Source organism: Macrotis lagotis, chromosome 4, assembly GCF_037893015.1.
Source record: "Macrotis lagotis isolate mMagLag1 chromosome 4, bilby.v1.9.chrom.fasta, whole genome shotgun sequence".
In the NCBI taxonomy this organism is placed as follows: Eukaryota; Metazoa; Chordata; class Mammalia; order Peramelemorphia; family Peramelidae; genus Macrotis; species Macrotis lagotis.
Window position 1 is genome coordinate 88,960,542 of NC_133661.1, and position 105,126 is coordinate 89,065,667.

The 105,126-nt window shown below is 37.4% G+C and overlaps 1 protein-coding gene across 1 annotated transcript; it reads right to left on the bottom strand.

The window, feature by feature from the left end:
* Positions 1 to 5,011: 5,011 nt before the first annotated feature.
* HTRA1 (HtrA serine peptidase 1) lies at positions 5,012 to 72,914 on the bottom strand. Its single transcript, XM_074233448.1, has 9 exons — positions 72,335 to 72,914; positions 45,641 to 45,740; positions 44,929 to 45,136; positions 15,876 to 16,070; positions 13,725 to 13,757; positions 9,584 to 9,698; positions 9,303 to 9,360; positions 7,606 to 7,701; positions 5,012 to 5,717 (listed from the first exon to the last, which is right to left on the bottom strand). Exons 1-9 carry the CDS (start codon positions 72,828 to 72,830, stop codon positions 5,549 to 5,551), a joined length of 1,470 nt encoding a protein of 489 aa, XP_074089549.1. The 5' UTR covers positions 72,831 to 72,914; the 3' UTR covers positions 5,012 to 5,548.
* Between the last annotated feature and the right edge of the window lie 32,212 nt (positions 72,915 to 105,126).

Genomic DNA, 105,126 nt, shown 5'->3' on the forward strand with positions numbered 1-105,126 from the left:
TTTACCAAAGGCAAATGAATATTGCCCTTTATAATTTACAAAGGATTTTCTTACCTCCAGGGTCAACTAGAGAGAGCAAAAATATAATATCCTAGAAAAATCAGGTTTTTTTTCCTCAGAGAATAGTAGTAACAGAATTCATACCTCTAAAGGGGGGGGGGGCAGCTAGGTGGCGCAGTGGATAGAGCACTGGCTGGCTTTGGAGTCATGAAGACCCGAGTTCAAATCAGACACTTAATAATTACTCAGCTGTGTGACCTTAGGCACATCACTTAACTCCCATTGCCTTGCCCCACCCCCCGCAAAAAAAAAAAGAAAAAGGGTCTCATCTTTAGTTTCTTTGCTTCGACAAATGCTTATGAACAATCCATGGAAATCTAAGAGAAGTGCTACTATAATGTGGCAATAGCTATTACTGAAGATAATGTCACACAAAGATGATTTGTGAAGTGGCTAGGTGGTGCAGTAGATAGAGCACCAGCCCTAGAGTCAGGAGTACCTGAGTTCAAACCTGGCCTCAGACACTTAATAATTACCTAGCTGTGTGGCCTTGGGCAAGCCACTTGACCCCATTTGCCTTGCAAAAACCTAAAAAAAAGTTTTTTAAAGATGATTTGCATCAGAAACTCCTTGATCCCAGAGCCAATATCAAAATGCAAACTTTGGATAAGGCATCAAGTCAACAAATACTCTATGGTGGGTACAGAAGGGAACCATAATGAACTATTCAGGAAAAAAAATTAACTTGACCCTTTGTACTGACTCAATAGATGGAATCTGTGTTTAAATCTTACCTCTAATGTGTACTGTTTATAGGGGCTTGGGTGGGTGACCTAACGTCCCTGTGTATCTCAGTTTGCTCAAGTGCATGAGGAGAATAGACTGGATGGACTCTGAGGTCCCTTTCAGTTCTATTGATGCATTATTCCATTATTATAAAGGGTGAATCAAATAATGGTTATTGAAATGCCACATACTAAGGTAAATGGCAGGCAATGGAAATAATAAAATAGTATAATAGGTGAAACAGATTATTTAGACCCAATTCCTTATTGGAAAGATGAGAAAACTGAAACCCAGAGAGACTTTTCCAAGGTCACACAGGAAAGAACAATATCTAGAGCTGAAATGAACCTAAGGTCATCTAATCCAATCCCCTTCCTCATTTTACAAAGACTGAGACAAGTTAAGTAACTTGCTTAGTCCCACAGTTTGTTTCTAAGGCAAGATTTGTACTCAGGTCTATCAGATGATCCATTGTGCCATCTATCTCCCAGAAATAATTTAGTTCCATATCGATGTTTTGCAGATGAAGAAATAGCCCAAATAAGTCCTATGTTTCACCATTGTTAGGCATTTTTCTACAATAATATTGTATTCTTCTATTCTTCTACAATAATATTAATAATGATAATATTCTATCCTCCTCTAACAACAACAACAACAATAATAATAATAATAATAATAATAATAATAATAATAATGATAATGTCTATCCTTCATTTTCAAAGAAGACCATGACATCAAGGACATAATGCCTTGGCAAGCACGTGAGTTTTATTTAAGTGAGGTGGGCTGAGCTAAGTCACAGGCTTCACTTTCTCCTCCAGAGCCAGCTGGGTCTAGGGGCCAGATATGATTAAGATAACTGGAGATGGCTCTGGCTGTGAGGCAGTCAGAGTTAAGTGACTTGCCCAGGGTCACATAGCTAGTAGAAGTCAAATGTTTGGGTCCAGATTTGAACTACTGGCCTCCTGACTCTAAGGACAATGTTCAATCCACAGCACCACCTACCTGCCCAGATCCGGTGACTACAAATTGGCTTGCAGAGACCCTGCAAGTCTGTATTGATATAAGGGAAGATGTTGAAGAAGTTTCTCAGAGAAATGCTGTCTTTACAACTATAGACTATAATGAAAGTGTTGTAAATGAACCTGACCAAAACCTAACATGAACACCCCTACAAAAGACTGGAGTTAAAGCCAGTCAGGGGCCCATGGGGTATTTTGTATCTAGCATCATTGAAGCATTCATCCAGAAACATTCCAAGCCAATGCAACCTCTTTCAGCTTTGGCATCCACCTTGACACCATTTGCCAAGATGCCCTCCTGCTGGCCTTAGTAGTGTTTGGGAATAACCATCTGGATGACTTACATCCTTTCTCAAGTCTCAAACAATGAAACTTTGTTGGTCCCAGGAACCTCATACCTATCAGACACAGGTCTTCTTAATACTTTTCAGGTGGAAAACCTGAATCAGAAAGAAACACAGACTTATTAAGACCACACAGTAAAACTGTATAAGTGTTATTTCTGCCTTTAAAACTGGGAGAGATCTTTTCACCTATGGTTCTACCTGGATGACAGGAAGTCTGAAAGGAGTATTTTGCAAGATTTTATATAATAAATTGGCACCCAAGCTAAGTACTCTGGCAACTGGCATTGCTCATTATGTTGGAAATGTTGGAAAAATAGAATTTTAACAGAAGTGAAGGGAGCATTTAGAAAATCTTGCTGTCACATAGCCAAGGGAAAGTGGATATTCACAAGACAAGCCAGGGAAAGGACTAGAATAAGTCATTCCTCAGCCAAACAGGTTAAGGAGGATCATCTGAGAGCTCAGAGAAAATAGTCTGGAGATACTGAAATGCCAAGGCCTTGCTATAACTGTCAATCAGCTAAAAGAAAGCCTAGCAGAAGTAATTTTTTTAAATAGTGAGAAGGGTGGAGGGAGAGAGAGGGCATCAAGCCCATATCCTGCAGATTATGAAGGCCCACTCTCCCAAAAGTCAAAAAATCAAGGTCTGCAATATTATAGTTATGTGGTAGGAACAGAAAGTTTTGTAATTGAAATAACTTAAACAGAGCAGATAGAGAGAGAAATATTCTGGCATGGCAGCTATCCTAAAAGTCAATTTACAGTATGGCAGAAGTGTGCTAGAATTCATGGGATAATGAGAAGTATAGTCCCTTATCATTCAGTCACTATGAAAATAATGCACTAACTCAAAGAGAGGGGCAGGTGGAGAAGAGAGAGACTAAGGGACAAACACTCAAATATTTAGTTAAAAAAAGAAAAAATGGGTAAAAAGTGAGTTAGGTATAGAATTGAGGAAAAGATTAAAAAATTAGAACCTCTCAATTTTTGCCAGATAGCAAATTAAAATATTCAGAGTGCTTTAGACTTGCCTCCTCCACAATTGTGCTACAAGTATTGACAAAGCACTCAAACTCACCATCTACCAAGGTGGTTTAATCATCTGCTCAGAGAGCAATAAGCTGAATATAGATAGGTGCACTTGGACACCAAGACATAATTAGAAATACAACAGAGTTTAGCCTTCCTATACCTGTGGCTATCCTCTAGGACACAAGACCACCCAGAGAAACAATGTGTAGATGCCAATTTCCTTGACATCAGATCCCTTAGGACATTGTTACTGGGTGTATCCCTGTTGCTGTTGTCATCAAATATTAACTGTCATTAAATATTAAAAAAGAAACACATGCAAGGGACAAAAATCACTGCCACCATCATCAACTTTTTTTGCAAGGCAATGGTGGGGAGGGCGGTCGTTAAGTGACTTGCCCAAAGTTCCACAGCCATATATATATTAAATGTCTGAGACCGGATTTGAACTCAGATCATCCTGACTCCAGGGCCAGTGCTCTATCCACTGTGCCACCTACCTGTCCCTATCATTAATTTTCAAGAAGAGGGCATGTGTTCTTTGTTTCTGAAGACCTTTTGTGATCATCTTGGACTCTCCAATATTGCTTTGCTAGATAGGATATCCATCTTTTAATAGATAAGCTCCCTGGCATGCCAGCAGGCTCATAAATGCCTATTGATCATTTGACTGACTGACATTATTGCATTTCCCCAAATTTAACATTCACACAGAGTATGTTAAGTGAAACCAATGACTAACATTTTTTGTTTAACTATATCAATTTGTGTTTATGAACAGTCTTTCAGAAGCTTTTTTAGCAGACAAACATTAACTCAGATGGGTCTGAACAGCAAAGCATCATAGCAGGCAGTTTTGAGGATTTCCTACGCCTGTCCGAGTTCTGACTTCTCAAAATAAAGCAGGCTTTTCTTGGCATAAATAATCCTTTTTCTCTTTGGGGGCCGCCCCACAAAGACTCAGACTCAACCTGGGTAATTTGCAGCCTAGGATTTTGCAATGCTGGAGAAGCTAAGTAACTTTCATGAGGTCACACAGAATATTAGAGCTGGAACCTCAAAGGTCAGCTAGGGTTTTGCAACAGTCGTTTTTCAGAAGTTGATTTTCCAGATCCTTTAGAAGTTTTCACTGAGTCAGAGAGTTGCTCTCAGCTGCTTGAACACCCTGGAGAGTCTGAGGCTTCACCGAACTTTATATTTTCTGTGAATCACCTCACTTAATTAAACCATGATCACCCTTGTTATCCCAAGTTCAAATTTTGGACATTTTACATTAAGATAACACAAAGGACACCTTGTTTGTATTCTAAACTTGCCTTCTGGTTTTACTTTATTCCCCAAAAGCTCTTGACGCTTTGAGGTATGGAAGCATGTCTTTAATATGATTAGCTCTGGTCCCACAACTTTCAGATAGTGGCTATTGAATCAATACATCTTAATGCCTTTTAATTCTAGTGCCTTCCCTCTGCTATTTCCTATTTATCCTGGTTATACTTTGCTTTCTTCCTTTAGAATGTTTCTTCCTTTAGAATGAATTCCTTGAAGGTGGGGAATCTTTTGTCTCTTTCTGTATGTCCAGTGCTTAACACATAGTAGGAGCTTAATAAATGTTCACTGATTGATCGAAAAGAATTAGGAAAAACCTCAGAGATCATCTAGTGCAATCACTCTCTGATGCAGAATGGCTTAAACTAGTTGATGTGTTATCCTATGAGTTCAACTCTATATGTACAGATGTAGTTTGATGAGATGACCTCAAGAACAATCAATTCAGAAAGAATATATCCTTCTGTTGATAAATAAATGACACAAGGAAGAAAATATGTACAAGTATTTTAATAGCTCTAACTCAAAGGCCATAGTCCTCCCAATGGAGCATGGCTTCTGAAAGGAAGCTGCCTAAATTCTGTTCATTAAGTCAGCATTCACCCACTCCTGATCTCCAATAGATGATGTCCTTGCAGTGGTGCTTCCACTCTCCAGGTGCCGTTTTGAAATCCACTTGGCACTCTTCTTATTAGTTATTTGCTCAGTTTCATTAGTCAGGCTAAGATGAAGACTTAGCAGAAAGAAAGGGACAAATGCTGACCCTCTAAGCAGGAACAGATGAAGTTGGCAAAAGAAAAAATGCTGTGTACATAAGATACAGAAGGAAATAATTACTGTCTGAGTATCTGTAACATTACATTTGTTTTGCCTTAAACCTATTAAAAGTTATTTTGTTGGCCAGTGCTGTTCTGTTGAACAAGCAAAATGTTGGTCAAAAGTCCAATGTTTCCTGTACCAGCACAGAGTCATTAAAAGCAGTCGATTGGGAATGGCTTCAGAGAAAACACGGAATCCAGCTCGTGTTTTTACCTAAGGATCGATTTCTTCAGGAATCACTGTGATCATAATGTCTTCATTGCCTCTGCGAACAACCATGTTGAGGGTGCTTTCTTTTTTAATGACATCACTGACATCATTGGCAGAGACCACAGATTTTCCATTTATGCTAATTATCACATCATTTTCTTTGAGCCCTCCACTGCAACATAAAAGAAGAAAAATGAGTTCATCATTCATTGCATTGCTTCACTTTCAGCCCTCTATATTGTTCACAGGGAATTCAGCTAAAGGGGATGGAAAAATCATGAGATTTAGAGCAGGAAGGGATTAGAGAAATGAGCCAATCCAACACCATCTTATTGGAGATGAGGAAGCTAACACTCAAAGAGTGCCCAGTATCAAATAGCTAGTAAATGCCACAATTGGACCTCCAACTCAGTTCTCCTGACTCCAAGGTCTACAATTCTTTTCAATCCCTATACTGGGCAGGATGAATGCTGAGACTTGCCAGGTAGGTTCCACTAAGATTCCCCTCATATCCCTTTCTCCTTTGCCTCCCAAGAAAAGCACAGACAAGAACCAACAGGGCTAGTATTAGCAAGTAATAGTAAGTAATATAAGTAATAGTAACACTAAAAAATCTTCAAAGGAAATAAATACAAAACCATCTGTCACTGCCATTGTTGAAATGCAGTCTTGAAACTCTTCTGGCTAATATTAAATAGCTGATTTTATACAAAAGTGTTAATAATTTGCAAGGTTGGCATGAGCATGACAAATCTACATCAATCAAATAATTTGTAAGAGGGTGAAGTAACTATAAAGCCATTTCCAACCATGTAGCAAAACTATATCTATAGAAAAAAAAGTAGTATGTATTCATATGGCACTTTACAAACCGATTTACCCCAACAATCCTATTGGGTTACTGGTATAAGTAATTTTAATCTTCATTTTATAGATGAGCAAATTAAGGCAGAGAGAAGTTAAGCAATCTTCTCAGTGTTATAAAACCTTAGGATTCAGAGCTAGATGGGAGCTTGGGTATTATCTTAATTAAACCACTGTTTTCAGATATAGAAACTGATGTCTCAATATGTACAATGTCACAATGGTATTAAATAAGGAAGGCAAGGTTTGAGTCCAGGTATTCTGACTTCAAATTTAGTAATTTTTCCTCTGTACCAGTGCACTTTTGCTTTCATAATACTCCTTCAGAGTGATGATCCTCTAACTTTAACATAGGATGGTGTCTCTATATTCCTGTCATCATCAGCACAGGAAATACTGATTCTATTTCTATTATGTCAACTGTCAGATCAGTCACTACCTTTCATATGACACTTAAAAATGAACTACTTGGGGACAGCTAGGTGGCACAGTAGATAGAGCATCAGTCCTGGAGTCAGGAGTACCTGAATTCAAATCTGGCCTCAGACACTTAATAATTGCCTCACTATGTGACCTTGGGTAAGTCATTTAATCCCATTGCCTTAACTAAATAAATAAATAAATTTTAAAAAATGAATTTCTTTTCCCTCTCCAACTTCTCAAAAGATTTAATCTTGCATGTCCATTACAGAGAAGACATGTCATGGTGGATAGAGTGGGGGGGGTCTAGAGTGAGGAAAATCTGAATTCAAATTCCATCTCTGAAATTTACAAACTATATGATCATAGACAACTCACATAATCAATCTGTTTTTCAGACAATTCCCTAGGATTTAATCTTGTAATAGATGGAATTTCAAGCTGTTTTGGTGGAAAGAACTTTGAGATGGGGGAACTCCCCATGCTGACAAAATCATTGTTCCATCACATTCTCATAATGATTTCCTACACATCTGTTAGAAAAGTTAAGTTATTCCTTTAGAGAACAGGAGGTCTCCTTCCTCTTCTCTGTCTGAAGCAACTCAAATCAAGCCTTATCCTAAGCTGGATTCCACAGCAGGAATAGGACCAGAGATCTCACATTTGTCACTAGTTAAATAACAACCACATGATTCTAACTGTCTAAGAGAAACTATACTGAAGGGTCAGTCATGGGATATCAAGGCAGGATATCAAGGGACAAAATTTTAACTTACGCTTCAGCTGGAGTGTCTGGAATTACTTCTATGATATAAGCTCCAGAAAGGACATCAGGGAAGTCTCGATGACGATCCTTCAGTTCTTTAGCTTTACTGTGGAGGAAGAAAATACATCATCCATATCAATCTAACTGTGCAGTTTTCAATTCAGCCTACTTTATAAATCATAAGGCACAATAGGGCTGTGAATTGTTGTTATTATTATTATTATTCCTTATGTTATTGTTGGAATAGGATATACCTACTCACCTTCCTCGGTTAAGAGACCTAGATGCCTATCCATTTAACCTTAATTTTTTTAAATGCTTTGATAGATCACAAATTACAGGTTCTACAATCACTAGAGTTTTGATCTAAAGTATTGCTTTACTGTTAATACCTAATTATTAGCTAATCCCAAATACAACTTCCCTCTACTAGCATGCCTGCCACTCTCCCCAAAAACTCTCAGAAAAACCATATATACATACACATATATATATATACCTATATATACACACATATATGTAATCCCTTACAAAATGGTCATAGCTTTAGCCAGTGCTCTTAATTGTTAATTAATAATAGGTAGAACCCAACCCTCATGACAGGTGTCTTCATAAAGTCTTCTTATGAACCTGTCATGGACAAGTAAAAAATCAAAATTAAATTATTCAATATAGGAGTAGACTTGGGAGGAAGGAATAATCACTGGTCATTTCAATCACACAATAATGTACTTGACCTAGCATTCCTACCAATGAACTCCCATAAACTCAGCACTGCAAAATATAATATTTGAAAGGCAAGGTATTCTGCTTGGGGCGAGAAAGACAGTGTTTGAAGTTTTTTTAGAAATATATATTTAATGAAATGAATAAAAGACAAACAAGAATTAAGGAAAACCAAACTGCTCTCGAACTCTGACTTTCAAAGAATAGGACAAAATTCTTGTTGGTTTAAAGAATAAGTTACAAAATATAAGAGTCAATTTAAATTCCTGGCTAGTCCTTCTAGTCTCTCACCTCCCTGTGAAGGTTTCTTCATTTTAATCGATACTGAAGCCCTGAGATTTTTAAGAACAGCTTTGTAAAAGTTACCATTGAAAAACGTACTGACATCATATTAGGAAAGGCTCTCATTTTAAGGAAATGCTTTAAGAATATTAGGTAACATGAAGTCATGGAAAGAACAATGGTTCTTGGAATCATAACCTCAATTGATGTTAATGCTCTGGGTATCAGACTGTAGACATGTCATATGACCTTCTGGTGCCTCAGTTTCTTCATTTGTAAAAAAAGAGATTAATACTACTTATGTTTCCTACTATATAGGCTTATTGTAAAGGAAGTAGCTGATAAAAGATCAAGGTACTTCATAAATATAAATTAATATTATATGATATAGGGGCAGCTAGGCTGCATAATGGGTAGAGCACCAGCCCTGGAGTCAGGAGTACCTGAGTTCAAATCTGGCTTCAGACACTTAATAATTGCCTAGCTGTGTGACCTTGGGCAAGTCACTTAACCCCATTGCCTTAAATAACTAAATTTTAAAAAAGGTTTTTTAAATACATTATATGGTATAACATCAATAGTCTTAAATATTTAGAAAGATTCAGACAAAATTTCACTGGCATTCAGGGACACCACTGTGAATTTAAGTTAACTCTCAGAATTATTTTTAAAAAGTAAAATAAAAGTCTGTTTATTCACCTAGATGTAAGTGACATCATTCGAATTCCAATGTATTTCTTCTTGGTGACAGCTTTTCCTATGAAAGTAAAAGGTAAAATACAGAACAATCCCAGTTAGTTGTTCATGGAGAGCAAATAAGTGTCCTGGCACCATAGTCTCTGTTTTGAAGTTAGGTTCAAAGGGTTCTATGAGGCTTACTAAGAGGCTGGGCAACAGTGGATGTTTGATCCATGCAAGGGAGGCTGGAACTCTGATCTCATGCTCTCTATTGGCTCTACAGAGATATGGTGATATCATACCTTTAGCCTGTCTGTCATGGGATTCAGTTAAGAACTTCTTAATTTTATCAGATGGGATTGCAAAGGAGATCCCAGCAGTCACTTTTAAGGTATTAATTCCAATCACTTCACCATCCTGAAATAAAAAGATAAGTAGTTTAATAAATATATTTTTAAAAAATAAAAATGGAAAATTTTGCTAGTAACCTTAAGAAACATATTAGATCAGTTCCTGCTGGCAGAAGTTCAGAAGCAGGAAGTAATTCAAATATTGAATTATAACTCCAACACACTGCATAGTAATTCCTTTTCTTTTCAGAAAACCAGTCCCACATAATCAATTACCTTTTAGATATTTCAAACTGGATTCAATATCTCCAAACTGATTATCTTTTCCCCAAAAACTCATCACTTCTTTCATTCTTTCAATAAAACATGTACTAAGAACTTACTATTTATAAGAAACTAGAGATTAAAATAAAGAGGCAAAAAACAGTCCCTACTCTCAAGGAACTTACAATCTAATGAGGGGAAAAAAAGACATATACAAAACAATCTATAATCAGCATAAAAGAAAATAATTAGCAGAGGGAAGGCACCTAGAATTAAGAGGTACTAAGGTGTATTGATTCTTCCAAGGCAATAGTCACTATCCAGAAGACAACATGTGCCCAAAATGAACTATATACTAGATAAATAAGAAATAATAAAAAGAGAGAACACTGGAAATAAGATAGGTTAGGGAAGTTTTCCTGTAGAAAATAGGATTTTAGTCAGGGCTTAAAGGAAGCCAGGGAGGTTAGTAGTTGAAGCAAGGGGGCGGGGGAGGGGAACTGTTCCTGCCATGAGCGAAAGAGGAAAATGTCCCGAGCTGAGAAATGGGGTGTCTTATTGATGTAACATCCAGAAAGCCATTGTCAATGGATCAAAGAATATGTGTTGAGGTAGAAAGGTGTAAGAAGACTGGAAAGGTCGAAAGGTGCGTGCTGAACATCTCTGTTTCTTGGGAAGGTGTCACCAACATACTTTTCATTCAATTTCACCCTCCCTTTTCCCACACAAATCTTGTATGCATCCTTTAGATTGCACTCACATAGCCACCATGTTGTTCCAGCTCATACCACTCCTTGACTAGACTATATAATGTGATGATTATAATGATGATAATAGTAATGGTATTTAGCTTTCATTCTTGGAAAAGACCATGATATCAAGGAAATGATGTCATGTCAGCCATGTGAATTGGATTTGAGTGAGGGGATGCTGTGCTAAGTCCCCAGTCTTACTTTCTGGGTCCAAGTGGACAGATATGGATCAGGACAACTGGAGATGACCCTGAATGTGAGGTGATCAGGGTTAAGTGACTTGCCCAAGGTTACAAAACTAGTAGGTGTCAAGTGCCTAAGGCCAGATTTAAACCTAAGTACTCCTGACTCCAGTGTTGGTTCTCTATCCACTAGGGCACCTAGCTACCCTAGACTATAATAGTCACCTCCTTTGTCTCCCTACCTTGAGTTTTTCCATATGTCAATACATCCTGATGGAAAAAGTGATAAGCCTAAAACACAGTTCTGATGGTGCTACTCCTTTGTTAAATAAGCTCCAATGACTCCCTTTTATACGTAGGGTCATTTACTTAAATCTTTTTACAACCTGCCTCCAACCTATAATAAGCCTTTTACGTTTATTATCTATCACTTCCTTTCGTGCATTCTACAGTGCAGTCAAACTGGTCTTCTTGCTGTTCCTCATACACAAACTTCAGTTCAAGGGGCACTTCTCTCATTGCACTTTTACCAATCCACTTTCACCCCCTCCCACCAATGGTGATCTCTTCCCAATAAAAATATCATGTATTTAATTTTTGCATTTTTTATAAGTTTAAATGTATACATGTTATCTCTCTGATAGAACTTAAGTTCTTTGAGGTTAGGAGCTTTCAGTTTTGCCTGTGCAGTCAGGAGTATAACTGATATATTAACATTATAAAGACAAATAACTTTAAAAGACTTAAGAACTCTGACAAACTAAAATGATGACCAATGATGGCCAACAATAATTCCAAAGGATGGGAGCAGCTAGGTGGCACAGTAGATAGAGCACCAGCCCTGGAGTCAGGAAGACCTGAGTTCAAATCCGACCTCAGACACTTAATAATTACCTAGCTGTATGGCCTTGGACAAGGAACTTATCCTCATTGCCTTGCAAAAATAAATAAATAAATAGATAGATAGATAAATAGATAGATAGATAGACAGATAGATAGAGATAGATAGATAGATAGATAGATAGATAACAATGATTCCTGAGGTTGATGTGATAAAGCCTGATATCTACCTTGTGACTGAGTGGGGAAAATTTATTTTGCTCAACTATGTATATTTATTACAATTAAGGTGAAGGAGATGCATTATTAAAACATTAGTCTTAATAGATTGATTAATGTTTGTCAAACATGGGATTACAAAGGCAAATTGCCATCTCCAAAAACCATAATTGGCAAATACTTTTCTTTTTAAAATGCAAATTCCATAAAATATCTTTAGATCTTTAAAGAAGAAGGAAAAAATAATGAAATAGGAATCAGAAAACTGGATTTTATCTGTTCCTGCTCACCTATGTTATGACTTATAAGAGACAAACTTCTTTGAATCTCGGTTCCCTTAGAAGTAAAAAAATAGATCATAGGACTATGTGATGTCTAAAAAGCAGTCTAGATTTAATATTCTATAATCCTATGACCTTTGATCAGGAAGACATCAGATCACTTGAAATTTCTCTGGACCCTTAGGCAATAAATTCCTTATCTGAAGCCAACTTTTAGATGAGACCAGGTATTTTAGCTTTAATTCTTGTTTGCACAGTTTAGAAAGGCTAATCCTAAATTAGATAATGTTCAGAAAAGGTCAACTAGGTTTGGTGAAGGACCTCAATATTAACCCATGAGGATCAATTAAAAGAATCAAAGAAGAAAAGACATGTCTTTGTCAGCAGTCACATGGATAAGGAAATAGGTTTAATTTGAAGGCAGAAAAGAAGACAAGAGAGATTGGGGGGAGATTTCAGAGACAAATTAACTGAATCAATATTAAGGGGAAAATTTCTAATGTTAGTTTGTGAGCTTCTTGAGAGCAAAGTCTGTTAGGTTGTGTTTTTCCTTTCTTTGTATCCCTAGCTAGGCCTTAGCAGAGTGCACGTTTTTTGTTTTGTTTTGTTTTTTCAGTCATTTTTCAGTTATATCTAGGACCCTACTGGGAATTTTCCTGGTATTGGTTTGTCATTTCCTTCTCCAGCTTATTTTGCAGATGAGGAAACTGAGGCAAATTTGGGTTAAGTGACTTGCCCAGGGTCATACTAGTAGTAAAAGACTGAGACCAAATTTGAACTCAAGAAGATAAGTGTTCTTGACTCCAGACCTAGCACTCTATCCACTTATGGTGCATTGTACATGGTAAATATTGAAATACTTATTTTCTTGATATGACTTGAGAATTATCAGAAGAACGATGAACTCAGAAAAGTATTGGCTTCCTCTTACCTGGAGCTCTCCCAACAAAGGCTGGAAACCTCCTTGCTAGTTCTTCTTTGTCAGATAAAAGTGGGCTGAGATCAGTGGTATTAAACTTAAATAGAATAGGTGGCCACTAACCTGTATGTAAGGATCCCTGACTGTGGGCCATGATTCGACTTAGAAAACCACATATTAACATTACCTGAATTCTACTCATTTTTATTTATTATGTTAAGTATTTCTCAATTACATTTTAATGTGTTTAAGCCATAGTCAGAAAAGTAAGCAGGAATGCTATCTGCCCTCTGTAGACTTAATGGCAAAGCAGTGTACAAACATTATTTCCTTTTGTCCTCATTACCACCTCTAGGAGTTAGGTATTATTGTTATCCCCATTCATAAAATGGGGAAATGGAGACAAACAGAGATTAAATGACTTGCCCAAGGTCACAGAGCTAAAAAACATCTGAGACTAGATTAGAACTCAGATTTTCCAGACTGCATCCACCTATGTAAATTCATAATGATCTAGGATGTTCACAGAACAAGTGCTAAATGGAAATGCAGACACTTCTTTGTCAAATATCGTTTTAAAAATAGTTTATCCAACATTAAGTAAATATCATAATATTAATATTTTAAAAGACTTACCAGATTTACTAAGGGGCCTCCCGAGTTTCCATACTGAAATAAACAAAAATTAAAGGATTAGGATAACTTCTGTCAATGCACTCACAGTCCACTTCTTGCATCTAGAGCCTGGCAGTTTTCAGTGTACAAAACCCAGATTCATTACTGATTTGGCTCAAGTCTGAATTATGATTCTTTCCTGAGACTGCAGCCCTGTCGATCATCTAACTTCTCACTGAAAGTAAATGGAAAGGTTCAGGTCATTTTTGAAAACTTAGTTCAGGAGTCTACTCTATGAAGTAACAAACAAATCCCCCCACACGCTTTCTAGAAGGCAATAAGATTTTACTTTATTTAAAATCCAAAGAACACTCATTTGTTTTTACCTCTGCCCTGTCGTGGGAGCATAGAGTTAACCTGGCTCCATTTTATTTCCATTACTTCATGTCTCAACAACCCTGATGTCAGGAAAGCTTGGGAATACAGCCTGCTAGTTAGAAGCAAAGAGTGCCTAAGAGCGCATCGTGTTTCTTAGAAATTGGTCCAACGAGAAAAATGGCTTTCAGAAAATCAATCCTATGAGGAGAAATTTGAAGGTGGAAAATATGATTTCTTAAAAATTGCTTGGAACAAAAGTACAGGAAAATCTCTGGCTTCATTCTAGCAAGACAAATCTAATAGACTGGGTGACAGCTTCATGCTGTGCCTATTAGGAAAGGAGTGATCACATTTTTCAGAAAATAAATGAAAAACCTCCAGAACTTAAACTATAACCCCAGAGTTCAAAACTTGCCAATTATTGGCAAAATTGGGGGGCTGCTCTACAGATTGCCTCAAAAAAAAATCACCAAGGACCAATGTCTTCCTAGAAAGCCAGGGTAGGAGTGAAGGGATTGGGTGAGTTTGTGAGTTACCATATTTGAAAGAGCTCAAGTTTTGTAGTTCAAACCCAGCTTCTGACATTTACTAATTAAGAATATTTTTAAAGAAATTATCTTGTTTACTCATCTGTAAAGTGGAAAAAATAATACTTGTAGTACTCACTTCACAGGGTTATATTAAGGCATTTTAATTATTACTCTTTTGTGGTTGTTGGGGTTGGGTAGGACTAGATTTGTGATTTCACTGGTATAAGGAGCTCTTGGAGAAATATCAATGCAGGTCAGCATTTCTTTTCTATGACTCAAAAGACCTGGAAAATTACTTGGAAGCATTGAGAAGTTATATGACTTGCCCCAGGACTCACAGATCATATGTGTCTGTTTGGGACCTGACCCCTTAATTATTTACTAACTCCAATATTAGGTCTCTATTCTGCTATACTATCTCTATCCAAGTTTCATAAAGATATTTTGGAACCAAAACAGCATAATATATATAAAGTCCTCTATCAGACATTATTGCTGAATTTGTTCCAACACTAACAAGCAATATGACCCTGGACAGGTCACTTAACTTCTCCAAGACTCAGTTTCCTTATCTGTAATATTTGCACTATCTACCTCAAAAGACTGATCATGAGAAAAGTATTTTTGATCATTTAAAGTATTATACAGATACAAATGCTTACTATCAAAGACTAGGAAGAATCCACAAGAGGAAATCTGCCCATTATCAAATAGTAGGTTTACTTTGCATGTCATCTGATGGATTACAATGACAATCCTGGGTGACTGCTTCAGAGGTTTAAAAAGAATGCTGATAAACTTAACTATTTTCTAAAACGATTGCTTCTACCTAATAAATTTTGAATTGAGAGGAACCTTAGAAGGAAATTAGCTTCTTTCCTTCACTGAATAGAAGAAGCTAAGCAGGAATTTTTATCTCAAGGTCTTTGAAATTATTTTCAATATTTTGCTAACTGTATTTCAATATAATTGTTTATCTTTATAATTCTATTTTATTCATTAAAAATATTATTCAGAGAAGGAATCCAAACTGTCAAAGGGACAAAAAAAAATTAACCACACCCCCTGAACTTAATGTTAGATTTTCCCAATGTCGGATAAGTAAATAAGCAGAAAAGTTGGTATTTTAACTCAAGACTTCAGATTCAAGAGGAGGCCTTCTGCATTCCTAATCCTAAGTTTTTGGGAGGAAAAAGCAATGTTATCATAACCATTGGGCTCCACTGGTTTACCCAGAATCAGGCGAACAAGAACCAAGACTTACATTGATGATGGCATCTGTCTGAATGTAGTCCATGTCTGAATTCCGTAGCCCTAATTCTTTTCCTCCTCGTTGGGTGGTACTAACAATGCCAGTAGTCACTGTATTTTGAAGTGAAAATGGACTTCCAATTGCAACCACAAACTCTCCAGGCCTCAGTTCTGAGGATCGACCAAGAAGAAGGACTGGCAGCTTTCCCTATAAACAATAATTTTTTTTTAATTGCACATGTCTTTCCTCTAAAAACAAGACAGACTACCTAAGGACCACACTCCTAGATATCACACTGCACAAAGGAGATGGCAGACCACTGGGTTCAGCTAGGCATTTCTGGCAGTTGCAAATGATAACCAGATTCCCTGTGTTTTCCAGGAGAGGTATACAATCCTAGGAGAATAAAACTTCCTTTTCCACAACCTGTACCCAATAAATCATAAGCTATTATAAAACACATGAATATTTGTGTTCTGCCTGCCAAGGAAAATGTCTTAGGGCTATGGTGCATTTCTGTTTCTGATAACATCTTGAAATGATTAATACACACTTGCTATGGTTGTTCCTGGGCCAGGGGAGAGATTAGGAAACAAGGCAAAAAGACAATAGATTTCACATCTTTGTAAAGGAAAAGTGAGCAATAGGAGTTAGTGATTAAGCACCACAAAATCATCAGACTCAACCCCTGGGGGGGGCAGATTATGAGCTCTCAGGGTTTCTCAAGTCTTGTCTCTTCCCAACCATTTATCCATTTATCCATCATCCATCAGTGATCCAGGCAGGTGATGAGAAAATGAATAAAACCCTGTCTCAGGTGTCTGTCTGGCAAAGATGCCAAGTGATGGAAAACATATCTTATTAATGATATGATCTTATATTATTGGGTGAATTCAGCTGAACTTCAACTAATGAAGCACAGAATCAATGTTACACTGGTTTACTTTTTCTACTCTTAAACAAAGTAATGGTATTACTGAGAAGGAAAGGGGGGACAAAAACTAACTACCTCAGTTTAGGTTAAAATTTACTTATAGAGCACAATTGAAAAGGAAAGAGAAAAAAAGTAGTCAAATTTTATGGTTATTTCCCTTTACTGCCAAAACTCAGACAGACAAATCATAGTGGAGAGAGCTGTATATAGAAGTCAAATAATCTGCAATTTCACTACTCCCCAGTCCAGAATAGCCAATCCACTAAGGAAACTGAGACTGGTAAATGGCTACATAAAGTCAAGACATACCTGTGAATTCCAAATCACTATTTTTAGGTCTGAAACATGACAAAGTAAAACTCCATAATTCTCCTTAATCTTAGGGGAACAATGAGTATCAATTCACACTCATAGAAGAGAATAATCTGCTACCTTAAGAGGAAAGTGTAAGACTACCTAAGGACATTCAACCTCAGCCCCAGTTCTGAGCCAAACAAGTCTCCTGAGTGATTTCACTCTTTACTGAGTTAATTAAAGCAAGCAGCTGCCTGGATCTAGATGTTTTCCCAAAAGGGGAGGCTTGACCTAGATCCTTAATCCAACTGGAACTCAGCAAACGTCTATTCTGTGCTCATCAACCTCAGAAAAGAGCTGTTCTCCTCAACTCCACCAAAGGTGCAAAAGCTGAGCAAGAATCAAGTTTCAAAGAGGTAGTTAAGGAAGGAATAATCCAATAAGCTCTTATGACATGCTGGACACTGGACTAAGCATTGGTGATACAATCAATCAAAAAAACATAACAGGAAAGGGAAGGGAAGGACATGAGGGGAAAGAAAAAGAAACCTTCAAGAAATAAAAGTTGCTTCAGAGATTGGAGGAGTAAGAATATTAACTTCCACAGGGGATCATGAGAATTAGAGCCAGAAAGACATTGGACTAACCCCCTCATTCTACAGATAAGGAAAGTCAAATGAGTACTGAGGAGGGGTCAGGCAAGTCAAACCCAGAACCTCTGAACTACAAACTCAGGCTTAGTGGAGGGGCTTTCACCATACTCTATTGCCTCCTCTACATGTAGAACAGCAAAATGGATGAGAACCATTACCTATGGAATAGTTATCAAGAAGCTCAGAGTTCACCTGGCCTCACAGCTGAAAATCCCAGGTTTACACTATAATATGTCTCTTCCCAACAGAGTGGAGTTGCTTTCTGGTACTTCCAGCTTGTCCAGAAATGCAAGCACATACAACATTCCCTACATAGTTGATGTGCTCTTGAAGATCATTTGAGTCCAACAGGGCTCCAGAGATTTCCCAAAACTGAATGTTTACAATGGCCAGGGGCCAGTGACCCCTGCCAAGGAATGATTTTCTCCAGCAATCAGAGCAGGTTAGGAGTCAGCACAGTGCTTTGTTAGATAGAGGACTTCTAAATGTGTGCTCAGCTGCCTGCTTCTTGGAATGAGATCTCCTCAGAGAAACCACTAGGTTGTGAAGACCTGATGCTGGCTGAAGAGTGGAGGTGGCTTGAGACTTTCAGGAGTTAAGGGATTTAAGGAAAAGGATCAGCAGATTCCCAGTCATCAGCAACAAACCACTTCTATCAGAGCAAAGACTTGAGGAGAATGACAGTAGACATAACAACAAGCCCTGGGATCCAGCTATAAATCAGGATGGTGACCCAGAGTCTTAGGTGACAGGCTGGAGAGTCAGGGGAATATGAGTTGGAAACCTGGAATATCATATCATCTTCCACATCTATAAAAGAGAGGTGAAAATACTTACACCTACCTCCTCAAGTCATTGGGAGAATCAGATGAGTTGATGGATATATAAAAAGCTTTATTAACATTAGAACTCAGTAAATGTTAGCTATTTCTATGATCATTATTGATGGATAGAAAGTCTTTTAGGGAACTGACCTCAAAGTCAAGAAGACATGGACTCAAGTCTCAGCTCTGACACTTACTCTATGACCTGGGGCAAGTTATTTAACCTCTCAATACCCCAGCAACTCTTCAAAACTAAAGTATAATTTGCAGAAAAGAAACCAATATACATCAGTAGAGGGAGTTTCTACCCTCAGGAAACTAATGAAATTCCAAATCCAGTCCCTATTCCTAATAACAACAACAATAATAACGATTTCTACAGTCTCCCTTAATGAAAGCAGATGTGCAAAAAATATTTTGTAGCTACATACCTTCTGTAGAGAATTTACAGCAAGAATAAGATCTACAGGGACTAATAGGCACTAATGTATGACAATCTGAACTGGGAACATTCAGAAAAGGATCATCTAATCAAATTTCAAGTAGCTAACTCCCCGATATGCCCGAGATTCTCTAAATATATCAAACATAGTAGGGCAGCATTTGGGCTATATATCTCTTATCCCTTCCTCCCTACATCACTCTTCTGCTCAGCTATGTCTTGGAGCATTTTTTTAATAATGCTTCTCCAAGACTCACAATAACAAGTGGACACTCTATGTGCTCCAATCCACCACTGGGTGGATTCCGTATGTCAGTTATGGAAAGATATATCCCCAAAGTGCACAAAATGGGCAGATATGAATGATTTTTTCCTATATCATTAAGGAGAGTCCCTACATTGATGATCTGACAAATTCATTAGAGTATTACAACCATATGTGTGCTGATCAATGTTTAACAACCAGCTCTTTAAAAGTATGCATGAGGTGGATTTCAGAAAAACCTATAAAACTTTACATGAACTGAAATGAGCAGAACCAGAAAAACATTGTACACAGTAACAGGAACATTGTATAATAATCAACTACAATAAATTTAGCTCTTCCCAGCAATAAAGTGATTTATGAGAATTCCAAAAGCTCATGATAGAAAATGCTGTCGATATCCAGAGAAAGAACTGATGGAGTCTGACTACAGATCAAATCATGCTCTTTTCACTTTTTAAAAATTTTTTTCTTCCTTGTGGTTTTCCCCTTTTGTTCTGATACTCTTTTCCCAACATGACAAATGAGGGAATATGTTTAATATACTTGCACATGTACAATCCATATCAGATTGATTGCTGTCTTGGGGACTGGGGAAAAAATCTGGAACTCGAAATCTTATAAAAGTGAATAGTGAAAACTATCTTTACATGCAGAAAAAAAGATACTATTAAATGTGGAGAGAGAATTTTTTTTAAAAAATTGACACAAGGTACAAAACTATTGTTCTCTACATTAGTATTTTAACCAAACCCTAGAAAATTCAATTTAATGTCTGAAATTGTTATCCAAAACTCTCAGAGGCAAATTTGTATAATGCAATTGATCCATTTCATTAAAATGGAGTTACTTAAATAGATTTTAAGCACTTTAAAAGTACCAACATTTTAATGAATTGGATCAATTTCAATATACTTTGTCTGAGTTTGGAGAGAAAACTATTTTTTTTCCAAAATGTGTCTGCAGGCAAAATGTGTCTTTTGAAGACATTTTTTAAAATTTCACAAACAAAAACTAATATCTTCACATTGAGAAAGACTTTTGACCCAAATCTAAACATATATATGGCAGTGGACAAAGTTCAGGGACAATTCTTTCAGCATGAAAACTAATTAGTGTATTTCAATAGAAGTAGAAGAAATAAGTGAGGGAAGTGTAAGAATCATTTTCCTTCTCTCTCTTCCTTAACACCAATTACAGACATGAAGATATCGTAGAATGAGGGAAAGATGATACAGGCATGTCTGGGTCGCCACTCTGCCAGGTAACAACCCACTATGGAGCCAAGTTGGCCCTAGTTAAGTAGCATATGCTGGACTGTAACAAGAGAATTGGGATCTATCTCTATTGGAAAAAAGCCAGGATCTTCTCCAGTCTTAATTCTCACCCCAGCCTTGTCTGCTTAAGGCAATACTACATAAACCAGCCAAACTACTATTTGGGAAATTAGACATTTTTTTCAACAAATGTCTAGACATATGTTTTACTCAGTGGGAAAAAACATTAAAAAAAAGAATGAAACATCGATATGGTCAGGGAGAGCAATTACATGCAAAAATTTGGCTCCTGCCCTGGAAGCAAAAAATCACTTAGACTCTCTCTATTCCTGTACTGAAATCTGGTTTGATTCCAATGTCTGTATGTTCTCTCCAAAGCAGTAGAAGCACAACCATCTCTCAGCCTATAAACATCTAAAAAGTATTGACTATATACATATACATATATATATATATATACATATATGGATTCTTTTTGCACTTAATATCATTTCCATAAATAATCTCAGATAACTCTTAGGATTCTAAGATAACTATTAGAAAGCTCAGAGGCCATCTTGTCCAATAGTTCTTAATCTAGATTTTAAAGTGTTTTTGAACTTAGAGCGGGGGGAAGCTGCACATTTATTTCATTGTAATTGTTTTTATTGAATTTCTTTCAATAAATTAACTGGTAAATGTATGTAACTGGTAAATGTAACTGGTAAAATTATGTTATTTGTTTCCTTTGTTACCTTATGTGTTTCATTTTATGCATGTAAAAGTATTACTCTGCAGAAGGGTCCATGGGCTTCACCAGACCACCAAAGGAGGAAGAAAGGATCCATGATACAAAAGATATTAAATAATCTATATTCTAGTGCAACATCTTCATTTTACAGGAAAAACCTAAGACCTAGAGAGATTAGGTGACTTTCCCCAAACAAGTAGGAAGTGTGCAATCAAATTTGAACTCTGCCTCTAGGAGCAATTCTCTACTAACTACACAAGGTCTCTTCAGAGACACAGCATTTACTTTACTGCCATATGAAAGGAAATGAGCTCATGTTAATAGTTGATGACAGCAGTAGGGTTGATAACAGCCTCCAAGAGTGAAATATAGAAAATCTCAGGTAGGACTTGACTAATGATTGGACTTTATTTTACTGAGCCTAATCCTACCTGGGGCTATTTGCATACATATATATATATATATATATATATATATATATATATATATATATATAATCATGATCTTCTGTCCAATGCCTTGGTTAAAAAGTTCCCTTTTAATTTTAGTATTTGTTTTCTCAGGCAGTGAGTATATACCGGAAACAGCATTGGACTTAGAATATCTAGAATGAAGTTATAACCTCACTGAGCCTTGGTTTGCTCATCTGCAAAATGAATATGATTTATTCCCTCCCTAATTCACATGGTTGTTGCAATGAACAAATGAAACATTTCATGTCAATGTTTTTGAAAATCAAAGTGATATACTAATATTTAGATCTTTTTTTTAATTCTGAGGATAAAATTAGGAAAGTACCAAAATTGTTTAAACAATCATGTCCTTTACATATAAGATTCACAGCCAATTGCCTCAACCATTGAAGGGAACAGAAAACTTAAATCAGGTTATAGATGCAAAGGAAGTCAAATTAGCAGAGTTAATATGAGTTTCCTCATAAGAGAGGAAAAGGTCAACTATGAAGGTTATATCTCACATAATAAAATAATTAGAAAGGAAGAGGCCCCACAAGGATATACAGTAACTCAGACAGTTTCACCAACACTTGGCTTGTATTTGGCCAGAGAAATTCTTTAGCACAGGAAGTTTTATGCAATTTTATTTTCCATCCATTTTTCACAAGTATATTCATTCTCAGTTTAATGGTGGCAAAGAAAAAGGGTCTAAAGACAATGGGGAGGGGGAATTCCATATATCTAAATAAAGTAAGCAAAATGTCTCACAGATCATTGATTTGGGTTTCCTTAATGGTTTCAATACAAGAAGTATCCCAGAGAGGGGCCTTACATGGAAAATAACCCCTGAGACTTAAAACTAAATAAAATACTACTCTGTCAAGAGGATAAAGAAATCAGAATATAGATAACACCAAGAGTAGACATATCACTATTTTGGGGTGAGTTGTAGCATAAGTAAATGCTAGTCATAGTTAAGAAATCAATCTTATACCAGTCATTAGTAACAATGATAGTGTTTTAATGAATTGTATTATATTTTTGTATTTTAAAAACTGGAAGTAATCAAACTTTAGCCTTCTCATTACATACATTAAAGAACAATCCACCAAATGATCTCTCTTCTTCCTCCCCTCTACTCTTCAATCTATCCTATCTCCTCCTTTACAAACTCCTATACACATCCAACCCCAGGACTAGAACCTATAACTGGCAAACATTGCCTTGAAGCAGGAATAGTTTGAGCAAAGAGAATTTCTAGTATCTTTGGTAAGACAATGTCCAATAACAGCACTGGCCTATAGGTATCCAACTGTCTATACTATCGTCTAGTGATGCCCAACATGTTTACAGAATCATGAGGCATTCTCCCTAGTAATATTCTCTCTGCTTAATCAAACCAGGAAATATTTATTCAATCAATGAAGGAGAATCAAGCTGAGATTCTAGTTATTTAAGACATTTGGGGAGATCAGTTGAAAACCTAATTGATCTTGGGCCATTCACTTGAACTGAGTCTATGATTTCATGATCACAAAGTCAGAGATGTTGACTGCTGTAGTAAAGCAAGAGCTATTTGCTATAGTTGTAATAAAGAAAGTTCATCACTGTCCTACTCTTAAGGTCATCTTTCCAACAGATAAAAGCAGGAAAAATCCAAACTTCTGGGCAATCCTTTAGGCTGACTCATTTAAATCCTGGTTGAGCTCCACATTTGGAAACAGGGAGAACAAGAATTAGGGCAGATCAGGAAAGTCTATATACATAGAAGCTTTCCCCACTTCGTTCCTAGGTTATATGTGACCTTGGAAAAATGTAATAGGCTTTTCTAGAAAAGACTTTGACCTCTGTTTGCCTTAATACCCTGGAGAAAGAAATGACAGACAAATTACTCCAGGATCTTTACCAGGAAAATCCCATGGGCACTATGGTCCTTTGGGGTCATGAAGAGTCAGACACAACTGAAAGACTGAACGACAACAAGAAGGTACTTAGGAGATTGGGGACAGAAGACATCAAGTGCTGAGCAAAGATGATCCTCTACTGCCTCCTTGACCACCCCTTTCAGGCCTCTCTTCTTCATTTTCTGAGGCTTTCCTACATCACTGTCAAGGAATATTAATAATATTCCCATATCTTTATTCATCAAATGAACATAATGAATATAATTCTTTCTACAGCAGAACAAGGTGAGAAAATAAGATGAAATATCATCAAGTTGCCCTGAAAGAGTTTGCAGGATGATACAAATACTGTGTCATTTTAAACTTAAAACTCAATAGCAAGATTTCTTTGCAATCAAATGAAGATCTGGTCATACCAACAAGGAATACTTGAAAATATTCTGCAACCTTATAGGACCAGCTGTTTGGGGCCATGTGTTGCTGATGCAAAGCAGTGGTAACTCAGAGTTAACTGGGAAAAGGTGAGAATTTGCAGGCTGTGGGTTGGATCAAAGGCTCTGCAGAGGCCTGGGTATGCAAACATAGGCTGGGAGCCTAGAAAAATATACTGCCCCTTCTCTGGGCCTACAGATTTCCTGTAGGGATGATTCTACCAAATAGATGAATGTTTCAGAAGTCAACTGAAACTAAAAAATCTTATGACTGAAATATAGCCTCATCTCCCCATCTGGATCTCAAGTTCCTTGAAAGTCACATTTTGGGGTTGGCTTTTGTACCAAAAATCAGTGAGTGACTAACTTTCCAATTGATCTCTTCTGTAGCTTCCAAGCCATCAAGCAAGGAGAATCTAACAGATCTACCATGTGAATGGACTCCATGGGCTCTTCCTAAAGGCTGGGGTTCTTAAACCAATGGCTAGTTGACCAGGCATTTTATAGAAGGGATTCTTAGCCAAATACAAGTTAGACAAGGTGATCTCTGAAATCTCTCTCAAATCTAAGATTACAGGATCCTGTGAATGTTTGGATGGCAGAGGGCTTAAACTGACAAAAGTTAGAGTGCTTCAGCCCTGGGCAAGAACTGGTTGTGATTCAAAAAAACGCAAAGTCTAAAGTTGTAGCTGGTGGCTTAGAGAAAGTTATGAAGGTTTTTCTTCCTAATCCTTATTTAGAGATGTAACAAAACTCTAAAACAAGGGCTAGGTATTTTGGCAATCTTTGGGACCCATCTCAAAATAATGCTTTTAAATGCATAAAATAAAACAGGATTACAAAGAAAATCAATTATATTAAAATATTTGAAATATATTTTTAAATTATTTTTTTAATTCACAGACCTCAGATTAAGAACTCTTAAAATAAGGGCATTTTTCTAAGGCTATAAACTGAGGTGAAACTGTCCTTTTTCATTTGTAGAATGAATTTAATTTCCTCACCCAGATAATTATTAAGTCAAAAAAAATCACAAATCCAATATCCTCTCTTCCTTACTCTAAGGTACTCATCAATCTCATACAGTTACAGCAAGGAGTGGGGAAAACTGGAGAAGAGTATCTTCAATTGTGGAGGAACATGATAGTGAAAAATGGGAGTCAGGAACACTAAATTTGTATCCTGGTTCTGCCAATTACTAACTCTATATCCTTGGATAAGTCTTTCAATCTAAGCCAACAAGGATAATCTGTAAAGTCTCTTCAAACTTTGGAGTACATGAGTTCACGATCCTACCCAAAAGACTTCATCCTCTCTTATCCCCAAGCAAACCCTTCAGGGGATAGTTTAGCCATTTTAACAAATGATGGATCTGGGACTTTATCTAAATTCATTTCAAGTAGAATCAAAGGTCTTCTCAAAGTATCGCATTGTTTTTGTGTAGCTCCTCAAACATCCCTAGTACCTAGTACCATCCCTAGTAACTTCTGAAGCCTTAAGAGATAGATTTCCCAAAATCCAGTAAGGCACTAACTAAACCAATCAATCAACTGAGGTGACCACTTAATATAATGGAACAATCATTATTTCAGCTCCAACAGAGGCAGATCATTTTTAGAAAATTCAATTTGCTCTTCTCCTATGTGTCCTCACTATCACCCTTCATGGCCCCCTTCCTTGGTAATGTCCACTGCCTAGGTTCTGGAGGTGGAAGAGGCAATGGGAAAACAAATAAAGCCAACAACAACCCAAAGGGAAAACTGGCAAAATCTTTCACAAACTGAAGTTACTTTTTATCCTCTCAATGAAGAATCCTAATTGTCCTATGTCACCAAAAGAAGAAGAAGAAGAAGAAGAAGAAGAAGAAGAAGAAGAAAAAGAAGAAGAAGAAGAAGCCCAACTCTTGTTGCTGAGTCTGCATTTGGACACTGGAGGGGAAGGAGGCACCCAGTCCAGCTGTTGGCCCACACCCTGCATTTTCATTATGCTGAGTCTTCCAGCTGAGTCCTGTGCTGGTTAACGTTTGCTTCAAAGGCTAAAGTTACACAAGTTGGCTGCAGTTTATCTGTGTGACTCAATAAGTCTTCTGGAAATAGTTATGCTAGCCTTTCATTTTCTTTAAATTAAAAAAATTAAACAAAGAAAATTGCCTATACACGGACAAAATAATATAGCCATATTGAGCACACATGCTTTAAAAAAATTGTTTTCTTTAAATGAGTGCTGAAAGAAAAAATTCTGTTTGACTGAAACTGACCCTCAATTTACAAACTACAAGCTCTAGCAATACTTGCCTCCTCCTTAAATTCCAAAAAAGAAAGAAATGCTTACAGGACTGTCAAAATGCCAAAATGTGGGGGGGGGGCAGAGGAAAAAGTTTAGCTTTTGAAATTGTTTCCTATTATTGTTTCAACTATAAAATATAAATATTCCTAAATAATATCTTAATAGCTAGTGGCTGTATATATTTCATGGCATCCAGACAAGGAAAAATGTACACTTAATGATAGCCAAACCATTTGCCTTTCACCACCCATTAGTCCTTCGGCTTCTTTCTTTTTATTGATGTGATGGTATAGTCACATAGCCTTATTGCTGGAAGGGACATTCTAAGCAAAAATGCCATTGGCAAAGTATCTAGCCAATAGTCACCTGGCCTCTACCTGAAGAGTTTCTGGGAGAATGACCCTGCTGCCCTCTAAGACATCCCCATCTTCCACCTTTTGGACAGTTCTCATTGTCAGAAAGTTTTTCCTTATAGTCAACTGAAATATGCCTATATGTGATGCTTCTGCTTCTACTTCTACCCTCTAAGACAAAACAAAATAAGTGTGATTTTTTTTCCTACTGGATAGCCCCTCAATACTTGAATTCAAATATTATGCTCCACCTTATAAATCTTTTTTTCTTCAGACTAAACATCCTCCATTGAGGCAGTCTTGTCAGATTAGACCTCTTTTTAGGGCTAGGAAAAGAGAAGGAGATGGAAAAAGGAGGGGAAGGGGAAGAAGGGGAAAAAGGGGGAAGAGGAAGAGAAAGGGGGGAAAGGGAGGAAGGGGAAGGCAGTGAAGAGAGAGAAAGAGAGAATGTGAGGGAAGAGGGAATTTCAGAATTACAATAGGGTTAAATTTAATTGAGGGTCTAGAATAAGTTCCAGCACCAATCTGGTGAATTCTACCCCTGCAGTGGAGGGTAGAGGAGAGCCAAAGTACCTAAGGCAGAGGGAACAGCCCAGGTTGGAAAACAGAACAGGTCAATTCTTATGTGCCAATTAGCAGTGGGGTCAGACCATGAGTTGACCGTTGTTCTTCAGCCTGCATGAAATCAGGAAACCCACTCTCCCTGCTCCACCCCCAAAAAAGAATCATATACAAAGAATGAGAAATAGTAGTTGAGATCTAAATCCACAATAGACTACCAGGGAATAAAACAAAAGCTAAGGACTGAGGCAGAAAGGGGGTCTAATATGAACCACCCCTGCCAGATTTACAATGGAAGTAATACATTCAAACTACAGAGGGAATCCAATACATCATACTTAGCACATTCAGGAGTACCAAAGGTAGTAAGCCTGAGCACAAAATCTCAAATGAAAAATGAGGCTTAAAAATGAGTAATCAGAAGAAAACACCAAAATAGCTTTGTCAAATAAGGATTACAAGGCTGACAAAAATGAAGAAAAATTAAAAATTAATTGAGAAGTGAAATGAGAATTGAGGAAAAGAAAACTGAAAGGAGAAGAAATACCTCTCAACAAAACATAGAAAACCTCATCCAAATAGAGGCCTCCTTGAAAAATAGAAAGACAAAAGTAGAAATCAATCATTTTTTATGAGAAAATAAGTAATATTAGAATGAAATAAAAAAGATTAAGGAGGAAATAGAAGATGTAAATTACCTACTATCAAAAAACTAAAAAGAACAGTTTCTGAAAATGGAACAATAATTTAAGAATCATTGAATTTTAAAAATCATAATCAACAACCATGATGGACTTGTTCATTCTATCCGAGACAATGTTAGGGAATTTGGGATGAAGAATACCATCTGTATCCAGTGAAGGAACTATGAAGTTTAAATGAAGACCAAAACTAATAAGATAATAATCTTCAATTTTTAAAAACTGTCTTATGTGTTACGTAATTTTGCTATCTCTAGTGTTTTCCTTCTTCCTTTTGGATCTGATTTTTCTCTCACAACACATTCAATTTCAAATTATCCTTATCATAGTTGCAAATGTAAAGCCAAGATCAGATTGCCTTCTTTCTGTTGAAGGGAGAGGGTAGGGAAGGAAGGGAGGGAGGGTGAAAAATTGTAAAACTCAAAACCTTACAAAAAACAAGACTGGTAGAAACTACCGCTGTATGTAATTGGGGAAAAACACGAATAAAATATTTGTATAATGGGAAAAAAATCATGATCAAACCAAAAAAATGAATACCATATTTTAAGAAATCACAGAATAAAATGGAGATCTGTTGGAACCTAAAGACAAGAAAAGTCATCTCCTGAAATAAACCCAAACTAAAAGCACCTAGAAAAACTATTACTAAAATCCATAAGTCAAACAAAAAATACTTCAATTACCAAGGAATCAATCAAGCTCATAAAAGACTTGGCCACAAAATACTGAGAGAAAATCGTAAGAAATAATATTATGAAATGAAAACTATGACTCACCTCATGAATTATAATTTAATACTACAGGGGAAAAGCATATATTTGATAAAATGGAGAACTTACTGATAAAAAGTTAAGAATTGAGGAAAAATTTTGAAATGCAAACATGAGAGAACTAGAAATTAAAGTAGTGCCAGAAATTTTAGAATCGCTGAAAAATTATGGTATGAATAAAAAGGAATGTTATTGTACTGTAAAGAAGATGAAAGGGAAGATTTTAGAAAAAACTGGGAAGACTTATACAAACTAAAGTCAAGTAAAAAAGAGCAAAACCAGGAGAACAATTTATACAATGACTGCAAAATTGTAAATAAAAAAAAAATTTAAGAGACTTGAGAATTCTGACCAATGAAATAAGCAACCATAAAGCAAGAGAGATGATGATACAACATGCTCCCCTCTTCCTGACAGAGAGGTGATAGATTAGAGGTACAGTATGAGACATACACTTGGACAGGACCAATGTGATTCTATTTTGATGACTGCCTATCCACCTTACATGATGGGGGGGGGTATTTTGAGATGGGGAGAGAAAGCTAATGAAAGTAGTGCTAAAAAAATGGGGGGAAAGGTGAATATCAATGAACATTTAAAATAATTCATAGGAGAGAAAAGGAGAAAGGGAGACAGACTTTGAAACCAATATGCAGGATTATATACATTAAAATAAGAAACAAGCTGATCTTGGTGACATTTGCTTTTTGATATACAACCTTCCTTTTCTGACATATCTATATATCTAGATATATTATTTATCTACAGATAGATACATGGATGGATAGATGGATAGATAGACGGACAGACAGACAGACAGACAATAAAATGTTCCCTTTTCTTAGTGTTTGCCAACTACAGAATAACAAAAAAAAGTAAAAATTTAAAAAGAGAGGGCAGGGAAGGAAAAAAGTGTGATAAGATCATAGTCCTATTTGGGTAACCTATGGATTCCTCCATAGTAGAAGCAGAACCAGAAGTATTTAGAGATAGTATGGCATGGTGGATAGAACCTAGAATAAGGAAGACCTGCATTCAAATTTGCCTTCAGACATTTACCACTGTGTGACCCTGGGTAAGTCACTTAACCTCTGTCTACCTCACTTTTGTCAGCTATTTCATAAAATAAGGATAAAATCACTTACTTTCCCAGGGTAGTTGTGAAAATCAAATAAGAGAATATCTGTAAAATAGTTAAAACATAATCAGTCACACAGAGGTTTTTCTATTCTGTTCCCTTCCCTTCCCATCAATATACAAAAATAAAAACAAAAATTAAACAAAACTTCAGTATGGAATATTGGAAAGAATGCAAAATTTTTTGAACTTTGGGTAAGTCATTCCATGACTGGTGATTTTTAAGCTATTATTGCAGTTCTTAACAGCCTAAGATCTTAAAACAAACAAAAAACAAAAGATATTCATGTGTTTATGTACATGTGAACAGAAACAGGTAGAATAGGAAAAAAAGTTCCTTACATTTTAAAGTCAGAAGCCTTGAATTCAAATTCAGACTGACATAATGGCTTCATGACCATGGATAAATTAAACTCTTAGTCTCAGTTGCCTTATCTAAAAAATGGGAATAATAATATTGTGCTGTTTCCCAAAGTTATTATGAGAAAAACTCAATGTAAAATGGAAAGCATTGCCTAAATGTAAATAATATTATTATTATTCTGGAGTTCCATGATAATCTAGTCTCAGAATTTTGGGAATTTGATTGGAATTGGTTCAAAATGATGACTAGGATAAGAAAGAAAAGTCTAATTCCATTAAATTCACATTAGTATCCTACATTAAATGAATTGTCAATCAATTTTCTGATTGAAGTGCCAATTAATTTTAAACATTAAAACATTATAGATAATCATTTTCAAGCAGTCAAGAGATTCATGGAGAGCACTTTAATGTCTATTAGGGAGAGATGGGAGAAAGGGCTGAATCTTCTCTCATTGGTGCTGCAGACCTCAGTCTCATAAAGAATATGGTATAAATCTATTACCCAGTAAAGAGCAAAAAGAAATTGCTCTGGTTTTGGTTTATTATGAAAAGCAAAATAAAGTGATAATCCTTCATGGAAGAGGAAAGGAAACAGAAGGCATTCTGGAGGCCAGGGTTGGGGTGGGGGTGGGGGACACGGAACACACAAATTAAGATTTTATTACAGTACAGCAGTCCTACTAGTCCCTTGGAACAGCTTTGCCATAACCATAAATAATGACTTCATTTTATCTAACTGGATAGTAGAGGGTGCCTGAGAGGAAAAAAAAAATGCATTACCATATTAAGGAAAAAATATGGCCAAAGAATGTCCTTTAACAATCAACAAAATTATTAAAATAGTGCCAGAGAACACAAAAGGGTTTCCAGTCTTGATAGTTTAGAAGAACTATAATAGTTTCACAATCCAAAAGAAACTGCATTCAGAGCCTCCCTAACAAGTCCTCATTAACCTATACCTTCTAGAAATATGGTTGATTCGGAGCAATGAAAACTGTTTTCACCTCTGCTGTCTGTCTGGGTTTATAAAAGCTAATGAAATACTTATTTTCCCCCTAAAAATGCTAAGAAACCCATACTGAAACAGAAATATAACTCCATTCACACAGTCTTCTAAAACCATAACTGTAAGAGATTCAGGCCTTAGAGGAGCTGAACAACCAACAGTATCACTGATTAGAAATTATTTCCAAAGAAAAGCAGAGATGACATAGAAAACACATGGGAGGGGCAGATAGGTGGCATAGTGGATAAAGCACCAGCCCTGGAGTCAGGAGTACCTGGGTTCAAATCTGTTCTTAATACACTTAATAATTACCTATCTGTGTGGCCTTGGGCAAGCCACTTAACCCCGTTTGCCTTGCAAAAACCTAAAAAAAAAAAAAAACACATGGGAAATTAAAAATGAAGATGAAATGCAAGAAGAGAATGAGAAAGAATTGCCAAAAGGCAAGAAACACAGACCCAAAACAAAAACAGCTATAAGCAACCTGCTAAAAATCATCTTCTTGTTCCACAAGAATGCCCAACTCTGAAGAAGCTGGGAAACAGATCTGAAAACAAATGCTTACATTACATGTCAACTGATTTTAGAAATCTGCTTAGAAACAATTTCCCATATACACCCTTCTCACTTGCTTTTAATCAGCTCCTTTTGAAAATAAAATTCACGAAGGAGAACTCTCTGACCCTGCCATGTGCTAGTGGATGAAGCAGTTAACCAAGGACCATCACCCCGGTTTCATTTCCATCCATCTTCCCTGTTATTTCTTCTCCATACCTACAAAGAGCTCTGGGCTGCTGAGCAAGCATCCCCATCACCACCGGCCTCCCTGGTCCAGTAGGAATAAGCCCACACAAGAGTAGGAAGCCTGGTTAAAGAGCAAATAGCAATTTAAGCAATAGTGTGGCCTTTCTCTTCATGGAAAATTCATCACTGATTTGCATGCCCCCAGACAAAGTCATTCAGTCACCACCTGAAGACTTCCAGGACTGTCAAGACTCCCTGAGGCAGCACTTTCCACTTACCACAACTCTTAATTGATAGGAAGTTATTCTTTGTAGGGAGCCAGTATTTACCTACCTGTTGCCCTCTGTGGCCAAGTAGAACAAAGCTAATTCTTTTTCCAGAGTACAAATTTCCTAATAATGTCTCCTCTACATCATCCTCCTCCAAGTGTTATTCCAGATATTTACAGTAATGGGAATTTAGTTGTATTCAACCTTGTCCCCCCTCTCAATGCTTACCATATGTATACAATAAATTACTGAATAACCAAATGAATGAATGTTCATCTTGAAAGAGAGCCAAGAAATTTCTAGATCATTAGGAGAATAATTCAACAAGACTATACTGACAATAGCAACCACAAGAAGAAGAATAACTATGTTTCAAATTTGTATAGTACTTTAAAGTCTTTAAGCTGATTTACAAATAATATTTTATTCTCATAATAACCCTGGGTCTTAGGTATTATTATTATTAATAATAATAATAATAATTTCCATTTTACAGATGAGAAAACTAAAACTAAGAAAAGGTTGTGACTTGTCAAGGGTCATATAGCTATAAGTGTCTGAAGCTGGATTTGAACTTGGGTCTTCCTAACTCCAGACCTAGCACCCCCATCTACTGCACAAAAGTGACCCAAAGAGCAATGGAAGGATTCCTAGAATACATTTCCAATAATAACTTTCCCTCAAGAAGTGATATAAGAGATAGACATCATCAAGAAAGAATTAGGCCAGAAAAAAAAGTGGAATGAATAAAGGAACCTGGTAGCAAAGAAGAAATATGAGAATATATTCTACCCTTACTTTGCAAAAGCATGCAACAATGCACACTACCTTTTTTATATTTTGATTAGTTTTGCTGAACTTTTTTCTTCTCACTGTTTTTTTTTTGTTATAAAGGATAGCTCTTTAGAAAGGGTGATGATATAAAAACAAGAGATATACCAAAAAAATCATTTAAAAGAAAAGATGAGACAATCATGTGTCACAAGATAGGTTTGATAGATAGAAAGCTGAACATGTCCTCCAAGTAGTCCTCCAGAATACCACACAGATCTTGAGAGCATTTACAGAAAGATGTAGACTAAAATCAGACAAAATGAGAAGCCCAGAGAGGTCATAAGTTGCATTACAGAAGGGGAGTTTCCATATCAGTAAAATCATGGAGCAGTCTCCATAAAAAGCCAAAGTGTTTCCCAACCAATGAATGCACCAGGAGAGTGGGTATCTTACAGAAAGGAACAACCAAAGATGATTTAAAGTCCATAAGCATTCCTGAAACCAACATTTCCTTTATGGGAAATTATTAGAAACCTCAAAGGTACTATTAAAAAAGTCAAATTTCCTTAGAATTCTCATTTCAGTTAAACTCAGCAGAAGAGCTAGAGATATTTCCCTTGTGATTACAAAGGTTAAAGGAATGTTAACTGAAATTTCAATGTAGAAGGACCTGAACTTAACTGATATCTTCTACCATCTAGACTTTTCAATTTAGGGTCTAATCACTATTGTGTCCCCCATTCTCCATATTGCTCAATCATATTTACAATAAAAAATAAGATATTATCAGGCTGTGGTTAAAATTATAAGCAGAATCCCGAAGATTCTGACTTTTAAACACATTCCTCCTTACCCAATATATTGTTAATGATTTCTAGTGACCAGAGGGTCAATGCTAAGGGATGCTCATTGTTGATCATCTCCAATCCATTTCACAAAAATAATTTGTCTCAATATAGTAAAATATCAGAGGTTCTTCCATTTGCCCTCTTCTACCTTGATTTTCTTTTCTCCTCCTTCCTTACTCACTTTCACTTCCCTTTTTCTCCCACGATTTTCAGTGTCTGGGTGAGGCAATCCAACTTGTTGCTGCCAACAGCAGACTCAGCAGTGAAACAACCCTTGAAAAAACACCACACTCTACCTTAGAGGTTACCGGTTACCTCTTAGCAGCCACTTCAAACAGGGTTATGGGTGGCACTGGAACTGGAGAGTACATAGCTTATGTGCACCAAAAGAAAAATACACAACCTCAATCCAACCATTTTCCAAATGGTAATCTCATCAGAGATGGCACCTGGGCAGAATACCCACAGGAAACTACACCACCATGCAGGACCAAAGGAACCATCAAACACCAAAAATCTTGTTGCACTTCTGGGCAAAGCCATATCCATGATCCATCCCCATGACCTCCATATAATGGAAAGAAGACCAAGAAGAGAGTCAGAAATCCTGGAGCTAATCCAGTATCTACCTCTCTCTCTCAGTGTGTGACCTTGAGGGAGTCTTCATATCAGGACCTCAGCTTCCCCTTCTGAAAAATCAAAGAATTTGCCAAGTTTAAAGCAGACAGCTCTAAGATTTGAAGAAATTCCATTCTTCTAAAATGGATGAGTTTAGAAAGTCCAATGAAATCCTAGAGGAAATATATATTCCAAGGGCAACAGGAACAAATGCTTATGGTGCACCTGTTCCCTACCTAGCCAGCAATGTTACCTAATAAAACTTGAGTAGAATCAACAGCTAATAAGTCACTAAGTCAGAATAAGAGTCAGTCTAGCCTAATTACTCTAACTCAGGAGTTCCCTACCTGAAGGTACATATTAGTATCTCCTCCTATTGAGTATAAAAAGTTTGTCAAGGACAATAAATGATAAATATTGGGTAAATTTGGTAAAAAAAATACAATATTTGGTAAATAACTATATTATCTTTTTTGAAATTCAACTCTATCAAATTTCTTACTTGCATATGCATGGTACACTCTACAACTGGTTACTTTTCTGTTGGATGGAGATAGAAGAATGTTGTTCTTTGTTTCCTTTCATACTGAATGGGGGTATAAGAAGATTTATCTTGTATTCCTATGTATGGTAATTCTAGAATTTTTTTCCTTTCATACTGAAGAGAGATTCAAGCTTTATCTTGTGGTTGTATGCATAGTAAAATCTAGAATTTATTTGCTTTAGTATTGAAGAGAAGACACAAGAAGGCTTACCTAAAGCCTAGAACCACAAAGATGAAAAAAAAAGATTAGGAACACTACATTAAATTTTCCCTAACTATCTCTTTCAGAACCTCCCTAGCACTCCAGAATTGCATTCCTGGGGGAACAATGCCTCTTCATTCATTTAGAACACTTTCCACCTTTTCAATCTCTCCTGAAAAGCTTAGCACCAAAACAAAGAGAAAAGGAAAGCTCTCCACTGGAAGGCTTTGAATGAAAGCTAATCAGTTGCCAGTTCCCCAAATGGTTCCTGTTAGGCACATTTGGAAGTGGGGAGCATTTGAAGATGAACTTGTTTGCTCTCAAAGCTGCTACCCATTAAAATGTTGACATGCACACCAGAAATGCTGTCTCTGCTTCCTGTAGCTCAAATTCTCAGAGTTAGGCAAAATCTTGCTCCTGGGTCTGTGTCCACTGATGCATGAGAGGGACATGTGCTTTGTATCCTGGGAAAGGACTTGGCTGCACACACTGAATGATGCTTCCGAACCCAAGAGAGGAAGGTGGCTATTCTGTGACTACAGGCAAGGAGAAGGAGCTTAGATATATCCTGTTTCCTGCCACAAGTCCAGACAGACAGCAGTAGAACATGAGCCTCAACTATAAACAGCTCCAAAAGATAAGCTTCTTCTAAAATACTTGGGTTCGGACAAATTAATTCAGGACAAGATGAGGACACACATACATACACATACACATGCGCACAATAAACATCATTCATCTCTAATTCAAAGATGAATTATTTGGAAGAGCTGTATCTATAAATAAAATAGAGGAGAGAATCTGGGAGCAGAACAGAGATCCCATCTGGTAGCAACAGATTTTTCTCTATGTTGCAGTTTCCACTTTTTTCTCATTAATCACATGAGCCTTAATTCTTCCCCATTAAATCTGTGCATCCCCAATGCTTAACACAATGGCTAGCACAAGCTTAATAAATACTTATTGACTAATTGACTGACTGATATTAAGATGTCCCTTGACTCTGCTTCTCCCACCAAACAGCATGATTTAAAAATGAATCTCATTATTTACCCTAAATCCCATTTATTGGACAGCTAAGAGACTGACATCCGTAAGTTTACAGGTCTTACCCAAGTGTTCTCTTGAACTATTTGTGCCCAACCTATGGTGGAGCATTCAAAGCTCATATTGGTCTGATCAGTCACAGCTGGACACACTGTCATTTGTCTCAAACATAGTGATGTTATTTTGATCTTCACAGGACAAGAACCAACCAAATGACATGATGGATAAAGTGTTAGACTTAGAGTCAAGAAAGTTCTTCATGAGTTTGAATCTGACCTCAAAGACCTACTAGCTATATGATCCTGGGCAAGTCACTTATCCCTGTTTACCTCAGGTATCTCAGCTATAAAATGAGTTAAGAGAAGGAAATAACAAACCATTCAATTTCTTTGCCAAGGAAAAACCTCACAAAGAATTGGATATGACCAACCGACAGCAGCAGTTGTCTTCTATTTGTATTGTTTGTGAGATAGGATAATATTGGCAAGGTTATACTCAATTCATAAGCTTTCATATGGTATGTTCACTTGATCCATTCATTGGTGCTTGTATTTACCAATGGGGCACTATGGCATAATGTATAGAGAGCTGGTCTGGAAGTCAGGGAGACCCGAGCTGAGATCTTACCTCTGACACATATTCCTTCTGTGACCTTCCTCTCTGCCATTCTCTCAATCTTATAACTTACAGAGAAGGTATTGGTAGAGGAAGTTTCTTCTTCTAGGAGCTCTCTCTGCCAGTAAAGACACAGATCCAGTCTCAATCTCCATTATATCAAGGTGGGATCTCGCTTCCCACAAAGAATGTAAAATAAATGTCAAGCCCATCAAGAAAATTCTAATACTGCAGCAAGAGAACAAAAGGAACAATCTGGATGAGGTCTTTTTGCCCTCCTACTTCCAACCACTATCAGCAGAAAAGCAGATTAGTCAGTGGAAAGCTGTCCTTTGTGTAGGTAGCTACACTTGAATATCCTCTTTCATTTCCTATTTCATTTTGAAAAGCCACATTATTTTAGGCACCCTTTTTTTGGGCCAGAAACACTTATCAATAGTGTACATGCTGCTGGAATGACTAAACGTTTATGGATAGCAAGAGGCAGGTCGGAAAAATGTCATGAAGCCACATCTGACTAAGCTCTTCCAGGCCCCGACTGAACATGCTAGGGCAGGCACCAGGATCAGGTTTGCACTTGGGCTTCCAACTGGAAAAAAAAAACTTCCCCTCCAATATAGAGTGAGCAGCAGTAAAAAGAGAAGCCAGATTAGTAGAACACTGGACCTGGAAGGGACCTTTATTAAAGACAATTAGCCTGAGTCTACTTTGTACATGTTGTCTCCCTGACTAGACTATAAGATTCTTGAAGGTAGGGATCATTTCACCTTTTTGTTTTATCTTTGAATCTTCAAATCCTCATACAATGATTGACACTTAGTTTGTGATAAATAAATATCTGCTTAGTTCACTGTAGTCTTAACTCCTTCCCATTTGGAAATTTTCTCAACAATATTCCTGGTGAATAGTTGTTACAATTCTATTTACAATGACTTCTATGTTATGGAGCTCACTAGAGATACAGAAAGGACATTTCTTAACAGATAGGACCTATAAGAAGCATCGCACGTTCATCCACAAACATACTACTAATTGAAAAAAAACACTTCTGAATTCATGAATTTGGAAAGGGAGGCTAAAAAAAAAAACTGATATGCAACAACCACAGTTTATATTTACAGGATGTGGTGAACTTGGATGAGTGAGGCAAACTATATTTACAGCATCATTTTTTGTTCCTTTGGAATAAACAATGTCTTTCTAAACAGAGTTGCTCACTCTTTATAAATGAGATTATTAAAACAGGTATCAATAAGGATATGCACTGGATTTGTTTTTCTAGTAACTGTAGAGAAATTACTTCTATTTATACAATGACCACCCTAGTTGAGATCCTCGTCACCTACTACACTAGTTCAACAGCCTCCTAAATGGTCTCCAGGCTTAGGTTCTCTCCCCTTTCTGACCCACCCTTTCTACATTGCTTCCAAATGACATGAGATTGATCATGTCACTCCTCTACTCAGAAATCATCACTGGTTTCCTGCTTCCTCTGGGATAAAATGCAAACTACATAGCCTAGCATTTCAAAATCTCCAAAATCTAGCTCTCCCCTAAAATTTCAGTTATTTCCCATATTCCCCTTAACACCCACTGGCATAAGACAAACTGACCAATTTGCAAGTCTTTCCCTGAATTCAATCTACCAACTCTACAGGAATATACTCCCTCATCATCTCTGTTTCAGGCCACTGCTACTGTCATTGCCTATCGGAAGCTATTCTTGATTTTCTTGCAGGGGATGACACTGTATCCTTTCTGAAATGACTTTGTATTTGCTGATCTGTAAACATATTTTATCCTTCCCTTTAGATAAGTTTTTTGAAAGCAAATCTCATTTTCTTCTGTGAATCCCAATCCCTAATGCTTAGTTTTATACATAGTAGGGACTTAATTTGCTGACTTCAATTTGATTAATCTACTTGGAAGAGTAGTTTACATGAAAACATAACAGTTTGAGGATTCTTGGCACTTCAGACATGTGTTCTGCTGATGTGTGTTTTGGATGCTGTTACTGAAGGAGGAAGTCATAGCTACTTTAGGACATGAGACCTGTCATAAACACTCTTGTCTCAACCTCTGAATCCATGCACTCTTCCCTTTCTCACCAAGAAATCTCTTTCCATACAGAGACAATTACAAAATTGTAAAAATAAAATATCTACTATTTGCCAGTATTTTGTGATCATCACTTCAAAAACTCAAGATATATTGAAATCACTTTTGCTCTTTTTTATTTATCAATATCAACTTAGTTGTATTAGTCATATCTAACTCTTCATAACCTCTTGGGGGGGGGCAGTTCTTGGCAAAGATATTGTCATTTTTTTTCTCTACCTCATTTTACAGATGAGGAACCTGAGGTAAATAGGATTAAGTGACTTGCCCAGGATCACACAGCTCATAAGTATCTGAGATCAGATTTGAACTCAGGAAGATTCCTGATTCCAATACCAGTGTTCTATCCTCTGTTCCACCTAGCTATCCCAGAATAGGGAACAATAATTAGAACCAAATAGCTTCTCTGATCTATTATATAATTAGGAGAAATAATTTCCCTGCTCTTGGAAGCTGCTCTTTCCACATACTTATAGATCAAGGTTCACTTCTATTAAATTCTGAACATATAATCCAGAAGGGCACAAAGTCACAAAATTTACCCTTAAATTATACAGGAATCTTCACCCAAACATAGATATTCAATTCCTCTCTAACTCCCACAAATAATCATTCAACTCCACCATTAGCTCATTGCCTCTGGAATTTCCTCACTAACAAATCCATCTTTCTGCTTATATACTATTCAAACCAAACACTAACTTTTCCAACTTAAACACACTCAAAATCTGATCTTTACTTCACAAATACCAAACATACCACCAGCTTCCAAGGTACATCATCAAATGACAAGGTCAGAGGATTTTCCTAAAATTCTCAGTCTAGGGATTAATTACTCACTGCACAGCTCTCCCATCAATCACTGAAACATACATAATCCCCCTGGGTCTTTACTATCACCCAGCAACTACAAACCCAAAGATGACCTAAGGGCAAACTTCACAATGATATTCTCCTGGGGTCAGGATGCAGGTGATATCTGAAGACACTCAATCCAAGTTTGGTTCAACTACAGAAGAATGTTTGGCATTTGAAACCCCCCAATGCCTGGTTCCAGCCCACCTTTCCCAAGGCTTCACTCCCATTTAGTCACTCCTACATTCTAGTCCAACTACCCTACTTGCATTTCCTTAGATGTGACATTCCATTCCCCATCTCCATAGAATTCACTCCCTCCTCACATCTGCCTCCTAGAATGTCTAGCTTGCTACAAAACTCAGCTTGTTTCATCTCCTACAAGAAATCCGTCAGGAACCCCCAAGCTGCTCATATCACATTCCCCCTACTTCTACCTTAGATTTACTTTCTGTATATGTGTATACTTGTATTTATCTCTGTGAGTGTATCTTGTTTCCCCTGTGATAAAGTGGCACTTCTTAAGGGGAAAGACTTCCTCCATTTGACTCTGCTTGCCTAACATCCAATATAGCAACTAGTACATAGAAAATTCTTTAAAACATTCCAGGGAACTAAGAACTAAGATGGATGAAGAGGTTCCAAAAACAAAGAAAAGATGGATTTTCTCATTTTATTTTTTAATATTTTGTCAAAATATTTTAATTGTAAAATATAGCAGATGGACTTATCAATGGAGATAAGTGAAGTAAATACAAAGGATAAGTGATAAAATGGAGAAGATAATAAAACATCCTTTCTAGTACAAAGAAGTGATGGTTTTAGTGTATAAAATTATAAATACATATATGTGTATGTGTATGTGTATATATATGTGTATCTTTTGCAAACATATACATACATAGATAGAAAGAAAGATTAGATACATATATATATATATATATATATATATATATATATCCATCTACTACAGGAATATTTTTTTATTTGACAAAGTATTTGTGTCATGAGAAATTTGGTTCTTCCCCCTCCTCCAATAGAGTGGGTGAGAGAAAGAAAAAGTGGGATGCTGCATGCTCTTTCAGACAAGGTCATTGTTATCATTATCATATCACGTATTATTAATTTTACTTAACTATTTTACTTTGTTCAAGAAATCTCTCAAGAAGTAGGAGTAAATGTTTATAATGTAAACACTTTAAACAAAAGAAATGGGAAGACTAATGGGAACAGGATACATTAATTTATCTCTTCCTCTTCTCAGAATTTAGCACTGTGACTGACACATATTAGGATTTAATAAATGCTTACTGATTGGCTAACTGAATTCCCTTCTTCCTTCCTCAGAGAATACTCATAATACAAATTTTATTAAAATATTAGCTAATATTTCAAAGGGACCCTAAACACATCTTAGCATCTGTTGATTTTTTTGAATACCTATGGTATTCTAGGTCTGGATATTCTATGAGAGGTATCATAGCACCTTGCATGGAGAACTCCTTGGAATCAGGTCTCACCTTTGACACATACTGGTTGAGGAAACCCTTGGCAAGTCATTTAACTTCTTAGAGCCTCTGACAATTCTTTAAGCCTATATATTGAAAAAACCAATAGGGATTTTCTACCACCAGTGAAATCACAGGTGGAGACCCCTCCTCCCACAAAAGAGAGATTTTTCAATCTATTTCTGATTAAGTGAAAAGAAATCTTTAAGATGCTTAACAATTTGGTATGATCGAGATACAATTTGCTGCAGTACCTAAAGTAAATTGCTAAATATCTGATCCCATCAATGACCCAAAAATCAAATGAGCAAAGCCCAGGATTTTGTTTCCCTATGATGGGGACAAGCAGAAAATACACTAATGATAATCAAAATTAATAAGTGACTTATTTGGTGGATAAAGTATAGGCTTTGGGCTAGAGAGTTTGAGTTAACAGATCCAGTTGCTTGCTGTGAATTCCAATTGTTCATAAGCCCACTTGAGGTTTTCTCAATAAAGATACTGAAATGATTTGCCATTTCCTTCTCCAGTTCATTTTATAGATGAGGAAACTAAGGCAAAAAGGGTTGAGTGACTTGCCCAGGGTCATACAATCAGTTAAGTGTCTGAGGCTGGATTTGAACTCAGGAAGATGAGTCTTTCTGATTTCAAGCCAGGTGCTCTATCTACTGCCTAGGACAAGGTACTTGACTTCATCGTCCCAACTTCATCATCTTTAAAATGGGGATGATCATATTATCCACCTCTCATGGTTGTTGAGAGAATTGGACGAAAGAACATATGAAAAGTAATTTTCAAGCCTTCAAGTCTGATGTTCTGCCTGTTATTGCTATTGAAAATTATTGCTACCCACTCAAATCAGCAAACACAAATTCCCATTATGTGCCAGTGTCTGGGCAGCATAAAGACAATATTTGAAGAGTTCCTGTTTTTAAGGATTTTATATTCCATTTATGGAGATGCATGTACAAAATATAGATTATTTGCATCATAATTGCCTCACTAATTATCAGCAACTTCACAGACAATTTCATTTTCTTAAAGGCATCTATGAACTATCCAGATCACTATCCCACTCTAGTGGTAAGAAAGTGGCAGAGTGAGTCTGCATTAGACTGGTTTTTGTTTGTTTTTCTTTTTTTAGCATAGATATTTACTGAAACAGTAACAATTACGAATAACAGCAACTTATATCTATTTACACAGTCCTTTAAGGTAATTACAATGGAAAAATTCAAGATACACAATTCAATGCCTTAGCTCTTCTCAGGACTGATCTAAGACTAAACCAATGGATTCATTATAAAAATGCTTTTCAACTACAGAGAAAGAGCTGATGGAGTCTGAATAAATTTCAAAGTATACTATTTACATTTTATTTTTATGAGATTTTTTAGTCTATATTTTTTTCACAACTTGATTGATATGGCACATATGTAATCTATGTCATTTCCCTCAGAGAGGGGAAGATGGAAGGAGGGAGGAAGAGAATCCAGAATTCAAATGTTTAAAGTTGTTTTACATGTAATTGAGAAAAAAATATTATTTTTTTAAAAGATAAACAGTTCAAGTGGGATTTTACCTTTTGAACAAATATAGCCCATGATGTCATTGCTAGAGGGAAATGTTTCCAATGTCATTTGTTTTTACAGTAGGGACTAAAAAAAGTCTGAGCACTCCTGTATATTTTAGTTTCTCCTGTTGATACATCCAGAGTAAATCTGAATGCAAATAGGAAATGGCTTTTAGAGTTTCTTCTCATTGAAGGAATGCCCTTCAATTAGGGAATGGTTGTACAAGTTATAGTATATGAATATTATGGAGTATTATTGTTCTATAAAAAATCATGAGTGGATGAACGTTAGAAAAACCTGGAAAGACTTGTATGAATTGATATTGAGTGAAGAAAGCAGAACCAGGAAAATATTGTACACATTAATGGCAACTTCGTAAGATGGATCAACTATGATGGAAATAACTCCTCTCAACAGTTGAGTAATCAAAGACAATCCTAAGAAATCTGTTATGGAAAATGACATTCACATCCAGAAAAAACAAACAAGCCAAAAAAAAAAAGCCTATCCTGGAGTCTGATTACAGAGAAAAGTATACTATGTTCACATTTTAAAATTCTTTTATGTATTTTCTTTCTTTCTCATGATTTTTTCCCTTAGTTCCAATGCTTCTTTCACGATATGACTAATATGAAACTAAGTGTTAAACAGAACTATACATGTACAATTTTTACCAGATTGTTCGATGTTATGGGGAAGGGAGGAAATGAGGGTGGTAGAAAAGGTAGGAAATGAGGGTGGAACTCATAAACTTATAAATGAATGAATGCTGAAAACTATCTTTGCATGTAATTGGAAAAATAAAAATAAAATAAAAATAGAGTCCTTTGCTACCCTATGACTATAATTTCTTCTGGTAGGGATATCAATCCTTCTCCTAGTTTCAATCTGGATTAAATTGAACAGTTGGGTGGTAGAGTGGATAGAATGTTGGTCCTGGAGGCAAAAAGACTCGCATTCAAATGCTATCTCAGATACTTAGTAGCTGTGTGATCTTGGGCAAGTCATTTAACCTCTGTTACTTTTCAAGTTGCTAGGATGATCAAATGTGATAAAAATTTGTAAAGTGTTTAGCACAGTATAGTAGACACTATATAAATGCTAACTACTATTATTAAATGCCTAATTTCTCATTTGATAGCGAACCCAAATCACCACTTACTATGATTGCTCAAAGAACCTTATAGCATGCATTCTCTCTGGAGACACAAGTCTACTACTACTAACACATTAAGTCACGGAATCAGTCCGATAGAATGGAAGGTAAGTCGGTCCAAACTCCTCATTCTGAGATGTGAAAATTGAGTCTTAAAGATCCCTAGAGCTAGGGATCTAGGTCTACTGAATCTCAAGTCTTTCTGCTGCCTCTATGGGATGGACTCCACCAATTAAGAATTTGTAGCCCTTCAAGGCAGGGTCCAACTAACATCTACCTCTGATTTTCATGGGGGGGGAAGCAAATGAACAGTTAAAAATGATTACGTGGAGATTTATACTGCAATAAAAATAATGATGATGCTAACTGGTAATTATGTAGTAGTTACAAAGCTAGTTACTTCATCTGCTAATGGATATAAACTATTAGAGCATAAATAGTTTTCAGAAACCCCATCTCTATTAGAGTACTACACCATTATGATATAGTAACAACCTTGAATTCAGAAGAACTATGGTAGTGAAGAATAAGCTGCCAGAAGTTTTAGCAAGTTGCAAAGGCTTCAAAGATCGTCTGGGAAATGGCCTGGGTCTGCTCTCCCACAACCAGCCCACCAAAGCAAACTGACCAGCCTTGGATGAATTTCTTGGTTCATTAAACAATTTATATAGAATTGTGAAAATAGATGCTGTGACCAGCAAGACAGCAGAAATCCCCTTCTGCAAATCTCTTCACCCCTTAAGTCTCAAAAGAAAGGTATTCTATGCCAGACACAGAGTAATTACAGCTTAGAAGACTCACCTGATGGTAGTCGATTTTAATTAATGCAATGTCTGACTTTTCATCTACATCCTTGATTTTGGCTTCATAGGTAGCCCCATTCTTCAACTCTACTTTAACACGATGCTTATTAGTCACTACATGGGCATTGGTAACAATCAGTCCATCTTCAGACACAATGAATCCAGAGCCACTGGCCACTGGAATTTCCCTCTTGGAAAAAGGAAGCCTGCAACAGAGAGCAAACAGCTATGCCCACAGAGCCACAACACAGATTACCCAACCATGAACTTTTTGGTTATACCACACATTTCCTATAACTGTGACTTTAAATATTTGGAAATATAACAACCAAGCTTTATCCCCATGTTTTAATATTAAAATAAAATCCCAAGAATTAAAAGTTTAAGGAACCTTTCCAAGGCAAGAACTACTGGAAATTCAATAGAGAGAAAAACAAGTAGGACACTAGGTCATTTTAGAGAGAACATTCAGGCAAGCTTCCTAACTGGAAAATTCTTTTCTGTCTTCCTTCAAGGATATTTGTGTATTTATTTATAAATTCACACATGCATAATATATGCATATATACATATGCATGATATTTAATAACAGTTTAATAAAAGTGTTTTGCTTATCTCAGAAGAAACTCAGCTACAACATTCTCTTAACTGAAGTGTGGATATTGAATGGAAGCCCCTGTGGAAACATAAAAATGCAATGCTTGTTATACTTGCGAAACAATTCGATGTGAACCACAGCGGGAGCAATCTTCTCCACAACATCTGCGATAAAATTGTATTTGTGGCGCAAACTGTTGGGATCTTCCTGCCCTGGAAAAAGAAATGGACAGAGACACATAACAATTCTGTAGTTTAACTGCCTGAACACCCTCAAGGGTTATCTATGAACAGCCAAAAACACCAGCTGAGGTCTTTGATATTCCCAAGGAGGAAAAAAATCTTTTGTACTTCTAAGCACAATATCCCAAACATTCTTCTCAACAGAAATAGGTTCTTTTCCAGCTCTCGAGGAACGAATCGTGCTCTGATACGGTCACAGAATCTGTTAAATTTTACTGTTATTCTTGGCTTCTTTCTTCTCCATCATGTCTCTACAAGAATGTGATGCCTGGGGTTCCTATGAGCAACTGTGACCTACAATTATGACCATCTACTACAACCTCCTTGGTGCTTATCCTGTAACTTAAACTTTTGTAGACTCACTTAGGCAAAACACTACCTCATTCCCTCTCTTTGACCTCTGAAAGGGAGAAGCAAATGAGCCAGAAATAAGCAGAAGCCTGGGGAAAGTCAATGATGCTTCTGATATGGTTCCAAGGAGATGATGTATGCCTTATAGAAAATAAGAAAATTGGGGCAGCTAGATGGCACTGTAGATAGAGCACTGGCGTTGGGATCTGGAGGATCTGAGCTCAAATCTGACCTCAGACACTTTCTAGCTGTGTAATGCAGGGAAAGTCATTTAATCCTCATTGCTAGACACACACACACACACACACACACACACACACACACACACACACACACTCACATAAGTAGTACTAACAGACAGCTAGACCTGAAATCAGGAAACTTCAAGTTCAAATTCAAACTGCAAGTTTCATCCTAGATGTATGGTCTTGTATAAGTCACTTAATTGCTGCCTGCTCTACTGTCTTCATCTGTAAAATGGTAATAAACCACCTCCCAGGGTTGTTCTGAAGATAAAAGGAGTTAATATTTGTAAATTGCTTTTCAAACATGAAATCACCAAAAAAATGTTAAATGTTATCATTGCTATTAATATACATCTATGTAGGTACTGCCCCTTCCTATTAGCTAAGTTCTTAAGCTCCAATTATTTCCATTTATAAAATGAGAATGGTTAGTATAATATCATAACACTCCTATAAAAATAAACATAATTATATAACTAACTACCTGCTCCTATATATTTATTAGATGACCCATCAAGATATACAAATAGGGGTGGCTAGGTGGCACAGTGGATAGAGCACCGGCCTTGGAGTCAGGAGTACCTGAGTTCAGATCTGACCTCAGACACTTAGTAATTACCTAGCTGTGTGGCCTTGGGCAAGCCACTTAACCCCATTTGCCTTGCAAAAACCTAAAAAAAAAATACAAATAAATCTCAATCTATTGGTGAGTAGAATATAAACTCCTTAAGGAGAGGGAATGTCTCTCTCTTTTTTGTGTCTTTAATCTCCAGAGCACCAGCTTGTCATCTAGTCTTTGATATAATTTAACTGGAGACCTAAAAATCTTTGATCTAGAGCTGGAAACTGAGACCCAGTGAAGTTTGAGTTACTTGCCTACAAATAGCAAATTCCAACCCCATACCTGCCATTTTTTCTACCTTCCAGATTCTACTCTTATTCTATTTTTGTCTTTAATGCCTCCCCCATTTCATCTTTCCCAAGAGTCATATCTCTTTCACTTTGGCATGATAGAGTACCCCAATAGTATTGTCTTGTTCCCAATTCAACCCCTTTGCAATGGGAAGAGGTTCACAGTTGGTTCATATAGCAATGTGTTTTTGAACTTTTTTGAACTATTTATTGTTTACTTTTTTCCTTTTTGTCTTTAAAAATAGTATTTCTTAAATGGAATGACTCTGGCAGAGAAAGAAGAAGAGCTGGGAAAAATTATAGTGATGTAAAACATCAATAAAATCAGTAAAAAATGCATTTCTTAAAAAAGAAATGGCATTGTCTTTTATGAATTCACTGATATCCTTGAGACATTCTGTTTTTTCTCCATCTGATCCCTCTAGGTTTTGATATTTGCTTTTTTTGGAACTGATCAATACATTCTGGATTCTCCATCTTTTTTTCCTCAGCTTTGTCTAAAAGAGACCTTTAGAGTCCTGCGGCTCTGCCCTCAACACAGCAGAAACCACTGAAGATGCCCCGGCTCATTCCTCATTCCAAATTACTGCATGTTAGAATCATGTTAGAATCCCAATTTACAGTAATTTATAATATACAAATTGAAAACTGATCAAGAACAATGGGTGGGTGCAAATAAGGGGTGGTCTTAACAATTTATTCCTTAACATTTTAAAATATTGAGGACTGAATTTGTTTTGTTTGGCTAAGCATATTTTAAGAAGAGTTTTCCTTTTTTTTTCTTTATTTTTTTAAGGATTCATAGGGGGACAGGAAAGAAGAATGGAAAGAAAATAATTGTTAATAAGAAAAAGGGTAGCTATGTGGCACAATGGATAGAGAACCGGGTCTGGAGTCAGAAAGATGCCTCTTTCTGAGTTCAAAGCCAGTTTCAGACACTTACAAGCTGTGTGACCCTGGGCAAACCTTGTTTGCCTCAGTTTCTTCATGTGCAAAATGAACTGGAGAAGGAAATGACAAATCACTCTAGGATCTTTACCAAGAAGACTTCAAAGGTGGTCACAAAGAGTTGGACAAGATTGAACAATAAAGAAAAATAAAAAAAATCAAATTAAAATCTGAAAAAAAAAGTGCTGAGGACCCTCCATTTCCATCTTAGACAAACCCCTCCCAAGGAGACTCAATTTCACAATCACTTTTAGTGAGGTCAAATGTTCTGCTATCACCCTTTTTGATCACCCGTATATCATAGCTCCTATGGCTGTTCTGTGAGAAGCTATTTAGAGAAATATTGGAATATCTACAAATTCCCATCTGGGAATGCTGCTGAGTCATTCCAGATGCACATCAGTAGTTTCTTCCAATCACAAAGCAGCATTTGTAGGGAATTGTTTCCTCAAAGAGTCATTGTCTTTAAAGGCTTTGCTGCTGGAGTCCACAGTATCCATCTTCCTTGCTTTTGGAGAAGAGCCATCTCTGGCACCTCTCATACATACATACCCAAGTGGTATCTCTTTTTAGTTTGCCTTCTCATTGGCAAGACACCTTTTGTCTGACTCTTAAAACAAAACAGGTCTCTTTCACAGCTGTACCCACTGCAGGGGGAAGGGGGAAAGGGTTTGATTTTTTTTGTTTTACTTTTAAAAGCGTATTACTCCCTCTCACCAAAAATAAAAATAAAACATACAAGGCAAGTTCTACATTAAAAGTTCAAATAATAATATTTATAATCAAAGTGATATGTTTTAGCCTTTCAAAATTTTTCTTCATATTAGCTGACTTTCCATTTAAAAGACCACTGAAATATAGGCAGAGTGAATATTAGGACTCCTATATTTTAAAAAAAGGGAAAAGAGACTCAGAACAATGAGAGATTTAGCCAAGTTTCCTGACTTCTGGTCCCCTGCTGCTCACAACTCATAGCCAGATGAAGTAGAAAGAGGAAGATGAATGAGCCACAGGAATCCAGTAGTTCTACCTCATTTGCTCCTTATGACTGACTTGATTTCCTCTCTCTCTATGTTTCCAGGTATTTCCATTTATTCGCTCTGCAAGCTACTTAGGTTCTTCTGTTGAAGGGCAATATAAATAAAGGGAATGAAAATATTCCTTCTGTCAACAAACTTTGGAAAACACTAATCCAGAGAAATGTGTAAGCAACTACATTAGATGCTTTCTTAGGCCTTGTTTCCTTGGGGAAAAGAAGAAGGCTGACTTCACTAACGCTCAAGAGAGTTAGAACAGGTTAGGATTTTTGAAATTCTGTGATAATGAAACCTCCAACAATTACATCCTTCCAGAATCCAGACCCTTCCTGTCTGAGGAATGAATTAGAACACTTCACATTGAAATTTTGTTTGTCGTCACAGTAACACTTTTAAACTGGGCCACACCAGAATCCAACATAGGAGCAGAAGAAGGGGTGAAGGGATCTTTAAATTAATAGAATTTATAAAAGTGGAAGAGACATAGAGATCATTTAGTGATTCTAGTGCAAAATACAAATAAGAAAATGGGCCTAGAGCATGTCTCTAGTACCTGGGTTCAAATCCGGTCTCAGACACTTAATAATTACCTAGCTGTGTGGCCTTGGGCAAACCACTTAACCCCATTTGCCTTGCAAAAACCTAAAAAAAAAGAGATTTGTTTCAACTGAAGGAATATGTTGTTTAGTCAAGTCCAACGCTTTGTGAATGCTTTGTGATCCCATATTTGGGCTTTTCTTGGCACAGATACTGGAGTGATTTGTCATTTCCTTCTCCAGCTCATTTTACAGATGAGGAAACTGAGGCAATCAGGGATAAGTGTCTTGCCCAGGCTCACACAGCTACTAAGTGTCTGAGAACCACCTGACTCTATGTAGCTTCTGTAGTCCATTATTTAATTAACTCCGAGTATGTAATTATTTCCAAATGGGAAATGTAGCCCTAACTAGAGAGGGGAATCTGATCTCTCTAATCTTAGCCAATCTCTACTCATAATACCCAAGGAAGGTCAGTAAGTACCCTAAACCAAAATGTGGCTCTCATTTTCCTCATCTCTATGGAGCTGGGACTAGATGATCTCTAAGGTAAAGGACAAGACTAACACACTAAGATTTTATTCCTGTATTTATCATTCTTAAAGGGGCATGCATATGCTGTCAAAAGTATTGGGGTATTGGGACACTCAAGTTTAATCTGAATTTTTAGCATTTTCTCCATCTTAAGACTAGACAATCAAAAAACCATAAATAAAAGAAAGAAAGACCCATTTTGTGGCATTTTGATGATTTCTGAAGCATAAATTCTCATAGTGAAAATTTAACAGTCACCTCTCAGAACCTGTTAAAACTGGATCATCACATTTCTGTGTGTAATTCATTATTGAACATGATGGTATTAAGGTATTGAAGAAAAGAACAAAATAGAAAGTCTAAAAAGATGAAACTTTCAAGATTAAAAAAAGCAACAACTGAATGTGGTAGATGATAAACACTGGCAGAGGCATTATCAAGCAGATAGTAAAACAGTATCAACAAACTGAGGAAAAAAAAGTTTACTGATGTTTCAGGGCCAAACAAAACCAATACTAAAATACTAAAGCAAAGAAGTTTTACTTACTTTGAAATCATTTGGAATGGAGGAAAAGAATTTTTTAAACAAACAGTATAGTTTAGTATGTGATATCTACTCTACTTATAAGGCTTAAATCTTTAAGGGATGGGATTGAAAACAATCCTCCCATTTTGGTTCAGATAACTTACCAAAAGGTAAGAATACATACATATCAACCAAATGACCTTAACTTAAATGTGAAAAAGTCTTTGAAAGTCATTGGTTGAAGAAAGATGAGAAAAGAAAAAATGTCTAAAGTCTGAAAAAACTGGAGAACTGGGGGGATTTCCTCTGGGTCCAGGATGGGTCCTAGTTCTATAGAGTGAGCTAGAAGGAGGAGAAATGCCGTAAACTAGAGCATGTGGCTTTCCAAAGCACCTTTGAGAAGCAAAAGTATCAGAGAGAGGAGATATCAAAGAGGATCACTGGATCTACCAGAATCTTTACCAGGCTTGGGTCCAAGAAAATGTCCCCTCTTTCCTCATTTTTCCTTCCTACCATCTGTCTATCCACAGACACTACAATATAATCAACTGTTTCATTACTCAAATTTTTCCAGTAAACAGAATTTTCCCTTAACCACAAAGAGGCTAAGAAAGAACTAAGATAGATATAAATGTTAGTTAGTTAGTAAAGTTAGGCAGAAAGCCCAATCTCTGCCTACTAGGCAGAGAAAAATCCCTGCTAGGGATTGAGTTTGGGGGCTCAAAGTGATTGTGACTGAACTCTTAACTATTTGTCTAAAATAAACTTCCTAAAGCTGAAGAGGAAGACAAGTCAATTAATGTCTCCAGACTTCAGTTTCCTCATCTTAAGTCTGGACAGGGAGGAGGTGGCAGGGGGGGGGGGGGGGGCGGAGTGAGGAGGGAATAGAGTAAGGCTTGGATATAGGAAGGAAGAAATGGAACCAGACACTGGAAACTGCCCTGGAAAGCTTTCCACCACCATGCCCTGGCAACAGAGAGCAGCTGAGGTGAGGTATTAGCCAAGGTATTATTAAGGTATTAAAAGGAAACAGACAGTGAATGCTATTGCAGCATCTCTGGACAAAAGGGACTGACCATTCCAATTGTGGGGTCTACAGAGAGAGACCCAAGTAGAGAGAACAAAGGAGTAGTCAGATGTGGGTTGGAGGCATGTCAGAGCAATACTCTCATTCTTTTGTGGGTTTGGGTGTTTTTTTTTTTGGTTGTGTTCCCTTTGAAAACTATGTCAAGAAAATTGTGGTATCTGTCTGAGTCTATCCTGGGTTCGAGAGAGGTGACTGGAGACAGCTTCAAGGATAGCCTCCATATAACTGACTCTTGTATCTTTATCCCTTGCCCAAGCACTCCCCCAAAATTTTCAGTCTTGCATTTGCAACTACCTACTGGGCATTTCCACAAGGATGGATAGCCTGCCAGAACTATAACTCTGCCTCATAGAGAAGGAAGTTTTTAAACTGTACTTTGAAGAAAATTAGAAATTCTAAGAGAATTAAGTACATTCTAGGCATGGGAGACAATCTGAAGAAAGGAAGGAACAGAGCCAGGGTTGACCTACTCTGTGTGGATGATAAACAAAACGAAGGTAGATTTGACTTATTTATTGAGATCAAAAAGAGGAATGGGCCAAAAACATAGGGTGGACTCTGAAGTACCACTTCACACCCACCAGATTGGTCAACACGACTAAAAAGTAAAATGATAAATGTTGGAGGAAATGTGGAAAGACTGGGTCACTAATAAGTTGTTGGTGGAACCTTTCTGGAAAGCAACTTGGAATTATGTCCAAAGGACAATAAAAGTGGGTATAGCTCCTTGATCCAGAAATACCACAAAAAGAAGCATAAATAAAACTCACATGGGCAAAAATGTTCATAGCAGCTCTTTTTGTGGTGTCAAAGGATTGAAAATTGAGGGGATGCCCATCAATTGGGGAATGGCTGAACATAAACTGATGCTTAGTGAAATGAACAGAGCCAGAAGAATATTAATCACACTAACAACAACATTGGATGATGATCAGCTAGGATGGCCTGGAACATTTCTGTAGTACAATAAGCAAAGACAACTCTAAAAGGCTTAGGACAAAAATTGCCATCCAGATCCAGAGAGGAAACTGTGGAGTTTAAATACAAACCAAAGTTTACTATCTTCTATTTTTATAAATTGTCTTATGTAAAAGGATGTCTTCTAGTGTCCTAGACAAGCATTTATTAAATGCCTGCTACTTTCCAGGCTCTTTGCTAAGTGTGGGGATAAAAATAATGACCAAAATAGTATCTGTCTTCAAGGAGCTCAGAGTGAAAGGGAGATTTTTAACATGCAAACTACTAGGGGCAGCTAGGTGGCGCAGTGGATAAAGCACCAGCCCTGGAGTCAGGAGTACCTGGGTTCAAATCTGGTCTCAGACACTTAATAATTACCTAGCTGTGTGGCCTTGGGCAAGCCACTTAACCCCATTTGCCTTGCAAAAACCTAAAAAAAAAAAAAAACATGCAAACTACTATGTATATAAAAGATGTCTACAAGGTAGATGGAAGGCAATTTCAGAGGAAAAGAGCCAGCCCAAAGGGTGACTAATAAAAGACTCCCTACATAGTAATCAGAGACAAGGGAATCTTGAAGGCAGCCACGAAGAGGGAGAGCTCTGAAAAGCCCTAGAAATGGAAGACAAAGTATCTTGTTCAAGGAATATAAGGGAATATTGGGTGGATCCTTTATAGAAGAATGAGCGAAGGGCATGCATAGACTGGAATGAGATATGAATGGATTACAACCTGAACCAATAGCTGAAGCAGTAATATCATGAATCCAACAAGTTACCTTAGTAAGTATCTAAAGAACAAGGAGACAATAAAATATTAAATGATTAATAGCTAAGATTATTCTGAATCCAGACAAAAGATTGTCATCATTATTATTAATAGAAAGCATCTAACAATTTATTCTACGGCGAAACATTAAGCAACAACTGAAATGAGTCACATTCTGGACGGGGAAAACTCTCATCATGTACCATATAACCATATGTTTGTGGTTACTGATTTTTAAACCCCACCACAGCTAGGAAGAACTCAAATGATTCAACATAAGAAAAGCTGCCCACATTGTCTTTTGAATTTAATAATTGCTAGCTTTCATTTTGGGGAAAGCACTGAGGATTCTCTTTTCATTATAAATTATTAGTCAAATACATAAATTCATATTTGTTGAACTTAGGGACAACCTAACCCTGGAGTTTTATATTTGAATTCTAAATTGACTTAGTAGAATAGAGTCTATAATCAGATTTTAGAATTTCTAGGGACTTTTGTAATAATGTCATCCAATCCCTTCATTTTACAATTGAAGAAGTAAGAGAGGTCCCAAAGTAAAATGGTTTTCTCCATTTTATTTTAAATGGTAATTTCCATGAAGGCAGATTCTGTATTTTGCCTCTTTTCATATCTCCAGAACTTAACATAGAGTCTTACATATAGTAGGCACTTAATAAATGCTTATTGATTGGTTGGTTACAATGCTGGATTGTTCCAACATCAGCACTAAAACCCGTCTCCAAGTCTATTGCTCTGCATTATGCTATGTTCATTCCTTATAATAATACCTTCAATTTCCCGTCTCTTCCCAGTGTCCCTTTACTAGCTACCTAAGACTTATTTGCATTCCAACAGTAGCTTCTAGAGACTGAAAAAGAGATGTCTCTATCTCAGTGGAGAGTGTAGAGCCTGGAATTGAAAAGACCTGACTTTGGATCTGACCTCAAACAATAGCTTTGTGAACCTGGGAAGTCACTTAACCTGTTTGCCTCAATTACCTCAACTGTAAAATTGAGATGATAATGACAACACATCCTTCATAGGCCTGCTAAAAGGATCAAATGAGATATTTGCACAGATGGCACATAGTAAGGCTCTCCTGTAAATGTGTAAATGTCCTTCCCTCCCCAAAGATAGACAGAACTTCCTCAAGGTCAAAAACAAAAGGAAAATCTCCAAGTGAACCAAATTAATTTTGGCAGTACTTTTCTGTACCAGAACAAGAACTAAAGTAGTTACTTATCAGCTAGGGGACAGTTAAACAAATGGTGGATTATGAATGAAATAGAATATTTTTAAGATATAAGAAATAACAAACTTTATTCTGATGAGTCAATCAGAAAGCTGTTTTCCCTTTGTAATCCTATGCATTTTATTTTATACATTTAAAAACATTATTCTGAGGAATCCATAGGCTTCTCCAACATGACAAAGGGGCCTTTGACAAAAGGAAGGAAGGAAGGATGAAAGAAAGAAGAATGAAACAAAGAGAAAAAAAAGTTACGGCTTTCTGGACCTAAAAGTCTTAAGCAACTTGGAAAACCCACACTGTTTTGAGGTTTCAGTTTGATTTCTTTTCAAAGAACCTGCTTGTCCTAGTGAGGGTAGCAATCCATTTAGATTGCTTTTTGTGTCACAGGGATTCATCAGGGAAATTTAGAGTGACTTGTGTACTCTCTAAGTGTTGTAGATAGCTAAAATATTATTACTCTGGAAATTCAATTTTCACATGCACTCAACCCCAGGTCCTCTCTCTCCCTCTTGGGGCATAATTTTCCATCTCATTTTATCTACTAAATTCTTTTCTTATTCCTACTCATGCCTGGGTCTTCCCAGTCTTTAAAAAAAAGAAGAAAACCTGTCTCTTCATTCAAATATCCCCTTTGGCTCTTGTCCTATATCTCTCCTTCCTTTCATAGCCAAAGTCTGCAAAAAATCTGGCTAATTCCTTGACTCCACTTTACCACCTCCCACACATTTCTCTTCTCCTCTTCCATCTGGGCTTCTGTCCACTCCATTTAACTAACTTTGCCTTCTCCAAGGCCACCAGTGATTTTGCTGCTAAATCCAGTGTCCTTTTTCTCATTCCTCATCCTTGACCTTTCTGAAGGGGCCCATTGCTATAACCTCATTCCTGGACATTCTCTCCTCCTTAAGATTTCCCATACTGCTCTATCACCCTAGGTCTCAGCCCACTTATCTGACAAATTTCCAATTTTTTTTAAAAAGGAGCATCATTCATTTTTCAACTTTTATGTGTGTATATAAAGTAGATCTTGACTTAAGCACTCTGTGAAATCCCCAAACTCCCATGGATTCAAAGATCAAATTTCTGCCCCTCTAAAATGGAAAGTCCTTGAGAGGAGGGATTGTTTCACTTTTGTGAATCTTTGTAAGTCTGGTGCCTAACACAGTGGCTGGAATATAGCAGGGCCCCCAAAAAGCTTGTCAACTAAATCCCAAATTGACATATTTAGTCTTTATTTCTCTCCTGACCATCATTCAATTTCCCCTCTCAATTGACCTAGAAGTCTCATTAGTCTCAATCTTAACATGTCCACGTCCAAAACCAGATTCATTATCTTTTCCCTTAGACCCATTCTCTCTTTCAAACTTTCTTATTCCTGTTAAGAGTCACAATCATTCATTCAATCACCCAAGTTGCAAGGTAGAATCATCCTCACTTTCCAGATTTACTCCCCATACTATATCCAATCAGATGCCAGGTGCCATCAATTCTACCTTCCAAACAGGTTCACAGTTATCCTCTTTTCTACTTACAGAACTGTACCTAGCTCAAACTCACACCTAAGTCTGAAGCCTACCTCAGACATTTAACTGGGAATATGACCCTGGGCAACTCACTTGATCTTTCTGTACCTCAGTTTCCTATAAAATGGGAATAATATTAGCACCTACCTAACAGGGCTATTGTAGGATCAAATGAATTAACATATGTAAAGTATTATGTTAATGATAGCTAGTATTATCATCATTATCAACATCATTTACTAATTTCAAAATACCCACACAAGAACCTTCTCTACCCATATCTCCTCTATTTTTAAACTTTTACATTAAAGCCTCCAGTGAGAGAGGATTCAGCTTTTTTTTTGTGAGGCAGTCCTTTCACTTCAGGGAGTTCCAAAGGGTTTTTTCCTTATATGGAGCCAAACACTGCCCCTATCTATTTTTCCTATAGTTCTAATTTCGGAAGTCAGTCATGACTCTAAAACTTTTTCAGAGGCTAGCTCTTAAAACAATTGAAAAGAGGCACCATCTCAAATCAAGTCTTCTGTACTCCAGGTGAAATGAACCCAATCTCTTCAGCAGATCCTCTTCACAAGGCAGTAGCCCTCAAAATCTATTGTAATGCTGATTGTCCATCTCTAGAAATTTTCCCATTTTTAATGACTTCTTAAAATATGGCACCCCAAACTAAAAACAATACATCATATGTGAATCTGATAAGGGCAAATACAGAGACTAGCAAGACTATTATCTCTCCAGTCCTGGAACTCAATTTCATTAGATTTTTAGCTCCTATTACACTTTGAATGCCTACAACTTGCAGTTTACTAAACCCCTCAGATCTTCTTCAGAATAATTCTTCTATAATCATGCCTTCCTTATTTTGTATGCAATACTACATCTTTATCCTTGTTGAATTTCATCATATCATATTTGACCCAACATTCAAGCTTGTTGAGATCTTTGGAGATTCCTGACTGTGTCAGTCAACATATGGTTATCCCTCCTACTTGCAAGTTTATAAGCATGCAATACATGTTTTTTGAACTAGAAGGATCTCTTATTTTTCCATATCATTCTTAATTTTTACTTCATATTTTCAGATTGTACCTATCACTTTTTCACAAAGTTTTGAGTTTTACAAGTTTTCTCCCTCCCTCCTTTTCCACAATCTGATATAGGCTTTATATTTACATCCATATTAAGCAAAGATCAAAACTCAATATGTTGTGAGAGAAGAATCAGATCCATAAGGAAGACAATTTTTAAAAAATTGAAGAATAAGCTTTGGTCTTTGTTCAAAGTCCATAATTCTTTCTCTGGATATGAATGGTATTTTCTATCACAAATCCCCTAAAATTGTCCCTGATTATTGCACTGATGTTCATCATAGCTGATCATCACCCCATGTTGCTGTTAGGGTATATAATGTTCTTCTCTGCTCATTTCACTTAGCATCAATTCATGCAAGTCTTTCCAGACTTTTCTGAAGTCCCCATCCCTAATGATTTCTAATAGAACAATAGTATTCCATCACATACATATACCATAATTTGTTTAGCCATTCTCCACTTGATGGGCATCCCTTCAATTTCCAATTTTCTATCCACTGTGCCACCTAGCTGTCCCCTTTATGATTATTTTCTTTGTAGATGTCTATTAATCACTCTTTGGATAGTATGTTATAGAACTCTACATGATTTTAATTCAAATTAATATAATAATAATTGCAAAGTATTACATGCATATATGCAAGCATGTAGGTATGTATATAGTATCTAATTTATCTTTAGAACAGCCCTATGGGACATAGTATATGCATTATTAATTCCACTATTCTGATGAGAAATTCTTTGTTTTATAGAACCAAAATGTTTTTTTGAAAAAAAGCAAGTGGTAAGCATGGGACTAAATCCTAGGATATTGACTTCCAAGTCTAGTGTTCTTTTCATAATACCTAAATGTGGACAGCTGGGTGGCACAGTGGATAGAGCACTGGCCTCGGAGTCAGGAGGGCAGGAATTCGAATCTGGTCTCAGATACTTGCCACTTACTAGCTGTATGACCTTGGACAAGTCACTTAACCCTGATTGCCTCACATCTCGAGTCATCTCCAGTCTTCCTGATTCATATCTGGCCACTGGACCAAGATGTCTCTGGAGGAGAAAGTGAGGCTGGTGACTTAGCACAGCAACCCTCACTCAAATCCAGTTCTTGTGCTTTTCATGGCATCACTTCCCTGATGCCATGGTCTTCTTCAAGAATGAAGGAAAATCATCATCACACCAGAACCAGTAAGCATGTCATCTTTGTCTCAGTTCATTCATTCAACAGATTCACTATTCAGAAAATACTGGACATATCCCAACCCTGTCACTTCTTGGCTCTTCCTTGATGGAACCTCAGCTTTCTCATCAATAAAAAGTTTTAATTAGCTGATCTCTCTGTCCCAGTTCTACCAAGATCTCAGGACACCTAATTCAGCCTATTTTGTTTACAGAAAATTTCCACTTCTTCCGAGTTCTCACAAGTTAGTTCATTCAATTCAAATATTTATTAGTTACCTTTCTATGTATGAGGACTCAGATTTCCTGATTCAAAGTTCACTCCACTTCTCACTAAACCACAAGGCTTCCCTTGGTCAGATAAATAATCCCCAGGTCCTCCAACCTTCTAAGCCCTAACAGGTCAAAGAAATGCCTGTCTATGTCACTATGGGACTAAGGCTTTAGCTATAGAGGATAAAAAGGGATGGAAAAAAGAGGAGAGAATTGGGGAAAAGAAAAGGGAGAAGAAGGGAAGAGATATTATGAATGAAGGAGGAAGTTGAAGAGAGGTGGAGGTGCAGATGGACCTCCTGGACGCAAACCGGGAGGTCAGAGGTTAGGTACTATGAGGAGGCTATGAGGCATGAACAATAAGGAGCAGTGGCTAGAATGTTAACTTCAACCTGACAGTGGTCCCTTTTATGGGATAACTGTGCAGCTGGAGAGAGAAGCAATGGGATATATTCAGAGAGAGCAAAGATGTTTACTAAAAGAAAAGCCTGTTTTGTGAGATTTCTTGCTTAAATACAAGAATTATTGTGAGAAACCAAAGGAAAAAAAGGCCAGATTGGATGGGGGGGGGGGGGAGGAAGAGAAAATGATGAACCAGGAAAGTTGCATTTAAAATGAGCTATTTTGGGAGAGATGAATGGCTCGGATGCACATAGAACCTGTTGTTTAGCCTAGAACTCCTCCTTCAGTGAGCTTTGACCACCCTCTCCCTATGGATCATGGCTCAGGAAACAGTCTAGGACTCAAAGAAAAAATAGATTTAACTTTGTCACTAGAAATAACAAGACGTAAAGTAGGTATAGCATTGTTCTCATGTAAAAACTATTGCTTTGGGAAAAGTGGAGGGAAATACTTGTCCACTGCACTACAGAAAACAGACCAACAGATGCATCCCACAAGGCACATTTTGCCTTACTTTTAACTACAGTGGCTACCATCTGTCTGCCCCATAATGCAAATTCCAAGGAAACTGGTCAAAAATGGCTGCAGTTCAAAGTCTGGCCCCTAAACAGTCTGGGACTGGGTGGAAAAACAAAAACAGAAGTAGGTTCAGGAAACCAGCCCCCATCCTAATCAGTGTAGCAACATCAAATTCCCTGGTAATTGGGGATGGGTTGGGAACTGAGGAAGAGGATAGCAAAAAAAAAAAAAAATGGAGCCTTTGGCCCATGCTGAAAAATGTTCTACCTAGGCTAATAGGTGGGGAATTCCAAAGATAGAAAGCAAGCCTTGAAAAGGTCTTTCTTTCCAAGGAATAAAGGATGAGGAGAGGAAGATGCCATTTAATTAATTTCTGGAGCTAAAAGAAAAGTTCTCTCAGACAGAGGCCTTTAGACAACAAATCTTTAAAATTAAGTTGGGAATGGCCACTCTGTTCTGGTCCTACTGATGACCACTTTGGTAAAAAAAAAAAAAGAAATTGAAGGTAACTTGGGTTTTTTTTTCCCTTTGGATTATGTTTTCTTATTTTGGGAATCCCTGTACAATGACTTAAATGGCAAAGAAAGGGAAAAGAAATCTCCATTTCCACCCATATTAAGCTCTCCAAGTGGTACTGGCTATCCTCTTCTTTCTGATCCTATCACACGGGACAGATTAATGTGCTTTACTATGAGGGAAATGTGCCATCTGCCAGAATGCAGGCCAGGATTGTAAATCCCTCTATCATTGACTTGGTGATATAAGAGAATACTTCATTCAGAGACTCTGCCCAGATCTTAAATAAAGGAGAAAATAATACAAGGTGAAAAGGGACTTTAACTGAGAATAAAACTCAGAATCAGTAAAAACTAGTGACAACTTGGGCAGAGAGATGATAAACCTCTGAATATGGGAGCCACAGTTTCGTTCTATTTCTTCTGTCCCTTTGGTTTTTTCCAGCCACAAAGGAGCCACAACTTGGTTCTATTTCTTCAGTCCCTTTGACTTTTCTAGCCACAAAAATAATCCTCATCTCCTCCCATAGTCACTCAGAACCCATTTAGGCTGCTTGAATGCTCACAAAGCTTGGATGAGACTGGAATAACCCATTCTGCTTGTTTCTAGCAAATGGAGGACCACCAGGAGTTTTTACCTCTAGGCTATATGGTTTGCCTCCCCCCTCCCCATGGGACGTACTAATATAAACTAGGAAACCTGGACCTTGCCAACCACCCTCCTGCAGCACTCTTAGGACTAACAAGACTTTATACGCCAAATAGTTGAACTTTCTTTTATGTCTATCTTCGCAAGTTTGAGTGTGACCTCCTTGAGAGCAAGGATCATCACATTACCTCTATTTGTATCCCCAGGCTTTAACACACTTCCTGACAACAGTACATAAATAAATGCTTCTTCATCCTTTCAAGTTGTTAACTTGATGCTTAAACACCAAAAGTCATATTATCATAGTGCCTAACTTGAATTTCTCAATCTGTGATTTCAAAAATACTCTCAGAGACTTTGTCTTTGATCCACACTATAATCCTGGGAGGGAGGTAGAGTACGTGCCATGATCCCCATTTCATAGAGGATAAAGCTGAAACTAAGACATATGAAAACACTTGCCCAAAGTCCCAGAGACTTGAACAGAAGCAGAGCCAGGGGGAAAATGAAAGTCTAAACAAAGGTCCTCTTTCATTATCATTCTCCTCACTGGGGTAATTGGAGGTATTTGATGGGAATTACTGGGGGTTTTTTAAAATAAGTCTTTTCTGATCTAGTTAATAGTTTTTAAAGTTTTCAAATAAAGTCTACCCATACAAGTTCTTTTAAAAAATATCCACCAAAAGCCAAACATGATGCATCTATTATTATCTTCAGGGAAACAGCTGAAAACTCAGTTCACAAAAACACGATCAACTTTCCCCTTGATAAGCATCTGGCTCAGTTCCTGACCTTCCCAGATTTCTCAGCTAAGCAGTCTTCCTGCTCTGGCTACTCCTTGTTGTAAGACTGCTCTGCCAAAATCACTCAGCCTCCCTCTGGAATTCTCTTTCCTCAGGCAAAGCAGCCCAAAATGGTATGCCTGTAACTCCAGAGAAATCAACTGCCTAAGGAGATTGGATGAAGTCAAGATCAGTGACTTGGGTGAAGGAATCTAGGAACCCCAGATCAAGTGGAATGTGGAGAAACTAGAGAGAGCAAGGTGTGTTGCGAAGAATGGGGTACAATGCAAATAGGGTGATGCTGAGAATGCCCAGGCCTCACATCAATGCCTTTATATAAAATGGGAACACTTTTTTATTGTTCCTGAGACTTTTGAGCTAGCTAATCCAATGGCTTTTAATTTGGCATTTATTAAATTAAGAAGATTTCAGGAGGTCCAGGACCTTTCCTGAGAAATAATATATATATATATATATATATATATATATATATATATATACATATATATATATAATTTTTCCATAATTGGTTTCTTTTTTAATCCTATTTATTTCACACATTTAAAAACTATCCTGAGAAGGGTTCCTTGGATTATCAAAGGGTTGTAATACAAAAAAAAATGTTGAAGGTCCCATTCATCACTAACATTCTGTATTTAACAAACTATAAAAGTCAGTTATTTTTACCTGCCTGATGCATAATTCCCATTTGTCTAAAATATTCTTATTTCTAATACTACACATTAATTTTCTTCCTGATAAGAATTAATTATTTAAGAGAAAAGTCTTAACAACATAGAATTCAAAAATGCCTTTCAGGGACCTTGATGGAAAACCACATTCAGGTTAAGCTGATGAAAGAAGGGGGAAATAAAGAAAAAAGAACAACAGTTGTCCTATATTCTTCCATTGAATTTAGTAAGCATTTGTTCTGAACTCATTTATGCTTCCCATAAGCCATTAGACCTATAACATTTTGGCTCTACCACTCCCTGGATAACTGACACTGGCCTTCAATAATTCAGGAAGAGTGGTCAAGGCTGATGACTTTGTACAATTCTTCCTCACTTAAATCCAGTTCCTGTGCTGGAACAAGACATTGCCTATGATGTCATTGGTCCTCTTTAAAAAGGAAGAACTGATTACAACCACTACTCAATAGTTTTGGCAATTCACCTTCTCTGAGCCTCAGTTTCCCCAAGTATAAAATGAATGGGTGGAATTCAATTTTCTTCAGGATTCCTCCCAGCTTAAACATTCTGATTTTATTCAAACTCCACCCTGCTCCAATTCATCATTCAATTAGATTTGCCTTTTTTTCTACCACAGATCATCATACCACACTTGGTCTTTCTGAAGTCAGGAACAACCACTAACTGGAAAGGCTTGTAAACTGGAGATGATGATTTAATAATGGAGTATATAGCATGATTTTTATTCTATACCAGTTGCTCCAGTTTAAGATTGCTTTCTTATTGGTCATATGACTTTCAGAGACTTAAGAGGTTGATCATTTTGTCCCAAAGAAAGGCTGATGAGTTTACAGAAGAACTTGAAACATTTTTGCCCTGATTCACTAACTTTATAATTCTTGTGCTGATTGCTCTTCTCCACCCTAACACTGTAATTTTGGTTCAGTTACATTTTTATGAGCTTAGAAATTGGGGGGGTGGGGGAAGAGAGGCAGAGTTGGTCTATAGACCAATAGCTTTTTACAAGTCTTTCAGGTCAAGGAAATTTTTAAAAGTGGTTTCAGCTCCTTTTTTTTTTCTTTTTGAAAAAGGCTGCATGGAAAATCATAGCCCTCACTAGGCAAACAGTTTCAGGGACTTTGAGGTTGGAACTTCCCAAATAATGTCTACGATGCCCTTCCTTCTTTTGCTGACAAGTCTGTGGCTTTGGCCCTAATTATTCTAAACCAAGAGCTTATTGTCAAATGGAGGAACTTTTCATTGGATCACAGATCTTTAGAACTGCAAAGGAACCTTAGCGATTCTCTTATTCAACCCTCTCATACTAAAGTGACTTCCTCAAAGTCAGCCAGGCTAAAACTGGAACCCAGATCTCTTGACTCCTTAACTCTACGCCTTACCACTCAGTTATAAATGAATTATGCACTTTGGGGCTGGGGATTGAGCAAGACTTTTTTTTGGTATGACCTTGGTTACTTCTAGCCCTACTTTGTTCATGTTTAACATCTGAGAGAGAGAGAGAGAGAGAGACAAACAGACAGACAGACAACCTAAAGACAAATCAACAAAGCAAAAAGCTATCAAGAGCTTCTTGGCCTTAAAACCAAGAAGAAACTTAAGGAAAACCCCAGGACACAGGAAAATTTTTACAATTTAACCTGACAGGTTAGTCCTGACAGGGTACCATATATGCTGCCCATCTTATTACCATACCTTGCCAAGGAGAATTTACTACTGGGGAGATGTAATAGAATAAGGATCTTCTCTTTGGGGTTCCCTCTCTTCCAAGAAATAGTGAATGTAACTGCCTTCTCCTAGTCTCCAGATGGCAGTCATTTTCTAGTTGGATCAAAATTGGCAGGAATTTCTGTATCATCTCTCCTCCCTCAGTGAGAATTGATTAGCCACTTAATATACTGGCAATTTACATAGAACAAAGATGATTCAGTTCTTGGAGAATCCTAGAAAAATGAAGTCCACATAAATCTTCCCCCCATGCAAAAAATAAGCCCTATAACAAAACTGAAAAGGAAATTTATTACAAGCAGATCGCTGTTCTTTCTGCATAACCCTGTTGCACATGCAAGAAAGGACTTCCCAAGTGTGGGGAATTATGCACTAAGTCCTGTCTGATTAAGATCTGATATGGTTAAAATGTAAGGCTCCTGGTAGGCAGCCAGTAGTACAGCAGTTTGTGTTGGACTTGGAGTCAGAAAGATCTGAGTTCATATCCTGCCTCACACTCAACTAGCCATATAAACTTGGCCTCAATTCCCTCATCCGTAAAATGGGGGTAATAACAGAACCTATTTCACAGGGTCATTGTGAGGATCAAATTAGATCATATTCATAAGTTTTATAAATCTTATAGTGCTAGATAAATGTTAGCAATTATTGATAATATTATTGTTCCTTCAGAGGAGGAATTATTTCATTCTTTGCATTCATCTCCCCAGCACCTGGCACACCAATAAGCACTTAATAAATGCTTATTGAATGATTGATTGTTAAATTTCACAATTGCCAGAGATCCCAACAATGAACCCAAAACCACCAGCAAATCCTGATTAGTATGATTTCATGTTGATTTCTGTGTTTTTCCGTGGACCACAGAGCAGGAGTTCCCAATCTGTTCTGGTCTCCATCCATTTTGCCTTCCTCTCCTGTTATTCAGTATAAAAGGAAATCAGTTCTGGAATTTGCTATGCATATGCATATAAGAACTAAAATAAAGAGATAAATTTATAAATAGAATTAAAACCTGGGAAGGAAAAAAGGAAGGGAGGATGGACAGAGGGAGGGAGGGAAGGAGGAAGAAGGGAGGGAGGAAGAATGGAGGGAGGAAGGGAGGAAGAAAGAGAGGGATTCTCAAGTCCCAGATTCAGAACCCTGTGATAAGGGATTATGTGTTTTTTAATAACTACAATTAATTCCAGATCCATTAAATTGATAATGTAGTCTTGTCTGTTTCCAAAGGTTACCTTGCTCATCTGTCTTTATTGAAGAAATTTGATATTAAATTCCCTAAGTTATCTGTCTATAAGGGAGAAAGGGGAGAATTCTTTGAGAAATAGTTTCAATATCTCAAATATTCCATAACCCTCATCTGTCAGACTTTAGCACCATCCCAGCAACTCATGAAGGGAAAAGTTATCCACATCTTGCTAATTACCAAGGAAGGGGGCTGCAAAGATGTTTTGAAGAAACTGGGTCATTGGGCAAAGCAGATTCTAATTTAGAAAGAAAGCACAGTTCACTAACTGAAAAACATATCCTTCATTCATGGTCCTACTCTGTTTAATTGAAATCCTGATTCTTAGAATTATATCAAATTCTAGGTAGAATAAGTCATAAGTATTGTTTAATCCATCTAATTCTATATCATAGATAAAATGTCCAAGGTCTTGTGGCTAGGATGTGGCAGAAATAGGTTTAGAACTCATTCCTCCTGACTTGATCCCAATGTTGTTGTTTCCTGCTACAGTACTCTTCCTCCCACCTAAAATAATCCTAAGTATTCAAATTTCTTATAACAACAATGCCAAGAAAATATGGTGCACTTTTAATGACATTTTCCAAAAGGAATGTCCTTTAATCAGATTTTGTTTTGAAAAATATGGTCACCATAACACATAGGGCATAAGAGAGGCTTCTATGTCAATCAAAAATTATCTTGTCATAAAAGAATCCTTTTAAATATAATCAGACATTGGGCAGCTAGGTGGCACAGTGGATAGAGCACTGGCCCTGGAGTCAGGAGTACCTGAGTTCAAATCTGAGCTCAGACACTTAATAATTACCTAGCTGTGTGGCCTTAGGCAAGCCACTTAACCCCGTTTGCCTTGCAAAAACCTAAAAATAAAAATAAATGAATGAATGAATGGATGGATGGATGGATGGATGGGTGGATGGATGGGTGGATGAGCAAGTGAATGAATGAGTGAATGAATGAATGAATGAATGAATGAAATCAGGCAGAAAATGAGTCATCTTCATTCAAAGTTGAATGTCATTTTTATCATTAACAATTTTAAAATATAGAGATTAGGACTGGACTTGAGATTTGTTAATATAAAGAATCCTTAGACTAGAAAGTTCCCTCTACCAGAGCCTTCTGGCATCTTCTCTGCAATTTAAAATCTTAGAAAGAGTGACACTGAAAAACTGACTTCCTGAGAGTCATGCAGCCACTATGTGGTCTTCCTAAAATGACTATTGACTTGAGCATGTTGCAGTCCAGAATTTATAAATATGTAGCCTGTATAATATAATGTAATGTGATAGATATGATATGATAACAATATTATAATCATCTGTATATGTACATGTATATATAACTTGAATTTTTTGTTGTGGTTCATGCCTGACACTTTGTAACCCCATTTGGGGCATTTCTTGGCAAAGATACTGGTATGATTTGCCTTTTCCTTCTCTAGCTCATTTTACAATTGAGGAAATGCGGTAAACAGGGTTAAGTGTCATGCCCACGACCATGCAACTAGAAAGTATCTGAGGTCATATTTGAACTCAGATCTTCTGATTCCAGGTCTGGATTTCTATCTACTGCACCATCTAAGCTGTTTGAATGAAGGAAGCAAAATATAAATTCAGTCCTTATCACACAATTATCATGGTATGATGGTCAGAACATTGAATATAATTAGTAAACTTGGGTTCAAATCTGGACTTGTTTCCTCACATGTGCAACTCTGAGAAAGTCAACCTATGATTTCTCATATATACCTCACAGGTTTGCTCAGAACTATTTCTATTATACTGGAAATTATATCACTCCACCCTACTCTTCATTTAATATTCCTGTTTGTTATCTGTACTCAATGAAATCCCAACCACCACTAAGACATGTCACATTTAAAAAAAAAAACCCAAGTATGGGCTCCAAAGTTATTTAGTCATTTGAAATATAAGCTCATGGAAAAATTACTTAGCCAATCTGAGACCCAGAGGTGTCTAGGATCACATAAATCTAAAAAGGAGTCAAAAACTAGCCCACAATTCCAGGCTCTGCCACTAGTTCTGACCACAATTAGCTCATGATGGCTTATAATTGCTTATTGAATACCTAGTTATTTTGAGCACTTGGTATAGCTATTTTGAAAGCAACAAAGTAGATGTCACTTGATTTTTTTCAAACCCATTATTAATTTATAAAACTCTAATATTGAGTGAGAACAACAAAAAGGAACATCCATTAAAGTGTATGAATCAGGACACTTTATTTCCTCCCAAGGTTAATGCTTCTACTTTTCATCTAAATATTCTCAAATAGTATTACTCTTCCCAATGAGTTATGAACCCAGACACTAAACAGAATCCTCTCCTCTGAAACTCCCTTCCCACTGCTCAGCATGTATCCTTGGCTCCAAATACAGTTCTCCCAGCTAACTCAGACCCTCATTATCATCCTCACATTTTCCCCCTTCTTTTTGCCTCATCTGTCTCACACTCAAATTCATAGTTCCCTTCTTTCCCTCCTTCTCTTTGATTCCTTTTATGGGAATATACTTAAGGTAAAGTTTAGGGTGACCTTTTATATCCTCTCCCTTCAAGAATAAACCAAAACTTGCCCACAGACAGGAAAGTAAGAAAGACAAAGCTTCATACTGCCCCTTGAAAACAGGAACTATGTGTGTCATTTATATCTTTGGTACTTTTTTTATATCTTTGGTACTTAGCACAGTGCCTAGAACATAGAATACATTTAATTCATGCTCCTCTACATTCAAACTAATCTCAAAAGTAGGTAGAAATTCTGGTTTTACTAAGTACTGCCTCCCCATCTACTAACACTGGGGAAAACAGAAACACTCAACAAACATTTAAGAATAATAACAAGGCTCTTTCCCTAAAGCTTTCCTTGGATGCCTCATTGTGTGGTGGTGACCCCGAACTTTTCTGAAGGCAATGCCAGCAGACCCAAATTCTCATGGCTCTTACACCAAGCTCAGGAGACTGAACTAGTTTAACTTGGTAATCAACTCAATAAGCATTGATTAGATGCTATTATGTGCCAGACTCTGGACTCATGATTATATAAAGAATAAAAAAAAGTGGGGGCAGCTAGGTGGCACAGTGGATAAAGCACCGGCCCTGGAGTCAGGAGTACCTGGATTCAAATCCGATCTGTGTGGCCTTGAGCAAGCCACTTAATCCCATTTGCCTTGCAAAAACCTAAAAAAAAAAAAAAAGAATAAAAAAAGAATAAAAAAGTAAAAGACAGTCATGGTTCTCAACTCTGTAACTTCAGAAGTCAACTCAATAAGCATTAATTAGATGTCTATCATGTGCCAGACTCTGGGATCATATAGAGGATACAAAAAATAAAAAGCAAAAGATAGTCTCTGTCTTCAAAGAGCTCTCAGTCTAATGGAAGAGATAATATGCAAATACCTTCAAAGATTATATACAGAATAAATTAGGGATCATCTTATTGAGGAGTCACTTGCATTAAGAGGGAAGGACTAGGAAAAGTTTCTTGCAGAAGATTGGATTTGAGTTAAGATTGAAAGAAATAAAGAGACAGATTCAGAGGGAGAGAATTTCCAGCATAGGGTAAAAATTCTGAAGTCAGGTGATAAACTTCCCTCCTTGAAGACCAAGAAGACTAGCCAATCTCACTAGATCAAAAAACAATATGGAAAGCAATGAGGTCAAAGAAAATTTTATCAGTAGGCTGGCCCCAAGGTGATAAATTAGTTTGCTATAAGAACTCTTAAAGGCCATTTGCTAAATCATAGCTAGATTATGGGTACCAAAAGAAAAGAAATCTGAAAATCTCTATGAAGCACTGAAATTTGGGAATGATCATTATAATAGTAAACAATTGTATGGCATTTTGTGGTGATATCTAATATCTCTTTAGGTCCTTTCAGTCCTGTGAGGGAAGAAGCCAAGATATTTTCATCCCCATTTTAACTGATGAGAAAAAGGGCTAGATGAATTTTCTCCAAGTTTACATGTTGAATACATGGTGGAGCTAAGAATCAAATCCAGGTCTTCTGATTCCCAGTCCCATCTACTTTCCACCATCATCTTGCTGTCTCCAATAAATGACTAAGTAGAACACATAATACCATACTAGCCTATAATTAATTCTACACTGAGAAAGAGTGGGGGGGGGAAGGGGTCCAGACAACCAGATTCAAATTCTACCTTCAATACAAACCATGTGAATCCAGAGAAAGCCCAAAAGAATGTTGAGAGGAACAGAAGCCAAAATGTATGTCAAATATTTTGCCAATCTTAAAACACTAGAGGAGTGCCAGTCTTTATGTTAGTCTTGAACATTTCCAGCTTGGCAGTGCCCTTCGCAGGAACGCCTCTAATTACCACTTGATAACCAGTCCCAGCTCAAAGGGAAGCCCTGACTGTTAATTTATCACAAGGCTCCTAGAGAAGCAATCATCTCCTGTTTTACCTCACCAACTAACAGGATTTGCCAGTCTTCCAGGTTCTACAAGACTCATTCATGCCTTTGGGATAAAGTCTAGACAACAATGGCCTGGGGCTTCTAGTTTTTTCCTGACTCTCCCACACTTCTCCAGCCTCTTTCTAACACCTCTTTTCCAGAGCTGCAGGCAGAAGGGAACTCCAGTGTTTGTCTGAGGCAATTAGATAACCCAGTGGCTGTGTTCCACTTCCAAGTGTTAATAACTTGGTGAATTCCAAAGCTTGTTAAGTGAATCCTCCCAGCTGAAGATAAATTAGAAATAACTAATCTTAGTTGCTACCTTGAGACCTATAAGGCTTTTGAGCAATTAAAATGCAAACAGTAACAGTTGGCTTGCTCTCTTAAAATATCTTTTTCAAAGCTATTGCCAGTTTTATACTCAGACTATTATAATTTCCTTTAGATTGGTCAGATCCCACTAAGCTCCACCCACCTCTAGTCCTTCTATATACTTTGGCAGATGAATCCTTAACATCTTTTTCATTATATCACTCCCTAGCTCAAAAATCTTTGATAACTCCCTGCTGCCTACAGGATCAAGTCCAATGACTGTACTTGGCCAGGAATTCAGGTCATCCATGATCCAAACTGCAGACCTTCCCAGATTCAGATCTCATGAATTATCCCCACATATTCACTGCTTTCTACTCAACTGAACAACTCTACTCAGTGAAGTCTACAAACACCTCTTGGGCTTTCCCACGTGCAGTCCTTTGCTCATGCTATTCCTGGTCTCTAGAAAATCCTTCCTTTTTTCTCTTCCCTTATGGTTCTGCTAAAATTTCCCTCTAAAATAGATTGTAGTTTTCAAGGAGACCTTAAAAACCAAGTCTCAAAGCTCTACAGAACCACCCCTCCAAAAACAAAAAAGTCACTTCAGAAATCTTTAGTTACAGATTAAAAAACTGAGGTTCAAAGCTAAGAACTGAACCCTAGTCTTTAAACTACAAATTCGCCACTCTAAACTATCCCCCACAGCTTCACTGCCTGCTCACAGGGATCTTTCCCTTATCTAAACTCCTGTTGTGTTTAATTTCTGCATCACTCATTCGACACTGGTTTATCCTTTAAATTTGTTGTGAGTTCATCTCAAATCTCCAAAACTGTAAGCTCCCTGAGGGCAAAAGCTGTTTTAAACTCATTCAAGTCCAAAAAATCCAATCCCAAAATAATCTCAGGTTTATGACACTGTTAAATATTACTAGTTTACTATCCCAATCTATATTCCTAAAAAGAAAATGTGGACAAAATCCCCTTCATTTTTATTTCCTTTCCTTCTCCCTTTTCTTGACAAATGATACAAGAAAATCTGGTTCTGGGTGACAGTAAGAAGTTCCTTGCCAAACTGTACTCAAACTGGCAGGTTTTATTCACTTAGAAACATCTGGTTTCAGAAGAGGGCTTGCCAGCTCTATGTTGCTTATGGATTTTGGATGAGGTTTCTTTACATCCTCCTTCCCCACCCCCACCCCCAAACACTTCATGTGAAGGACCCACCTGGAAAAATAAAATGTGTTTTCTTCTCAATAAATCCCATGTTTCTTCTCCAAGTTTTCTGTTTTGAATTACTTTGAAAATGGGACAGAAGACAAGGAGCTAAATCTATACCCCCTTTTCCACAGTTCTCTATATATCAGCTATTCTAAGCCAACACTCATTCAAACAGACAACAGTGGATCTACTGTTAAATCATGCCAACTATTAAACTGGTGTCCTATTTAAAATGAGTTCGGTTTTGGAGGGAGGAAGGTTTTGAATGAAAACAAGGGGATTCTAATTGTTCTTTTGCCCTCCACATTCCTCCATGAGTCCGCCCCATTGATCTCCTTTCATCCCTCATTACCCCGTACCAGGCTGATGCCACCGAACTTGGCATTTCCTACCCAGGCTCCAATTCCAAAGTTAACACTTCTGCTTCTGTGCTGAAGAGGCTCACATTAGGAGCTAGAAGCAGACATCTGAAGTCGAACCTTGGCTGGATCACTGAACCGTCAGCCTGGACCTGTCCCGTGAATTCTCCGTCTCAGCTGAAGAATGTGGATACTATGAACTCACCTTGTAGCCTACCCCTTGCTGCCAAATGAGATCCTAGAGAAGGGCCCACAAATGCAGATTGCTGCTGGGGATAAAGGAGAGCAGAAGGAGCCGGGGGCTGGAGTCGTACAGCCAGGGTTTGGTACTTATGGGGTGGGCGGATGCCCTTTGCCACAAAGGAATAAAGGTGTAAAGTGAAGCTGCCCCTCTCGCCCCGCTTCCACCGCTCCCACCCTGGGCCTCAGTTTCCCCTCTCTGAAGGGCCACACAGGGGCCGGCGCGCTCACCTCGGCCGCAGGCGCCCCGCTGGAGCACGATGAGCGGCGGCCGCCCGAGCTTCTCGGAGTCGCGGCTGGCCGCCCTCAGCCGGCACGGGTTGGCGTAGGTCTTGGCATCGCTGCCACACACCGGCTCGCTGCTGGCGCAGACACACAGGCCGGGCTGGGCGCGCCGCCGCACCGTGGCCGAGGCCGCCGCCCCGAAGGGCACGACGCACTGCAGCCCCTCTCCGCAGGGCTCCTCGCCCCCCGCGCCGCCGCACGCCTCGCCCTCGGCGGCGCCGCACACCTGGCAGCAGCCGCAGGCGTCCGGGACGCGGCCGCCCGGGCAGTCGGCGGGCGGCGGGGCGCAGCGCGCGGAGTCGCAGCGCTCCGGGCAGAGCCGGAGGCCGGCCTCGGGGCGGCCCCGGGAGAGCTGGGCACCGCCGGGCACCGGAGCCAGCAGCAGCGGCGGCAGCAGCAGCAGCCAGGGCATCAGCGCGGCCCCGAGCCCGCGGCTGGCCATGCTGAGCCCGAGGGGGGGCGCGGGGCGCCGCGGGTAGCGGGCGGGCGGCGCCCGGGGAGCCGCGATGGGGGAGCCGCGATCGGCGAGGGAGGCCCGCGCTGGCCGAGTCCGGGGCTGCAGAGCGGGAGCGGAGAGCCCAGCAGAGCAGAGCAGGACAGAGCCCGCGGTGCCAAGGGGGCCGGAGGACGGGACTCCGACGCGCGGACCGGGCAGCCCTGCTTTTAAGAGAGAAGGGGGGAAAGATCTCGTGTGTGTGTCTGCGTGAGCCCGGCCCGGCTCATTGGCTTCTGTGGGCGGTGACGACTAGGATTTGGGAAGGGCACTAGAGGCTGGAGCCGAAAGCGCCTCTGGCCTGGGGGCCGGCCGGATTCCTGGCTGGGCCCAGGACCGCCCGGCGCCCGCAGGCGGGGGAGGGGGCGATGGGGGAAGGAAGAGGAGGGACCCAGAGTCAGAGCCAGGAGAAGGGGTGCCAGGCGGCTCTGAATCAGAGCAAGATGCTGTGGGAGAACCCTGAGGGGGGGGGGGGGGCGGGGATTATAAAAGGGGCAGAGACAGAGGGTAAGAGGTAGGGCGCATCATCCCAAAGTCAGATTTGACTTCTGCAACCTCGCTTCCAATTCATTTTTCTAGAGCCGTTCCCGGTCCTTCTTCTCCATGACTCAGGCTCATAAAAAATTAAATACTTTCTCAGCAAAGAAGAACGTGAGTGGGTCAAAAGGGTGGGGCAAGAAGGGAAGGCAGAAAAGTTCTAGCAGTTCTCAGTTCAAAGCACATACACAGGACTGAGTCTGATCCATCACATGTGATTGGTTATATGGTGGCTTAAGAATGAATGTTTGACCTAGAATCTTAAAGAAAGGTCATTTAGGGGAGTAGAAGTGGCATCTGTGTTTTACAAATCCCCAAGGATTTGTCTATGTAGTCTATTCACCTCAAAAATTCCCATTTTAATCCCCATATTCCTTGGATAGAAGAATGTCCTTTGCCACAAAGGAGTAAAAAATGTAAGATAAAATTGACCCTGTTCCAAAGTGAACAATTCTACCAAATGGAATTAAAGAAGCAACATGCTACCAGCTGCCTGAAGCTTTGCCATAACCTTGGTGGTCCTTAAGAAGCAAGAAAGTGAGATCACATTCAGGGCAGGCAGAGAACAACAAAACAACTTTGGGATGTATTCATCTTCATCCTGTACCAGAAGAAGGGACTTCTGGTTCCATCAGCCATGGAATGTAACAGCAGATCTACTCAAGGATAGAGAAGAGAATGGATATGAATGCCTCTGCTGTTTGTTATTATTACTGTTCAGTTGTGTCCAACTCGATCACATTTGGAGTTATTTTGGTAAAGATATTGGAGTATTTCTAATTGTTGCTCAGTCATTTCAGACAATATCTAACTCTTCATGATCCAATTTGGGGTCTTCTTGGTAAAGGTAGTAGATTGATTTGCCATTGCCTTCTCCGGTTCATTTTACAGATGAGGAAACTGAGGCAAGAAGTTTTAAGGGACTGCCCAGGATCACACATCAGTAGATGTCAGACCAGATTTGATCTCAGGAAGATGTCTTTGTGACTCCAGGTCTGGCACCCTATCATTGTGCCAACTAGCTATAGAAGGAGGGAAGAGGGAGGGGAGGGGAGAGGGAAGAGAAGGAAGGGGAGGGAGAAAGAAAATGAGAATGTGAATGTGTTTTGTGTGTACCTGTGTGTGTTTGGTAGTCAAGAAGGGACATAACCCTGAATTCAAGTAGTAATCAGAGAATTCAAGTAAAAACAACCGTGACTTAGCTCTGGCAGACAGGAAGAACAGGCCCAGGGAGCTCAGCTGAGCCATTTGTCAAGCTGAAACACATTGGGGAACAGAATGATGACAGTATTGGGGGCCTTGAAATACTTGGCCAAATTGTCTTTGCTTCACTGACAATGTAGTTTAAGGTTATGCAGCTCCTTCACACTGAAACTGTTTATTTGTGGTAAAGTAACCCCCCCCCAATTTATAGGAGAAAGCTTTGTAGCTTCATCTTCAAAACTGTTTCTTTGATCTAATTGGCTACTATCTGATCAATAAACACGATTATATAAATGGGCACTCATGAGCTTTTATGCATTTTAAAGAATATTGTTAAAACTCATACACTTTAAGATTAGATGCAAGTGAAATTCTTGGTATGCTCACCATTTAATAAATGTTTATTGACAATGAAGTGATACATATTCTGTGCTGTAAAGTGAAAGGAGAGGAGCAGCTAGGTGGCGCAGTGGATAGAGCACAGTCCCTGGAGTCAGGAGGACCTGACTTCAAATCCGACCTGAGATACTTAATAATTACCTAGCTGTGTGGCCTTGGGCAAGCCACTTAACCCCATTGCCTTGCCAAAAAAAAAAAAAAAAAAAAAAAGAAGAAGAAGAAGAAAGGTTGGTAATGCATCTTGAACTAAACAGGTACTTAATAAATGTTGAGTAAATTGAATAAAGAAAGACAATATTAGCTGTGTATCAATCATAGAGTCTCCTAGGTCTCAGTATGTGGATATATTGTTGGGCTAATCTATAACAAATATTAAGAATTTTAGTCTATGCAACTAAAGTCATAAGTTCCAGTTCCCAGGAAAAAAACAGGATTTAAATAGTGTAAAGGAATAATGTAATGGGATAGTGTTGTGCTTTACAAAATGAAGAGTTGGTTATAGTCAAATCTGGAAAGACTTGCATGAACTGATGCTGAGTGAAGCAAACAAAACAAAGAATACAATTTATACTAAACTTCAATATTGTAAAAAAGTGAACAATTCTGAAAGATTTAAGAACTCTGATCAATGATATGCAAAATCATGATTGCAAAAGACTAATGATAAAGAATGCTACTCTATTGATAACATGGAAGAGATGGACTAGTATACAGAATGAGATATTTTTGGATGTTGTCAATATGGAAATTTGTTTTATTTTACCACTTTTATTTATTAAGAAGATTTTTCTTTTTCTTCTTTCCCAGAGTGGTGGTGTGGGGGAGATTTTTTTGGAGTACTGAAAAACAGTAACACTGAAGTGAAAAAAAATTAATGAAAAATAAAAAAGTTACAATCTAAGAAACCCTTCCTCGTCCATCCCCATCATCGATCATAAGAAGGAAGTAGGCCTTTGATGATCTATCCCAACCCTTTTTTCATTTTGCAAGAATGAAGAAACTGAGGCCCAGAAGGGGATATGGCTTGCTCAGGGGTCTCATGCAGAGTTAGTGGGTGAGTGCTAGTGCTCTTTTCACCACACCACATACTGGGAAATAGGAATGGATTGTCATCACTAAGCAGAGTGACAATCCAGATGATATGAGGTAAAGTGAGATTACTATCTAGGCTTAAGTGAAACCATTTCTTCTACTCCACTTCCGATAAGGAAATTGGGATTTCCCTAGTACTAGTGAAATCCAGGGATGACAACTAATGTAGGTAAGTAAAAGAGTTAATTGGGACAGCTAGGTGGCTGTACAAGGTTTGGAGTCAAAAAGACTCATCTTTCTGAGTCCAAATTTGACCTCAGCCTTACAAGTTGTGTGATCCTGAGCAAGTCTCAACCTTGTTTGCCTCAGCTCCTTCATCTGTAAAATGAGCTAAGCAAGGAAATGGCAAATCACTCCGGTATCTTTCCCTAGAAAACCCCAGATGAAGACATGATTGAAAATGAGTGAATCGGGATGGCTAGGTGGCATAGTGGATAAAGCACTGGCCCTGGAGTCAGGAGTACCTGGGTTCAAATCCGGTCTCAGACACTTAATAATTACCTAGCTGTGTGGCCTTGGGCAAGCCACTTAACCCCATTTGCCTTGCAAAAACCTAAAAAAAAAAAAATGAGTGAATGATCACAACAGAGGTAAATTGACTTATCCAGGGTCACACTATCAGCAAATGACATAGATGAGATCTCTCCTCTGGTCTGTCATCAAGACCAGTTTTCTATCCATTATGCCTCACTATCTCCCAGCTTCCCCGATGAGGCAGAAAGTATGACTAGGTAGCTTACCATAACTCCTTAGCTAAAGTAGGAAACAGGAAGATCTAAGTTTAAATTCAGTCTCAAACACTTCCTGTCACCAAATCACTTAATATCTCTCAATCTCAGTTTTCCAATTTGTAAATGGGATAACCATAGTACCTAACTCATGACATTGGTGTGAGGATCAATGAGATAATATATGTCAAGTGTTCTTCCAATATTAAATCACTATATAAATCCCAGCTATGATTCAGTTTATCACACAAAGAAATGGGAAGTGTTAAAGTCTTCTGGAATAGCCTTAATCCTATTGGAGGATTCAGTATTTAGCAATGTCTCAGAATCATAACAAATAATATATGTTCATTTGATAATTTTTCCCCTCCAAGAATTATCTAATATAGTACTTTCAAAGATTTATGCTGTCATACCATGGAGAAATAATGCTAGAAAAGATTTGTAGTCTACTGTAGATCAGACATAGCAAACTAGTCAATCAAAACACATTTATTAAATACCTACTATGGACCAGGCACTGTGAGAAGCACTGAAGATACAAAAAAGGCAAAAGGCAATTCCTGCCTTCAAGGAGCTTGCAATCTAATGACGGAGATAACAAGCAACAGATATATGTACAAAAAAAGCCATAGACAGGACAAATAGGAAATCTCAACAGAAGGCGCACACTAAAATTAAGAGGGATTAGAAAGATGTGAATTTTAACTGGGACTTTCTTATATTTTTATTTATTTAAGGCAATATGGTTTTTAAGTCCTAGTTCACACAGCTAGGTAATTATTAAGTGTCTGAGGTCACATTTGAACTCAGGTCTTCCTGACTCCAGGGTCAGTGCTCTATCCACTGCACCACCTAGCTGCCCCTTAAATGGAATTTGAAAGAAGACAAGAAAACCCAGTAGAGAGAATATTCAAGGCATGAGAAACAGATAAAATGCCCCCAAAACAAGATATGGATCATCTCATTCACAGAACAGCAAGGGAACAAGTGTCTCTGGATCAAAGAATACACTGTGGGTGTAAGAGGAGAGACAGCTAGGTGGCTCAGTGGATAGTGAGCTAGCTGGTCCTGGAGTCAGGAAGACCTGAGTTCAAATCTAGCCTCAAATATTTACTAGCTATGAGACCCTGGCTAAGGCACTTAACCTCTGCTTACCTAGGAGGCAGTTAGGTGGCTCAGTGGATAGTGAGCTGGTACTGGAGACAGGAAGGCCTGAGTTCAAATCCAGCCTTAAACACTGTATGACTGTGTGAACTTGGCAAGTCATTTAATCCCCATTTGCCTTAATCCACTGAAGAAGAAAATGGCAAACCATTCCAGTATCTTTACCAGGAAAGCCTGGCATGGATAGTATGGTTCAAGAAGTTCTAAAGAATCAGACACTGTTCATCAACAGCAACAGGAAGACTGGAAGTGGGAAAGTGGGGGATGGAAGTAATTTATGAAGGACTTTTGATGCCATGTATATTATTTTGTATTTGATCCTGAAGGTGATAGGAACCTACTGGAGTTTTATTGAACATCTGGGTAACATGGTCAAACCTTTACTTTAGGAAAAATCACTTTTGGCGGTGGAATCTAAGATGGATTGGAGAGAACATGACAGTCAGATCCACCAGCAATCCAGACTTAAGGTGATGAGGGTCTGCACCAGTGGGGTGGCAGTATCAGAGGAGAAAAGGGGGTATAACCTAGAGCTATCAAAAATGGGTAAGGAAAAAGGCTGAAAGGATCTAGACAATCTCTGAATTTAGAATTGTAGAACTGGAAGGGGCTTAGAGATCATTTAGCTCAACTTTTTCTTTTTTTCAGATGAGAATATAGAAGTTCAGATGATAAGAAACATCTACAAGGTCACCAAAGAGTGGGAGTTATATCTTCAGACTCTCTGTCCAGTACTGTTTGCCTCTGTGCTTGTCTTCAGCCTTCTGTAATGTATCTCTTGTAGATTTAGAAAAATACTAAAAGACATGTTCTTTGGGAGAAATAAAAATAAATTGTTACATCTTTGATGCCATGTTGCAAAACAGTGGACACAAAAATGAAGGTTAACTTTGTTTCATTGCTTAACTTCAAAAAGATGTTTTTAAATTTACCTTCTCTTAGAGATAGATTTGAGCATTTTACCTGTCTGAGATTTCATCAAAAAAGGATAACACTCTCTGGGAATTGGACAGGAAGAAAACGGAAACCACTTAATATACTGGAATAGACTTAATTATATAAATATAAGTATCTGGGATACTTAACTGATTTGGGATTTTATCAGCTTAAGAATGCTTCCCATCCCCTCCTAATCTTAGTAGATTGTCTTCAGCACACACACACACACACACACACACACACACACACACACACACACACAGACACACAGTGGCCAACCTGTTTTGAATTGAGTGACAAGCCCATGCAACAGACTGCTACTTGAAATATTCCACTTTGATTGGGCATATCCTAGCTTTTATATTGTTTGGCATAGTCTAGAAAGACCCAGTCACCTCCATACTATAATGAGGCATTGCAGCAGGACTCCTAAAAGACAGTGCAAGTTAATATTATAATGGCAATGTACAAAATGCTTGAGAGGACCATTTTAAAGCATTCTGGAAATTATAATAAATTACATTTGGCTAATAGAACAGAGTTACAAAGCACTTCATATACATTAGATTGATTGCAGTGTGATTGGGGAGGGGGAGGGAGAAGGGGTGTGGAACAATGGATTTGGTATCAGAGGACCTGGGTCCAATTCCTTGCAAGATTATACGACCTTGGAAAAGTCACTTAACTTCCATGGTCCTTGATTTCCTTGTCCATAAATTAAGTGGGTTAGACTAATTGATAGGGATCCCTTTCTACAACTAAATCCTATTAATCTTGTGAAGTAGGATTTTTCTGTCAGGTCCAATTGACCTTCTTTGTTCTATGAAGAAACTGATTTGCTCGAGCCTAAGCATTAGTTATTTCTTGAAAGTTATGTCTATTGACAGTGCTCTGCTATAAACTTATTTGTATTTGGGGGGGCAGGGAGATAATAGGGTAGAGTGACTTGCCCAGGGTCACAAAGCTAGTAAGTGGAAAAGGGTGAATTTGACCCAGGTCCTCATGATTCTAGGGTCAGTGTTCTATCCACTGTACCACCTAAGTACCCTACCTCTTTTGTATTTATAATACTTAAACCACAAAACATCCATATCAATTCATTAGAGAGACCTCTATATCAGCCCATTGCTTGCTTAAATTAAACTCTCTCTTTTTTTTTAACCCTTGGCTCACTTCCCCTCTTAATTCTCTAACTCCTTTTGTCAGAACAAGGGAAGGTTCTGCTGTCTTTTAGTTTTAACCTAATTACTTGAGCAAGTTTACAAGTTTTGGAGACAACCTCCTTATTGACATCTGGTATAAAAGTGATTCATGTTCTTTACTGTCACTAATCAAAAGGGTTGACTCACAGTTGGTCCACCAAAGTAGAGGGAAACACACATGATATCACAGGCCAACTGAACAAGCACACCCAACTGCAGCTTGCCCATTTTCTGTCAATCCCTTTTTCTAGTCTTCTCTCATATTACTTCTCTCTCCATACTCTAGATGCTGGCCAAATGAAAAGACTCTCTGACCCTAAGACCATCCCAGTCATGCTTTTTCACCTCTGCTTTTGTTCATACTGCTTCCAGAGACTGGAATCTCCCCTTTATCTTTTTAAATCACAACTCAAATCCCACCTCCTCCTCCTCCATCAATCTTCTTTGGATTCATCTTCTTTCTGTCTTCCCCCAATAATTCCCCCTCAAGGACCTGAGAGCATTTTATTGTGTATCTAATACATTAATTAAATATTAAAATTATTTGTATTTTGTCTACCAAATAAACTGCAAATTCTATGAGAGCAGTAAATTGTTTTATCTGAGCTTTGTCTGTCCCTGAACCAACTACAAAGTTATTGAACAGTGCATGCTTAATATATATTTACTGATTTAAACTTTTATCAAGAAAAGTACATTTTCATAAGATGTTCATAAGAACATTGTTAAAGAAATGAATTGTGAGTATTTGAGGGAAAACTGTTGATTAAACATGTTGCTAAAATAAGGTCAAGTGAGGGCAGAGCCAAGATGGCAACAAGAAGGGATTGAGTCTTAGGAACTCTCTGATAAAACTCATAAGCTAAGGACTCTAACTAAACTTTCAAGAGACAGAACCCACAAAGGGACCCAGTGAGGCAGTTCTCCTACTCAAGGTAACCTGGAAAAGAGCAGAAAGGCTCTGCTCCCTGGGATCAGAGGGGTGGCCCGCCAGAGCGAAAGAACTTCAGCCTCACAGAGGCAGCCCCAAGGTGCTGGGAGCCTCAGCTCACAGCAGCGGGGGAGTCTCCTGAGCTGCACCCCGAGGAGTACCGGGCACAAAGTGGGGGAACAGCGAAGACCTCTGCCAGAGCGAGCACATGGAGCCCAGTCCTCAGGGCACACAGCTAGCAGCTTGGTCTTTCTGCAGCCCAGACCCAGAAACAGAAGCAGGTGGAGCCAGTAAGCAGCAGCCCGCAGGGCATGAGCCCATTGAGCTGAGGGAGGGGAGTGAAGAGAGACTGCCCAGCTCTGTCCTCTGCCCCTGGAACAGGACTCTGGGGCTCTGACCACATTCAGATCCTGATTGTAGTCTAGGCCCCCCCATAGAACAACAGGGCCCTCCCACCTCGGCCCCGTGGCAGAGGGGGGCGCATATGGTCATTCAAAGACCAGGAGGGAGGACAGAGCCTCACACACTGAGACCCTTGTGAGAGTATCCCAAAAGCTCAGGAAGCACCCCAAAACCAGGCCCAGGCTGGGAAAATGAGCAAGCAGAGAAATAAAGGGAAGACTATTGAGAAATATTTTGCAAATGAGCACAAGAAGGCTCAAAATACTCAGTGTGAAGATGAGGAACCACAAGCTCCTGCATCTAAAGACTCCAAGAAAAACAGAGATTGGGCTCAGGCTATGACAGAGCTCAAAAAAAGACTTTGAAAATCAAATGAGGGAGTTGGAAGAAAAACTGGGAAAAGAAAGGAGAGAGATGCAGGAAAAACATGAAAATGAAGTCAGCAGCTTAGTCAAGGAAATCCAAAAAAAGGCTGAAGAAAATAACGTGCTAAAAACCAGCTTAGGTCAAATGGATAAAACAGTGTAAAAAGTTATGGAGGAGAAGAATGCTTTAAAAAGCAAAATTGGCCAGATGGAAAAAGAGATAAGAAAACTCTCTGAGGAGAACAAATCCTTCAGGCAAAGAATAGAATTCAGGGAGATTGATGAATTTACCAGAAATCAGGAATCAATACTTCAAAACCAAAAAAAATGAAAAATTAGAAGAAAATGTGAAAATATCTCATTGCAAAAACAACTGATATGGAAAACAGACTTAGAAAAGATAATTTAAAAATTATTGGAATACCTGAAATTCATGATCAGGAAAAGAGCCTTGACATCATTTTCAAAGAATTACTACAGGAAAATTGCCTTGATATTCTAGAAGCAGAGGGCAAAATAGAAATGGAGAGAATCCATCGATCCCCCTGAGAAAGAGATCCCAAAAAACCAACCCCCAGGAATATTATAGCCAAGTCCCAGAACTCCCAAGTCAAAGAGAAAATATTACAAGCAGCCAGAAGGACACAGTTCAAATATTGTGGAGCTGCAGTCCGGATCACACAGGACTTAGCAGCAGCTGCATTGGAAGCTCGTAGGGCTTGGAATTCAATATACCGGAAGGCAAAAGAGCTTAGAATGCAGCCAAGAATGAACTACCCAGCAAGGCTGAATGTCCTCTTCCAGGGGAAAAAGATGGACTTTCAATGAACCAGGGGAATTTCAAATGTTCCTTTTGGAATGGCCAGAGCAGAACAGAAGGTTTGATCTTCAGATACAGGACTCAGGTGAAGCATGGAGATTGGAGGAGATGGGGGAAATATGAGGGACTTAATGAGGATGAACTGCATGTATTCCTGTATAGAAAAATGACATTAACAATACTCATATGAACCTTCTCAGTTAATAGAGCAGGTAGAGGGAGCTTTTATAGTTGAAGCACAGGAGAAAGCTGAATTTGAAGATAAAATATGGTGTAAAAATGGAGTCAATAGAAAAAAAGGGAAATGGAATGGGAGAAAGAAAAAGGAGAGGAGGAATAGTCCAAGATATTTCACATAAGTTTTTTTTTTATTACAATGAGCTATTTCAATGATATGGAAGGGGGGAGGCAAGGGGGAATGAGGGAACCTTTGCTCTCATCAGAGATGGCTAGGAGAGGAAACAGCAAATATACTCAATGGGGTATAGACAACTGGAGTAAGAAGGAGCGGGAAGCAGGGGGAAGGGGTGGGGATGTGAATAAAGGAGGAGAGGATGGACTATGGGGGAGAGAGTAATCAGATATAACACTTTTTCTTTTTTACTTCTTTCAAGGGGCTGGGATTGGAAGGCCTGCCCAGGACCATAGGGCCAGGTGCATTCTGGGCCTAAGGGTTGGTATGGGGACTCAGGTCTTCTTGGCCCCAGGACCAGGGATCTGTCTGCTGTGCCACTCAGCTACCCTACAGAAGAGGCAGAGTGAAAGGAGAGAGAAAATATAGTACATAGTAGTGGAGAAATAAGAAAGGAGGGAGTTGCGATCAGCAATGGCAATGGTGGAAAAATATGGAAGTAACTTTTGTGATGGACTTATCATAAAGAATGTGATCCACCCGTGACAGAGTTGTTGATGTTGGAACAAAGACTGAAGCACATTTTTTGTTATTATTATTTGGGGGAGGGTGCAGGGCAAGTGGGGCTGGATGGCCTGCCTGGGGCCACATAGCAGGGTGATCTTTGGGTGTCTGGGGCCAGATTTGGACCCAGGTGCTCCTGGCTCAAGGGCCAATGCTCTGTCTGCCACCCAGCCACCCCTACTATTATTACTATTTTATTTTAGGTCTTTTTTTCCCTTCTTTTTGGTTTTTGCAGGGCAGTGGGGATCAGGTGGCTTGCATGTCACATGGCTGGGTGATTGTTGGGTTTACAAGGGTGGATATGGACTCAGGTGCTCATGGCTCCAGGGCTGGTGCTTCGTCCTTTCCGCCACCTGGCCATACCTACAATTATTACTATTATTTTTTTAATTTTAATTTTTTTCTCTCCTCTTTACTTTTCTCGCCCAAGCAAGTCTATCTATATTCTTGGGGGGAGGGGTATTTTGTATACTTATAAACAAGAATATTTTATTAATGTAAAAAAACATTTGCACAAAATGAGAATAAAAAAATAAATTTAAAAAAAAGATTCTGCCTCCCCCCAAAAAAAATAAGGTAAATAAGGTCAAGCAAGACCAACTTCATTTCCTTTATGACCTGACTGACCTATTTTGACTGGGAGGTCAAGGGAAAACATAGAAATAGTATACCTAGATTTCAGCTATGAATCCACAAAATCTTTCACATTATCTTTATGGATCAACTAGAAAATGTCATCATAATACAATTAGGTTTATTAGGGTCTGGTTGAATGACCAGATGTTAAGAGTAGCCATTAAGGAATCAATATTTGCTTAGAGGTAGATCTCTAACGGAATATTTGGGGTTGTCCTTGGTTCTCTGATGATCAAAATTCTTATCAATGACCTTCATGAAGACATAAATGGAATGCTTATCAAATTTGCAAATGGCACAAAACAAGAAAGGATAGCCAAAAATTTTGCTAGCCTTGGAACAATAAGTCCAAATTCAATAAAACGATAGGGATAAATATAAGTATCCTACATCTGGATTAAAAACATCAACTTAAAAGTACAAAATAGGATGAGAGATAGCTTGAAGACTGTGAACTCAGTGAGGAAATGGCCAAAAAAAGAAAGATAGTTCAAGCTACATTGAAATTCAGAAGTTCCAGGCTGAGAGAGGTGATAGAACTGTTGTTCTTTGATCCACTCAGACCACATCTGTATTATGGCATTCAGTTGGGCCATGGCATTTTAAGAATGACATTAAAAAACTGGAAAGAAGGAGATAGGATACCAAGGGACCTAGAGATAATGCTTTTCAAAGGTTTGAAAGAACCAGGAATGTTTAACCCTGGTGAAGAAAACCTAGACAAGTATGTGAAAGTATTTCATGTATTTGAAGGTAGCTGTCATGTGGGAAGGAATTGAAACCATCTTGCTTTGCCATAGAACAGAACTTAGCAGATAAATATAATGGAAAGATTTCTAGATCCAGAGCCAAAAGATCTGAGTTTGGATTCTAACTGAAACATGCTGTGAACTTAAGCAAATCATTTAAACTCACTGTGCCTAAGGTTACACTTTGATACAATTTTGCTTTACTTTAACTCAATGGACTTCTGGTTCAACTGAAGAATGAATAAAAAGCATTTTCTGAACCATAACTTTCTATATACTAGGAGTGATGAGTAGAAATTGCAAAGAGGTAAATTTAAGTTTGGTATATATGATATAATTTTCTAACAATTAGTTCTCTGTAAGTGGAATTTGCTGTCTTAAGAAGTTCACCCTTCATAGGTAATCTTCAAGCAATTAACACTTATTAGTCATGTTTTAGAGAAAACTCTTTTCATTTTTGGGGTTGGACCAGATACCCATGGAGTTATCTTCTACCTTGGAAATTTGTTGACTGTAACAAGGGAAACTGGATGAAAGCTACAGAATTTAATTTTATATAATATATAAATTTATATTTATATATTATATTTAATTTTCTATTTTTAATTTTAATTTTATATAAAAAGAACCTACTCTGTTCAGTGTATTTAGAATTTTCAAAGTATTCTACTAGATGGGAAGACAAAATGAAAAAAAAAATTGGTCTCATAGAGCTTATATTCTATTGACAGATGCACCATGTAAATTGACAATTGAATACAAGAGAAAGATGCACAATCAGAGCTAGCTATCAGGAAATGTTTGTTGTCAGAGATGGTATTTTAGCTGAATCTTAAGCCATCTGGGGTGGCTAGGTGGTGCAGTGGATAGAGCACCAGCCCGGGAGTCAGGAGGACCTGAGTTCAAATGTGACCTCAGACACTTAATAATTACCTAGCTGTGTGGCCTTGGGCAAACGACTTAACCCCATTTGCCTTGCAAAAAACCTAAAAAAAAAAAAAAAGGAGCCATCGAATTTGAAGTAGAAGGAAAGAGAGAGGGAATGATGGATACAAATGACTCAAAGGAGTTAAGAAGGTAGATGGAATATGGGGTTCAGAAAATAGCCAGTAAGTCTATGGAAAGTGAAAATAGAGAGCATGAAGTGCATCTTTAGGTTTGGAAATTAAGCAATTTTAACTGACCAAAAAGGGAAATGGGTTGCCTCAAGAGGTAAATTTTCACAGAACCATAGAATTCAAGAGCTGGAAGGGACATTGGCTGCCATCCAAACTATCCTGTATCTAAATGAGGGTCTCAATATAACCCACAAATAATCATTATACCCTCTGTTCAAAACATCCATTTCCCAAAGATATTTACTTCCCAAAGCAGGTCTTTCCACTTTGGGGTATCTCTAATCACATATGTGTTTTTTTTTCTCTACATCAAAATTAAACTTTTGCTTTTACAACTTTGCTCCATTGCTCTTATTTCTACCTCTAAGGCTAATCCTTCCATTTGACAGCCCTTTAAATACTTGAAGACATCTCTGATCTCCCCCCCAACCCTTTTTTTTCTACTTCAAGTTCTCCATTTCACTTGATCAATCCTCAAACAACATAAGCTTGAGACTTTTCAACATCATGTTCAATTTTTATGATGCTTTCCTGATTATCAGTAACCTCTTTAAAATAATGATGCCCACCACTGATCAGAAGAGTTTAAACATGCTTCCTATACTCCAGACACTGTTCTAAGGGCTTTATAAATATTAGCATTTGATCCTCACAACAATCCCACAAGATAAGTGTTGTTATTCAGTTGTGGAAATTGAGGTAAAAATCAAGGTTAAATGATGTACCCAGGGTCATACAGTTAGTATCTGAAGTCAAATTTGAACTCAAAACTTTCTGACCATAGATCCAGTGCTCTATCCACTGTGCTATCTACCTGAATATGACTTCAAACAGTTCTTAAATCCTGTCCATTCTAATAATCACAATTCACATTTATAAAGCATCGTAAGGCTTAAAAAACTCTCCTCATCAAAAACAACTAAACAGTGAAGCAGGTAGTGCATTATTATTATTATTATTATTATTATTATTCTCATTTTTAAAGATGAGGAAACTAAATATTGGAGAGATTGACTTTTCAAAATCACATCATCTAAACTCAGTGCCAGTGTCCTGACTCAAGGGCCAGCCCTACTGACACTATGCCATGTGCTTCTTGCTTCCACAATATCTCAAAGGTGGTACTTCACCATCCTCATCAAAGTCTACTTTGACCGTGGCTTTATCATATCTCCCCTAAACTACCACAGTAGCTGATTATGTTCTCTTGCTTTCCCCCCTCCTCAATCTATCCTATACAATATTGCCATATTAATCTTATAGTCACCATTAATTCTCACTAGAAAACTATAGATTCAGAGATGAAAGAGACATAGAAACTAGCTAATGCAACTCCCTTATTTTATGGTTGAGGAAACCAAGTCCCTCCTAGAGAAGATAATGACTTAACTAAGTTCAAACTAATAATTGTTAAGTGGCAGAGCTGAAATTCTAACCCTGTCTACTTAGTCAAAATCCAATATCTTTGACTACTGTCCATTGCCTGAAAATTAAAATTCAAAGTCTTTAGTCTGGTATTCCCAAGGTCAAGATTTGCTGTTTTAGGCAAATTGTGTTCAAGCAAATGATCTTTAATAAAATTGATTTCAGAGCAATTGACTTAGAGCTATCTTGGCTCCCATCAATAAAATGACAGTTTTTTGAAAATCCAATATGTTCATAAAATATAATAATTTAATTTACTAAAAATATCTAGTTAGTTACATCTCATAAGGATGCTGTAAACCTTGCAACAGTATATAAATGTTAGATATTATTATTATTACTGATGGAAATTAAGGGAAATACTTTTGGAGTTTTAAAAATTAGCTTTGATAGTAGACGCAGCAGAGCATATTAAAGCAATTGCTTAGGATTCTTCAATTTGTCCTATTCACCATTGCCAGATTTGTCTTCCTGATAAACACATTGGATCACAACATTCTAGATTTAGGGTTGGAAAGGACTATCAAGACCATCCAAGTCACTTCATTTTATATCAGAGAGAGAGAGAGAGAGAGAGAGAGAGAGAGAGAGAGAGAGAGAGAGAGAGAGAGAGAGATTGAGTTCTTTGATTGTAGCCTTTTGAATACACACTAAGTTCCAGCTCACTAATAATTAAAAGACACATGAGGGAGACAGAACTGTAGTCTTGTTTTGGGGGAACAGACCTAGTAGTATGAGAGTGGGTTGGGAAAGTAAATCCAGAGTGTATATGTGCTAAATATAAAATAAATTCAAATTGTTAATGTATTTTTTACAATTACAAATTTTTACAATTACAAATTGTCACCTGTATTTTTTTCTCTGATTTTTTTTGTGCTCCCTGCTGTGCATTTTTTAAGATACTTTAGTAATTCTCTTATTTAATTTTCTTTTGGTGGGGGGAGAATACATCACTATTTCTAGGCCCTTCCTCACTACAAAATCCCTTTCCCAATAAAAAAGGGGAAAGCATTATAATATTTCTATAGAACTTTAAAGTTTATATAGCCTTTTCAAATGTTATCTCATTTGAGCCTCATCACAACTCTGGAAGGTAGGTGCTATTATATCCCCTATATTACAAATGAGTAAACTAAGGTCTTGCTTATGATCACATAACTCAGAAGTGTTTGAGACTGGATTCAAATTCAGGCTTTCCAGTCTCTGGATCAGGTCTAGCACTCTATCCACTAAGGTTAGTAAAGCAAAGCCAATCCATGTATTTAGAAACAATATGCATCCTTTATCCTTTATCAGAAGATGAATAGATTCTTTTGGAGATCTGATTGATCATTACATTGGCCATCATTCTTAAGTCTTTCATTTATACTGTTGTTCTTCCTTGTATAAATGCTTCTTCTGGTTCTGTTCACTTCAACTCTTTATCAGTTCATACAATTCCAGAATTCTTTGAAATTTATCGCTTTATTTCCAGTTCTTCACTACAACCAAAAGGAATGCTATAAATACTTTTTGTCTATATGGATCTTTCCCTTTTCTCTTTGATCTCTTTGTGGTAGAAGCCTAGTATCAACATCACTGTTCAAAGGACAATTTAGTGAATTTGGGACCATATTTTCACATTACTTTCCAAAATGGCTGGATGCTTTTATCATTCAACTAGCATCATTAAACTAGCATTAAACTAATGTGCCTGTTTCTCCTACAATCGTCATTTTCCTTTGTCTTCATCTTTGCTAATCTGAAGGTGTGAGGTAGATCCTCAATATTATTTTAATTTTAATTCTTCAATTTGATAGTTATTTTTTATTGTTCTTGATCATTTAGATTTATATATTTTTTTAGAACTGCATATTTCTATTCTTCAGGGGATAGCTTCTATTCTTATATATTTACAGATACAATGCTGAGTCTGGATTGAGGAAGACCTGAGTTCAAACTCAGTCACAAATATTCATTAGTTGTCTGAACTTGGGGAAATCATGTACCCTTTGTTTGCCTCAATTTCCCCAAATTAAAATGAAGATAATAATAGCACCTAATTTGCTTTATTCTTGTGAGGATCAAATGAGATAATATTTGTAAAAGCCTTAGCACAATGTCTAGCAAAAAGTGAGCATTATATAAAAAATAGCATTATTATTATTTTGTTATTATCTTATTCAGTTCATTGTATACTTAAATATAAGAGCTTTAATTAAAAAAATTACAGCAAAGATTCTTTTCCCCTTAGTTAATTTTTTCCTTACTAATTTTAACTACATTTTGTTTGTGCAAAACCTTTCATTGATTACCTATGATTAAAATTTTCCACTTGTTCTCATTCTATTTCTTGTCTGCTTAGGAACTCTTCTCCGGATAGCTGACTTCCAAACAAGATGGTTGCCTAAATTTTGAGGCACATAGCTTATCTCTCTCATAAACACTTAAGCAAAATTCTAAAATTTGCATCAGATCAAACAATGGTCACAAAATCCAAGGTGATGGGCCGGCTAGGTGGCGCAGTGCCCTGGAGTCAGGAGTACCTGGGTTCAAATCCAGTCTCAGACACTTAATAATTACCTAGCTGTGTGGCCTTGGGCAAGCCACTTAACTCCATTTGCCTTGCAAAAACCTAAAAAAAATCCAATGTGAAACTCCAATGACTCCTTCCACTTCATGACTGTATGAAATGTTAGTCCAAAGCTTGAGGAAAATCAAAAGGCAGACAAACCGGCAAAGCCAACTTCCTTTCAGAGTAGCCTTCCAGTTCAACCAGAGGTCCAGGGACACATTTAGCCTACAAAAATTTATATCTAATGGTAGAAAGAATGAAAGGTGACCCCTAAGAAAGCATCAGGTGATCTGAAGGTCCCAGGGAGGGAACTTTGAAAACCTCAGGTATCTAGTAGCAACAGCAAAAAGAAGAGCATCTATTATAGAGGGCAATATTCAATGCAGTGGTGGTGCTCAGACCAGGACAGCCCAGACCTCAGGGTCCCTTAGATCCCTAATACTCTGAGCTACCATAGAGAGTCCTGAAGATCCAGCCCTCTGAATATTGACAGTGTCAGGGTGGGATATAAGTGGGGGGTGGGGGGAGAAAGCTAAGAACCTAGCTCTGGCACAAAGCTCCAATGCAGGAACTAAAGTTCAAATCAAGAAATCAGATCAAAGGAAACATCAACTAGCATCAAAATAATAAGCTTTGAGATCAAGGTTTCAAAAACTTGGCTAATCTAGAAATTTTACAAGCAGAGACTGAAAGGATAAAGTAGATTTTCCACAAGGGCTACAATGCCTAACAACATCAACAGAAGCAGAAGAAATAGCTAACATTTCCATAAGGCTTAGGTTTCATAAAAAAGAAAACAATGTATAGAGATAGACATTATCTAATGTGATCCTCATAGAAGTGCTATGATAGAGATACTTTGATTGTCCTCAAGTTACAGAAAAGGAAACTGAGACTGAAGGAGGTTAGTAACTTGCTCAGAATTATCTGTGACCCTTTCAGAAACTATGGGAAACATGTAAAGAGGATACAAATAATTCTGTTTTCCATTCTTTCACTTTAGGCCCTAACCTGCCTCAGGAAAAGTCTTCCTTTTCAGGCTATGTTTCAAATTTGTGAATTTCATTAGTACATTAAGTTATATTCCCCATAAGTGCCAGTTTTTCTTTTTTTTGTATTTTTCTCTGATGCCAATCTGATTAACAAAGTGCTAGCCTTGGATTGTCTCCATTTTCTAACCCTTTAAGATAGTGAGGTAATTTACTTTTAGTAGTAATAGGAAATGAGAAAGAAAATCTTCTAAATCTGATAGCTTAGATTTTCAAGGTAAAGTATTAATCATTCAAGTACCAATTATCCAAATTAAAAATATCTCATAAGGTAAAGTCAGAAATCAAATAAGTATTACCTCAGATTTATTTAACTGTATTTAATGTTGCTTTTCCCCTGCCTTTAGTATGATGTAACATTCTTGATGGCAGAAATTATCTTCTATCTTTTTCTTTGTAATCCCTCTGTCTGATATGGTGCTTTTGGGCATAGTGGTTTAACAAATGTTTGTTTACTTGTATTTACTGGGAATCTACTCTGTGTCTAGGCACTGTGCTGCATGCTCTAGAAAATATAAAAGAAAACACAATCTTTACTTTTAAGGAAGTTATAGATAATTTGAGAGAAGCCTTAGACATGAGGACCACTTAAGAGACCAAGATATAAATTGTCATATATTATTTTTTAAGTTTAGCTTAGAACAAAATTTCAGAAGAAATAAATTATGGAAGTCTGAAATAAATGGAGTGGGGTTCATGAAGGAGGAGTAGGAGGAATTTGATAACTAATACTGAATAAAGGAATAAAGGAAGAGAAAATGGGAGAATAATCTGAATAGAGAAAAACAAGTGACTATATGGAGGTAGGGGTTAACTTGTTGTATGTAAATCACCTTAAACTGAGTCAATAGTGGAAAATAAAGATGAATAGCACCAGATAAATTAAATTATAGATACAATTTTTTAACATTTTTATTTAAAATATTGAGTTCCAAATGCTATCCCTTCCTCCTCTCACCTGCAGAAACAATCTAAAGTTACCTAGAATTATTAGTTGAGGGGGGCTTAACTGGATTTTTGACAAAGGATTGACATGATTACACTATCCACTTGGGAAGATGAGTCTTGTAGCACTCTCTATTCAAGGTGCATTGGGGGGGGGGATGAAAGGTAGGAAGAAAAAGCCTTCATCATCAGATGGCAAATCTTAACCAAAAATAGACAACTAAAAGTCTAATTTCAGTTCTGCCTGAAAATTCAGACCTTTCACATTTTCTATCAAAATGTAGAGCTTTTTCCAGTTAATATTTTATAGGATATGTAATGAGGATAAACTAGGAGCATTTCTAATAAAAATAGAGGTGATACAAGGTTGTCCATTATCACTATTACTATTCAATATAGTATTAAAATTGTTAGCTTTACAATATGAGAAGAAAAAGAAACTGAAAAAATCAGAATTGGCAATGAGGAAGCAAAGCTCTCACTCACTGCAGATGATATAATGGTATAATTAGAGAATCCAAGAAAATCATCTAAAAAACTACTTGAAACAATTAAAAAATCTAGCAAAGTAGAATATAAAATAAACCCACGTAAATCATCAGCATTTCTATATATGAACAACAAAGCCCAAGAGAAAGAGATAGAAAGAAATTCCATTTATATGCAGACAACATTAAATACTTGGGAATCTACCTCCCAAGACAAATCCAGAAACTGTATGATCACAGTTACAAAGCACTTCTCCCACAAATAAAGTCAGATCTAAACAACTGAAAAAATGACAACTGCTTGTGGTTAGGTCAAGCTAATATGATTAAAATGACAATTCTACGCAGATTAAATTATTTATTCAATGACATACCAATGAAACTACCAAAAAACTACTGAGCTAGAAAAAAAGAGTAACAAAATTCATCTGGAGCAGCAAAAGGTCAAGATATTAAGGAAACTGAAAAAGATATAAAGGAAGGAGGCCTAGCTCTACCAAATCTAAAACTATACACTGTAAAGCAGTAGTCATCTGATTAAGAAATAAAGTAATGGGGAGCAGCTAAGTGGTACAGTGTATAGAGCACCAGCCCTGGAGTCAGAAGGACCTGAGTTCAAATGCAGCTTCAGACACTTTAATGGCTAGCTGTGAGACTATAGGCAAGTCACTTAACCCCATTGCCTTGCCAAAAAAAAAAGAAAGAAAGAAATAGAATAATGAATCAGGGGATTAGGAAAAGGAAAAAAAAGAAAGAAAGAGTAATAAATGACTACAGTAATCTATTGTTTGATAAACCCAAAGACATTAGCTTCTGGGATAAGAACTCACTACTTGACAAAAATTGCTGGGAAAACTAAACAATGGTATGGCAAAAACTAGGCATGGACCCACATCTCACACCCCATACCAAAATTAGGGCAAAATGGGTATAGGATTTAGACATAAAGTGTGACACCATAGACCAATTAACAGACCAAGAAATACTTGGTCAGATCTGTGGAAAAGGGAGACATTTATGCTTAATCAAGAAACAGAGTTCATTATAAATTGCAAAATGGATGGTTTTGACTATATTAAATTAAAAAGGTGTTGCACTAATAAAACCAATGCTGCCAAAATTAGAAGGAAAACAGAAAGCTGGGAAACAATCTTCACAGCTATGGATTCTGATAAAGGTCTCATTTCTAAACTATATATAGAGAGAATTACATCAACTTTATAAGGTTACAAGTTATTCCTCAATGGATAAATGGCCAAAGAATTTGAACAGTTTTCAAATGAAGAAATTAAAGCTATAAATAAAATCATACAAAAAATGCTCCAAATCATTACTGATTAGAGAAATGAAAATTAAAACAGGCATGAGGTTCCACCTCACACCTATCAGATTGGCTAAAATGACAAAAAGGGAAAACAATCAATGTAGGAGAGTTTGTGAGAGGATTGAAAAATTAATACATGTTGGTGGAGTTATGAATTGATCCAAACATTTCAGAGAGCAATATGGAACTATGCCAAAAGAGCAATAACTCTGATCATACCCTTTGATCCAGCAATACCAATACTAGACCTATATCCCTAATAAATCATAAAAAAATGGAAGAAGTCCTACCTGTTCCAAAAATATTCATAGCAACTGATTTTGAAGTGGCAATGAATTGGAAATTGAAAGGATGCCCATCGATTGGGGAATGACTGAACAAGTTATAGCATATGAATGTCATGAGGTACTATTGTTCTATAAGAAACCATGAATGGTTGGATTCTAGAGAAGCATGGAATGAATTACAAGATCTGATGCCAAGTGAAGGGAGCAGAACCAAAAGAAAAAGTACACATTAACAACAACATTGTGAGTTGATCAACCTTGATGGATAACAGCTGCTCTGAGCAGTCAAAGAGCTAGGACAACACTAGAAGATTAGCCATGGCCAATGCTATCCACATTTTTTTAAAGTCCCACTGAATATGAATGAACACTACATTCACTTTTTTAAAATTTATCTTATGTATTTATTTCCTATCACATGATTTTTTCTTTTCCCTTAATCCTAATTTCTCATAGCAAAACTGACTAATCTATAAACATGTTAAATATAAATATGTGTGTACAATATTCACCCTAATCATATGCTTGTGGATGAATGGTAAAAAACTCTGATAACATGTAATTGGAAAAATAAAATAAAATATCAATTGAATAAAAGTAGTTTTACAGGATCCAAGCATTCTTCTGTTTTTCCTTCACTACCACTCAAGAGCCAATTCAAATCTCACTGCTTTGACAGTCTCCTGATGTTTCCAGCCTTCAGGGTTTTTTTCCTGTTTTACTTTTATTTATTACATTTCCAATCCTATCACATGACTTAGCATTTCCTTATGTTCTATCTTGTTCTTTTCCCCAAAAAGTTTTAGGTGTGAGAATCTTGTCTCCCTCGACTGAACTCTAAACTCCCTGATATGGAATGCTTATATTGTCTTCTCTTCAAAACTATATTATCACAGTAGACACTTAACTGTCTAAACTCACCTGAATTAGAGATTTTGAGCTTATTGTCCTTGAGACTGACACATGTTATCATGTCCTGTAGTATCATGTACAACTTGATACTTCAAATGCCCCTAATTGCCACATCTCAGTCATTTTCATTGTATTATTTCAACATACTATAAAATTCAGAAACTGCTAATTTATGTCATTAAACATTGTAAAGTCTTTAAGAGACTTCATGTAGATCCTGAGGGTTCGCTGAGATAAGCTAAAACATATACCTAAGGAAACCTATGGAACCTACTATATGTTTGGAAATTTTTGACCAATTGATAAAAATTGATCTCCCATGGGAAATCTGATTTCAGTGGAGTTTAAATTTTCAAAGAAGAATCATTTTCAGGAGTATAATTATAATGTGGAAATTTATCATCTAACATTTCTGAGTCTTAAACTTATATAGCAAGCTAAATTGTTAATTAGCTTTTTATACTTTATTCAAGTCAATTCACCTCTATGACCCTATTTCTTCATCTATAAAATGAAATTGTTGGACTAAATTACATTTAAGATGTCTGCCAGCTTCATGATTTTAAATTGCAGAATGCACTAAGAATTTGTTCCCTTTCATAAGTTTTTGTTCCTCAGATACTCACAAAGTAATAAATTAATAAAAACTATAGAACATTTTATTCATAACACCTGCCCTTCCAAATCATCTTTTTAAAAAGTCCCATAAATTTTTCCCTTTCCAGAGACAGATAGACATTGAAAAGGGACTTGACAACTCTTATACCAGAGGAATCATCAGATGATTTAAAATAAATGTTTCAAAATTAAATGTGGCAATTTATATCCAAAACTAATAGCCCCTTTAATAGATATACTTTTATACAGAAAGTTCAGAGATGACTCAATAAAAATCACACATAAATTTTTAAAAATAACTTTAAGATTTGTAAGTGATGTTCAATATAAGCATTATGAGAATATGTTTTGACTACCAAAAACTATAGTGAAAATTGGATATGAACTGTCATGCATTTTCAGCCAGCAATAGCAAAAGTAAAAGTAGAGACAATTGAAAAAATGTATCACTTATTTTTAAAGCATTCTTTTCCTATTTCCTTTCCTGAGAGGATTAAGTGTTGACATGTTTCTTCAAAGAATTGAGAACCCAATGAGAAACTATGATAACAGTAAAATGTCTGATGTGGTTTGATGTTGGCCATAATACACTTTACCAAATCCAATCTCAAAATCCAGATTGGTTATAGAAAAAAATTTCAAGCTAATTCATAGACATTACTGACCAAGAATGACTGTTGAAAAAGACTGAATTAAAAGCTCATGAATTATATGAATATTATGTATGGCTTGTTATTTAAAGTTTATTATCTCAATAAATATGAAGAAATAATCCCTTAAGATTTTGCAAAGTGAACCTTCTTAATTATATCATTCTTTTTTTAAAATTTTATGTAATGGTTTTTTCCCCCAATTACATATCAAGAAAATCTTTAGCATTCACTTTTACAAGATTTTGAATTCCAACTTTTTGCTTCTTCCCTTTTTCCCTAGACTCTTCTGAAAATGTCTGATAGTTTAATATAGTTTAGATATGTACTATCATATAAAATTTGTTTCCCTATTAGTCTCAGTTGTGAAAGAAACTGATCAAGAGGGGGGAAAAACACAAGTAAGAATTAAGTAATTGAAAAAAATATGCTTTGATCAGCATTCAGAGTCCATCAGTTCTTTATCTGGATATGGATAACATTTTCCTTTGTGAGTCTTTTGTACTTGTCTTGAATCATTGTGTTGCTGAGAAGAGCTCTGTCATTCATAGTTAATCATCACACAGTGTGGCTGACAATGTGTACCTTATTTTCTTGACTGTTCAATTCACTTTGCATCAGTTTATTCAAGTCTTTGCAGGTTTTTCTGAAATCTATCTGTTCATCAATTCTTATTCCACAATACTATTCCATTCATATACCCCAGCTGCTTCTGTAAAGAATACATTTAATATTTCTTCCTTTTTCCATTTGATTTTTGAAGTTTTATACCCTAATATACATGATTGGTTTCTGTATTGGTGCTATATGGTATAGAGAAAGGTGTATATTCCTTTCTGTTCTCATTCACTTTCCTCCAAAGATCTTCATATCTAACTTTACCAATATTCTATTTTCCTCCTTTGTTTCTTTCTTGTTTATTTTTTTATTGGATTTATGGAGTTCTGAGAGAGGAGAATTGAGGTCTCCTACTAGTATAGTTTTCCTGTCGATTTTTTATATAATTCACTCAACTTCTCCTTTAATAATTTGGATGTTATACCATTTGGTACATATATGTTTTATACTGATGTTGCTTCAATGTCTATGATACCTTTTAGCAAGATGTAGTTTTCCTTCCTTCCTTTCCTTAGGTCTGTTTTTGCTTTTATTTAGTCTGAGATCAGAATTACTACCTCTGTTTTTTTTTTTACTTCCATTGAAGCATAATAGATTCTGCTCAAAACCTTACCTTTACTCTGTGTCTGTCTCTCTGCTTCAGGTATGTTTCTTGTAAACAATATATTGTAGGATTCTGGTTTTTGCACTCTGCCATCCACTTCGCTTTTATGGAAAAGCTCATCTCACTCACAGTCATAGTCGTGATTACTCACTGTGTATTTTGCTCCATCCTTTTGGTTTCCTGGTTGCTCTCTTTCACTATTCACACTTTCCATTCTCAACAGAATTTTACTTCTATTTACCACCTCCAATCCCACCCCCACCTCCATCTGTTTTCTCTACTATCAGTTTCTCTTTCCCCCCTTTACTTAATTGTCTCCCCTCCTACTTCCCTGTCAGGTAAGATAGATTTCATTATTCAACTGATTGTGTATATCATTCCTTCTTTGACCCAATACTGATAAAAGTAAGGTACAAGTGATGCTTATCATCCACTTTTTTTTTTAGTTTTTTGCAAGGCAATGGGGTTAAGTGACTTTCCCGAAGCTACACAGCTAGGTAATTATTAAGTGTCTGAGGCTGGATTTGAACTCAGATCCTCCTGACTCCAGGGCCGGTGCTCTATCCACTGCACCACCTAGCTGCCCGTGAAATAGGACTTTCACAAGTCTTCATGTGAAATAATTTCCCTCAGTCTCTCTTCCTTCCTTCTGTATCTGCAGTACTCTTCTTTCTCATCTCTTAATATGTTATGTCATTCCTCAAATTCTCCTTATTTTTTTTACTCTCTATGTCTAATTCCTTTAGTACTATTAGTGATACAATTTTTAAGAATTAAAAGGATCATCTTCCTGTGGAGGGATGTAAAATTTTAGTTCCATTGAATTTCTTACATTTTCTTTTTTTCCTTTTTACTTGTTTATGTTTCCCTTAGTTCTTGATATTTAGAGATCAAATTTTTGTCTTCACTCTGGTCTTTTTCTTATGAAAGTTTAAATTCTTTTATTTCATTAAATGACCATTTTTTCCCTTGATGCTTAATTTTGTCAAGTAAGGGATTCTTGGTCATAATCCTAGTTCCTTAAACTTCTGGAATATCATGTTCCATGACCTCTGATCTTTTAAATTTATGGCTGCCAAGTCCTATATTATCCTGGTTGTTACTCCCCAATATTTGAATCAGGGTTTTTTCTTCTGATACCTTAAAGTATTTTTTCTTTGACTCAATAGTTCTAAAATTTGACCATAATATTCCTTGGAATTTTCATTTTGAGATCTCTTATCTAAGGACATCGATGGATTTTTTTTCAATTTCTATTTTGTTCTCTGGTTCCAGGACATAAGAGAAGTTTTCCTTGATAATTTCTTGAAAGATGCTATCCAAGGGGCAGCTAGGTGGTGCAGTGGATAGAGCACCCACCCTGGAGTCAGGAGGATCTGAATTCAAATACAGCCCCAGATAACAACTGCCTAGTTTTGTGACCTTGGACAAGTCACTTAAAATCCCCATTGCCTTAAATAAATAAAAATATAAAAAAAGAAAGATGCTGTCCATGTCTTCCTTTTAATTAAACCTTTTGATAATAATTTCAATTAATTCCAATAAATCCAATAACTCTGATATTGTCTCTCCTGGATCTATTTTCCAAATTAGCTTTTTTCATGAGATAGTTTAAATTTTCTTCCATTTTTTCATTCTTTTTTGCTTTGATTCTTGATGTCTCATTGGCTTCCACTTAACCAATTCTAACCATTTAAGTAGTTTTGACTCTTTTTAAAATAATTCTCTTGCATCACTCATTTTTTCTCCAATTTTTCTTCTATCTTATATGATTTGTAAGCTCCTTTTTGAGCTTCTCCGAAAGTTCTTTCTGGGCTTGAGACTACTTCCCAATTTTCTTTGGGGTTTTGTCCTTAGGTGTTTTGACATTGCCATTCTCTTCTGAGTTTGTATCTTGGTCTTCCTTGTTACTATAATAACATTGTATGGTGATATTGGTGATATTGTTTGCTGTTTTTTTGCTCATTTTGATCAATTTGTGGAGGGTTTCTTGCCTTTAAATTTGGGTTCTGGGGGCAACTAGGTGGTGCAGTGGACTGAGTACTGGCCTTGGAGTCAGGAGGACCTAAATTCAAATCCAGCCTCAGATACTTAATAATTACCTGTGACCTTGGGCAAGTCACTCAACCCCATTGCCTTGCAAAAAAATAAATAAATTTGAATTCTGCTCCCAGAGTAGAGGGGAAAAATTCTTGTTCCAATGACTGTAGACCCTGGCTGTTTACCTGGTGCTGTGCTGATGTTATCCTGAAACCCTCAAGGGACCCTCATGTCTGGTGCTGCACTGAGGTAGTGGGGTAGGGGCTGGTTGGTGCTGCTGGAGGCCATAGTTTACCTAGTAATGAGTTGGAGTCCTAGAGGTGTATTGAGGTCAGTGGGATGTTTCTGCTTTTTCCCTGAGATGACACTGAAGCCTGTGGTGGTCTAGCCACTAAAGGATGTCTATTTGCCCAGGGTCTATGCTGAAGCATGAAGTGGTTCTTGGACTTGGAGTTTGCTGGTTCCTCTAGTTACACTACAGCACTTGGAGGTCCAGGTTCATCATTTTCCATTTCTGTCTCACTGGGGCTCAGGATCTCCCACTGGTTTCCTGAAGCAGGACTTGCTGCTTGTTGGCAGGCCTCCTATTTTGGACAGTGATCTCCTACTGTCCTTTTATCCTCCCCTTCTACCAGTAAATATGGGGGAGTTACAGCAACTTACTGCTTACTCCACCATCTTGGTTCCTCTACACCATTCATTTTTGCTAGTAAAATTATCTAAAATGATTTTGTAATTTCATTGATATACATTTCCGTATTCCTAGAACTATAGGACCCTACAATAAGCCCTGATCATATTTCCAATTACTCATTAGCACCTCAATGTTGTTATTGTTAATAAAAACAGAATATTCATAAATTCCTTTCCCTGTGACACATCTATGAAATGTTGTTCATTTTTATAAATGTATGATTTGCATAAAGGAAGAACAACACTGGCTAAAAATCCAAAGTCAATATTGTGTTAACGTATTGTCCACATATAACTGGAGATCTAGGTTCTGTAAAACAATTGTATATTATTTTTGGTAAAAAATATTTCAGGATATGAATAAAATTCTTTAGAAATTCTTAAATATGGAAGTGGGGTGGCACAGTGAATAGGCCCTGGAGTCAGGAGGACCCGAGTTCAAATCTGACATCAGACACTTAAAAATTGCCTAGTTGTGAGAACTTAGGCAAGTCACTTAACCCCATTGCCTTAAATAAATAATTTTTTAAAATTCTTAACCACTTTCATGGCTACTATCATGGCTACCAATCCTGAAGTGATCTGAAATGAATTTAGAGTTATTATGTTTTATGGATTATTATCATAGGCAAGGTCCCTCATTTATTTATTCTTAATTTTTTTATTCTGAACTTAACCAGCACTGAATGAAATGAACATTGCCAAATTCAGAGAAAATTTTAATGAATCTGTGAATCTCTATGACATCAATTGCTTTTCTTTATAATAAAAAATAAAATAAGTATTAAAAGAAAAATTCAACACGCAATCTTCAGATCTGTTCTGCTTATCAGGAATTCATCCTGCCCTTCCTTCTCTCCTCCTCTTTCTATTTTATGGCAACCTGGTGTCTAATTTCCCCTCTTCCTTTCACCCTCTCCCCAAAACTGAAGGTTGTTCCATGTTGTCCATGTCTAAAAACATATGTCTCATTTTACATCTTGACTCTATTACCTCTATTAGGAAGGGGGTAGAAATGCTTCCTCATCAAGTACTGTGGCATAATAATTAGCCATTCCATTGATCAGAGTTTTAATTGTTGTTGTATAAATTGTTCTGTCATCCCCACTCCTCCTGTGTATTATAAAGAAAAGAAAACTGACACAAAATGGGGGAAGTGACTTGTCCAAGGTCATTTGGCTATTTAGTGGCAAAATTGGAATTAAAATTACTGCTATTGAATTAGGTCTTCAATGTTCCCAGTACCTGTTTCCAAATAATGATCACTTCCAGCATGTTTCCTGAGAACTATCTACAACATAGCAAGAAAAGGATAAAGCCCTTGGGAGCACTGAGCTTTTTTTTTTTTGGCAAGGCGATGGGGTTAAGTGACTTGCCCAAGGTCACACAGCTAGATAGTTATTAAGTGTCTGGGGCTGGATTTGAAGTGACTCCAGGGTCAATGCTCTATTCACTGCACCACCTAGCTGCCCCTAAGCTTCTTTCACAAAACAGAAGCCTCTCACATATCTGATTCCATTTCCACCATATCCCTCCACAGAAAGAGCACCTCTCCAACACCCCTTTTTAAGGGGTTTTCATTTGAACTAATACTTTTCCAACTTAGAGTGCATGCTGGACTATAGTCATGCTGCAGAGATGAGACATAAGCTTTTGCAAGGGTAGTCCAAAGAGAGAAGGTCCATGTTTCTTTCCCCTCCCAATCTGGTAAATAAGGATGCTGAGAAGTAAAGATGAGAGAAGACTACATAGCAACTATAAAGGAAAGACTATCACAAATGCACAGGGACAAAGGATGGAGCACTTAGGGCAGTTCATTTTGTTTGAAAGACAAAGTGAATTAAAGAGAGATAATGTGTTATAAGACTAGATAGGGAAATTGAAACTAAATTGTGGATAGCCTTGAATACCTGGTGGTTTAGTTGGTAGTTTGTCCTAGAAGCAATAGTCACCAAGGGCTTTTGAGTGATCAATACTGTCTTAGTAAGATCCTTTTCACAACTGCATAGAGGATTGATTAGAAAGGCAAGAGACTATAAGTAGAGACAGTAATAGGTTGCTAATACAGTTCAGGAGAGAAGTAATTAGGACTTGATCTAGTGATGGTCATAGGAATGGAGTGGGGAATTATTGTGAAAAATGGCATTGGCAGTAGAATGAATAAGACATGGCAAACCATTGGATATGAAGGCATTATGAAGAAGGTACAGTCAAGGATTTCATAGTTTCAAATTTGTATACAGGGAGAATAGCAGAATAGGGAGATAGTAAATTCCATTTTGAGACACTAATGGAACATTCAGGTACAGACATCGAGCAGATAATTGATAATGCATAAATGGAGTTTTAGAGAGAATATGTGTACATGAAGTCATCTGTGGAGAGATAATTGAATCTATGAAAGCTCACAAAATAGCTGAAAGAGTATAGATTGGGGTGGGGGGTGGCTAGGTGGCGCAGTGGATAGAGCACCAGCCCTTGAGTCAGGAGTACCTGAGTTCAAATACAACCTCAGACACTTAATAATTACCTAGCTGTGTGGCCTTGAACAAGCCACTTAACCCCATTGCCTTGCAAAAACTAAAAAAAAAAATATAGATTGGGGAAGGTCCCAGATACTAGGGAGTAGAAAGATGGATGATAAATCAAAAGAGAAGAGTGAAAAGGAACCATCACACAGGTTGAGGGAAACTATGAAAGAACAATGTCATGAAATCCAAGAGAAAAGTGCATCCAGAAGTATGAGGTAGGTGAAAGATCAAAAACCACAGAAAGGTCAGTGCATGATGACAACTAAGAAAAATGTCACTTTATTTATCATTTAAGACTCATAAAGTGAGGTGTTATAATAGACAAATATAATTGGAAATCTGATTGTTAAGAGGTTGAGAGAAAAATGGATGATGACAAAATCAAAGGAACAAAATAGGCAACTCTTTCTAGATGCTTTGCAGTGAAGGGAAAGAAATAAATATAAGGTAGCTTGAAGACCTCACAGTACAAAGTGAAGTTTAATGAGGAAATATTTCTGTGGGCAGCGAAGAAAGAAATAGTAAAGTTTTGGGAAAAGATGCAATGTTATGGGAACAATGGCACAAAGTGGAAGGATGGACTTTGATATGAATGGTCATCTTTTCAGAAACTGGAACAAAGTAGAAGGTTATAGTTAGATTTGTTGAAGGATTTTGATGTATAGAATAAAGAAGATGATGAAGCAGATAGTGGATGAACCAAGAAAAAGACATCTGCTGAGAAATTGAGAATATAGAGTGTTCAAAGAGATTGGAAAAGGTTTGGATGAGACCCTGAGGAGAGTGCAATAGTTTTTTTTCTCATTTATAAATCACTTTTTATGGAACCATTTCTCAGGTAATTTTATTTCTAACATGAAATATATTATGGATGATAACAAAAATATCTAAATACTTTCAGTCATCTTTTTGTTCTTTAATTTTTTTTTCCTTTAAGATTTTATTTAGGAAGAGAGAGACTGTCGAGCTCTGTCCTCTGTCCCTGGAACAAGACTGGGGCTCTGAACACATTCAGATCCTGATTGCAGTCTAGGCCCCCCATAGAACAGCAGGGGCCCCCTCCACCCCAGCCCCGTGACAGAGAGGGGCGCATATGGTCATTCACAGACCAGGAGGGAGGACAGAGCCTCACATACTGAGACCCTTGTGAGAGTGTCCAAAAAGCTCAGGAAGCACCCCAAAACCAGGTTCAGGCTGGGGAAAATGAGCAAGCAGAGAAAAAAGAGGAACACCATTGAGAAATATTTTGCAAATGATCTCAAGAAGGATCAAAATACTCAGTCTGAAGATGAGGAAGCACAAGCTCCCTGCATCTAAAGACTCCAAGAAAAACAGAAATTGGGCTCAGGCTATGACAGAGTTCAAAAAAGACTTTGAAAATCAAATGAGGGAGTTAGAAGAAAAACTGGGAAAAGAAATGAGAGAGAAGCAGGAAAAACATGAAAATGAAGTCAGCATCCTAGTCAAGGTAATCCAAAAAAATGCTGAAGAGAATAGCATGCTAAAAACCAGCTTAGGTCAAATGGATAAAACAGTTCAAAAAGTTACGGAGGAGAAGAATGCTTTAAAAAGCAAAATTGGCCATATGGAAAAAGAGATAAGAAAACTCTCTGAGGAGAACAAATCCTTCAGACAAAGAATAGAATTCAGGGAGACTGATGAATTTACTAGAAATCAGGAATCAACTTCAAAACCAAAAATATGAAAAATTAGAAGAAAATGTGAAATATCTCATTGAAAAAACAACTGATATGGAAAACAGACTTAGGAAAGATAATTTAAAAATTATTGGAATACCTGAAGTCATGATCAGGAAAAAAGCCTTGACATCATTTTCAAAGAATTACTACAGGAAAATTGCCCTGATATCCTAGAAGCAGAGGGCAAAATAGAAATGGAGAGAATCCATCGATCCCCCCGAGAAAGAGATCCCAAAAAACCAACCCCCAGGAATATTATAGCCAAGTTCTAGAACTCCCAAGTCAAAGAGAAAATATTACAAGCAGCCAGAAGGACACAGTTCAAATACCGTGGAGCTGCAGTCAGGATCACACAGGGCTTAGCAGCAACTACATTGGAAGCTTGTAGGGCTTGGAATATAATATACCAGAAGGCAAAAGAGCTTAGAATGCAGCCAAGAATGAACTACCCAGCAAGGCTGAATGTCCTCTTCCAGGGAAAAAGATGGACTTTCAATGAACCAGGGGAATTTCAAATGTTCCTTTTGGAATGGCCAGAGCTGAACAGAAGGTTTGATCTTCAGATACAGGACTCAGGTGAAGCATGGAGATTGGAGGAGAAGG

What these genes read in the sequence shown, in the direction of transcription:
- HTRA1 (XM_074233448.1), bottom strand. Translation starts at nt 72,830, where the DNA reads ATGGCCAGCCGCGGGCTCGGGGCCGCGCTGATGCCCTGGCTGCTGCTG. An exon ending in GCGGGGCGCCTGCGGCCGAG is followed by an intron (nt 45,741 to 72,334) that starts GTGAGCGCGCCG and finishes TTCTTTTTCCAG; the next exon opens with GGCAGGAAGATCCCAACAGT. An exon ending in CCATGACAGACAGGCTAAAG is followed by an intron (nt 9,361 to 9,583) that starts GTATGATATCAC and finishes TTACTTTCATAG; the next exon opens with GAAAAGCTGTCACCAAGAAG.